The sequence below is a fragment of the Globicephala melas genome, chromosome 2, assembly GCF_963455315.2.
Source record: "Globicephala melas chromosome 2, mGloMel1.2, whole genome shotgun sequence".
Classification (NCBI taxonomy): Eukaryota; Metazoa; Chordata; class Mammalia; order Artiodactyla; family Delphinidae; genus Globicephala; species Globicephala melas.
Genome location: NC_083315.2, coordinates 131,692,067 through 131,807,942, shown reverse-complemented (window position 1 = coordinate 131,807,942; position 115,876 = coordinate 131,692,067). Strand labels below are relative to the sequence as shown.

Sequence of the window (115,876 nt, the reverse complement as noted above, 5' to 3'; positions counted from 1 at the left end):
TATTTGGAATTTGGACACAGAAGCAGAATTCTTTAATCTGAGGAACTGAGCTGCACAGGGATGTAGAGGCAAGTGTCATAGCAACAGCAGGGGAAAGCTAAAGTTGTGGGAAAGCAGAGAAACAAGTGAGCAGAAGAAATACATCTAGTGAAAGTGGAAAAGTGAGGAAAAAATTAAAAACAAACAAAAATTGTCAGGTCAACGTTATCTCAGCTGCTTTTGTGGCCCTGATAACAAAAGTCCTAGAGAAAGGAAGATGAAGAGTGGCACTCCAATTCTTCAAGAATAGCGTGGAGGATATCAGTGGCAAATAAAGTGTTCACCGAAGGTTGGAAACTGGCCCCCACAAAGAGTGTTCCTCTCTGAAAACAGCTGGATTGGAATTGATATAGATGGGTTTTCTAAACAGGGAGGAGTATTAATGTTCTTCAGTGAGATAGAGACTCTTGATGACATCATTTCTCCCTCAAATGTTATAGCAGCTGATTAAAAATAGTAGCTGGGCATATCTAGAATATATAAAGAACTCACAAACTCAGCATTAAAAACAAAACATATAATCCAATTAGAAATTAGGAAAACACACATTTCACTAAGAGGGTATACAAAAGGCAAACACATGAAAAGATGTTCAAGAGCATTAATTACTAGAGAAGTGCAAATTGAAGCTACAGTGAGATTTCACTGTACACCTATCAGAACAGCTAAAATGAAATATAATGATAACACCAAATACAAGTAAGGATGCAGAGAAACTGGATCACTCATGTTGCTGGTGGGAACGTAAAATGGTACAGCCACTCTAGAACACAGTTTGGCAGTTCCTTTCAAAACTAAAAGGGACTTACTGTATAACCAGCAATTGCCCTCTTAAGCACTTATCCCCGAGAAATGAAAACTTATTTTCACACAGGAACTTGTGCAGGTTTTTTTTTTTTTTTTTTTTGGGTTCGCGGGCCTCTCACTGTTGTGGCCTCTCCCGTTGCGGAGCGCAGGCTCAGCGGCCATGGCTCACGGGCCCAGCCACTCCGCGGCATGTGGGATCTTCCCGGACCGGGGCACGAACCCGTGTCCCCTGCATCGGCAGGCGGACTCTCAACCACTGCGCCACCAGGGAAGCCTGCAGCTTTATTTTTAAAAGCACCAAACTGGCAACTACCCAAATGTCCCTCAATGACTAAATTTTAATCTATAGTACATTCATACCATGCATGGTATACTACTCAGCAATGAAAAGGAACAAACTATTGATGAAAGCAACAATTTGGAATAACCTCAAGAAAATTAAGCTGAGTGAAAGAAGGCCAATCTCAAAAGGATGTTTTGATTCCATTCCACTGCATGATTCCATTTATATAACATTCATGAAATAATAGAGAGATGGAAAATATATTAGTGGTTGCCAGAGTTAAAGATGGGGCAAGGAGGGATGTGGCTATACAGGGATGAGTGAGAGCAAGTCTTGTGGTGATGGTATAATTGAGTATCTTGATTATGGTGGTGGTTTCACAAGGATTTACACATGATAAAATTACATAGAGGTACACACACACACAAGTAACTCTGTACTGGTAAAATCTGAATAAATTGTACAGATTATTTCAGTGTCAATTTCTTGGTTTTGATATTATACTATCGTTCTGTAAGATATTAACACTGGGAGGGGATATCTGAGGATATCCTACAACTGGAAATGAAAAACCCTAATGAGGCATTTGTAGCTAATGGAAGAGAATTTATATTCCTGACCCCCAACAGGGTTATAAGCTCTTTAAGAGCAGACCTGTGTTTCCTTGTATTGTCAGAACCTGGCACAGTGCCTCTCCTAAACAAGATAATCAGTATGTTTCTCTTGTCAACACTGATAAAGGATTTTGAGCTCACAAATGAGAAATCTGAATGTTCTTTGTCAATATACCAAGAAAAATATTCATTATATTTTTGAAGTCATTTTATGATTAATTTGCAGAAGAATAAAGGGATAGTAAGAAGAAAACTTTATTAGGAATGTCCACAAGAATTAAAACATACCAAACCTCTTCAACTCAAACACCGGTGCACAACCAATAAAAAAGATGAAAGAATATCATCATACATCATTTTGACAAAACAAGACGGTCCAAGTTCTTATCACAAAATATTGCATGATGACATGCTTCCTGGCAAATGACTAACTGGATGAAAATACCACATTGCTTTTGTGTCCTTAGGAATATATAGGTCACATTAATTCTTGAGTTTGAGAACAATTCATCTACGATAACTTGATCTGAAAACTCATAACCTGAGATTCCATTTATATGATCAATTCCACCATCATTAATAGAGTCTAGGGTGCTGCTATTTGTCTCCTTGCATTTATCTTCTGATTCATCTAATAACTTTGAAACATCTTCCCCTGTCAGTTTCCTTTTTTTTGCCACTATGGATGGAAAATGAAAAATTCTGAATTCTCAACTTGTTCTATGAAATCTTAAAGCAAACTATAAAGATAATCCCTCCAGTCTTCTTCTTTTCCTTCTTGAAAATGAGGCAATACTTTGGGCATTATAATAAGAAAACTGCAATATAGCATTTTTGTAGACATTGCATCATCCTTTTAGGTGATTCCATCATTTTTCCATTTTCTTATAATTTAATTCCTTTTTTAAATATAGCTGGGAAAAATTGAAGTGTATGATAAAAGAATTTCTTAGGGCTTCCCTGGTGGCACAGTGGTTAAGAATCTGCCTGCCAACGCAGGGGACACGGGTTCAAGCCCTGGTTCAGGAAGATCCCACATGCCGCGGAGCAACTAAGCCCATGTGCCACAACTACTGATCCTGCACTCTAGAGCCTGCGTGCCACAACTACTGAAGCCCACATACCTAGAGCCCGTGCTCCGCAACAAGAGAAGCCACCGCAATGAGAAGCCTGAGCATCTCAGCAAAGAGTAGCCCCTGCTCACCACAACTAGAGAAAGTCCGCGCGCAGCAGCGAAGACCCAACACAGCCAAAAATAAATAAATTTATTTTTTTAAAAAAAGAATTTCCTAAGTGATGAAATAGCAAAATCTGAACTAAGAAAAATGAGATCAGTAAAATCCCCTAATGTATCTTAGATTTATAAAAGCGTCAGTGGCCCATATGGTAATCACCAGGATAGCATGAATTTTATTCTATTTTTTAAAATTAAATTTTCCCTTTGTTATTTGGAAGACCTCTAAGAAAGAAAAAGTCAAAAGATTACTCCTTACAAATAGTTAGAACTGCTCCAAAAGGAAATTTAAAAACAAATATCAGGTCCAATGGAGCCTGATGGTATTCCACGGGTTAATGATGAATTACATCATTAACATATGAACAAGTTCCCTACATATGAACGCGTTCCGTTCCTAGAGCATGTTCGTAAGTCCAATTTGTTCATAAGTCCAACAAAGTTAGCCTAGGTACCCAACTAACACAATCGGCTAATTTGCTTTGGATAACAAGGCTACAGAGACGCTGTTGGTTGCCTACCTAACAGCCTTTCCCTCTTTTTACTTAGTGTAATGGCACCCTCATTTTGTTTTGTAACAGCAACAATTGATGTAAGCCATTCTTTGCCAGCAGTTGGTCTTTGGGTGGCTGTGTTTTAACCAAAGAAATAAGGAGAAATCTCCTGGGGTGGGTGGCGGTGGGGAGCTTCTTAGAAAGTCTTCCTCGCTGACAAAGAGGAGGAGGCGGTTTCATTTTCCCTGCTGTGTTTGAACACTTGATGCTCAGAGCGACAGCAGCCATCTGTGTCTGGAAGGGCAGGCACTGACAACATGCTGAGAATGACTAAGGAGGAAGTCGGGGAGAGCCTGGGTCCTTGATAACACTCTTGAGTCTCCCATCCATGCCTACAATGCCACCTCCAGGACTCTGGTTAAATGAAACAATGTGTCTGAATTGTTTAAGCAGGTGGTTCTCAACCTTGGCTGCACTTGAGAATCCCTCTCAAGGCCCAAGTCATACCCCAGACCAATGAAATCAGATTTCACCATGTAGGAGTCAGGTTTCCCAGGTGATTCCAATGTGCAGCCAATTTTGAGAACCACCAGTCCAGGCCACTTTTAGTTGGGTATTCCATTTTTGGCAGGAAAAAAAATATCCTTCATGATACAGTTTCTGATTGCAAACATTTATTTCAGCCAGATAAAACTCAGATTCCCCAAATGGTGAAAAGATCAGAACCAGTTTGTTTTCTCATCAGTTTTGGTTCATCCATCTGTGAAACATTCATAACATTGCAGTTAATTTCCACAAAGACTTGGATGACTGGCTGGGACAAATGTACAGTAGCAGTCGTGATGCTAAAAATACAAATACACCCAGAACAACAAAGAAACATGGCATTGCACAACTCTGCTAAGCTGTTCCATTCCCTTTGTCTTTATTGTAATTCCCAGTTTGCTTTTTCTTATGCTGATATCTTCTGGCAACATGGTGGCCACCAGTCTTACAGGCAGCAATGTCTCTGAGTTTTTCAGGTGTAAAGTAATCAACTGAAACCAGGTCCCCCTAAAAACGAGCTCCCCTGAAGAGTTTATGGTTAACCTCTCTGTACAAAATTTTATTCCCTGTCTTGTCGCCTCTGACCTCAGTCCTGTGCATACTGAAGACTAATCAACCAGAGTCAGAGGACTAAAATTGCTGTTGTCAATAACATCGTTAATGTGCTAAAGTTGCTGTTGTCAATTACTTACCACTAACATACAGGTTGTTTTCTCTAGGGCAGGATGAGCTAACAGATCACCCGGCCATTGGACCCTCAGACCAGAGACTCATAAACTGTAGGCATCCAGACTCTTGAAACTACGATTAAGAAATGTCACAGGGACTTCCCTGGGGGTCCAGTGGTTAAGACTCTATGCTTCCAATGCAGGGGGTGCTGGTTCGATCCCTGGTTGGGGAACTGGGATCCCACATGCCACTTGGTGCAGCCAAAAAAATTAAAATGTCACAAGACAGAGAAAGACAAATATCATATGATAGCACTTATATGTGGAATCTTAAAAAATGATACAAATGAACTTATTTACAAAAATGAAATAGACTCAACAGACATAGAAAAATAACCTCTGGTTACCAAAGGGGATAGAAGGAGGGTGGGATAAATTAGGAGTTTGGGATTAGCATATACACACTACTGTAATATAAAATAGGTAAACAACAAGGACCTACTGTATAGCACAGGGTACTATACTCACTATCTTGTAATAACCTATAATGGAAAAGAATCTGAAAAAGAATATATATATGTATAACTGAATCACTTTGCTGTACACTTGAAACTGACACAACATTGTAAATTAACTATACTTCAATTTTTAAAAAATGAAAGAAAGGAAATGTCACAAGACGATACTTAATCCCAGTTTCTTTGTTCTTCCCATTTAAAACCCCCTAACTCAAAGACCAGGTGGCAATGGATCTGAGGCTTGTCTCCCACTCCCTTGCTTGGCGCCCTGCAGTAAGCCCTTACTTTGCTGCAAACACCTGCGTCTGCCCACAGGCACACAAGCCCTTGCTCAGTTAGGCAACCAAAGGGCATCAGGAGACTCTCACATGAGGAGCTCTTCCATCAAGATCATAAACATCTATCATCCCCTCTCACATCTGTGTTCTTACTGAGATAACAGCTATAAAACACAACCAAGCCAACAAAACAAAACAAAAACAGGGCATAGCAACACTTTCTATTACTCTAGTGTTTTAAGACCTGTGTCTGAAAACTGTCAAACTGCTTGCTGAATTACTGACCATGCAAAATTGTTTTCCCTTTGCCTCCAGAGATCCCACAAAACAATGGAAAAGAAATGAATATAGAAAGTAAATAAATCCACAAAATTGATGATGAAGTGAAAGGGATGAGGGACATCCATGAATGAGAGAATTCAGTAAATTTAGGAGGACAAAAAGCGAGGGATGCCCAATGAAGCAAGGCAGGGAAATTATAACCTAGGCCAGCTCTTTTCTTAACTGGCCTACTAATCACCAAGAGAGCTCATTAAAATGCAGATTATGGTTCAATAAGTCTAGGGTGGGGCATGAGGTTCTGCATCTCTAAAAAGCTCCCAGGTGATGCCCCTGAGGCTCTTCTGGTCCGAGGACCGCCTGTTGAGTAAGTAACAAGGGAGAATATATAAGGAGGGGCTATGGCCCAGGAGGGCACAGCCTGCCCTGTGGAACATGAGAGAGGCTTCCGATCAGGGCAGGGGTGAGGCGTGGGGCTGGAGCCAAGGAGATTAAGTCTGTATTTCAAGGGGTGAGGCGTGGGGCTGGAGCCAAGGAGATTAATGTTGAACCCATTACCATAGGGTCCAGACAGGTAAAGGGAAGAGAGCTAGTACAGTTGCACCCTAGGCCATTGCTGTAGAATTTGAGCCCAGAGTTACCCAATCTTACCATTTTCAGTAGAAGACAGAAATCTAAAATTTGTGTGAAGTCTCCTGAATTTGTTTCATTTTTGGCAACTAATTAAAATGGAAGGCTATTCTAAAGAAAGTGAGCAAATTTCCTAGGGAGAACCAGAGCAGTGAGTTCTGGTATTCCGAAGGCAGAGGTGGGGGGCTGAGGGGGAGGCGGAGGGTAAGGGAGTGGTGTTCCTGATGCTTACAAAGACTGAGAAGGAAGGAATAAGCCAGAGACAAAACACAGATGCCAAGACAATGACTGATCAGCTAGTAGCCAGGAGTTGGAAAATCACAAAGATACGATTCAGGGATTTGGTGGAGGTAAAAGGTAGAATCCCACTTCAGTTTGACGCAGGGAACTTCTCCACTAAGTGACCGGCGGTCATGATCCCACCCTGCGGAGAAGGACTCCTAGCATGCTACTTGGTCACATCGTCATGGAAATGTAAGTTATTAGCTTTCCACCTTGTAAGGTGAACTCATAGACAAATTATGGACGTTTGAATGGTGCTTCTAGAACAGAATGATAATGTTATATATTGACAATGTAAAAGTAAAGGTACAGCCTTTAAGTGAAGGGAAGAGGGTAAGGAATTAGAATGCTAATATCCTCTGCTTACTAAGCAGGTCATTTCACTTTCCTTGGTGACTGGAGCCAAAGTTGAGACTTAAGTATGTTGATTGAAGATACAGAGGTGACTAGAGTAAGAACTAAGGACAATGATATCACTAAGAGAGAGAGGGATTAAATGGGCTAAATTCTTGTTTTTCATGTTGGGAACTTAAAACTAAATGTCCAAAGTTGATTAGTAAGAAATAGCAGTAGAAGCATATTGTTTTGAGATGTGTGGGTTTGGGAAAAACCCAGAGCAAAAAGTGTTGCTTAAAATATGCCTCTGGGGGCTTCCCTGGTGGCACAGTGGTTGAGAGTCTGCCTGCCGTTGCAGGGAACGCGGGTTTGTGCCCCGGTCTGGGAAGATCCCACATGCCGCGGAGCGGCTGGGCCCGTGAGCCATGGCCGCTTAGCCTGCGCGTCCGGAGCCTGTAAAAGGCATTTCAGAATCTTTGAAAAGTAGCTTTCAATAAATTCCAAATGTGGGCTCCAAATTACAAAATTGTGTTTGGGATAACATCTAGATATTTGAAGGCTAAAGAGAAATAACAGGTCCTGTGCTTTGCAGGAAAACATTAAGACCTGCTTGATAGCTGAGAGGGACAGGACGGGCAGGCTTGGTGGGAGGCACTGAGCTGACCAGTGCAGAGCCCCGAGGTGCCGCTGTGCTGTGGTCTGTGATTCTGCCAGAGACAGAGCTGGCAGGGGCTGAGGAAGGCAAGCTTGACACTGCTGGATCAGGAGATAACATTCTGCACTGACTGTACAACTTACATTCCTTTAGCTGCCCCCTACACATTGGGCAAGATCGTAACCTAATTGGACATCTGTTAGGAAAAATCCAACTGTTCCTTTTCCGTTTATTTTGATGGGAAATGAATCCTGTTTAAAACATACATTTATCAATAGCATTTATTGATTGCTTAGCGTATGAGAGGCACTGATCTCACATCTTCTTGAGCTGGGGTCTCTTATTCCCATTTTACAGATAAAGAGGCTGAGTTTAGAAGCTAAATAACTTACACAAGGTCACATTGTTTGTACTTAGATTTTTATGTAAGTACAGAATAAGCAAAAATACCTTACAAGCAAACAGTCATTTACTTATCAATATAAATTGAAGACCCTTCTGCTGTACAGTGAAGTGAATCAGCTATACGTATACATATATCCCCTCTTTTTTGTATTTCCTTCACATTTAGGTCACCACAGAACGTTGAGTAGAGTTCCCTGTGCTATACAGCAGGTTCTCATTAGTTATGTTTTATACATAGTAGTGTACATATGGCTGTCAGTCCCGATCTCCCAATTCATCACACCCCCTTTTCCCCCCTAGGTGTCCATACATTTGTTCTCCCTTTTTAAAAAATTTATTAATTTATTTATTTTCGGCTGCTTTGGGTCTTCGTTGCTGCACACGGGCTTTCTCTAGTTGCGGCGAGCTGGGGCTACTCTTCATTGCAATGCACGTGCTTCTCATTGCGGTGGCTTCTCTTGTTGCGGAGCATGGCCTCTAGGCGTGTGGGTTTCAGTAGTTGTGACACGCAGGCTCAGTAGTTGTGGCGCATGGGCTTAGTTGTTCCGTGGCATGTGGGATCTTCCTGGACCAGGGCTTGAACCTGTGTCCCCTGCGTTGGCAGGTGGATTCTTAATCACTGCACCACCAGGGAAGCCCCATACGTTTGTCTCTTAAAGTGATTGTCCTTGAGCGATAGTCAGTGATGAAGTACTCTATCGTTAATAGATTTTATCAAATTAACTGGGTAGTAAGCCAGTTTTTTTAAAAAGTAGCTATGAAAGTTTTGTTGTAACATGGAAAAATTAATATAGTGGTAAAAGAAAAAAGTAGATTGCCAATGGAATATAAAAATACAAAATAAAACCACCATTTGTACATAGGAAAACTATTAAAAAGAAATATAGCAAATTGATAACATGGTGGTGAGATTAGGGAATATTTTAATCCTATCAAAAATAATTGTCATCATTTTTCAAATTAAAAAACCTATACATCATTATTAAAAATATGATATGTTTGCTTAGCAATCACAAAAACCTATTTGATGAATATCAAAGTAAAAGTCTTGCCTGCAGGGATTCAAACAACATAAAATTTTTTTAAAAAATCAGACTTGGAAGGATAAACAGAATTTAAAGTGAAGAATATTTACACTTAAAACATGGAAAATTCATATACTGTTTGCTAAATGGTTTAGCAATAACTTGACTGTTACTTTGCTTTAAACGTATTTGCCAGCCTGCTCCCAGTGGAAAGAAAGAGAAAATGTCAGGGTAGACCCTTGTTCAGGAAAATCAGATTATTTCCTGGGTCTCTTCTGATCATCAGCAATAGTTGTTGAGGATTCACTGAGGGTACTTCTTTTGCTTCTGGTCAGAAAACCCTAGGAATAAATCTGTTCTGCTCTGTTTGCATGGCACAAAAATACCCACCCAGCTGCTTTCAAAGAGACTGTGGTGGCCTCAGCTGATGGCTCTTTGCTCAGTGTTGTAAAATCCCAAGAGGAAGACGGTGTATAAACATAACCTTTGCTCAGTTTCCCCGTAGCCAACATAATTCTAATATTTATGGAAGGTTGCAAGGAGCCGCTTGATGCAGGAGCCAGGTGACCATAATGACAGAGAAAATTCACCTGAATTGGCTCAAGATGTGTGTTGCCGGGAAACTATGTCCAGGGGCAAATAATCTTATTGATTCCCAGGAAATGATGACACTAAGTAAGTGAATAGACAGGTGCAGCCACACAAACACCCTTTAGGCTTTTTTTTTCTTTGAAAGACGAAAGCCTTGGTCTCATTTTGTTTTAAAGCTGAAGGAAGATTTTGAGGACAAAGAGGCATAAGGAATGATCATTTACTATAATCATTATCATAATTATTACTTATGGTACTTTTGCAAGGTCCTTTGCATACATTATTTCTAATTCTCAAAACAACTTTTCCCTTTTTGAAAATGAGGGGATTGCAGCCCAGAGAGATTATTTCCCCAAGGTCACACAGTAAAGGGCAGAATTAGGATGTGGAATCCAGGTCTGTCAGACATCAGCCTGGACTATTTTTACCATATCTGCCAAATGGTCATTTCCTTGTGGTCAGAGGAAAATATTAAAATAAAAGAAACTAGGGCTTCCCTGGTGGCGCAGTGGTTAAAAATCTGCCTGCCAATGCAAGGGACACGGGTTTCAGCCCTGGCCCAGGAAGATCCCACATGCCGCGGAGCAACTAAGCCCATGCGCCACAACTACTGAGCCTGAGCTCTAGAGCCCGCGAGCCACAGCTACTGAGCCCATGTGACACAACTACTGAAGCCCGCGCACCTGGAGCCCGTGCTCCGCAACAAGAGAAGCCAAGACAATGAGAAGCCCGCGCAACGCAACGAAGAGTAGTCCCCACGCACCGCAGCTAGAGAAAGCCCACACTCAGCAAGGAAGACCCAACACAGCCAAAAATAAAAAATAACATAAATAAATAAATAAATTTTAAAAATAAAAAAATAAAAGAAACTACTTTGTGGGCCCAAAAGGATGTTGAATATGGCCTTAAATTTTGTTTATGGAAATGAGTTGGATGTATGTTTGCCAGTGAAAATTTTTTCTGATGTTTTCCTGATAATACAAGAGGAAAATATTTTGGGTCCCAATTAGATTTCAAGTGTGTAGAGGGTAGGATCACATTTCTCTTGTGTCCATGATGCCTATTGCAAAATGGGAGCAGATGGAAATAGCAAAGCCTCCAAGGTTGACGTCAGCTATGTGTCACTTGCTAGCTGCATGACCTTGGGGGGGTCCCTTACATCATCTGAGTTCCATCTACATATAAGGATAACAGTACCCATGTTGCAGAGGTGTGTAAGGGATCTGAATTCTACTTCACAATCCTGGAGGCAGAAATCATGTTGTTTGGGGCTTCCCTGGTGGCACAGTGGTTAAGAATCTGCCTGCCAATGCAGGGGACACAGGTCCGAGCCCTGGTCCGGGAAGATCCCACATGCTGCGGAGCAACTAAGCCCGTGTGCCACAACTACTGAGCCTGCGTGCCACAAGTACTGAAGCCCGTGTGCCTAGAGCCCATGCTTTGCAACAAGAGAAGCCACTGCAATGAGAAGCCTGCACATGGCAATGAAGAGTAGGCCCCGCTCGCCGCAACTAGAGAAAGCCCCCGCGCATCAACGAAGACCCAACACTGCCAAAAATAAATAAATAAAATGAATAAATTTATAAAAAAGAAAAAAGAAATCACGTTGTTTTCTAAATCAAATTTAACCTGACTTCAGCCCCTATGTCAAGGTGGGGCACTCTTTTCTTGGAGGACTACACCAGAATGGGGTGTTGAGGTGGGTGTTTGAGGGGGTATGGAAAATAAAGAAAGGTCTTTATTACTCAGTCCACCTGCTTGCTGCTGAGATGCTTGCCATCTAAGCTGTCTGAATCCCCATAAGAGAGGCAGCTCCATGCCTCCTCGGAAGCTCAGATCCCACTCTGCCTCACTGCTGCCTCCAGGGCCACGGCTCGTGGTGGCCAGTCTTTGGGTGGCCGGAAATAGCACTGTTCAGGAGTGGGCCTAGAGCTTCTACCACCCGGAGAGATTCCCCCCAAACTCCTCTTCCTTCATCCAGGGAAGAGTTTCCCAACATATGTGGGTCTGTTACTACCACATCATAACATGATTTCAGAGGTACACTGAGACAGAACATTTCTTTTTTCTTTTTTGGACGCACCACACGGCATGTGGGATCTTAGCTCTCCAACCAGGGATGGAACCCGTGCCCCCTGCAATGGAAGGGCGGAGTCAACCACTGGACCACAAGGGAAGTCCTGAGACACAAGCAATTTTTATTTTAAGGGTTATATATTTACTTAATGTGTATTAACAACTTGAGTTCATATATTAAGCCCATGATATATGTAGCTTCCTTTAAAAATAACTTTAAGTAAAAATGTGAGTCAATATTGAGTACATAATAATAGTACCACCAGTAATAGCAGATATTGCAAAAATCTTACAGGGCTCTGGGGATGCCTGGGATGTGGGAAGCATTTGTCTAGGCACAGAGCTGTTCGATAGAAATATGTGAGCCACAAATGCAAGTCACCTATACAATTTAAATTTTTCTAGTTAGCCACATTAAAAAAGAAATAGGGGACATTAATTTTAATAATATATTTCATTCAACCTAGTATATCCAAAATATTATCATTTCAACATGTAATCAATATAAAAATTATTGATGAGATAGTTTACATTTTTTAATACTAAATTTTGAAACCCAGTATGTATTTTACACTTATAGCATTTGTTTCTTATTCAGACTAACGATATTTCAGGTGCTCAAGAGTGATATTGGCTAGTAGCTACTGCACTGCACAGCACAGGTTGAGGGGAAGTGAGGTTACATGCTGCCACTTAAGTTTCCAAATCCCACAGTGGTTGTCACCAAACATTTTTGCTCAGGTACCTCCAAAAGAATTTTAGAAATCTATGTGTCCGTCTACCTTTTCCCTGCCTCACACATACACTGTTAGACTGATTACTAAAAGTTTTATAAGATTGTAGTTGTAAAGGATATATTTGCAGTGTATTTTATTTTTTATTTTTACTTTATTGAAGTATAGTTGATTTACAATGTGTTAATTTCTGCTGTACAGCAAAGTGTTTCAGTTATATATATATTCTTTTTCATATTCTTTTCCATTACGGTTTATCACAGGATATTGAATATAGTTCCCTGTACTATACAGTAGGACCTTGTTTATCCATCCTATATATACTAGTTTGCATCTGCTAATCCCAAACTCCCAATGCTTCCCTAGCCCTCCCCCCTCCCCCTTGGGAACCACAGTCTGTTCTATATGTCTGTGAGTCTGTTTCTTTTTCATAGATATGTTCACTTGTGTCATATTTTAGATTCCACATATAAGTGATATTATGTGGTATTTGTCTTTCTCTTTCTGACTTACTTTGTTTAGTATGATAATCTCTAGTTTCATCCATGTTGCTGCAAATGGCATTATTTCATTCTTTTTTATGGCTGAGTAGTATTCCATTGTATATGTGTACCACTTCTTCTTTATCCATTCATCTGTCGATGGACATTTAGGTTGTTTCCAAGTCTTTTCTTTTTTTTTCCAAGTCTTGGCTATTGTGAATAGTGCTGCTATGAACACAGCAGTGCACGTGTCTTTTTGAATTATAGTTTTGTCTGGATATATGCTCAGGAGTGGGATTGCTGGATCATATAGTAATTCTATTTTTAGTTTTCTGAGGAACCTCCATACTGTTTTCCACAGTGGCTGCACCAACTTACATTCCCACCAACAGTGTAGGAGGGTTCCCTTTTCTCCACACCCTCTCTAGAGTTTATTGTTTGTAGACTTTTTAATGATGGCCATTCTGACTGGTATGAGATGGAACCTCATTGTTGTTTTGATTTGCATTTCTCTAATAATTAGGGATGATGAGCATCTTTTCATGTGCCTATTGGCCATCTGTATGTCTTCTTTGGAGATGTGGTGTATTTTAAACACGAACTTTAAAACAAAACCAGAACAGCATTCTGAGAGTAGCCAATGGAATGTAAATACATAGTAGTTTGTTACCACCATCCAGTTAAACAAATTATTGAATAAGTTCTTCTTTTTCTTCATTTTTCTCCTTAAATTTACATTTCCATTTCTCTTCCCTCTACTGAACTTTATTCAACATTCTTTTTTGAAAGTCTCTTGTTGATTGCCCTTGTCAAGCCTCTGTGGAAAAAGAATTTGTGTATAATTTTTTAAATAAATTTATTTATTTTTGGCTGAGTTGGGTCTTTGTTGCTGCATGCAGGCTTTCTCTAGTTGAGGCGAGCGGGAACTACTCTTCATTGCAGTGCATGGGCTTCTCATTGTTGTGGCTTCTCTTGTTGCAGAGCACAGGCTCTAGGCATGTGGGCTTCAGTAGTTGCAGCACGCGGGCTCAGTAGCTGTGGCACACGGGCTTAGTTGCTCCGTGGCATGCGGGATCTTCTCGGACCAGGGCTCAAACCCGTGTCCCCTGCATTGACAGGCAGATTCTTAACCACTGCACCACCAGGGAAGTCCCTTATTGATGTATAGTTGATATACAATATTGTATTAGTTTCAGTTGTACAACATAGTGATTCAAAAATTTTATAGATTATATTCCACTTAAAGTTACTATAAAATATTGGGTTGGCCAAAAATTCCTTTGGTTTTTAAGTAAAAATAAAAGACACATTTTTCATTTTCACGAAGAGCTTTATTGAACAACGTATTCACTGTTCCATTATCTTCTGCAATTTTTCTGGCAACTTCATAATTCCATCTTCCCAAAACTTTTTATCCTTTTTTTTTTTTTTTCGGTACGTGGGCCTCTCACTGTTGTGGCCTCTCCTGTTGCGGAGCACAGGCTCCAGACGCGCAGACTCAGCGGCCATGGCTCACGGGCCTAGCTGCTCCGCGGCACGTGGGATCTTCCCGGACCGGGGCACAAACCCGTGTCCCCTGCATCGGCAGGTGGACTTTCAACCACTGCGCCACCAGGGAAGCCCAAACTTTTTATCTTTTTGAGCAAAGAACTGTCCCGGGTACCTTTTACAGTCTTCCAAGTAATTTACATTTTTTCCATTAAGAGAATTTTGTAAAGACCGAAATAAATGGATATCCAAAGGTGCAATGTCTGGTGAATAGGGCAGATGAATCAGAAGTACCCAGCCAAGCTGTAACAGTTTTTGCCTGGTCATCAAAGAAACATGCAGCCTTGCATTATCCTGATGGAAGATTATGCGTTTTCTGTTGACTATTCCGGACACTTTTTGTTGAGTGCTGCTTTCAGTTGGTCTAACTGGGAGCAGTACTTGTTGGAACTAATCATTTGGTTTTGTGGAAGGAGCTCATAATAGAGGACTCCCTTCCAATCCCACCATATACACAACATCACCTTCTTTTGGTGTGGTTGGTGGTGGTTCATTTCACTTGCTGCACGATCTCTTCTCTTCCACATTATTGTGCGGTATCCACTTTTCATTACCCGTCACAATTTGTTTTAAAAACGGAAAGTTTTCGTTACTTTTTAAGTAGAGAATCGCATGAGGAAATATGGTCAAGAAGGTTTTTTTCACTTAACTTACGTGGAACCCAACCATCAAAGCGATTAACATAACCAAGCTGGAAAAATGATATTCAATGCTTGATTTGGATATTTTGAGTATGTCGGCTATCTCCCACGTGGTATAACGTTGATTGTTCTCAATTAATGTCTCGATTTGATTGCTACCAGCTTCAACTGGTCTACCTGACTGTGGAGCATCGTCCAGTGAGAAATCTCTAGCATGAAACTTCGCAAACCACTTTTGACATGTTCGATCAGTCACAGCACCTTCTCCATAGACTGTACAAATCTTTTTTAGCGTTTCAGTTGTGTTTTTACCTTTCTTGAAATAATAAAGCACAATATGCCGAAAATGTTGCTTTTTTTCTTCCATCTTTAATAGTAAAATGGCTACACAAAGATTCACCAACTTTGATAATTTTTTTTTAATGCACGCTGATGTGACAGCTGTCACAATACAATCTAACAAAATTGTTTCAAATGAAGTTACAGACAACTAAGCGCTACTAGGGCCATCTTATGGAAAAAGCTGAATGAACTTTTTGGCCAGCCCAATATTATAAAGTATTGTCTATAGAGTCCCTGTGCTGTACAATATATCCTTGTAGCCTACTTGTTTTATACATAGTAGTTTGTACCTCTTAGTCCCCTACCCCTATTTTGCCCCTACCCCATTCCCTCTCGCACTGGTAACCACTAGTGTGTTCTCTATATATTGGAGTCTGTTTCTATTTTGTTATATTCGTTTGTTTGATTTTTTAGATTCCACATAAAAGTGATAACATAGAGTATTTGTCTTTCTCTGTCTGACTTATTTCAGTAAGCATAATATCCTCCAAGTCCATCCATGTTGTTGCAAATGGCAAAATTTCATTCTTTTTTTATGACTGAGTAGTATTCCTATATATATATGTATATATATATACATCTATCACATATATATATAGGAACATATATTCCTATATATATATGTGATATATATATATATATCACATCTTTATCCATTCATCTATTGATGTACATTTAAGTTGCTTCCATATATTGGCTATTGATACTCATCATCATCATCCTGCTATGAACATTGGGGTGCATGAATCTTTTTGAACTAGTGTTTTTATTTTCTTTGGATATATACCCAGGAATGGAATTGCTGGATTATATGGTAGTTCTATTTTTAGTTTTTTGAGGAACCTCCGTATTGTTTTCCATAGTGTCTGCACCAATTTACATTCCCACCAACAGTGTACAATGGTTCCCTTTTCTCTACATCCTCGCCAACATTTGTTATTTGTGTTCTTTTTGATGAGAGCCATTCTGACAGCTTTGAAATAATATCTCATTGTGTTTCTTTTTTTCAAGTAAACTTTTTATTTGAGTGTAACATACATAAAGAAATGTACACAAATCATGGGTGTCAAAAAGTAAGTACACCTATGTAGTTTGCTCACAGATAAAGAAATAAAACATGACTAGCACCCAGAAATACCTCTCAGGGTCCTGTCCCAGTCACTGGGGTCTCCCAAGGGGATCTCACTGTGGTTTTGATTTGCTTTACCCTGATGATTAGTGATGTTGAGTATCTTTTCATGTGCTTGTCGGCCATATGTATGTTTTCTTTGGAAAAATGTCTATTCAGGTCTTCTGCCCATTTTTTTTTTGTTTTTGTTTTTTGTTTGTTTGTTTGTTTTGCGGTACGCGGACCTCTCCCTGTTGTGGCCTCCCGCTATTGTGGCCTCTCGCGTTGCGGAGCACAGGCTCCGGACGCGCAAGCTCAGCGGCCATGGCCCACGGGCCCAGCCGCTCCGAGGCATGTGGGATCCTCCCAGACCGGGGCACGAACCCGTGTCCCCTGCATCGGCAGGCGGACTCTCAATCACTGCGCCACCAGGGAAGCCCCTTCTGCCCATTTTTTAATTGGGCTGTTTGGTTTTCTGATATTGAGTTGTATGAGTTGTTTATATGTTTTGGATATTAACCCCTTATTGGTCATATCATTTGCAAATATTGCTCCCATTTGGTAGGTTGTCTTTTTGTTTTGTCGATGGTTTCCTTTACTGTTCAAAAGCTTTTGGGTTTGATTAGCTCCCATTTGTTTATTTTTGCTTTTGTTTCCTTTGCCTTAGGAGACAGGCCCCCAAAATATTACTATGACTTATGTCAAAGATTGTTTAACCTATGTTTTCTCCTAGGAGTTTTTTGGTTTCTGGTCTTCCACTTAGGGCTTTAATCAATTTTGAGTTTATTTTTGTATGTGGTGTTAGAGAATGTTCTAATTTTATTCTTTCACACATAGCTGTCCAGTCTTCCCAGCACTACTTATTGAAGAGACTGTCTTTTCTCCGTTGTATATTCTTGCCTCTTTTGTTGTAGATTTATTGGCCATAAGTACGTGGGTTTATTTCTTTTCCATTGATTTATGTATCTGTTTTGTGTCAGTACTGTACCGTTTTGATTACTGTATCTTTGTAATATCGTCTGAAGTCAGGGAGTATGATACCTCTAGCTCTGTTCTTCTTTCTCAAGATAGCTTTGGTGAGTGAATGCTTTTTAATATTAAAGGTAAGCTGGTAAGAAACTAGAATTTGATTTTCTTTCTGTTAAGAGGACAGAGTTTTCTTAGAATATTGATCTGCTTTTGATAACAGATTATAAAGTTTTTTTTACCTTTTAAGTAATGTGTTGTAACTTTCTGTATTTGCCTTTGAAACCTTTTATTGTCACTTTGATTATATGAATAAATATTGTTTCACAGTGACCTATGATCCTATTTGACCAAGTGTTTAAACAAATTTTGATATCTTTGACAAACTTTCTGCAATTAAATTCTAAATGAAGTCCTTTTGACCTCTAGCTAACTTTGGGATGTTTCAGAGGGCCCTGAAACATCTCAAAAGAGCAATATTAAATTAATTAGTTTTATTTAGTATGTTAAATTACATGGGAAGCATTGTCAAAGGGTGTTGGTAAACCTTCTTAGGTTATATTATGTGGATAAACGTTATTAATATAAATGTTCTAGAAATTATATGAAATTTCTGAAATTCAGATATGTCCTGATATAATATTACCCATCACAATTCTAGTTATTATCTTAAAATATTGTATATTGCAGAAATAACCAAATTTCTTTGTCAACTGCATTGTGATTAGATCTTTAACCATGCCATTTTTGTTATTTATAAACAGTTATTGTTTTACTCTGATGCTTTTGCAAAAAAACTTCATCTTCAAGAAGATTCATAGAATGGACTTTTTGACATATATAATTTTCTGATAACTTTCAGATCATACCACTGAATTGGGCAAGAAATTACAGAACACTAATGAAAAACTTGATGGCTCCATAAAACTGCTAAAAGAAGACCAAGATCAACAAAAATTAATCACATGAAACTGAATAAACTGATGAATATGATTATAATTTTTATGACTCTTTGTCTGAAATACTAAATTTTTGTTCTCCAAATATAAAGAAACCTTTCCTTTTATACTATGACTAACAGCAATTTAGTAAATTATGCATTTGTAAGCAGAGTTCAAACATTTGTCCCTACCTGATTCCTCCAGAATTTGGAAACTCTTAGTGAATATTCTTATTCTCATGGCAATATAGTTATTTACATAAGTTCATTAAGAATCTATCTTCTTTATTATAATAGGACACATTTGGGAACATTGGTTATATTACCAAGGCTTTGACTGGAATGTCGTATTTGAGAAAGACATGCATAGACTCAGATATGACTGGATGGCTTTAAGGAACTAAGGTTGACTTTATGAAGCCATAAAGCCCCTTGGAAAAAGAGCCTGGTACCTTGCTTACAGGGTTCCCAGCAGCCTTACCAGGTGAGTAAGGGAGGCCACTTCCCAGCAGATGCAGGAACCTCAGGACCTTTGGGGGACCTTAAGAAGAGAGGAATTGACCCAAATCTATAAGTATTACAGACAAGTCTGATGGCATGTTCTTGGCATGGTCTCCTGGTCTCGAGAGTCATGTAAAAGTTCAATCTGGGGATTCCTTATGAAACGTGCACGCAAAGCAGATTCAAAAGAACCTCTATGGTCAATTGCTTTTCTTGCTGGACTTATATAAATAAGCAGGCCAAGTTTAATGAGACTAAACTTATTTTGCAAACAAATTTGTCTTCATTTGGCTATCTTTGATAGAACTGAGGGTGAATTTAGAGAGAAAAAATTGTGTTTCAGCAGAAACTATATTAGACACTTGTGGATATTAGATTCTAGTTGTTAATCATCTTTGAGGTTTTCTTTTTTTTTTTAACATCTTTATTGGGGTATAATTGCTTTACAATGTCTGTTAGTTTCTGCTTTATAACAAAGTGAATCAGTTATACATATACATATGTTCCCATATCTCTTCCCTCTTGCGTCTCCCTCCCTCCCACCCTCCCTATCCCACCCCTCCAGGCGGTCACAAAGCACCGAGCTGATCTCCCTGTGCCATGCGGCTGCTTCCCACTAGCTATCTACCTTACGTTTGTTAGTGTATATATGTCCATGCCTCTCTCTCGCCCTGTCACAGCTCATCCTTCCCCCTCCCCATATCCTCAATTCCAGTCTCCAGTAGGTCTGTGTCTTTATTCCTGTCTTACTCCTAGGTTCTTCATGACATTTTTTTTTCTTAAATTCCATATATATGTGTTAGCATACGGTATTTGTCTTTCTCTTTCTGACTTACTTCACTCTGTATGACAGACTCTATGTCTATCCACCTCATAACAAATAACTCAATTTCGTTTCTTTTTATGGCTGAGTAATAGTCCATTGTATATATGTGCCACATCTTCTTTATCCATTCATCCGACGATGGGCACTTAGGTTGTTTCTGTCTCCAGGCTACTGTAAATAGAGCTGCAATGAACATTTTGGTACATGACTCTTTTTGAATTTTGGTTTTCTCAGGGTATATGCCCAGTAGTGGCATTGCTGGGTCATATGGTAATTCTATTTTTAATTTTTTAAGGAACCTCCATACTGTTCTTCATAGTGGCTGTATCAGTTTACATTCCCACCAACACTGCAAGAGGGTTCCCTTTCCTCCACACCCTCTCTGGCATTTATTGTTTATAGATTTTCTGATGATGCCCATTCTAACCTGTGTGAGGTGATACATCATTGTAGTTTTGATTTGCATTTATCTAATAATAAGTGATGCTGAGCAGCTTTTCATGTGCTTCTTGGCCATCTGTATGTCTTCTTTGGAGAAATGTCTATTTAGGTCTTCCGCCCATTTTTGGATTGGGTTGTTTGTTTTTTTGTTATTGAGCTGCTTGTAAATTTTGGAGATTAATCCTTTGTCAGTTGCTTCATTTGCAAATATTTTCTCCCATTCTGAGGGTTGTCTTTTGGTCTTGGTTATGGTTTCCTTTGCTGTGCAAAAGCTTTGAAGTTTCATTAGGTCCCATCTGTTTATTTTTGTTTCTATTTCCATTTCTCTAGAAGGTGGGTCAAAAAGGATCTTGCTGTGATTTATGTCATAGAGTGTTCTGCCTATGCTTTCCTCTAGGAGTGATCTAATCTCATACTTTTACATGTAGCTGTCCAGTTTTCCCAGCACCACTTATTGCAGAGGCTGTCCTTTCTCCACTGTACATTCCTGCCTCCTTTGTCAAAGATAAGGTGTCCATATGTGTGTGGGTTTATCTCTGGGCTTGCTATCCTGTTCAATTGATCTATCTTTCTGTTTTTGTGTCAGTACCCTACTGTCTTCATTACTGTAGCTTTGTAGTATAGTCTGAAGTCAGGGAGCCTGATTCCTCCAGCTCCGTTTTTTGTTCTCAAGACTACTTTGGCTATTCGGGGTCTTTTGTGTTTCCATACAAATTGTGAAATTTTTTGTTCTAGTTCTGTGAAAAATACCAGTGGTAGTTTGATAGGGATTACATTGATTCTGTAGATTGCTTTGGGTAGTAGAGTCATTTTCACAATGTTGATTCTTCCAATCCAAGAACATGGTATATCTCTCCATCTATTTGTATTATCTTTAATTTCTTTCATCAGTGTCTTATAATTTTCTGCATACAGGTCTTTTGTCTCCTTAGGTAGGTTTATTCCCAGATATTTTATTCTTTTTGTTGCAATGGTAAGTGAGAGTGTTTTCTTGATTTCACTTTCAGATTTTTCATCATTAGTGTATAGGAATGCAAGAGATTTCTGTGCATTAATTTTGTATCCTGCTACTTTACCAAATTCATTGATTAGCTCTAGTAGTTTTCTGGTAGCATCTTTAGGATTCTCTATGTATAGTATCAGTCATATAGTATCATCTGCACACAGTGACAGCTTTACTTCTTCTTTTCCAATTTGGATTCCTTTTATTTCCCTTTCTTCTCTGATTGCTGTGGCTAAAACTTCCAAAACTATGTTGAATAAGAGTGGTGAGAGTGGGCAACCTTCTCTTGTTCCTGATTTTAGTGGAAATGCTTTCAGTTTTTCACCATTGAGGACGATGTTGGCTGTGGGTTTGTCATATATGGCCTTTATTATGTTGAGGAAAGTTCACTCTATGCCTACTTTTTGCAGGGTTTTTATCATAAATGGGTGTTGAATTTTGTCAAAAGCTTTCTCTGCATCTATTGAGATGATCATATGGTTTTTCTCCTTCAATTTGTTAATATGGTTTATCACATTGATTGTTTTGCGTATATTGAAGAATCCTTGTATTCCTGGAATAAACCCCACTTGATCATGGTGTATGAACCTTTTAATGTGCTGCTGGATTCTGTTTGCTAGTATTTTGTTGAGGATTTTTGCATCTATGTTCATCAGTGATATTGGCCTGTAGTTTTCTTTCTTTGTGACATCCATGTCTGGTTTTCGTATCAAGGTGATGGTGGCCTCTTAGAATGAGTTTGGGAGTATTCCTACCTCTGTTATATTTTGGAAGAGTTTGAGAAGGATAGGTGTTAGCTCTTCTCTAAATGTTTGATAGAATTTGCCTGTGAAGCCATCTGGTCCTGGGTTTTTGTTTGCTGGAAGATTTTTAATCACAGTTTCAATTTCAGTGCTTGTGATTGGTCTGCTCATATTTTCTATTTGTTCCTGATTCAGTCTTGGCAGGTTGTGCATTTCTAAGAATTTGTCCATTTCTTCCAGGTTGTCCATTTTATTGGCATACAGTTGCTTGCAGTAATCTCTCATGATCCTTTGTATTTCTGCAATGTCAGTTGTTACTTCTCCTTTTTCATTTCTAATTCTATTGATTTGAGTCTTCTCCCTTTTTTTCTTGATGAGTCTGGCTAATGGTTTATCAATCTTGTTTATCTTCTCAAAGAACCAGCTTTTAGTTTTATTGATCTTTGCTATCGTTTCCTTCATTCCTTTTTCATTTATTTCTGATCTGATTTTTATGATTTCTTTCCTTCTGCTAACTTTTGGGGTTTTTTGTTCTTCTTTCTCTAATTGCTTTAGGTGCAAGGTTAGGTTGTTTATTCGAGATGTTTCCTGTTTCTTAAGGTAGGATTGTATTGCTATAAACTTCCCTCTTAGAACTGCTTTTGCTGCATCCCATAGATTTTTGGTCGTCTTGTCTCCATTGTCATTTGTTTCTAGGTATTTTTTTATTTCCTCTTTGATTTTTTCAGTGATCACTTCATTATTAAGTAGTGTATTGTTTAGCCTTCATGTGTTTGTATTTTTTACAGATCTTTTCGTGTAATTGACAGCTAGTCTCATAGCGTTGTGGTCGGAAAAGATACTTGAAACAATTTCAATTTTCTTAAATTTACCAAGGCTTGACTTGTGACCCAAGATATGATCTATCCTGGAGAATGTTCCATGAGCACTTGAGAAAAATGTGTATTGTGTTGTTTTTGGATGGAATGTCCTATAAATATCAATTAAGTCCATCTTGTTTAATGTATCATTTAAAGCTTGTGTTTCCTTATTTATTTTCATTTTGGATGATCTGTACATTGGTGAAAGTGGGGTGTTAAAGTCCCCTACTATGAATGTGTTACTGTCGATTTCCCCTTTTATGACTGTTAGTATTTGCCTTATGTATTGAGGTACTCCTATGTTGGGTGCATAAATATTTACAATTATTATATCTTCTTCTTGGATCGATCCCTTGATCATTATGTAGTGTTCTTCTTTGTCTCTTCTAATAGTCTTTATTTTAAAGTCTATTTTGTCTGATATGAGAATTGCTACTCCAGCTTTCTTTTGGTTTCCATTTGCATGGAATATCTTTTTCCATCCCCTTACTTTCAGTCTGTATGTGTCTCTAGGTCTGAAGTGGTTCTCTTTTAGACAGCAAATATATGGGTCTTGTTTTTGTGTCCAGTCAGCCAATCTGTGTCTTTTGGTGGGAGCATTTAGTCCATTTACATTTAAGGTAATTATCAATATGTATGTTCCTATTCCCATTTTCTTAATTGTTTTGGGTTTGTTATTGTAGGTCTTTTCCTTCTCTTGTGTTTCTTGCCTAGAGAAGTTCCTTTAGCAGTTGTTGTAAAGCTGGTTTGGTGGTGCTGAACTCTCTCAGCTTTTGCTTGTCTGTAAAGGTTTTAATTTCTCCATGAAATCTGAATGAGATCCTTGCTGGGTAGAGTAATCTTGGTTGCAGGTTTTTCTCCTTCATCACTTTAAATATGTCCTGCCAGTCCCTTCGGGCTTGCAGAGTTTCTGCTGAAAGATCAGCTGTTAACCTTATGGGGATTCCCTTGTGTGTTATTTGTTGTTTTTCCCTTGCTGCTTTTAATATGTTTTCTTTGTATTTAATTTTCGACAGTTTGATTAATATGTGTCTTGGCGTATTTCTCCTTGGATTTATCCTGTATGGGACTCTCTGTGCTTCCTGGACTCGATTAACTATTTCCTTTCCCATATTAGGGAAGTTTTCAACTATAATCTCTTCAAATATTTTCTCAGTCCCTTTCTTTTTCTCTTCTTCTTCTGGAACCCCTATAATTCGAATGTTGGTGCGTTTAATGTTGTCCCAGAGGTCTCTGAGACTGTCCTCAGTTCTTTTCATTCTTTTTTCTTTATTCTGCTCTGCAGTAGTTATTTCCACTATTTTATCTTCCAGGTCACTTATCCGTTCTTCTGCCTCAGTTATTCTGCTATTGATCCCATCTACAGTATTTTTAATTTCATTTATTGTGTTGTTCATCATTGTTTGTTTCATCTTTATTTCTTCTAGGTCCTTGTTAAATGTTTCTTGCATTTTGTCCATTCTATTTCCAAGATTTTGGATCATCTTTACTATCATTACTCTGAATTCTTTTTCAGGTAGACTGCCTATTTCCTCTTCATTTGTTTGGTCTGGTGGGTTTTTGCCTTGCTCCTTCATCTGCTGTGTGTTTCTCTGTCTTCTCATTTTGCTTAACCTACTGTATTTGGGGTCTCCTTTTCGCAGGCTGAAGGTTTGTCATTCCTGTTGTTTTTGGTGTCTGTCCCCAGTGGCTAAGGTTGGTTCAGTGGGTTGTGTAGGCTTCCTGGTGGAGGGGACTGGTGCCTGTGTTCTGGTGGATGAGGCTGGATCTTGTCTTTCTGTTGGGCAGGTCCACATCTGGTGGTGTGTTTTGGGGTGTCAGTGGACTTATTATGATTTTAGGCAGCCTCTCTGCTAATGGGTGGGGCTGTGTTCCTGTCTTGCTAGTTGTGTGGCATAGGATGTCCATCACTGTAGCTTGCTGGTCATTGAGTGAAGCTGGGTGCTGGTGTTGAGACGGAGATCTCTGGGAGATTTTCGCCGTTTGATATTACGTGGAGCTGGGAGGTCCCTTGTGGACCAGTGTCCTGAAGTTGGCTCTCCCACCTCAGAGGCACAGCACTGACTCCTGACTGCAGCACCAAGAGCCTTTCATCCACATGGCTCAGAATAAAAGGGAGAAAATGTAGAAAGAAAGAATTAGTAGAAGTAGAAAGAAAGAAAGGAGTGAGGGAGGGGGGAAGGAAGGAAGGAAGGAGGGAAGGAAGGAAAAAAGAAAGAAGATAAAATAAAATAAAGTAAGATAAAATATAATAAAGTTATTAAAATAAAAAAATAATGATTAAGAAATTTAAAAACGGACGGATAGAACCCTAGGACAAATGGTGGAAACAAAGCTATACAGACATAATCTCACACAGAAGCATACACATACACACTGACAAAAAGAGGAAAAGGGGAAAAAATCATAAATCTTGCTCTCAAAGTCCACCTCCTCAATTTGGGATGATTCATTGTCTAAAGGAGGGAAGGAAGGAAAGAAAGAAGATAAAGTAAAATAAAATAAAGTTATTAAAATAAAATAATTATTAAGAAAAAAATTAAAAAAAAAAAAGGAAGGATAGAACCCTAGGACAAATGGTGGAAGCAAAGCTATACAGACAAAATCTCACAGAGAAGCATACACATATACACTCACAAAAAGAGGAAAGGGGGAAAAAATAAGAAATCTTGGTCTCAAAGTCCACTTCCTCAATTTGGGATGATTCGTTGTCTATTCATGTATTCCACAGATGCAGGTACATCAAGTTGATTGTGGAGCTTTAATCTGCTGCTTCTGAGGCTGCTGGGGAAGATTTCCCTTTCTCTTCTTTGTTCTCACAGCTCCCAGGGGCTCAGCTTTGGATTTGGCCCCGCCTCTGCGTGTACGTCACAGGAGGGCGTCTGTTCTTTGCTCAGACAGGACGGGGTTAAAGGAGCCGCTGATTCGGGGGCTCTGGCTCACTCAGGCTGGGGGGAGGGAGGGGCACAGAGTGCGGGGCGAGCCTGCGGCCGCAGAGGCCAGCGTCATGTTGCACCAGCCTGAGGCGTGCCATGCGTTCTCCCGGGGGAGTTGTCCCTGGATCCCGGGACCCTGGCAGTGGCAGGCAGCACAGGCTCCCCGGAAGGGGTGTGTGGATAGTGACCTGTGCTCACACACAGGCTTTTTGATGGCGGCAGCAGCAGCCTTAGCGTCTCATGCCCGTCTCTGGGGTCCGTGCTTTTAGCTGCGGCTCGCGCCCATCTCTGGAGCACCTTTAAGCGGCGCTCTTAATCCCGTCTCCTCGCGCACCAGGAAACAAAGAGGCAAGAAAAAGTCTCTTGCCTCTTCGGCAGCTCCACACTTTTCCCGGACTCCCTCCCGGCTAGCCGTGGTGTGCTAATCCCCTGCAGGCTGTGTTCACGCTGCCAACCCCAGTCCTCTCCCTGCGCTCCGACCGAAGCCCGAGCCTCAACTCCCAGCCCCGCCCGCCCCGGCGGGTGAGCAGACAAGCCTCTCGGGCTGGTGAGTCCCGGTCGGCCCTGTTCCTCTGTGCGGGAATCTCGCCGCTTTGCCCTCCGCACCCCTGTTGCTGTGCTCTCCTCCGCGGCTCCGAAGCTTTCCCCCTGCGCCACCCACATTCTCCGCCCGCGCAGGGGCTTCCTAGTGTGTGGAAAGCTTTCCTCCTTCACAGCTCTCTCCCACTAGTGCAGGTCCCATCCCTAATCCTTTTGTCTCTGTTTATTTTTTTTTTCTTTTGCCCTACCCAGGTACGTGGGGCGTTTCTTGCCTTTTGGGAGGTCTGAGGTCTTCTGCCAGTGTTCAGTAGGTGTTCTGTAGGAGTTGTTCCACGTGTAGATGTATTTCTGATGTATCTGTGGGGAAGAAGGTGATCTCCCCGTCTTACTCTTCCGCCATCTTCCCAGAATCCGAGAAATATTTAAACAAAAAAGTTTTTAAAAAATATATGTAGTAGAGGAAAAATATTAGTTTGAGTTAATACAATATTCTTATTTTTTTGGTTGGAGTATAGTTGATTTACAAACGGAATTCCTTTTAGGGAGGAAAATTACCTACAATAAGCAAAATATCTTTTGGGAGTAGAAAGTACATGTTCATCAGCACTGAGCTAGGCTGAGGTCTGGAGTGGTAAACTGACTAATTCACAGGATAAATGGACAGGAACGAGATGGTTCAGGTGGTAGGCAAACAGAGCTAAACTTGAGAAGAGGGGAAGTGGTAGGAGAGGGATCCAGCATCTGGAGGGAGATGTGAGCCCAAGTGGGATTGAAGAGGAATATGGCCAAAGGCTGTCTGCTATTATCTACAATGATGTCTGCATATTTTGCACTATGTCAGAAAATTCTTACTCAATAGCAGTTGTGGGTATATGACTGTTAATACACTAAAGTTATCACTAAAAATTTGACTTGTTACTTATAACTGTTGTGTTTAGGTTTAACTTCATATAACCCAACCCCCTAAATAGCAATGGTTGTAAATACACAAAAGATTAGTTTCCTCTCTTGTAAAAGTTCTGAGGTAGGCAGTTCAGGACTCCTGTGGTTGCTCCACAATTATCAGGGACCAGATTCCTTTTATCTTTCTGATCTGCCACCATTAGTGCACTCATTTTGAAAGATGCTTCATGGTCCAAGATGTCTGTGGCAGTGCTAGTCATCACCTCTGAGTTCCAGCAAAACAAAGAGGAAATGGCAAAAGAGCTTGCCCAGCTGTCTGTCCCTTTTTTTTTTTATAGACAGCCAATATATTATTTTAAAAGATATATTTCTATTCACTTACTAATCAGTCTCCTTGAATTTGACTTTTTTAAAAATTTTTTTAACATCTTTATTGGAGTATAATTGCTTTACAGTGGTGTGTTAGTTTCTGCATTATAACAAAGTGAATCAGCTATACATATACATATATCCCCATATCTCCTCCCTCTTGCGTCTCCTTCCCACCCTCCCTACCCCACCCCTCTAGGTGGTCACAAAGCACCAAGCTGATCTCCCTGTGCTATGTGGCTGCTTCCCACTAGCTATCTATTTCACATTTGGTAGTGTATATATGGCCATGACACTCTCTCACTTTGTCCCAGCTTACCTTTCCCCCTCCCCAGGTCATCAAGTCCATTCTCTACATCTGCATCTTTATTCCTGTCCTGCCCCTAGGTTCTTCAGAACCATTTTTTCTTTTATTTATTTTTTTTAGATTCCATATATATGTGTTACCATATGGTATTTGTTTTTCTCTTTCTGACTTACTTCACTCTCTATGACAGACTCTAGGTCCATCCACCTCACTACAAATAACTCAGTTTCATTTCTTTTTATGGCTGAGTAATATTCCATTGTATATATGTGTCACATCTTCTTTATCCATTCATCTGTCGATGGACAGCAACTTAGGTTGCTTCCATGTCCTGGCTATTGTAAATAGAGCTGCAATGAACATTGTGGTACATGACTCTTTTTGAATTATGGTTTTCTCAGGGTATATGCCCAGTAGTGGGATTGCTGGGTCATATGGTAGTTCTATTTTTAGTTTTTTATGGAACCTCCATACTGTTCTCCATAGTGTCTGTATCAGTTTACATTCCCACCAACACTGCAAGAGGGTTCCCTTTTCTCCACACTCTCTCCAGCATTTATTGTTTGTAGATTTTTTGTTGATGGCCATTCTGACTGGTGTGAGGTGATACCTCATTGTAGTTTTGATTTGTATTTCTCTAATGATTCGTGATGTTGAGCATTCTTTCATGTGTTTGTTGGCAATCTGTATATCTTCTTTGGAGAAATGTCTATTTAGGTCTTCTGCCCATTTTTTGATTGGGTTGTTTGTTTTTTTGATATTGAGCTGCATGAGCTGCTTGTAAATTTTGAAGATTAATCCTTTGTCAGTTGCTTCATTTGCAAATATTTTCTCCCATTCTGAGGGTTGTCTTTTCGTCTTGTTTATGGTTTCCTTTGCTGTGCAAAAGCTTTTAAGTTTCATTAGGTCCTATTTGTTTACTTCTGTTTTTATTTCTATTTCTCTAGGAGGTGGGTCAAAAAGGATCTTGCTGTGATTTATGTCATAGAGTGTTCTGCCGATGTTTTCCTCTAAGAATTTTACAGTGTCTGGCCTTACATTTAGGTCTTTAATCCATTTTGAGTTTATTTTTGTGTATGGTGTTAAGAAGTGTTCTAATTTCATTCTTTTACATGTAGCTGTCCAGTTTTCCCAAAACCACTTATTGAAGAGGCTGTCTTTTCTCCATTGTATATTCTTGCCTCCTTTATCAAAAATAAGGTGACCATATGTGCGTGGGTTTATCTCTGGCCTTTCTATCCTGTTCCATTGATCTATATTTCTGTTTTTGTGCCAGTACCCTACTATCTTGCTTGCTGTAGCTTTGTAGTATAGTCTGAAGTCCGGGAGCCTGATTCTTCCAGCTCTGTTTTTCTTTCTCAAGATTCCTTTGGCTATTCGGGGTCATTTTTGTTTCCATACAAATTGTGAAATTTTTTGTTCTAGTTCTGTGAAAAATGTCATTGGTAGTTTGATAGGGATTGCATTGAATATGTAGATTGCTTTGCATAGTATACTCATTTTCACGATGTTGATTCTTCCAATCCAAGAACATGGTATATCTCTCCATCTGTTTGTGTCATCTTTAATTTCTTTCATCAGTGTCTTATAATTTTCTGCATACAGGTCTCTTGTCCCCTTAGGTAGGTTTATTCCTAGGTATTTTATTCTTTTTGTTACAATGGTAAATGTGTGTGTTTCCTTAATTTCTCTTTTAGATTTTTCATCATTAGTGTATAGGAATGCAAGAGATTTCTGTGCATTAATTTTTTATCCTGCTTCTTTACCAAATTCATTGATTAACTCTAGGAGTTTTCTGGTAGCATCTATAGGATTCTCTATGTATAATATCATGTCATCTGCAAACAGTGACAGCTTTACTTCTTCTTTTCCGATTTGGATTCCTTTTATTTCTTTTTATTCTCTGATTGTTGTGGCTAAAACTTCCAAAACTATGTTGAATAATAGTGGTGAGAATGGACATCCTTGTCTTGTTCCTGATCTTAGTGTAAATGGTTTCAGTTTTTCACCCTTGAGAACGATGTTGGCTTGTCATATATGGCCTTTATTATGTTGAGGTAAGTTCCCTCTATGCCTACTTTTTGCAGGGTTTTTATCATAAATGGGTGTTAAATTTTGTCAAAAGCTTTTCTGCATCTATTGAGATGATCATATGGTTTTTATCCTTCAGTTTGTTAATATAGTGTATCACATTTATTGTTTTGTGTATATTGAAGAATCCTTGCATTCCTGGGATAAACCCAACTTGATCATGGTGTATGATCCTTTTAATGTGCTGTTGGATTCCGTTTGCTAGTATTTTGTTGAGGATTTTTGCATCTATGTTCATCAGTGATATTGGCCTATAGTTTTCTTTCTTTGTGACATCTTTGTCTGGTTTTGGTATCAGGGTGATGGTGGCCTCATAGAATGAGGTTGGGAGTGTTCCTCTCTCTGCTATATTTTGGAAGAGTTTGAGAAGGATAGGTGTTAGCTCTTCTCTAAATGTTTGATATAATTCTCCTGTGAAGCCATTTGGTCCTGGTCTTTAGTTAGTTGGAAGATTTTTAATCACAGTCTCAATTTCAGTGCTTGTGATTGGTCTATTTACATTTTCTCTTTCTTCCTGGTTCAGTCTCGAAAGCTTGTGCTTTTCTAAGAATTTGTCCATTTCTTCCAGGTTGTCCATTTTATTGGTATAGATTTGCTTGTAGTAATCTCTCATGATCTTTTGTATTTCTGCAGTGTCAGTTGTTACTTCTCCTTTCTCCTTTCTCATTCTATTGATTTGAGTCTTCTCCCTTTTTTTCTTGAGGAGCCTGGCTAATGGTTTATCAATTTTGTTTATCTTCTCAAAGAACTAGCTTTTAGTTTTATTGATCTTTGCTATTGTTCCCTTCATTTCTTTTTCATTTATTTCTGATATGATCTTTATGATTTCTTTCCTTCTGCTAACTTTGGGGTTTTTTTGTTCTTCCCTCTCTAACTGCTTTCGGTGTAAGGTTAGGTTGTTTATTTGAGATGTTTCTTGTTTCTTGAGGTAGGATTGTATTGCTATAAACTTCCCTCTTAGGACTGCTTTGGCTGCATCCCATAGCTTTTGTGACCTCGTGTTTTCATTGTCATTTTTTTCTAGGTATTTTTAAATTTCCTCTTTTATTTCTTCAGTGATCTCTTGGTTATTTAGTAGTGTATTGTTTAGCCTCCATCTGTTTGTAATTTTTTTACAGATTTTTTCCTCTAATTGATGTCAAGTCTCATAACATTATGTCAGAAAAGATACTTGATAAGATTTCAATTTTCTTAAATTTACCAAGGCTTGATTTGAGACCCAAGGTATGATCTATCCTGGAGAATGTTCCATGAGCACTTGAGAAGAAAGTGTATTCTGTTGTTTTTGGATGGAATGTCTTATAAATATCAATTAAGTCCATCTTGTTTAATGTATCATTTAAAGCTTGTGTTTCCTTATTTATTTTCATTTTGGATGATCTGTACATTGGTGAAAGTGGGGTGTTAAAGTCCTCTACTATGATTGTCTTAATGTCTATTTCCCCTTTTATGGCTGTTAGCATTTGCCTTATGTATTGAGGTTCTCCTATGTTGGGTGCATAAATATTTACAATTATTATATCTTCTTGGATTGATCCCTTGATCATTACGTAGTCTCCTTTTTTGTCTTTTGTAATAGTCTTTATTTTAAAGTCTATTTTGTCTGATATGAGAATTGCTACTCCATCATTCTTTTGATTTCCATTTGCATGGAATATCTTTGCCCATCCCCTCACTTTCAGTCTGTATGTGTCCCTAGGTCTGAAGTGGGTCTCTTGTAGACAGCATATATATGGGTTTTGTTTTTGTATCCATTCAGCCAGTCTATGTCTTTTGGTTTGAGCATTTAATCCATTTACATTTAAGATAGTTATTGATATGTATGTTCCTATTACCATTTTCTTAATTGTTTTGGGTTTGTTATTAGGTCTTTTCCTTCTCTTTTGTTTCCTGCCTAGAGAAGTTCTTTTAGCATTTGTTGTAAAGCTGGTTTGGTGGCACTGAATTCTCTTAGCTTTTGCTTTTCTGTAAAGGTTTTAATTTCTCCATTGACTCTGAATGAGATCCTTGCTGGGTAGAGTAATCTTGGTTGTAGGTTTTTCCCTTTCATCACTATAAATATGTCCTACCACTCCCTTCTGGCTTGCAGAGTTTCTGCTGAAAGATCAGCTGTTAACCTTATGGGGATTCCCTTGTATATTATTTGTTGTTTTTCCCTTGCCGCTTTTAATATGTTTTCCTTGTATTTAATTTTTGACAGTTTGATTAATATGTGTCTTGGCGTATTTCTCCTTGGATTTATCCTGTATGGGACTCTCTGTGCTTCCTGGACTCGATTAACTATTTCCTTTCCCATATTAGGGAAGTTTTCAACTATAATCTCTTCAAATATTTTCTCAGTCCCTTTCTTTTTCTCTTCTTCTTCTGGGACCTCTATAATTAGAATGTTGGTGTGTTTAATGTTGTCCCAGAGGTCTCTGAGACTGTCCTTAATTCTTTTCATTCTTTTTTCTTTATTCTGCTCTGTGGTAGTTATTTCCAATATTTTATCTTCCAGGTCACTTATCCATTCTCCTGCCTCAGTTATTCTACATTGATTCCATCTAGAGAATTTTTAATTTCATTTATTGTGTTGCTCATCATTATTTCCTTGCTCTGTAGTTCTTCTAGGTCTTTGTTAAACGTTTCTTGTATTTTCTCCATTCTATTCCCAAGATTTTGGATCATCTTTACTATCATTACTCTGAATTCTTTTTCAGGTAGACTGCCTATTTCCTCTTCATTTGTTTGGTCTGGTGGGTTTTTGCCTTGCTCCTTCATCTGCTGTGTGTTTCTCTGTCTTCTCATTTTGCTTAACCTACTGTATTTGGGGTCTCCTTTTCGCAGGCTGAAGGTTTGTCGTTCCCGTTGTTTTCGGTGTCTGCCCCCAGTGGCTAAGGTTGGTTCAGTGGGTTGTGTAGGCTTCCTGGTGGAGGGGACTGGTGCCTGTGTTCTGGTGGATGAGGCTGGATCTTGTCTTTCTGGTTGGCAGGACCGCATCCGTTGGTGTGTTTTGGGGTGTCTGTGACCTTATTATGATTTTAGGCAGTCTCTCTGCTAATGGGTGGGGTTGTGTTCCTGTCTTGCTAGTTGTTTGGCATAGGGTGTCCAGTACTCTAGCTTGCTGGTCGTTGAGTGGAGCTGGGTCTTAGTGTTGAGATGGAGATCTCTGGGAGAACATTTGATATTATGTGGAGTTGGGAGGTCTCTGGTGGACCAACGTCCTGAAGTTGGCTCTCCCATCTCAGAGGCACAGGCCTGACACCCAGCCAGAGCACCAAGACCCTGTCAGACACATGGCTGCTAGTGTTGAAGGGTCTCCTGCAGAGGCAGGTGTTGGCTGTAGCTCACCGTGGGGACAAGGACACTCTGTCTGTCCCTTTTAGTCAGTTTCCCCACCCATCCAACAACTTCTGTTTGCATTTCTTTAGCCAGAACTACTAGAACTTGTTTCTGTGTGGGAGAAAGATTCAGATAAAAATTTCATAAAAGATAAGAAATCATGAATAATGAGCATCCTTTTCCTGGATTTGTTTTATACTGATCTTCTGTTCAGATTAAAGTTCCATTAAAAAGGAAGGATTGGGCTTCCCTGGTGGCGCAGTGGTTGAGAGTCCACCTGCTGATACAGGGGACGTGTGTTCGTGCCCTGGACCAGGAAGATCCCTCATGCCGTGGAGTGGCTGGGCCCGTGAGCCATGGCCACTGAGCCTGTGCGTCCGGAGCCTGCACTCTGCAGTGGGAGAGGCCACACGTGAGAGGCCCACGTACCGCAAAAAAAAAAAAAAAAAAAAAAAAAAAGGAAGAATTAAGTGGATTAAGTGGTAAGAGGCAACTACTCAGCAACTTCCCTGCTTGATGAACATCTAATCATTTTTAAGATGCAGATGAAATGTCCCCTTCTCTATGAAGCCCTTTCCTAAATCACCCAGTACCTTAAATTACTTCTTCTGCATTCCCCAAATATTTCACACTTACCTCTTCAACTGAATGTACTATACTGTATTATAATTAGATTTATACATCTGTTTCCTTTAGTAGATGAAAACTTCCTGATCCAACTACTCTTTGTACTTCTCCAACACCTAACATTATGCTTGACACATACTGGACAACAAATGACACATGAGAATGAAAGTAGAAAGGTAGCGGTAGATAAAAACTGAGAAGCTCTGAGAAAAGAAATAGCATAACATATTTAAAGTGTGACCAACTATCCTGGTTTGATCAGGAATCAGGGATTTTCTGCCATTCCAGGCTTTCAGTGCCTTTTTTTTTTAACATCTTTATTAGAATATAGTTGCTTTACAATGTTGTGTTAGTTTCTGCTGTATAAGAAAGTGAATCAGCTATATGTATACATATTTCCCCATATCCTCCCTCTTGCGTCTCCCTCCCACCCTCCCTATCCCACCCCTCTAGGTGGTCACAAAGCACCGAGCTGATCTCCTGGGAAGATCCCAGGCAAACTGGGATGGTTGTCACCTAACACTAGAACCTGGTTGTCAACTCTAGAGATTCAAACCCTGAATCAAGCAAGAAAAAAACAAAGTCAAAGAGGGTGGCAAGATCATTTCTCCAATCGTGGTAAACGGAGTCCTTTTCAGCTACAGAAAGGAAGGCTTTGAGGCTGTAAGTCATCAGGAGGCTTTGAGACTGTAAGTCATCAGGAAGGGGTCTGATTACAGGAAAGATTCAGGGTTGTTTTTATTCAAATGTGGGATTTTCCCTATTCAACCCAGAGTTATACAACAGTGATGGATGTCAATTAAAGATTGCTGAGTCAGGTAAATCATGCAGGATACTAACATGATATGATTGACATTTTCATTTCTTTAGGTCTGGCTCTGATTGTATACCTCAGTTGTATTAATTAGAATTAATTAATAGGCTCTGCTGCCAATAATAGAGGTCCAAAATACCAGTGACTTCAGAATTCCCTCACGGTCCAGTGGTTAGGACTCGGTGCTTTCACTGCCATGGCCGGGGTTCAATCCCTGGTCTGGGAACTAGGATCCCACATGCCATGCAGTGCGGCCAAAACCAAAAAACAACAAAAAAGCAAACAAAACCAAAACCCCCCCAAAACCCCAAAATACCAGTGGCTTAAACAACAGAGGAGTTTATTTCTCTCTTGAGTATATGACTGGATTAATAAGGTGGCTTTGCTCTGTAATGTTACCAAAGCTCCAGGCTCCATCCATCTGGTTGTTCCACCATCTCTAGGAGACTGCTCTTTCTACATGGTCCATTATGTTCCCATTCCAGGGCATTAGAAATGAGATGCAACCTACGAGTTGTATACATCCCTTCCATTCACATCCCACTGACCAGCACTCTGTGGCCTCATCTAAGTGTGAGAGTGGATGGAAGTGTCATTATTCAGAGTGGCCATGTGCCCAGGTTAATAATAGGATCTGTTACTTTAGAAGAAGGGGAGCAGGGATACAGGAATATCTAGAATTCTCTGCCACACTAGTCAACATAGTACCAGCAAATGATTATGCCTCACTGTTATAATAAACACAAACATTATGATTTTGCTTTTCAAAAAGCATCAAGTGTAAACATTAATCATCCCTACAGAGAACCTGCCTCCAGCAGACTATGAGGTCTGAACCCAGGAATCACCTCCTCACAGGTAAGAAGAAGAAATACACAGCCTGGCAAAGCAAAGACTTTAAACACTCAAACTCACAGGGTGATAGCAACTGTCACAGAAGCCCAAAGCCTGGAGGGAGGAGGAGGATGAAGAATGAAGAAAAATATACTAAAGCAAAGTTAGAGTGTAGTAGCTGAGAGCTAGAACACCTGGATTAATCCTGGCTCTGCCACTCACTAATTCTGATTGTGTGATCTTGGACAAGTGACCTAGCTTATCTGTGCCTTCTGTACCTAGAAAACTACTATAATAATAGTTTCCCACCTATGGAATTATTATCATAATAATCATATGTTATCGGATGGTAGTAAGGATTAAATCAGTTAACAAATTTCTTAGAACAGTGACTGGCACATAGAGGGCATTCAAAAACTGTTAGCTATCATCATTGTCTTATGGTTTCGTCGAGGGCTAGATATCACAAAGTCCAACCTCACTTTTTTTTTTTTTCTTTTGCGGTACGCGGGCCTCTCACTGTTGTGGCCTCTCCCTTTGCGGAGCACAGGCTCCGGACGCGCAGGCTCAGCGGCCATGGCTCACGGGCCCAGCCGCTCCGCGGCATGTGGGATCTTCCCGGACCCGGGGCACGAATCCGCATCCCCTGCATCGGCAGGCGGACTCTCAACCACTGCGCCACCAGGGAAGCCCCCAACCTAATTTTTTAATCAATCTGTAAACTGTTTATTTTCCTGGAGCAAGGCATAATAAATTGGCAGATAAGTAACAGTAAAACCAACAAAAGCAAGGTCCTCATTTATGTACATTCTGAAGTGAGACAGATAGAATGATAAGAGCTTCCCATTTAGTTATTCAACAAATTTTTTAAATCTTTTTTTAAATTTAATTTTTATATAGCATGTTCTTACTAGTTATCTGTTTTATACATATCAGTGTATACATGTCAATCCCAGCCTCCCAATTCATCCCACCACCACCGCCCCCCAACAAATTTCTATTAAATAGTTTCCATATGCCAGGTACCATGCAGGGTATTTGGAATTATTCCTCTCATTTATATGCCTTAAGTAGAATGCACTCTATAACGTAAAATGCAAAGAAAATATAAAGGATCATTCTTCTTACCCAATAAGAGGTCTGGGTGTGGCAGACCTGGTCTAGAATAACTTGGCAATACTATCAATGAACAAGGTCCCAGCTCTCTTCCTCTTCTGCCATCAGAGTGATGACTGACGTACTGCAAGAAAGGTACAGCAGAGAACAGTCTGACCAAATGCTTTGCCTTGCTGAAACAGGGACCACTAGCCTTCCAGGCTCCAGTAGGTGGATCTTTAAAGCCCTCTGTCAAACACTTAGTTTCCCATTTTACTTGCAGCATTCCACTACAGGCTAGGAACTGTGTTTGGCTTCTAATGACAGGGACTCAAATGCCAGTGGCTCAGTAAATTGTTTCCCTTTTCTCAAATAATGGCAAGCTGGGGTGAGGTGATCCAGGGCTGGAACAGAGGTTCTTCTGTGTCACTGGGGACTCAGGATCTTCGTATCTTTCTGCTCAGTTATCCTGAGCATGTACTTGGGGCACAAGATGGCTAATCCACTTCTGCATGACCTCTGCGTTCCTAGCAAGAGAAAGAACGTGAAGGGCAGGAGGCACCTATAGGCTGAGCACCTATCTTCACCCTTTCAAAGGCCTTTCCCAGAAGTGCCACCTAGCAACGGATATCTCACTGGACAGAATATGTGATCATTGCAGCTCCAGGAAACTTGGAAAATTTGTGTTTTTTAGCCAAGTCCAGGCACACTGCCTCTCTGAACTAAGTTGGAGATATTTCGGTAAAAAAAGAAGGGGAGAAAGAGTATTGGGTAGGCATCTAGCAGTGACTTCCAGAAACCAATGGTCCACCCAGTACTGGGCTTCATCTCACTATATGAAGATGCATGACTGGCTTCTAAGATTTGATCCTGCAAAGGACCAACCATGGTCTTGGAAACATCAGATCAATACAGATTCGCCTATATCTTCCCAGACATCTCTTCTGGTAATAAAGATGTTTTCAATTTATATAGGATTCTTTCTCTGGTTATTTAACAAGTTAATGGGATTTAAAAATGTATTAAAATTGCTTCAGATCCATCACTGTCGTGAATGATGTTAGGAAGTATTTGCCAGAAGCCAAACATTTGAACAGCTTTAAGCACGGCATCAGAAAAACTACAATTACACTCAGGAAAGATCTGCTTGACGTGCGACATCAAAATGCAGTTCCCCGGGCAACTGAGACGGAGATGCATTCAATAACGCAGAGCTTCCAAGAATTGCTAAGATCATCCAGAATTTGCAACACCATTTATTTATTTTTCATTGACAGTTAAATTACCACTTGAAAGCATCTGCTGACTAGCAAACAAATCCTTGATTCTGGATAAACTAGGCATCCTCCAGAAATAACTCCCACACTTATTGATAGAGGGGATCAGGGAGAAGACATGAGCCGTGGAAATATGTGGCTGGATGTACAGCCTTGCCATCAGACCCGGCTGTGTTGGAGATGGCACTCTTTGCAGATAAATGTTGGTCAGTGTTCAGGTCATCTTTGTCTCAGATGACAGAGTGCCAGCCCAGTGTTCTCATCATACATGAGTCTGACAACCTTTTATTGAACTGTGCCATTTCACAATGCCTGGTTGGGAACTCAACAAATAAGGTGTTTACTAGGAAACAATATTCAGCAAAATGCATTGTCTAAAGTATAATTCTGTACTTCCATGATCGGGGGTTGCACCAACTGTGCTTAAAAAAAAAAAACCAAACTCACAGTATTTACAACACAGTATTTACAATACAGTATTTACAATACACTTAACACAATCTATTACTGAAAAGCTTGAAACAAATCATATTCTTATGGATTTACATTATAATTTCAGAAATATTTTATTTCAACTTCTGATTAGTTTTCAGTTAATAAGAGATAACACTAAGTTTTTTCTGGTCTGTACTTAGGTTCCCTTAAGTAAATTAGCAGTTAAATACTCATTTTCCAAGGGATCTTTCTATAATCAGAATATTCTTTTTGTATTTTAAACACTCTTGCCATTAACAATGGCTAACATTTATCACTCAATTGTTCTGTCTCTAGTACTGTTGCTAAATTCTCTACATAGATTATCTCAAACTCCCACAACAAGCCTATGAAGAATATTCTATTATTAGTATACTCATTTTACAGATGAGGAATCTGAGGCTTAAAGAAGTTAAGAAATGTGCCCGTGGTCAACAAGCTGATAACCGATGGAGGCGAGGGCACGAACTCAGGGAGGGTGACACCTCAAATTGTTTCTTAACCACTACATGACATGGCCCTTATTTTTTCTAATTTGTGAGCTTACCCGGTTTTACTTTTTTTTCTTAATAAATTTATTTACTTATTTATTTATTTTTGGCTGCATTGGGCCTTCGTTGCTGTACCTGGACTTTCTCTAGTTGTGGCGAGCCGGGGTTACTCTTCATTGCAGTGTGCGGGCTTCTCATTGTGGTGGCTTCTCTTGTTGTGGAGCATGGGCTCTGGTGTGCTGGCTCAGTAGTTGTGGCTCATGGGCTCTAAAACGTAGCCTCAGTAGTTGTGGCCCACGGGCTTAGCTGCTCCGTGGCATGTGGGATCTTCCCGGACCAGCGATCGAACCTGTGTCCCCTGCATTGGCAGGAGGATTCTTAACCACGTGCCACTAGGGAAGTCCCCAGTTTTACTTTTTAAGTGGCAATAAAGTCTCTAGAATTCTTCCAAAAGCAATGAAAAAAAAAATCACATATGCCTTAGAGGTAACAACATCAAAGAACTTGTTGAATGAATGAATGGAAGCTCCTTGAAGGCAGGGAGTTTTTGTTTCTTTTGTTCACTGTTGTACTCCTTTATGCCTTATACACACCCTGGCATGTAGCAGATGGTCACTGAATATTTGTTGAATGACACCTAATCCTGATGGCATCATGAGGGCAATCTTTCTCCATGTCAGTAGAGCCCCTCTCTGAAATTTAACTCTGCCAGAGTAGATTACAAGCTTAATTTTTGTTAATCTTTAAAACCACAAATATTTTGCACATTGCAGGTGATAGACCAAAAAGGACAAATACCTGATTCTGGAACTGACTGAAATCCTGAGTGACTTGGCTCAAAGTGAAAACATTTGGACAATTATATGAAATTTAAAATATCTCCTCCTTGGCTTGGATTCTCAATCTCAATGTTCTCATCTGGTTTGGGATCCAGTATAGAATAGGGGAAACTGTCTCCAGGGAGTCTTCTATCTGTGCCTACTGATATGGACAAGGTTAGATGGCATATGGATGGAAAGAGGCTTGTTGTATTGTAATACACCTGTGGGTGGGCAGGTGGTCCTGAACCAGGGCAGTAAGTGGAGGAGGGGATCCCAGGACTGAAGCTCCACTCCCAGCCCCATCATCAAGCAGACTAAAGAATGCTTCACATTCAGCTCTCCCTATGAATTCAACCTAAGGCACCTCAGAGTGTGACAGCTTGTGTTGCCTGACCTTTTTTATAGCTCATCAGGAAACAGAAGCTTGGATTTTGTCCTCTCTGACCATATTTCCTGTGCTGCAATTAACATGTGGTACACCCAGAGAAGAATCATTGCTAAAACAGCCTTCAGTGTGTTTTTTTTTTTTGGCGGTACGCGGGCCTCTCACTGTTGTGGCCTCTCCCATTGCGGAGCACAGGCTCCGGACGCGCGCCTGCGCGCGGCCATGGTTCACGTGCCCAGCCGCTCCGTGGCATGTGGGATCTTCTCGGACCGGGGCACGAACCCGTGTCCCCTGCATCGGCAGGCGGACTCTCAACCACTGCGCACCAGGTAAGCCCACCTTCAGTGTTTTAAATCAGTGGCATTTACCTGATTGCTCACTGTGGGCATCAGGATCCAATCTTCGGTTGGGGTTCCACATGGCTTATTCTGTACTTGGGACTTTTTTTATTTTTCGGTCCTGCTGCGGCTTGGGGGATCTTAGTTCCCCAACCAGGGATTGAACCGGGCCAAGCGCAAAGTCCTAACCACTGGACCACCAGGGAATTCCGACGTACTTGGGACTTTAAAGTGATTTATAACCGAACCTACCCAGCAGGCTGAGAACCAAATACAGTTTATTGGATCAGTAACTATGAATACCATGCAGTGGCATCCCAGTGTGAATTTCTAATTCTTCACTACAAACTGGTTGAAACCCTTTGCCAAATGGCATCCTACCAGAAATACTATTTTTAATAGAAACACTTAAATTCATTTTATTTGAATTTAATAGAAGAAAAGGGATCTGAAGCAAATCTGAAGGAATCTATTTTGAAAAATCTGTATTAGTAAGGATTCTCCAGAGAAACAAAGCCAATAGGATATAAATATATATATAAGAGGAGATTTATTATAGGAATTGGCTCACATGGTCATGGTGGATGAGAAGTCCCATGATCTACCATCTACAAGCTGGAAGGCCAGGAAAGCCAGTGCTGTAATTCAGCCTGAGTCCAAAGGCCTGGGAACAGGGGTGGAGTGAGGGGGCGCTGATGGTGTAAGCCATGATCTGAGTTGGAAAGCCGGGGAACCAGAAGCACTCACTGATGATTGAGGCCCAGGGCAGGAGAAGACGGATCTCTCAGCTCAAGCTGAGAGAGTGAATTTGCTTTTCCCCTGCCTTTTTGTTCTATTTGGGCTCTCAAGGAGTTGAATGATGCCCACTTGCATTGGGGAGGGCAATCTTCTTTACTCAGTTCACTAATTCAAAGGCTAATCTCTTCTGGAAACACCCTCCCAGACATGCCTAGGAATGTTTGACCAGATATTTGGGCATCCCTTAGCCCAGTCAAGTTGACACAAAATTTCTTCACTCCCCCAGTAATATTTCTTTAACAATCTCTCTGAAGTTAAAAAAAAAAAAGAAATTATAAACTCCATGAAGATTTTTTTACTACTATGTTTCAGTTTAAAGAATATTATTGACTTCTTTTTCTGAAGGGTGAAGACTGTGCCTATCTCCTTTTCTCCAATTCTTAGTTTTGGTTGGTTGTATTCTTATTCTCATGTTGTCCAGGTTCACACTGTTCCTGTTCTTCTGTTTGTAATGATGATTATCAAAGTTATCTAGTATTGGCTTTATACTTAGCACTGTTTTCATATTTAAATATTTTAAATTGGTTTTATACTTAAATGTTTACCATAATTTCTTCACTCTTGAGTTCTTTATTTTGATTATCTCAATTAGCGAGATCTCAAGTCAAGTGGTTTTCTCAATAAGGAACTTATAGGAGTTGTGCTTTCTGAGTTCATACATCTTTGAGATGGTGCACCCTTATAACTTGAATGCTTTCTTCATTGAGTATAGCTTACTTTCCTTAAAGCTATAAAGCTGCCTCCTCCAAATTTTTGTTTGTTTGTTTTTTGGCAATGGACGTTGCTGTGGAAAATTTGGAGAGTAGCCTATGTCCTTACTCCCAACCCCTTTCTTTTAGGCGATTTGTTGTTTTGGTTTGGCTTGGTTTTTGCCTGGATGCTTAAAACACTCTATTCTTGAAGCTGTCTTTCAAATTCAAAATTTTATCTAGCTTGGAGTTAAGCCCTCTGTCTCAATGTTTTCTAGAAAGCTATTGGGTTGGCCAAAAAGTTCATTCGGGTTTTTCTGAAACATGCAAAAACCCGAATGAATTTCTTTTTGCCAATCAAATATATATATTTTTTGCCAACTGTATTTTTAAGAGAACTGACTTTTTTTTATTGAGATATAATTCACACACCATAAAGTTCATCCTTTTCAAGTGTACAGTTCAGTGATTTTTAGTATATTCACAAAATTATGCAACCGTCACCACTATCTAATTCCAAAGAATGTTTATGACCCCAAAAGAAACCCCATACCTGTTAGTGGTCACTCCCTATTCCCCATTCTGCCCAGGCCATGGCAACCACTAATTTACTTTCTATCTTTATGCATTTGCTTATTCTGAACATTTCATGTAATAGTATCACACAGTATGTGACGATTTGCACCTGACTTTTTTCACTTGGGATAATGTCTTCAAGATTCATTCATGTGGGACTTCCCTGGTGGCACAGTGGTTAAGAATCCGCTTGCCAGTGCAGGGGACACGGGTTCAATCCCTGGTCCAGGAAGATCCCACATGCCGCGGAGCAACTAAGCCTGTGCACCACAACTACTGAACCTGTTCTCTAGAGCCCGCGAGCCACAACTACTGAGCCCGTGCACCTAGAGTCTGTGCTCCACAACAGGAGAAGCCACTGCAATGAGAAGCCCGCACACTGCAATGAAGAGTTGCTGCCAGCATGCAGCAACAAAGACGCAACGCAGCCAAATAAGCAAATAAATACATTAAAAAGAGATTTATCCATGTTATAGGCTATGTTAGTATTCAGTACTTCATTTTTATGGCTGAATAGTATGCCAATGCATGTATATATCACACTTTGTTTATCCATTCATCAGTTGATGAACATTTGGGTTGTTTCCACTTTTTGGATATTATGAATACTGGTGCTATAAGCATTCATGTATAAGTTTTTGTATAGATATATGTTTTTATTACTCTTGGGTTTATACCTGCTGTAGAATTGCTGGGTTATATGGGAACTCTATGTTTAACGATTTAAGGAACTGCCAGACTGTTTTTTAAAGTAGCTGGACTATTTTATATTTCTACCAGAAGTGTATAAGGATACTAATTTCTTTAGTTCTCAGAAACACTTGTTATTACCTATCTTTTTGAATATAGCCATCCTAGTGGGTATGAGGTAGTATTCAGTCATACCCTAATTTACATTTCCTTGATGGTTAATGATGTTGCGCATCTCTTCTCATGCTTATTGGCCATGTGTATGTCTTCTCTGGAGAGACGTCTATCCAAATCCTTTGCCCATTTTAAAATTAGATTATTGGTCCTTTTATTATTAAGTAGTACGAGTTCTTATATATTCTAGATACTAGTCCCATATCAGATATATGATTTGCAAATATTTTCTCCCAACTGTGGGTTGTTTTTTTCCTCTCTTGATAGTGTCCTTTGAAACATAACAATTTTTAATTTGGTGAAGTCTAATTTATCTTTTTTTTTTTTCTTTTGTTGCTTCCACTTTTGGTGTCATTTCTAGTAAATCTAATTGCCTAATCCAAGGTTATGAAGATTAATGCCTATGTTTTCTTCTAAAAGGTTTGTAATTTTTGTTCTTAGATTTAGTCTTTGATCTATTTTGAGCAGATTTTTTGTATATAGCATGAGATAGAGATCCAACTTAGTTCTTTCCCTTTTTTAATTTAATTAATTAATTTACTTATTTTAGGCTGCGTTGGGTCTTTGTTGCTGCGTGCGGGCTTTCTCTAGTTGTGGTGAGTGGGGGCTACTCTTCGTTGTGTTGTGCAGAATCTAGGCCCACGGGCGTCAGTAGTTGTGGCATGTGGGCTTCAGTAATTGTGGCTTGTGGGCTCTAGAGCACAGGCTCAGTAGTTGTGGTGCACAAGCTTAGTTGCTCTGCAGCATGTGGGATCTTCCTGGACCAGGGGTCGAACCCATGTCCCCTGCATTGGCAGGTGGATTCTTAACCACTGTGCCACCATGGAAGTCCCAACTTATTTCTTTTGCTACATGCAAAAGGATATACAATTGTCCCAGTACCATTGAATTGTCTTGGCACCCTTCTTGAAAATCAGTTGAGATTAGGAACCAAGATGGTGGAGTAGAAGGATGTGCTCTCACTCCCTCTTGTGAGAACACCAGAATCACAACTAGCTGGACAATCATCGACCGGAAGACACTGGAACTCACCAAAAAAGATACCCCACAGCCAAAGACAAAGGAAAAGCCACAATGAGATGGCAGGAGGGGCGCAAACACAGTAAAATCAAATCCCGTAACTGCTGGGTGGGTGACTTACAGACTGGAGAACACTTATACCACAGAAGTCCACTCACTGGAGTGAAGGTTCTGAGCCCCACGTCAGGTTCCCAACCTGGGCGTCTGGCAATGGGAGGAGGAATTCCTAGAGAATCAGACTTTGAAGGCTAGTGGGATTTGACTGCAGGACTTCGACAGGACTGGGGGAAACAGAGACTTCACGCTTGGAGGGCACACACAAAGTGGTGTGTGCATCGGGACCCAGGGGAAGGAGCAGTGACCCGAGGGGAGATTGAACCAGACCAACCTGCTAGTGTTGGAGGGTCTCCTGCAGAGGCAGACTGTGGCTGTGGCTCACAGTGGGGACTAGGACACTGGCAGCAGAAGTTCTGGGAAGTACTCCTTGGCGTGAGCCCTCCCAGAGTCTGCCATTAGCCCCATCAAAGAGCCCAGGTAGGCTCCAGTGTTGGGTTGCCTCAGGCCAAACAGCCAACAGGGAGGGAACCCAGCCCCACCCATCAGCAGTTAAACAGATTAAAGTTTTACTGAGCTCTGCCCACCAGAGCAACAGTCAGCTCTACCCACCACCAGTCCCTCCCATCAGGAAACTTGCACAAGCCTCTTAGATAGCCTCATCCACCAGAGGGCAGACGGCAAAGCAAGAAGAACTACAATCCTGCAGTTTGTGGAACAAAAACCACATTCACAGAAAGATAGACAACATGAAAAGGTAGAGGGCTATGTACCAGATGAAGGAACAAGATAAAACCCCAGAAAAACAACTAAATGAAGTGGAGATAGGCAACCTTCCAGAAAAAGAATTCAGAATAATGATTGTGAAGATGATCCAGGACCTCGGATAAAGAATGGAGGCAAAGATCAAGAAGATGCAAGAAATGTTTAACAAAGACCTACAAGAATTAAAGGACAAACAAACGGAGATGACCAATACAATAACTGAAATGAAAACTACACTAGAAGGAATCAATAGCAGAATAACTGAGGCAGAGTGTGGATAAGTGCCCTGGAAGACAGAATGGTGGAATTCACTGATGTGGAACAGAATAAAGAAAAAAGAATGAAAAGAAATAAAGACAGCCTAAGAGACCTCTGGGACAACATTAAATGGAACAACATTCACATTATAGGGGTCCCAGAAGGAGAAGAGAGAGAGAAAGGACCCAAGCAAATATTTGAAGAGATTACAGTCAAAAACTTCCCTAACATGGGAAAGGAAATAGCCACCCAAGTCCAGGAAGCACATCCCATACAGGATAAACCCAAGGAGAAACACGCCGAGACACATAGTAATCAAATTGGCAAAAACTAAAGACAAAGAAAAATTATTGAAAGCAGCAAGGGAAAAACGACAAATAACATACAAGGGAACTCCCATAAGGTTAACAACTGATTTCTCAGCAGAAACTCTACAAGCCAGAAGGGAGTGGCATGATGTACTTAAAGTGATGAAAGGGAAGAACCTACAACCAAGATTACTCTACCCGGCAAGGATCTCATTCAGATTTGATGAAGAAATCAAAAGCTTTACAGACAAGCCAAAGCTAAGAGAATTCAGCACCACCAAAGCAGCTCTACAACAAATGCTAAAGGAACTTCTCAAAGTGGGAAACACAAGAGAAGAAAAGGACCTACAAAAACAAACCCAAAACAATTAAGAAAATGGTCATAGGAACATACATATCGATAATTACCTTAAACGTGAATGGATTAAATGCTCCAACCAAAAGACACAGGCTTGCTGAATGGATACAAAAACAAGACCTATCTATATGCTGTCTACAAGAGACCCACTTCAGACCTAGGGACACATACAGACTGAAAGTGAGGGGATGGAAGAAGATATTCCATGCAAATGGAAATCAAAAGAAAGCTGGAGTAGCAATACTTGTTTCAGATAAAATAGACTTTAAAATAAAGAATGTTACAAGAGACAAGGAAGGACACTACATAATGATCAAGGGATCAATCCAAGAAGAAGATATAACAATTATAAATATATATGCACCCAACATAGGAGCACCTCAATACATAAGGCAACAGCTAAGAGCTATAAAAGAGGAAATCAACAGTAACACAGTAATAGTGGGGGACTTTAACACCTCACTTACACCAATGGACAGATCATCCAAAATGAAAATAAATAAGGAAACACAAGCTTTAAATGACACAATAGACCAGATAGATTTAATTGATATTTATAGGACATTCCATCCAGAAACAGCAGATTACACTTTCTTCTCAAGTGCGCATGGAACATTCTCCAGCATAGATCACATCTTGGGTCACAAATCAAGCCACAGTAAATTTAAGAAAATTGAAATCATATCAAACATCTTTTCTGACCACAACACTATGAAATTAGAAATGAATTACAGGGAAAAAAACGTAAAAAAACACAAACACATGGAGGCTAAAAAATACATTACTAAGTAACCAAGAGATCACTGAAGAAATCAAAGAGGAAATCAAAAAATACCTAGAGACAAATGACAATGAAAACACGATGATCCAAAACCTATGGGATGCGGCAAAAGCAGTTCTAAGAGGGAAGCTTATAGCTATACAAGCCTACCTCAAGAAACAAGAAAAATCTCAAATAAACAATCTGACCTTACACCTAAAGGAACTAGAGAAAGAAGAAAAAATAAAACCGAAAGTTAGCAGAAGGAAAGAATTCACAAAGATCAGAGCAGAAATAAATGAAACAGAAACAAAGAAAACAATAGCAAAGATCAATAAAACTAAAAGCTGGTTCTTTGAAAAGATAAACAAAATTGATAAACCATTAGCCCGACTCATCAAGAAAAAGAGGAAGGGCTTCCCTTGTGGCGCAGTGGTTGAGAGTCCGCCTGCCAATGCAGGGGACACAGGTTTGTGCCCTGGTCTGGGAAGATCCCACATGCCGCGGAGCGGCTGGGCCCGTGAGCCATGGCCGCTCAGCCTGCACGTCCGGAGGCTGTGCTCCACAACGGGAGAGGCCACAACAGTGAGAGGCCCACATACCACATAAAAAAAAAAAAAAGAAAAGAAAAAGAGGGAGAGGACTCAAATCAATAAAATTAGAAATGAAAAAGGAGAAGTTACAATAGACACCGCAGAAATACAAAGCATCCTAAGAGACTACTACAAGCAACTCTATGCCAATAAAATGGACAACCTGGAAGAAATGAACAAATACTTAGAAAGGTATAGGTTTCCAGAACTGAACCAGGAAGAAATAGAAAATATGAACAGACCAATCACAAGTAATGAAATTGAAACTGTGATTAAAAATCTTCCAACAAACAAAAGTCCAGGACCAGATGGCTTCACAGGTGAATTCTATCAAATATTTAGAGAAGAGCTAATACCCATCCTTCTCAAACTCTTCCTAAAAATTGCAGAGGAAGGAACACTCCCAAACTCATTCTATTAGGCCACCATCACCCTGATACCAAAACCAGACAAAGATACTACAAAAAAAGAAAATTACAGACCAATATCCCTGATGAATATAGATGCAAAAATCCTCAACAAAATACTAGCAAACAGAATTCAACAACACATTAAAAGGATCACACAACATGATCAAGTGGGATTTATCCCAGGGATGCAAGGATTCTTCAATATATGTAAATCAGTCAATGTGATAAATCATATTAACAAATTGAAGAATAAAAACCATATGATCATCTCAACAGATGCAGAAAAAGCTTTTGACAAAATTCAACACCCATTTATGATAAAACCTCTCCAGAAAATGGGCAGAAAGGGAAACTACCTCAACATAATAAAGGCCATATATGAGAAACCCACAGCAAACATCATTCTCAATGGTGAAAAACTGAAAGCATTTTCTCTAAGATCAGGAGCAAGACAAGGATGTCCACTCTCACCTCTATCATTCAACATAGTTTTGGAAGTCCTAGCCATGGCAATCAGAGAAGAAAAAGAAATAAAAGGAATACAAATTGGAAAAGAAGAAGTAAAAGTGTCACTTTTGCAGATGACATGATACTATACATAAAGAATCCTAAAGATGCCACCAGAAAACTACTAGAGGTAATCAATGAATTTGGTGAAGTTGCAGGATACAAAATTAATGCACAGAAATCTCTTGCATTCCTATACACTAACGATGAAAAATCTGAGAGAGAAATTAAGGAAACACTCCCATTTACCATTGCAACAAAAAGAATAAAATACATAGGAATAAACTTACCTAGGGAGACAAAAGACCTGTATGCAGAAAAGTATAAGACATTGATGAAAGAAATTAAAGATGATAGCTACAGATGGAGAGGTATACCATGTTCTTGGGTTGGAACAATCAATATTGTGAAAATGACTATACTACCCAAAGCAATCTACAGATTCAATGCAATCCCTATCAAATTACCAATGGCATTTTTTACAGAACTAGAACAAAAAATCTTAAATTTGTATGGAGACACAAAAGACCCCGAATAGCCAAAGCAATCTTGAGAACGAAAAACAGAGCTGGAGGAATCAGGCTCCCTGACTTCAGACTATACGACAAAGGTACAGTAATCAAGAGAATACGGTACTGGCACAAAAACAGGAACATAGATCAATGGAACAAGATAGAAAGCCCAGAGATAAATCCAGGCCCCTATGGTCAACTAATCTATGACAAAGGAGGCTAGCATATACAATGGAGAAAAGACAGCCTCTTCAATTAGTCGTGCTGGGAAAACTGGACAGCTACATGTAAAAGAATGAAATTAGAACACTTCCTAACACCATACACAAAAATAAACTCAAAATGGATTCGAGACCTAAATGTAAGACCAGACACTATAAAACTCTTAGAGGAAAACATAGGAAGAGCACTCTTTGACATAAATCATAGCAAGATCTTTTTTGTTCCACCTCCTAGAGTAATGGAAATAAAAACAAAAATAAACAAATGGGACCTAATGAAACTTAAAAGCTTTTGCACAGCAAAGGATAACATAAACAAGATGAAAAGACAACCCTCAGAATGGGAGAAAATATTTGCAAATGAATCAACGGACAAAGGATTAATCTCCAAAATATATAAACAGCTTATGCAGCTCAATATTAAAACAACAAATAACCCAATCCAAAAATGGGCAGAAGACCTAAATAGACATTTCTCCAAAGAAGACATACAGATGGCCAAGAAGCACATGAAAAGCTGCTCAACATCACTAATTATTAGATAAATGCAAATCAAAACTACAATGATGTATCACCTCAGACAGGTTAGAATGGGCATCATCAGAAAATCTACAAACAACAAATGCTGGAGAGGGTGGTAGAAAAGGAAACCCTCTTGCGCTGTTGGTGGGAATGTAAATTGATACAGCCACTATGGAGAACAGTATGCAGGTTCCTTAAAAAACTAAAAATAGAATTACCATATGATCCAGCAATCCCACTACTGGGCATATACCCAGAGAAAACCATAATTCAAAAAGACACATGCACCCCAATGTTCATTGCAGCACTATTTACAACAGCCAGGTCATGGAAGCAACCTAAATGCCCATCAGCAGACGAATGCGTAAAGAAGATGTGTTACCTATATACAATGGAATCTTACTCAGCCATAAAAAGGAACTAAATTGGGTCATTTGTAAAGATGTGGATGGATCTAGAGCCTGTCATACAGAGTGAAGTAAGTCAGAATGAGAAAAACAAATATTATATATTAAGGCATATATGTGGAACCTAGAAAAATGGTACAGATGAACCGGTTTGCAGGGCAGAAATTGAGACACAGATGTAGAGAACAAATGTATGGACACCAAGGGGGAAAGCTGCGGGGGCATGGGGGTGGTGGTGGGATGAATTGGGCGATTGGGATTGACATGTATACACTGATGTGTATAAAATGGATGACTAATAAGGACCTGCTGTATAAGAAGATAAAATAAAATTCAAAAAAAAGAAGATATCAGTTGAACATAAATATAAACATTTATTTCTGGTAGAGAAATATGCTTATATCTTTGACTACATTCTCTCATTTGTTGGGTTCTCTACCTCAGAAACACTGATTTTTCTTATGCTAGATCATCCTTGTCTTCTCTAACAACTTTCATCTTTGTCTTTTATTCTGCATTCATTCCCATGCCTTTCTTCATGTCAATAATTACATTTTCAACAGTGTCTATTTTGTACATGGTTCTAATTAATCCCATAATAATGATGGTCCTCTATTTTCTTAGATCTGTAACTCCTTTTTCAATTCTATCATTTTATTATCTTGGTTTTTGTGTAATTTTTTTTTTTTTTTTTTGCGGTACGTGGGCCTCTCACTGCTGTGGCCTCTCCCGTTGCAGAGCACAGCCTCCAGACGCGCAGGCTCAGCGGCCATGGCTCACGGGCCCAGCCGCTCCACGGCATGTGGGATCTTCCCGGACCGGGGCACGAATCCGTGTCCCCTGCATCGGCAGGCGGACTCTCAACCACTGCGCCACTAGGGAAGCCCTTGGTTTTTGTCTTATTGAACTCAATGTTTTTATTAAGTTTTTCTGTAGCAGAAAACATTTATGAGCCTCCATCTTCCACCCTGCGCCAGCTGTCAGTGCGACCATAGCCACGTTCCATCATCGTTCTGCCCTTGCAGCACCCCAGCCTGCAATGTTGGGCCCCAGTGGGGACCCGGGCATGCCGGTGGAGGCAAGCGTGGAAGGTGGGGACAATGACTTCAGGGAAGCAGAATACGCTGCCATTAACTCCATGTTGGACCAGATCAACTCCTGTCTGGACCACCTGGAGGAGAAGAATGACAACCTCCACGCCCGCCTCCAGGAGCTGCTTGAATCCAACTGGGGAGGCCCCCAGTGATGCCAGCCCCTAAGCTCGGGAGCCCCCAGCCATGACCCAGCCCTACCTCCCTGGGCCAGGCTCTGGCCTGAGCACTCATCCTCTGGCTTAGACACCTTCTCCAGGGCTGGCCTGTGGGTCTCCTGGGGGTCTGCCTGCCTAGGCCACCCTCTGGTACTTCCCTTGGCGTGCCTGGGTCAGCCCCCACCTCTAGCACCTCCTCTTGGGGCCAGGTGTGGGCCAGTGACCCACCCACCTTGCCCACCTGCCCAACTCCTGCATGCTCCCTAGTCTGCCCAGGCCTTGAGTGTCCACATTAAACGGGTGTCCAACACCAAGCAAACAAACAAAACATTTGTGAAGAATTTTCTTCTATTCTGTGAGTTTGTTTTCAGTTGCATTTTTTGATGTTGTGCTTTTTATATGATACATTATTATCTTTCTTTGTTTAGTTTTGTTCCATCTGGCCATTGTACAGTATGTTTGCACGGTTGCCATGCTGCTTCTCTGCCTCCTGTCCCTGCCTCATATTATTGAGGGTGACTTCTTTGTGTTTCCTATTACAGTGGAAGCCTGTTTGTTTCCCTCACTCTGCTACAGTCTGCGACTGGAGGAGGTTGTGTTGTATCTTGTTTTCCCTGAGGGATCGTGACGATTAGGACAGAATTCAGCTGTGGTGGCTGGACTCTCCATTAACGTCCCCTTTTCAGCATCTGCCCTTTCTTCCGAGATGGTATTAAAGATCCTCTACCAGGGACAGGTGACTACCTGGCGTATGTCTGTTCTTCCCTTGTGAGGTACCTTTGGGCTATGGATAGTTTTCTCAACTCAGTGAGGTGCCCTCGAGCCTTCCCTTCCATCTCAGAGTCAGCTCAGTGTTCACATTCTCCCATTTTCTCTCTTGTTCCATTCCTCCTCATTCAGAAGAGAAGAAACGTAAGGGCTTCCATTCACTTTGCTTCTCCCTACATTTGGGGGATTTAGTGAGACATCTCAGGATTGCATTGACTCCACAGGCTAGCTTCTGGAAGTTAGGAGTGGAACAAGGACACTTTTCCTGCGTCCACCTTGTTATTATCTATGTCCAATCTTTAAATTATTTTTATTTTTATAAATTTATTTATTCATTTATTTAATTTTTGGCTGCATTAGGTCTTTGCTGCTGCACGCTGGTTTTTTGTAGTTGCTGAGAATGGGGGCTACCCTTTGTTGCAGTGCGTGGGCTTCTCATTGCGGTGGCTTCTCCTGTTGCAGAGCACAGGCTCTAGGCACGCAGGCTTCAGTAGCTGTGGCTTGCGGGCTCTGGAGCACAGGCTCAGTAGTTGTGGCACATGGGCTTAGTTGCTCCGTGGCATGTGGGATCTTCCCAGACCAGGGCTCAAACCCATGTCCCCTGCATTGGCAGGCAGATTCTTAACCACTACGCCACCAGGGAAGCCCTATGTCCAATCTTGATCCAGAATCTGCTCCAAAGTTTGGATTTCAAATAAAGAACCTTCATCAAGCACACTTGGAGAAATTTGCTTTTTTCCAATTACTATTGCCAAATGCTTAATGTTAGTTTACCTGTTACCCTTGGCAAGTGACTACATATGTCTGTAGCCCTGCAGTATTTTCAGTCTTTGGTGCTGTGTATCTCACTCATCTGCTTCTCTGTTTTGCTACTGCCCTAGAAATGGGAGAACTTAAAAAAAAAATTCCTTGGCTTTTTGATAGAAAGCAACTCGCAGGTTGAGTCCAAGGTGAAAATGAGTCCCCTTACTGGGTTAAAAACATGAATGCTGTTGTAATTCCTGGTTGTGAATGCTCATAGTTTCACTGCTGAACCATTTTATGCTAATTAATTCTGTGGGATATATCCCTCCTCTTTTAATTTATTCCCTCTTCTTCTCCCATTTCTACTTATAACCATCCCTGCCAACTACCTACATTTCACTGTTAAACTGTTTGCCTAGTGTTCATGATTTTAAAGCTTCCTTGTATTGCCTTTGGGCATTTGGCTGAAATACACTGCCTCCAATTTACAAGTAAATGTAGAACAAATCCAGAGACCTTGTACTGGTAACTGGCAATAAAAATGCTAATGACTTAGTGGCAGTGTTTATAAGAAAATGTTAATTTTTAGGGTAAAATTTCATTAGAAATTGCTTTGGGAAATATATTAGTTAATGTTTACAAGTGTTTTTAAAGGAAGGCAGATGATTGCCTCTAAAAAAAAAAATCTTATGGAAAGCATCTCCATTGAATCCCTCTGTTTTAAAAATACTTCACTTGGTATCTTTATTTTCATTTGTTAAATACAAGGCCATCCTTTAATGTTGTCTCCAGCTTGAAATAGTTTGAGACCCAGTGGATAATTCTGACCAGGAAGTATCCTTGGACAGTGGGCAGAGCAGTTACAGGGAAAAAATATTATAGGACCTTGACGAGGGGGACGGGTTGGAACACTGACAATAAATAGTAGGAGAGTGACAAAGAGGCTTTCCAAGGGATGTTCATATTTCTTGATCTATGTAATTTGATATTTACTGTATACAGAAATCCAATAACTATTTTGAAAAACCCCACTTACACCAATAATTCTTCTACTTTAGATTAAAGGTACCTAGGAGGCTAGGTATTTCCCATATTTCTTTCCTTAATGTTTAGAACAGGAATATGCCTGGAGCAGACATCCAATAAATACAAATTACTAATAATAATGACTGAGCTACTTTATTAGCATAGAATAATTCCAGGGGCTTCCCTCCTGGTTTGTCTGATCCTAAGCCTTTAAATATGTGTTTATATGTCAGAAAATCAGCATTAGAAACTCTCTGGGGCAAATCATAAAATATTAATTTGATACATGTTTTAAAACTCACCTTTGGTGTTATGAAATAATCCCTCTAGTGAGAAAAAAAAAGTCCATTTAAAAAATCTTAAACAGTCAAAGCAGATGTCACTGGTTAAGAGTCCAGTTGATCAATAACGTTTCACAATCTCTATCAGCATCAGGAGAAAGGCACTTAGCATGTCACTCTTAAAACGATCAGCACCAAATTTCCACAGTTGCGTTTCCACAAAACGCAAATGGGTTTTTAATGAGACCCCTAATTTTTCTTCGCTCGCAAACCCATTTCTGCAGGGTCAAAGTTCTGGCCACCACAGATACCGTCCTCCTAGATATAGGGACTCACTTAAGGACCACTTGGTGTAACATTCCTCCTGACAGCGGCTGGAGGCAGGTGCGTTGGACATGTTTTTAACTAACGAACGCAATCGTTTCAATTCATATTATTCTGTTGCCCTAAAAGTATGAGTTGGTTTCCATACCTACATTTTAACCCAGTCTCTTCCCCGGCGAGGCCACCTGTTTGCTCATCTTTCACAGGGCGAGGCGACCAGAACACTTCTGATGCAGCGTACTCTTTGCCCTAAGAGGAGAGGGCTGACGGGGCACCCAGACCTTGCCTCCCCTCGCCGAGGTTCCAGCTCCGAACACCTGCTCCCTTTAGGATTCAGTTCATCCGGCAATAGCCAGAGGGGTCCAACCCAAACCTCCCGCCTGGCGCGGGAGGGACTCGGACAAGGTCCGCGGGAGGGACTCGGACAAGGTCCGCGCCACGGACTCGGACAAGGTCCGCGCCACGGACTCGGACAAGGTCCGCGCCACGGACTCGGACAAGGTCCGCGCCACAGGGGCCGGCTTCCAAAGGACCCGGCGGGGGGCGGGGCGAAGGGGCGGAGTGAGCTCCATGACGCCAGGAGCCTCGGCCAATGGAAACGCCCCGCGGCGCCGGCCGAGCCGCCAGCCCATAAAAAGGAGGCGCTCCAGCACTCCTCAGTCTCTTCTGTTCCGGGCTCGGAGCCTACCCCTGGCCCGAGGCCTACGTTATTCAGGTGATTGCGGTCACAGTCCATTGCCCGCCGGCGAAGTTCAGTTGCAGCCCCTAACGCGTACGAGGGTCCCTCCGGGGCGGCAGCGGCAGGTCTATGGAGAAGGGCCCGGGGCGGGTGCAGGCGAAGCCGCGGGACGCCCGGTGCAGCAATGGGTTCACCGAGGGGGAGCCGCCGCGGCCCAGGCCCAGTACGCCCACCGAGAAGCAGCCGCGGCCGGAGAGCAAGAGCGTCCAGCCGGCGGACGGCTGGAAGGGCGAGCGGCCCCGCAGCGAGGAGGATAACGAGCTGAACCTCCCCAACCTGGCGGCCGCCTACTCGTCCATCCTGCGCTCGCTGGGCGAGGACCCCCAGCGGCAGGGGCTGCTCAAGACGCCCTGGAGGGCGGCCACGGCCATGCAGTTCTTCACCAAGGGCTACCAGGAGACCATCTCAGGTCAGTGCGCCCGCCGGCCGGCGTGCCGGTCACTGGGGAGGTGGCTGCAGGAAGCGCGCGCCGGTTCCAGTTAGTTCCCGGAGTTGCTCACTCTTGGCGGAGGAAGCCGAGTGCTGTCACTTTTCCGAACCCCGCCCTCGGCCCTGGCCCAGCCGTCCGGCCAAGGAGAGGGCCCTGCGTGGGACGCATTTCGGCCGCGGTGGGAGTCAGCGGCCTCTCCACCCGGGGACTAGTTGAAGCGGCCCTCGCGGGGTCCTCCCCGCTCGCTGCACGCGGCCCTCTCCTCCAGCCTCGGGTTGGCGGGACCGCAGTCACAGAGCCTTCCCACGTCCCTTACCCCCGCCCCCGGGTGGGAGCCTGGAGCCCTTGTCGCCTGAACGCCCAGGGCCGGATGCCCGAGGAACGTGCACCTGGGCTCGTGGAAGTGACGGCTTCCTAGGTCATCTCTGCTCTGGAGGTCTCATTTTTGGTAGGTCTGGGGTGAAGCCTTGGCTTTGTGTGTCTGAAGCCGGGGGTGATTCTTTGCTGCAAACTCGGGGACCCTCACTCTTGCTGGCTTGCCAGGGTACCCGGGTGTTCCGAAGGTCGTAATTCTCTTTTGTTCACATCCAGTTCACTCCAGCTCAGGACTTGGCCAGAATTTGGCATAGTTCTGGGCATGGGCTTTCCTGGAGTTTGAAGTGTGAGGTTTTTGGGGGGTTAGTTTGCTGCTTAAAGCGTTCTCCGCCTTTTCTCCCCCACTCCCCAAACCCCAAAGCAGGAAAGCGACTTCCTGGAAGTCTGGGAGGTTCGCTGGGCTGTGGGACCCGGAGTCTCTCTATCACGCACTTCCCACCCACGCATCCCAAAGGAGCCGGGTTGGCCCAGTGCTTTCGGCGCCTGAGGAGGCTTTTGCCCAGGAGGCCGGGAAGTAGGGGGCGCGGGGTGGCGGTGGAAAATGATTGAGAACTTCGCTGCCTAATTGCTGGGTGAGCGATGTTGGTCACTAATTAAAAAAAAAAAAAGTTAAAAAAGATCTGACTTGCACAGCTCGGACCAAGGGCGTTGTTTTCCAGTCCACATCTTCTGTACCTCTTGGTGACATTTATTCCTTTGGTCTAAGAAGCCTTCTGCCTTCACCATTTCTCAAAGAATAACAGTGCTGCTTTGCAAGGTAACCTCCCTGCTCAGATTATTTCCCCAATCAAGTTTCTGGAGACTTCCTGAATAGATTCTGGGGAAAACAGTTATTTTTGCCCAGTCTCCCCCACCCCAAAGGAAGGGTGAGAAATCAGTGTGAGAGGGGTGAGGCACATAAAGGAAATGACACTACATTTTAAAGCCAAGAAATGGATATCTAGTTCTTTGTCCAAGTTTACTTTTTAAACCTTTGTTGGTAAAAGTTTGGAGCCTCAAATACAGAATTTCAAAATGCGAAGACTGAAGAATACACATTCTTCATTTGGTGAATATTCTACCATTTGGTGATATTCCACGAATGTAATGAAGAAACATCTTCTTAGGGCCTTGCTCAGTCTGCCTCTTGTGGACACTGAAAGTGTCCGCCGCACTTGGTCAGGCTTTGGGAATCGCCCTAATAGAATTCACAGGAGAGAGGGATTTCTGACCTCGAGAGTAGGGGAGGTCCTCCTGACTTTTGAGACCGAAAGTGTCTCAAAAGGTTTACTTAAGAAATGATTAGCAGAAGTTTGTCTCATGAGCCATAGGACTAATGACTGCAAAGAACACTTCATTCTACCTTAGAAGACAGTTCTAGTCAAGTGTTAATTTATTATTTAAAAAGTCCATGGACCTAGGAACAGAAATCAGATGAGGGGGACTCTAATCATCTCCCTACCCAAGAGGACCTGGGGGAGAGGGTGGAATGGGGAGGGACTGCTCAATGGGTTCCAGGTTTCCTCTTGGGATGATGCAGATGTTCTAGGACTAGAGAGTGGTGATGGCTGCACACATTGTGAATGTGCTAAACGCCACTGAATTGCACGTTTTAAAATGGTTAAGATGATGAGTGTTATATGTATTTTACGACAGTGAAAATGTCACAGACCATTTAAGAATTAATAGCCATTAATTGAATACTTTTTATGCTCTAAGTGCTTTTTGTGGATGGTCTTTGGTTAAGCCTCATTTTTGAGGTAAACACTGTTCTTTTACCCCATGATAAGGAACCTGAGGCAGAGAGGTTGACAGCTTCAGGTGGTAGAGCTGGTGTTGGAATCTAGGCAGCCTGAATGCAGAACTCTTACCTGCTTCCTTATGTTGCTACTTGGTGAGATACGTCAGTGTATCTTCTCTACTAAGCATTTCACACTGAGTTTGGACCTAATACTTGGGTCACCAGCATTAAAATAAGGTGGAGTAGAATGGAGAAAATCAGTCTATCATATGTAGTAAGGGTAAATGTTTTGAGAAGCTTACAAGTAGGTTTTATAGGTATGATTTTTTCTGGTATGTACTGGCTCCGGTTGTAGAATGTAGTATTTCTTGTATTTGTTGTGGTCAAAAGTTTGAAAGCCTCTGTCTAGAGGATCACACTTAAGGACTTAATATTGATTTCTTAGAGGTACATAAATAGAAGACAGACAGGAGAGGGTGACAAGGATGATGCTGAACTTAAAGGAATGAACCTGAAATGGTGGTGGTCCAGGCCTTGGACCAACCTGGGTGGGAGAAGGAAGGATACTTTAAATCTATAGAAAATACAGAAGTAAGTAATAGAGAAAACACTCCTACCCAATCCCTAATTTTTATTTCTTTAGAGAGTATAAGTCAATGACCACTATAGATTATTTTGGATAGAAGCAAACTTCTCTGAAACTGTCACTTTTCTATGCTTGTAGATAAGATAGTTAACATCTTTTATATCTCTGTATATTAATTACTTGTTACTAGTGTTGACTTAAGTTTTTTAAAACATAAAATAAATAAAATAAGTTGGTACTTTACATTCCCCAAATTATTTTTTTTAGCTCCTCTTGAGTGAATTGATGCTAATTTCTGATGTTTGGGGAATTTGTCAGTTCTCCCTGCACTGCAGTGTATTTTCATGACCCTTGCGTGGTACAACTTTCTTTACTTTCCAGTATGTACCTCATTATGGGTGCATCTGTGGTCACCTGTAATGGGGCTCTGTCAAGGTTGTGCAAGTCTCCTGGTTATTGTTCACCACTGGGCTGTAGCTTGTAGTGGAGGGAGGGCTGGAAGAAGACACGATCACCTCTCCCAGGAATGGCTGTCCTTTGAATAGCATCACAGGGTAATCCTTGGACCAGCTCATCTTTATCTGTTGCTATCCCATTTCAATTTAACCATATCCTAGTTCTCTTACATATTCAGAGAACCTTTGATGAGATCTTCTTTTCTATATATTTCCTGTATTTCCACTATTTTTTAAATTCAGAATCCTAATTAAATTGGAGGGTCTGCTGTTGCCTGAGGTCTTTGATCTTCATGTTCTTGTGTCTGACCCTTCTCTTTCCCTGTCCTCTCCTGGGTATAAATAGGAACAACCTCTTAGATAGTATTATCCATCAAAGGTTAAGTGAATGTAACTTGTCTCATCAGTTGTCCTTTTTATAAGTTTATGGGAGTACACAAGAGTCTTGAGTCTTCTGTCACATTTCTAGTTGAAGTAGGTTTTAGCTTGTCTTATCCAGGATGCCAAGGCAGTTTTCATAAATCAAGTTGACAGTGTCCCAAATTTGGGAAGCCTGTGAGCCTGTATATAATGCAGGAAGAGGAGATGGTATCACAGGTGATGGACTTCTTATAAATTTATTTATTTTATTTTTTAAATTTATTTTTCGCTGTGTTGGGTCTTCGTTGCCGTGTGCGGGCTTTAGTTGCGGCGAGCTACTCTTCATTGCAGTGCGCAGGCTTCATTGCGGTGGCTTCTCTTGTTGCGGAGCACGGGCTCTACGCACGCGGGCTTCGGTAGTTGTGTCACACGGGCTCAGTAGTTGTGGCACACGGGCTTAGTTGCTCTGCGGCATGTGGGATCTTCCTAAACCAGGGATCGAACCCATGTCCCCTGCATTGGCAGGCGGATTCTTAACCACTGCGCCACATGGGAAGTGCCAGTGATGGACTTCATGACTGTTTCCCCACCCTGCCTCAACCATGTTCACTACAAGATGACAACTATTCTCTAAAGCTAAAGCGAGGCAATTAGATAGTTTATTTACACAAAAATGAGTCTTAGCCACTTCATACTGAAACGTGCCAGCACTCACAAAAGGTTTTTCTTTTTGAATCATGGACGTCTGTGATTTACCAAATCAGACTGCCATGATGAACTAAGAATTGTAACAACTTCTAAGATGTGATAATACTTATTTATCATAGCCTCCCATATTGTGGGCAAAAGGTAAGTTTATGTCCCATGTTTTAAAGTAGGTTGTAGAAAAGTTAATCTCATTATTGAGAGGTGCTATTTTAGAGGTGTATAGTTCATTTAAATCTTGATTCACTAATAAGCTTCATTTTCATTTTGTTAATGAATACTTCTTACATAGGACTTAGTTCTGTGTATTGCCAGAAAAGGTACTATGAATAAAGAAGAAAAAATAACAAGACCATTGAAGTTTATGACTGGAACTTGGGAGTAGTCAAAGTTGATTAAAGCTGTTAAGAGTCATTGAGAATGGAGGAGAAAATCTAGTCTTACTAGTTTCTTTTAAAAATGTATTATCAGGGGCTTCCCTGGTGGCGCAGTGGTTGAGAGTCCGCCTGCCGATGCAGGGGACACGGGTTCGTGCCCTGGTCTGGGAGGATCCCGCATGCCGCGGAGCGGCTGGGCCCGTGAGCTATGGCCGCTGAGCCTGCGCGTCCGGAGCCTGTGCTCCGCAACGGGAGAGGCCACAACAGTGAGAGGCCCGCGTACCGCAACAACAAAAAAAAGAAAGTACCACAGACTGGACTGTTTAAACAACAGAAATCTATTGTCTCACAGTTCTGGAGACTAGAAGTCTGAAATCAAGGTATTGGTGGAACCATACTCCCTCTGAAAATCACAGGGAATGGGGAGGGGAGTGCGGTCCTTCCTTGCCTCTTCCCAGCTTCAGGTGGTAGCTGTCAATCCTTGGTGTTCCTTAGCTTGCAGCTGCATTACTCCCATCTCTGCTTCTGTCCGTGTCCAAATTTCCCTCTTTTAAGGACATCAGTCACATAGGAGTGAATCCACTTTACACCTGTATGCCTTATCTTAATTTAGCTAATTACGTTACTCTATTTCCAAGGTCAGTTTCCAAGGTACTGAGCTTTAGGACTTCAACTTAACCTTCAACACAGTTTAACCTATACCAATGTTAAATGCTATTATTCATAAGACTGACTGGGAACTTTATAATTTGATTTAATTTATTCACTGAGTGCCAACCACTGCGCTGAATGCTGGGAAACAGGCTCAGCAAAACCAGATATGGTTCCTTCCCTCATGGAACAGACAGTCTATTAGACTAAAACAGATATTCATCAGAATCACATGAATGAGTGTGATTATAGATGGAGAAATCTAGTGATAAAAAGAACACAGCTCAGTGAGAGCATTTACCAAAGGAACTTGATCTATGCTAGGAGATGGGAAGTGTGGATGCTTGAGCTGACATCTGAATAACAACGAACACTCCTGATTACTGTGTGCTGAGCACAGTTGTGAGTTCTTTACATGTATTGCCTCACTGATCCTCACAATAACCCTACGGGGTAGGTAATATTAGCCGTGTTTTTAGGGATAAGGAAACTGGGGCACAGAGAGAACTTGCACAAGATCATATCTGAAAAGTAGCAGCACTGGGAGAATGATAGAGAATGAGAATCATCATAATCTCTCATAGTCTATTTAATTTTAATCATAATATTTTACTGATTTATTTGAATCAACTCCCCTCCCCTTCCCTTTTTGTATCTTCTCTGCTGTTTTCTTTTCTTTTCTTTTCTTTATTTTTGGCTGCATTGGGTCATCGTTGCTGCATGCAGGCTTTCTCGCGTTGCAGGGAGCGGGGGCTACTCTTCATTGCAGTGCATGGGCTTCTCATTGCGGCGGCTTCCCTTGTTGTGGAGCACAGGCTCTGGGCACATGGGCTTCTGTAGTTGTGGCACGTGGGCTCAGTAGTTGTGGCTCGTGGGCTCTAGAGAGCAGGCTCAGTAGTTGTGGCGCATATGGGCTTAGTTGCTCCGCGGCATGTGGGATCTTCCCGGACCAGGGCTTGAACCCGTGTCCCCTGCATTGGCAGGCGGATTCTTAACCGCTGCGCCAGCAGGGAAGCCCTCTGCTGTTTTCTTTGTCCAGCTCTAGAAACTCTTCTATGCCTGGGCATTCCCCCACTGACTCATTTGCAGTATACCTCTATTTGAGTCCAGTATTTGGTTGAGTCAGGCTGCAGTAATAAAATTTGCCAGGAGAGGGCAACTATCTAATCTTTGATGAATCCTAGGTTATGAATCCTAGATTATATGAACAATTCATAAGTCCAGCTTATGTAATGAATATGTTCCCTATGGTTATACATTCTCTACTGAATTTAGGGCAATTAGATGGAGGGATAATTTAGATTGGGGTTAATCAAAGATTGTCTGAATCAAGGTAAATTTGTTATACTCAAGATTGAGAGGACATTTACTCACTAGAATTTGGTTCTATTATAGCCTCAGTCACAGTTTTTTAGAAGAAGGACTGTCTGTACTCACCTTTGAATGCCTAGCAAATTGCCCAGCACATGTAGATGACTTGATGAATGTTTGAATTAATTTCTTAAAGACAAGGATACCTTCTTGGGACTTCCCTGGTGGTCCAGTGGTTAAGACTCTGTGCTCCCAATGCAGGGTGCCCGGGTTTGATCCCTGGTCAGGGCACTAGATCCCGCATGCCGCAGCTAAGAGCCTGCATGCTGCAGCTAAAGATCCCGCAGGCCGCAACTAAGATTCCATATGCAGCAACTAAGACCTGGCGCAGACAAATAAATAAATATTGAAAAGAAAAAAAGACAAGGACCCTTTCTTAACACTTGTCTTTCTTCTACCACAGTGCTCTGTGCATAGGTTCTCAATAAATGCTGGCTTTTTTATACACTAAAGAAAAACGTAGGGGATTAGCTTTATGGAAAAGCCATGGAAGTTATTTCTACTGGATCTCCTGAACACTTCTCTTCTAGGCCAGAGGTCATCCTTTAGACATCTTTGTGTCCTTCATAGAGTCCTGTGCCTGTAGAAACTCACCTGTTTGGCGAGATGGCTTCTTCTATATCCAGTCAACATATTATTCCAAGGTATCAATTGAAGCAACTGGGGTGTTTCCCTGGCACATCAAAATTCTCATGGGGAAGAATCTCTAGAAAATCTGTCAGGACTGCAGTTTTTAAATTATTGTAGAAGTGTTCAAATGTACACAAAATTAGAATAGTATAATGAGTTTCTATGTGCCCATCACCCAACCTTTAACATAAACATAGGTTTGCTTTGTTCCTCTTGTCACACACCTTACCCCACTGAATTATTTTAAAGCAAATCCTAGATATGTCACTTCATTGATAAATACTTTACTATATCTTGAAAATAGAGACTTAAAAATATTATCATACTTGAAATCAACAGTAATTCCTTAATAGAAAATATCTAACCAATATTTACATTTCTTTGATTTTTCTCACAGGTATCTCTTTACAAATTGGTTTGTTTGAATAAGGATTCAGACAAGATTCACGTATTATATTTGATAAATGTCTTCAAGTTTTTAAAAAATTTGTTAGTTTGGTATTCATTTTTATCCCCTAACAATTTGTTGAAGAAACAGGGTCATTTGTCCTATAGAATTTCCCACATTCTGGGTTCTGTTCGTTATTTTTCTCACGATTTAATTTAACATGTTCCTTTAGCTCCTGTGTTGCTTATATACTAGCAGTTAGATTTAGACGCTTGCCTTCCTGCTTCTCCCCACTCCCACCCCCACCAAATAACTCTTAAATGTAGTCAAGAATACTTCATAGGTGGTGACATGTGCTTCCATCAGTAAGCAGTTAAATATCTAGTTGTCTTTTTGTGATGTTATAATCGATTAGCTTTAAGTGTTATCAGCCGAAGTTGTCCATTACAGAGCTTTTCACCAGCATTTCACTTGACTTTAGAAGCCATTGGTGATTGCCTAGATCCAGTATTTTTTAGAAGTTGAAAAATAATGATGTTTGGTTCTTTAATTCCTTCTGAATTTATTAACTGGAGTTCGTCTATAAAGAAGATATATGGGAACTCTTTAGGCCATCTTTGCAACTATTCAGTAAGTTTAAAAGTATTTTAAATAAAGCTTAAAGATATATAAGGTTGTTAATTTCTCTGATATATTTCTTTAATTCTGCACTGGAGATTGACCTAATTATGCCTCAATCTAGAAGCCATAAAAGAAAATAATTGTTACTTTATATAAAAACTAAGAACTTTTACAGGTCAAATACCAACAGAAATGACAAACTGGGAAGAAATATTTACAATTCATATTGTAGACAACAGGATAATCATACTAATATAAAAGAGATGCTAGAAATTAATTTGAGAGAAAGGCCAAAAACACAATTGAAAAATTGGCAAGACATGTAAGCAGACAATTCACAGGAAAGGAAATACAAATGACTTTTAAATACATGGAAAGATGCTTGACCTCACCTTCAATAAGAGAAATGCACACAGACCACCCAAAGATATACTTTTTCCTTGTTTGATTGGCCAAAGTCTAGAAACTTGATACTGCATTACATTATGGAAGTTATAGGGAAACAAATATTACTGTTGAGAGTGTAAGCTATCTTTATGGAGGATAATTTGGCAACATCTATTAAATTCAAATACACATATCCTATTTGAAAATCCTGCCTCTGGGAATTGCATACACGAAATGACATATGCTCAAGGTTAGTCACTGCAGCCATGAAAAGAACCATCCTATATGTCTAGTCCCTTAGAATGGCTAAATGATGCAGAGGAGTTATGTTGGGGGGGACAATAAAATGTTTATATTGACATTAAGAATTGGAGGATACACAAGTGGTTATATGTTAATCAGGGATATGAACTGGGCAGATGGCAGACCAGAGTAGAAGCAAGACTTTTCACTATATTTTCAGTTTGTTATTTTTGAAGTATGTACATGTATTTTCAGATAGATAAATTAAAAACATTGTGACAAAGTTGTTTCAAATCTAGGAGCAAAGGAAATACAACTTTTTAAGGGCTAGCTAATAAGAAAAATCTAGTTACTGAAAACCTTTACCCTGGAATTAGAGAAAAATAGTTAGATGTATATATTTGCAAGCCTGATCTTCATTGTGATCCATGTAGTGTAAAGAAAGAGACTGAGTTTGAATGTGACCTTGTCCCTTAACTATCTGTATAATTCCTGGCATGTCTCCAAACGTAATTTTCATCTTTCTCTTTTTATAAAGAATGGTAATACTTGCTTTGCCTGGGCTCTTACAAGAATTAAGAAGGTATGCGAAAAGCACCTGATGCTTAATATATTCCTTCTTTTGTGATGAGGAAGAACTATGGGGTTGGATTAATTGGAAAGTGTTCTAAGAATGTGGGATACTCTGGAGCCCTGAGCCACCATGTAAAAAGTCCAGTTACTCTGAGGCTGCCATGCTGTGAGGAAGCTCTGCCACATGGCGAGGCCACAACTGGGTGTTCCGGCTGATGGCTTTAGCTGGGATCCCACCCAACAGCTAGCACCAAACGCTAGAACTGTGAGTAAAGACTCCTCCAGGTGATTCCAGTCCCCAGCCAACTAGTCATCCCCACTGAGCCCCAGACATTGTGGACCAGAGGCCAGTCATCTCTCCTGTGCCTTGTCTGAATTCCTGACCCACGGAATCCCAGGACATAATAAAATAGTTGTACACCACTAAATTCTGGGATGTTTTGTTATGCACCAAAAGCAACTGGACCAGATTTTGAGATGAGGGTGGTTAGAATTTGCATTTGTGCAGAGGAAAAGGGAGTGACGTAAACAGGCCAAGAGATGGCATGGTGGTTTAAGGCTAGAAATTCAAATTTGTGAATTATCGGTATAAATCTGAGAGTTAAGCTTGGAGAGTGCCTGAGCTCCTCAAAGGAGTGAGAAGAGGAGATGTCAGCATTCCGACACTAAGGAGAATGAGAGAAGAACCAGCAGAGACTGCCCGAAAGGGAGATGTGAGAGGCAGGAGATCCAGGAGTGTAAGTGTTGGCAGAAAATGGTTTTAAAAGGAATGTGGAACAGAAGGAAAAGGTCCCGAGACATAGTAGACTTGAGTCAGATTGCCTGGCTTCAAATCCTGTTACTGACCAGCTGTGCCTTAATTGCTTCATCTGTAAAATGGGGCAGTTAATAGTAATCATCCATCTTATAGGGTTATTGTGAGGATTAAGTGAGTTAGTACATATAAAGTGCTGAGAGAGATGCCCAGCATGTATGAAGTGCTATAGACATTTTGTCTGTGTTAGCAGTGAGTACTGAGATTTTATTTGAAGGCGTTGTTCATAGTTTCAATAGCTTAATGTGCTCAGAAGCCAGACTGTAGGACTTTAGGGAGTAATATAACAAATTACAGAAAATAAGAAATTTTTTGAGGGTATTTTTTCCTGACTGGTAGGATCATGTGAGCTTCCCCTTGGTGTGTATCAAGGCAGCAATGTGCTGGTTGTTGGTGAATGAAAGTGTTAGGTGTTGAAGAGAAGAGTATGGGCACCCAAACCCTGGGAAGTGGGCCAGGTTGTATGCGTGTGATCTCATAGTATCCTCCTGTCAACTTGGAGGCTGTACTCATTATAAAGAGTTGGAAACTGAGAGGCCTCTGGTCAAGTCACTTGCCAGAGGGCACAGAGCAAAACCCAGGTGTGTGTGATGACCGTGCTCATGTTCCAGTGGACACCATGCCCCCTCAGGTTTTAAGTGCCTATGTTACATTTTCATATGAAGATCCATTTAAGATGTGAGCAGTGTAATTCATCGGCATTCTGTTTTTCTTCTTGAATTCTAGCAAACAGAAAGCCAAGTAGTTTTAGTTTGAGGCATTTCTTAACATCCTGACTTTAAGATAGTTCATGAAATTTTAAATCAGGGGAATTTGTAAATAATTGCAAAAAAACTTAGCTAAATTACATTCAGTTCAAAGGTGGATTAATAACTAACAAACTTTTCCCCACTTAATCTTTTCTTGTTGTTGTTGCGATACACGGGCCTCTCACTGCTGTGGCCTCTCCCGCTGCGGAGCACCGGCTCCGGATGCGCAGGCTCAGCGGCCATGGCTCACGGGCCCAGCCGCTCTGCGGCAGGTGGGATCTTCCCGGACCGGGGCACGAACCCGTGTCCCCTGCATCAGCAGGCAGACTCTCAACCACTGCGCCACCAGGGAAGCCCTCCCCACTTAATCTTTTGAGGGAGATATTTGAAAACCAAAATTTTATACATTTTGTCTAAAGCACATTTAATTATATTTTGATCATTTATACTTTACAAATGTGAGTCTGTTTTAATGGTTTTACTATTTGGAAACTTCAGTTCTGTTTTAAATCTTTGTTTTTAGGGTTTGTACTTTTTCTTAAATGCAGTTATAAATTCTTAATCTTTCCTTTTATTTAAAGTAATTTTTTCTGTAACTACAATGGTATGTAAGTTTGAGATACAATTTATTTTATCTTCTCTTTGAATAATTAGGCAAAATAATACAACATAATTATGTTGTATCTCTACCAACTTACCCAGTTGTGTTTCCTACAGCATGTTTGCAACTGTGTTGAAGTGCATACAGTTGAATGTTGTATATTCTTTTTTTTATTTGTTTGCTTTAAAGCATGCACGACATAAAGTTTACCATTTTTAAGTATATAGTTCAGTGGCATTAAGTACATTCGCATTGCTGTGCGACCATCACCACAGTCTATTTCCAGAACATTTTCGTTATCCCAAACTGAAACCATATTCATCAACCAATAACTCCCTGGTCCCCTTTTCTTTCAGCCCTTGGTAACCTCTGTTTTACTTTCTGCATTTGAGTATTCTAGGGACCTCATATGAGTGGAATCATATCATTTTGTCCTTTGTGTCTGGCTTATTTCACTTAGCATAATGTCTTCAAGGTTCGTCCGTGTTAAGAGCATTGTTTTAAAGTTAGAAAAGAACCGTTTGGTCCTTGTTTGAGCCAGTAACTCATCTGTAGAATGTTGTATGTTCTTAAATTTGTAAGTATTTTATTTTCTTATTTTAAGAAATCTTTAGAATTGAAGATATATTAGCTGTGTGCATATTTATTTATCAAACATCAGGCCTGTGAATGACCCTGAGCTAACTGTTAAAAGGGAAGCAAAACTGGTTGGCATTGGCTTGGCCCTCAGGGAGCCTCTGGTCTGTGCTAGCCGGGACCAGCACTAAGTTCCTGCAGAGAGGAGCAAGTGGGGTCCTGTGTGGTCAGAAGGAAGGTGGGTTCTTATGGTAGAGAGACTTGAAACCACAGATGACTATGGAGGAGGTAGATTTTGAGCTGAACCTAGAAGGAAATTCATTTTGAATTTTTTTTTAAACAAATAGTCCATGATAGTTAAGAGAAGATTACTCTCTTAGGTGTTCTGGAATAAAAGGAATACACTAATATTCATAGTTTTCTGTACCATAGAGTTAAAATTAAATGAAGCTTTCAAAGCAGGTTTATTTTAAACTTTTTAAAGATCAGCATGGGAAGGCATTAGGGCTGGCTTCTTTCTCTGATGTTTCTAAAGTCCATTTTGACCAGTCAGCCCTTCTAATGAACAACTTTACCTGAACACATGTTACTTGTCCAGGCTTTATAATCTGGTTGTTCATTTCCTCTTGCAATTCTTCCTTCTCATTAATCCCCTTGGTTACTCGTGCCCCAGGTCCTGACTCTTATACTTCCTGAATATCTCTAGACTCTCTTACCTTCTCTTGCTCTGACTCTTAGTCATCTCTCACTTCTTTACTGGCTGTCTTGCCTCCTAGCTTGTCCTGCTCCCATCCATCAGTGCCAGAGTGATTTTACAGACATCGAGTAGATCTCTTCCTTCCAGAAACACTTGACTGATTTCCTCCTGTCTTTCCTCACCACGGCTGTAATGTTTCGTTGTGTTCCAGCCTCTTGCCTGCATTTTTAAATTCTCTTCCATCACCACCTCCTCACGAGGGCAAGTGAGCATTTTAGTTTAGTGCATAGCTTAGTGCGTAGGCTGTTTTGAAAATCCACTCTGTCTCCTTCTCACACTGGAGCTGGAGACTGAGGCAGAAGTCCTACATGAGGCTTGTTCTGCAATATTTAGCCCTTATGCCTGCTCTCTTCCTCTAACTGTTCCTCTTTTTTTTGTTTTTTTTTGTTTTGGCTGCTAACCATGAGAATCCTCCCCCCTGCCACCTCCACCAGTCAACACCTTTTGCCTCTCTGGAGTTCTGTGAACAAACATCCAGGTTTAGGTGAGGAAATTGGCAGTTGCTGAGTTCTGGGTTGACATGTTTTGAGATCTGGTTGGTCCAGATGCTGTTTCAGTGAAGTTCATGGCTACTGATGTGAGGCATGATCATACATGTATTAGTTTTTATTCTAACTAGGAATCAGAGCCCAGTTCAACAGAGGCCATTGACAAATGTCCCAAACAAGGAATTTGTCACTAAAATAGCTTAAAACACAATTACATCGATGGTATAGTTTATGCACTCGCAGTAAGCTGTTCATGAGCAGTGATGAAGGTACTGGGTGCTGGAGTTCAACTGAGAGGCTGCAGACTCGGCGAGGGCTCTGCAGAACTCCAGACCGCTTTCAGGTAGAGCTGCTGTAGATCACACCTCTCTAGCTGACCACCCCTTCAAGATATAAGTGCTTCTGTTAATGCACAGGCAACTGTGGAGGAGTGCCACTCTGGCTGCCCATCAAAAACAATTTGCCTTTCAGCCATAAGGGTAAGGTGCAGTTAGCTGACAGCCTGCAGCGCCTTCAGGATTTGCCTCAGTGGAGGCCAAGCTTAGCCCATGCTGTTTTTTCCTCTCATTTTAGTATCTAACTCTTTCTTTCTATACCCCTCCAGCACAATAAACTGAGCCTTTTCAAGGGTGGCCCTTTACAAGTGAAGTAGTTTATAAGAGGGCAACAAGTCTTTTAGCTACATATTTAGCATGTTAGAAATGTTCACTGATATAATATTGATGCTAAGGGTCCGTTGGGTGTTTCTCAAACCATTTTAGTGTTAGCAAAGACTCATCCTGATATAATGGGAAGAACAACTACTCTGGACTAGTCACAGCATCTGCACTAACGAGTTTATGACCCTGCACAAGTCACTTTCAAGACCATTGTGGATCTGGTCTGCGGGGAAAGGCAGTTAGACTAGAGTTGGATTGTCTCGCCAAGGTCTCTGTAGTATGGGCACGCTTGTTGGCATTCTCTCTTTGCTCACTCTGTTGACTTCCAGCAGCTGACAGGTGAGGTCCTAGCAAGGACCTTAGGCTTCTTTTGTTGCTAGAGGTGCTGTTTTTCTTTGAAACATTCAAGCCACACAGATGGTTTCTACGGTAACAGGTCTCTCTTATTTTTCTTGTGACGCAGATTTTTTAAAAGGTTCTTCATCGATATGCTCTTTAGGGTTGGTGATCTTCTAACCTATAGCCCCTTTGCTTGGACAAAACATTTATTTAAAGACTTTCCCCTCAGGAGTATTGTAGACACTTCTCCAAGAAGAGTAAGTAGTTGCTAGTCATACTAGCACTTGAGGTTTCAGTCTATTAATAAAGCTTTTTATCAATTAGAAGAGGAGTTGTTGGATTCGTTGGTTAAACAGTAATGCCAATAAAACTGATATTCTGTTAGAATCATGACATGTTATTTTACTTTTTATTATGTAAAATTTCCAAACACAAAAGTAGACAAAATTGTATGAGGGACAGCTGTATACTTACTACCTAGATTCAAAATTAACATTTTGTCATATTGGTATGGTCTGTTCTTGTACTGAGAGCAAATCAGAGATGTGTATTTAGAGGTGAAATGTCACCCTTGAAGGTGTTTTTCTTCTTAACCGTTTAAACTATCCTATACTAACTAGTAATTCCTTCTTATCATTTAGTACCTGATCTACATTCAGATTTCCCCAGTTGTCCCAAATGTCTTTCACTCATGATTTGTTCAAACTAGGACCCACTCAGTATCCATATGTTTGCATTTGATTGTTAGGTTTAAATCTAGAAAAGTTCCTACTACCCTCCTCCCCCCGATTTATCAGAGATTGTCAGCTATCCTGTAAGATACTCCACCTTTGAGATTTGTGTGATTCTTTTCTTCTTGTTTTCATTTAATTTGTTTCTCTATCCCTCATATTCCTGGAAACTGGAAGTTAGGTCTAAAGACTTGATTAAATTCAGGGAAAACCTTTTTATTAGGAATGCTGTTTTCTTCATGCAATATCACAATCAGGAGAGACACAATATTTGGATCTTGAAGATTGTAAGACTAGTTGGTTTGAAAAGCTATCTTTTACTGGTTTCCTAGGATAAACTTCCATAGAGAAGTTCCTTTTTTTAAAAAAAAGTCTTTTTATTAGTTTGAAGATTTAATGTGATTCTCCTTTTCCCCTGAAACTGTTCCAGTTTGATTTCGGAAAGTAAAGGTCAAAGTAGCATTAAATTACTGAATTTTCCTGCATATAAACCAAATAAATAGTTGGCTAAACAGTATTTTGTGACTGAGGTGCACCAGCTCTGGGCTCTAGCAGATGGTTGTGATCAGGCCACTCTTCCTAGCTGCTCTCCTGGGCTGGCGGTTAGCTTGACCCTCTCTTCTCCTTCAGCCTCCGTATACATAACTATTGATATTTTATTTTTCTTTTAAAGAATCGGATTTGCTCTCTTCATTTCCTTTGCTGTTCTAGGCCTTGTCACCTCATGGCTGCAGCAACTCCTGGTTTGGCTTTCCAGCCACTGGGCTCACCAGGTTCAGACTTCCGGTGGCTGGTGATCAGGCTCTCACCTGGCAGTCAGAGGACAGGCGTCAAAATCCAGCCCTCAGACCAGCAGTTGGCTCTTCTTCAGCAGGCACTTAGTGTTTCCAGATAGAGCATCAGTTTCCTCATCTGTCAAATGAGGATAATAACTTCTGACCAATGCAGAGTGTGGCAGGACTTGAAAGACGTTATGAATAAATGTAAATTTTAACTTGAAAAATGCTCTAAAACAGAAGGGAATTTGGTTTCTGCCCAGTGCATGACCCATTCAGGCAGTGTACCTCTCCTTTTATTGTTTCTCACCTCTGTATTTCATCTCATATAGTACCTCCCTTCTTCACGTCCTCTAGAAAACCCTCTCTTCCTTTCCTCGTATCCATCCTTAAGGCCTGGCTCAAATCTTTATCCAGTTTAGCCGTATTTCTTCTCCTGGCCCATAATTTTCCCTTTTTGTAAACTGTTGCTTTTGTAGTTTAGCTATAGTCATTATCCAAATATTTTTACACATAGACTTCTTATTTCCTCAGATCTTAAGGTTCTTGAGGTCACAGTCTGATATATTTGCGTCCAGCTTGGAAATTAGTACAGGATTTCTATGAAAACATGATCATGTTACCTTTGAAACTGGTTTCTGGTGCATTGGCTGTGGGGGCCAATTGGTGTCTTAAATGGCTGATATTTTTCCTGGGAGATGGGTACAACTTTCTTGTGTGAGGTCTTCCTTCCTCTATGTTTTGCTGGGCCATGTGGCCCTCTCTGCCACCCGCTCTGAAGGTGGCTCCAGCTTCTTCCCTTTGTCTCTCCTGGTTACTCACCCCACCACCTCCAACCTCAGTCTCTCTTCCAGGCCTCCTGGGCAGAGCTCACAGTGTTCCGTGCAAGTTGTCACCCTGTGACTTGGGGACTGTAGTGAGGGTTTATGGTGAAGAATTATATTGCCCACTGTTTGGCCTTGCTGAACAGCAAGTTAGAGCCAGTAGTGGGTCCATTTTCAACCTTCATCCTCTTTCACCCCTTAAAATCCTACGCTCCCAGCTTGACTGGTTATCGGAATCATTTGGCTTTTTAAAAGACGTAATCCTGGGATCACCCCGACACCCAGTGAATCAGACTTTATCAGGGTGGCTTGGGAAGCTGTGTTTTCCAAGGCTCCCTATGATTGGCTGTATTTGGGAGCCACTGTTCTAAAAGATGATCCCTTGTCCCTTAATCATTTGTCATGAATGATAGAGACTTGCACACCCTGCTGGTACTTATTTGTCGCATAGCATTACAAATGGTTCCATGACATCTGTCAGTGTGAAATCTCACGGCATAAGTGAAAGTAGGATGATAAGGGATGAGCCTACTAAAGGCTTTGAAGCAAATGGATAGTTTATCAGATTGGTGTGTTCTTTCTCTAGAACTGCTGCACACCAGACCGTGTTACCATCTGTTTTGTAAATTCCATTTTCAGTTAAACAGCTGGATTGTGAAAGGTATACAGAATTATCCAATTAAAAAACTAAATTTGGGCTTCCCTGGTGGCGCAGTGGTTGAGAGTCCACCTGCCGATGCAGGGGACACGGGTTCGTGCCCCTGTCCGGGAAGATCCCACATGCCGTGGAGCGGCTGGGCCCGTGAGCCATGGCCGCTGAGCCTGCGCGTCCGGAGCCTGTGCTCCGCAACGGGAGAGGCCACAACAGTGAGAGGCCCGCGTACCGCAAAAAAAAAAAAAACAACAAAAAACCCCTAAATTTGACAGGTGTGTATTTTTTTTAATGATTCCTTGAATACACTGTGTTTCTTTCTTTAAACAGCCTTTTTAAGGATCTTATTTTCCACAAATAAGAAACTTTTACCACAGATTTTCAGAGTAGTTAAGCTGTGACCAGAATGAGAGTTCTTTGGCTGAGGTAACTTTGAGAGTTAATAGTGTATATGATTGGGAGCCTTCAGTTTTATCCGTGAATAAATCTGAATAGTTTAAAACAGGTGCTTTTGTCTTCCTCAGTACAGAAAGCCACTAGCTGTTGCTGTGCACGTCTCAGAAGCTGACCAGTGGAGCGGGAGGGTAATCCTGTTGTAATTTGGCATTGATCTCCAACACTCGCAGACTTGTGCAAACCAGGAACCTGGGAGTCATGTTGAATTCCTTTTTCAGAACCTTACTTGTGAGGACCCTGCCACCCAGGGCACAGTCGGCACAGAGCTTGAAAGAGAACTCGGGTCTCTGGACTCTTTTAACTCATTCCTTCTACTTTACCATACTATACTTCTTGAACTACTGTGCCTGTGGTTCCCTAAGAGCCAGTTAAGTAATTGTGGGTAGAGGGATTTTATGTGCTTCCATTTTCTCATTTCAGTGTTTTAATGTCTTATAGATAAACTGTAACAAACATTACTGTTGTGATCAAGGAAAAGGTCTTAATTAACTTCACATATGAAACTTGTCTCTCAGGGAGAGATGTTGTGTTCATAAAAACGGCTGCTGAGAGGATGGGAAGAGCATACTGCTACTGTATTTGCTGAAACATGCATATCAATACTCTGTTGAGGGCAGCTAGCACATTTATTTCCATAGCCTTGGTTATGTATTTTTTCCCCAGCTTTATTAAGATATAATTGATATGTAACATTGTATAAATTTAAGATGTGCAATGTATTGATTTGATACACTTATATGTTGCAATATGATTACCACCCTTTTAAGATCTACTCTCTTAGCAACTTTCAAATATTTAATACAGTATTGTTAATTATAATTAAAAAGCTATGTGTTAAATCCCTAGAGTTTATTCATCTTCTAACTTGAAGTTTGTACTCTTTGACTAACCTCTTCCCTTTTCCTCCACCCTCCCAGCTTCTTGTAACCATTATACTCTGTTTCTACAGGTTCGGCTTTTTTAGATTCCACATGTGAGATCGTACACTGTTTGTCTTTCTCCGTCTGACTTATTTCACTTAGCATGATGCCCTCAAGGTCCATTCATGTTGTCTTAGCTATATTTTAGTTGCTTAGATGCAACATGGGAATTTATCTCTGCCAAGGATGGCAGGAAGGAAAATTTCCCAAATAAACAAACTTTGACTTTCTTTGCAATGCACTGGATCTTTCCTGCTGACAAACTTGCAGTTTATGAAGTACGTTCATGGAGCATATCAGAGCTGTGCAGCAGCTCTGCCTACTTCAGCAGATGGTGCGAATGGTTGTCTAAAGTCATCTTAGTTTCTGTCATTATGTCAGTCTGTGGAATATTCGGGTTCATGCTTATTTTGGCCAGTTTACAAATGTTAGCTCTGTCTTGTTAAGTGCAAAAAGCTGTGCCTGTTGGAATACTAACAAGAGGTGTATTACCATGATGGAAATGAAAGCAGAGATAGTGATTTTCTTTTCTCTTTTAATTTGTTTTAATGTTGCTCGTACTCATAGGACAAACTTTTCAAACAGGAGGTAGAAAGCAAAAAGTTTCAGTGCCACACTCAGGGCAGAAGCCTTTGTTTTAATTGCAGAGTGTGATTTAGGGAGGTTTCTGAAGGCGTTTGCAGCATTGCGTGAAGCAGGCTGTGTCTTTCCTGTGGAATCCTTCTCTAGCCCCAGTCTTGTGCAAGGGTAACCTCAGTTGCTTGCTTTTCTTTCAGGAAAAAAACAAAACACCAGCATGTGTATGAACTCCTCAGTTTAAAAAATCTTTTTTTTATTAATGAAATATCTCAAATATACAAGAAAAGGTATAAAGAACTAATTTAGCCAACATTCATCCGATTTTAGCAAACCTCAATATTTTGCTATAATTGCTTTAAAAAATACAGATAAAGCTCTTAGTTATCTCTTTCTGATCCTGCTAGCCTCCCTGTGCAGTTAACCACTATCCTGAATTTGATCTCTTACTCTCATGCCTATGTTTTTACTTTCATTTTATGAGTGTGTCCACAAACAACAGGTAGTATTGTTTCTACTTCATTTAAATGGACATACTCTTGTCAATGAAAAAAATTAATCAATAGTCAATCTAAGTAAGAAATGGAAAATTTTATTTGAGCCAACCTGAGGATTATAACCTGAGAGACAGTCTCTCAGAGAACTTTGAGAACTGTTCTGAAGTGGTAAGCGGGGAGGTCAGTACATATGTGATTTTGACAAGGGATAATCAAGCACACATCTTGGTCGAAGGTTACTGCTACTCACAGGGAAGAGATACCTTAGTTAATGGTTTTAGTGCTTTTCTAAGTAAGATGTATAATTGTTCTTCTGATGCACATTTAAATTCCTAATATTTGTTATTACCAATAATGTTGCAATGAGAATTCTTATGTTCCCTTGGCCACATGAGTTTCTTTGGAGTCTTCTAGTTTAAGGAAGTAAATCACAGGGTAAAGACTGAGATATTAATTAGATAAAATGGAAGATCTCTGTTTAGCTCTGGCTCTGTGCATGGTGTGTAGGGTATTGTGTGGAAACTCCAAAGCCTTCAGCTACAACACTTACCTCCAAGGTTGGGAGAAATCAACACAGATAAGTGGTACCAGGAAGTACAATGAAGTAAGTACTCTATGCTGGTTGAGGCAGCTCTAATGTTAGAGGGTTTGGGCCAGTGATTCAGATCTTTCTCCACTAAATCAGGTGGGCTTATCTTTGTTAGCCCCTTGAGTTGGTTTAATTCCAGCCAAGAGCGAAGAGGCCTGATGCCTTGTTAGGTCTCACTCTCTGCGTCTTGTTCTCTCTTAATTCGAAAACCAGTAAGCAGACCCCATTCTCTCTTTCCTGTCCCTTAGGATGGACGCATGTTCAGCATTCCAGGTCTTCTTCCATTGTCTAAATGCTGTCCTCCAGGAAGATGGATCATCTGTGCGATTCTGACTTCCTCAGAGATCTCTAATTTTTGGTGCTGATCACAAAACATCCAGGATAGTGCTAATTACTGTTAACACTCATGCAAAAGAAAGTTCCTTAGATATAATTTTCCTTTTGTGTGGAATTTCCCCTAGGAGTTTCCTTTTACCCCAGCAGAAACAGGTCTGTGTTCCTTCATATATATGATGTATCAGTAGGAGCATTTTCAAGATGTAAAGATTCTATGTAGCAGCACAGAACATGGAATACCTCAAAACAGCGGCTCTCAAAGTGTGGTTCCCAGACCGGGAGCATTAGCATCTTCTGGAAACTTGTTAAAAATGCAAATTCTCAGGCTCACCCAAACCTCCTAAATCGGATGCTCTGGGGGTGGGGTCCAGGGATTTGTGTTTTAACAAGCTCACTGGGGGAGTCAGAACTTCTGCTTCAGAGGGTGCTTAAATACTTTGGGTCATTCGTGGGCCTGCCTTAATGCACTTTCAGGAAGGGACAAAATGCTTGAGGGGTGGCTGCCCAGCAGTGTTGTTTGTTGTCATTGCTTAGTCATTAATGACATGAGAAAGGTATACTTTTATACTTTCTGTGTGTGGTGTTGTTATAGATAGGCCTTCAACTTTTGGAGGTGGCTTTGGTTTCTTTTGTTGGTTATGACCAACAGTGGGAAATAGAATACCATAAATCCTTGTTTCCAGGGTTACCTCCTTGCTGCTGATAACAGACAGGAAATTAAAACAATCCATGATAGTGTTTTGTTCTTATTAGCCACAGATGGTAGCTTTCAGATAATGTTGGAGCAAAACATAAATAAATATAGCAGGGAGACTTCATTACTGAAGAAAAATGATTAGGCTGGGTCAAGTTTATAGTCTGGATCCATTTTAATGAAATAGGATAGAGGCAAAGCATCAACGCTCCATTATCGCACAAAGCATCACAATGTATGGGGTCGCTAGTTGTTTTCTTTTTAGTTTAGTTTTGAGTATGTAAAACATTTACATGATTTCAAAGTCAAAATTATGTAACAAATTTTATTCAAAGATGTCTCATTTTATCATATCCCTTTTTGCCTGTTCTTTTAGTCCTTTATGGGTAATCATTTTTATTTGCTTTTTGATTTATTCTTCTAGTGTTTCCTTTTGAAGATAAGCATATATATGTGTATATATGTTCATATCTCCTTTCGACTTTTACACAAAAGATTTCATAATATACCACAGCTTTTAAACTTTTCTAGTTTTTTTTTTTTTTTTTTTTTTTTTTTGGCCACACTGCGTGGCACACAGGATCTTACTTCTCCAACCAGGGATAGAACCAGTGGCCCTGGCAGTGGAAGTGTGGAGTCTTAACCACTGGACTGCCAGGGAAGTCCCTTATGCCACAGTTTTTTTTTTAAGTTAGCTCTATTAAGGTGTAAGTTATATTCAATAAAATTTACCAACTTTATGTGCACAATTTTAATTTTGACAAACTCATAGCCACCAGTACAACGAAGGTTTAGATGGTTTCCATCAACCAAAAAAAAATGTCTTCATATCTTTTTGCAGCCAATCCTCTGTGGTCTCTGGTAAACTTTCTGTCTGCTTTCTATCACTATATTTGCTTTTCCTAGAATCTCACATAGTTTTTTGTGTGTGCAGGTCTTTGACTTCTTTTACTTAGTATAATTCTTCGGAGGTTCAACCATCTTAGTACATGAATCATTATTTTATCCCATCTTATTGCTGAGTAGTGCTCCATTGCTTATATATTCCAGTTGATGGGCATTGTTCTGTTGTGTGTTTTTTTTAATTAATTTATTTTTAAAAATTTATTTATTTATTGGCTGCATTGGGTCTTTGTTGCTGTGCACAGGCTTTCTCTAGTTGCGGCGAGCGGGGGCTACTCTTTGTTGCGCTGTGTGGGCTCCTCATTGTGGTGGCTTCTCTTGTTGTGGAGCATGGGCTCTAGGTGCACGGGCTTCAGTAGTTGTGGCTCATGGGCTCTAGAGCGCAGGCTCAGTAGTTGTGGCGCACGGGCTTAGTTGTTCCGCGGCACGTGGGATCCTCCTGGACCAGGGCTTGAACCCGTGTCCCGCACATTGACAGGCGGATTCTTTTTTGTGTGTGTGGTACGCGGGCCTCTCACTGTTGTGGCCTCTCCCGTTGCGGAGCACAGGCTCCGGACGCGCAGGCTCAGCAGCCATGGCTCACGGGCCCAGCCGCTCCACGGCATGTGGGATCTTCCCGGACCAGGGCACGAACCCGTGTCCCCTATATCGGCAGGCGGACTCTCAACCACTGCGCCACCAGGGAAGCCCATGGCAGGCGGATTCTTAACCACTGCGCCACCAGGGAAGTCCCTCTGTTGTGTTTTTTAGAAGTTTTTATTCTGAAATAATTTTAGACTTACAGAATAATGATAAAAATAGTAAGAGAGATTCTCTATATACCCTTTCCCAAGCTTCCTCTAATGCTAACATCTCCCATGGCCATGGTGCAATCATCAACACTATGAACGAAACTACAGGCTTTATTTGGATTTTAGTTTTTCTGTTGCTTTTACTTGTCATGTGTCTTTAGTCTCCTCTAGCGTGGACAGTTCTTTAGTCTTTCCATGTCTATTTTTAAATCATTTATTTATTTTTTTGGCCACGCCGCACGGCCTGTGGGATCTGAGCTCCCCGACCAGGGATTGAACCCAGGCCCACAGCAGTGAGAATGTGGAGTCCTAGTCACTGGACCACCAGGAAATTCCCTCCATGTCTTTTTAAAAAGAGTTCTTCTTTAGATATTTTGTAGAATGTCCCTCAGTTTGTGTGGTGATTAGACCGCAGTTACAGATTTTGGGGAAGAATTCCACAGAGGTGATGTGCCCTTCTCATGGTCTTATGTCAGGAGCTACATGATATCAGTATGTCTTATTACTGGTAAAGTTAACCTTAATTATTTGATTAAAGTAGTGTCTGCCAGGTTTCTCCATAGTAAATTTATTACTTTTCCTTTTCTGCAGTCTGTTCCTTAGAAGCAAATTATTGCTTTTTAAATTCTGGTGTACATCAATGTGTATGGGAACATAGCTTAGCAACTCTCTTAATCTTAATTATAGTAATAGTAATAATATTATCTATCGCATACCCCACCTGCATATTTCTAAACACAAGTGGATTATCTCATTTAATCCTCAGGATACCTCTCTGAAGTAGATACTTTTTTCATGCCCATTTTATAGCTGAGCAGATTGAGGCACAGAGTGCCTTGCCCAAGGTTCTGCAGTTAGCAATGGAGCCAGATGCTAACATAAGCCTAACTTGAGGGCCAGCATTTAACACGTGCCATATGGTTGTTGTCAGAGCTTAGAATGGGGATGCTCTCATTTTTTGCCAGAGAAAACAAACGAACACTTCCTATATTTGACAATTCTCTTTTGTTCTTTAAGAAAAAATTTTTTGTTTTTACTTTCAGGAAGATTCCTTGTGTGACTAAAGATTTTATTTAGTCAGCTATGCATGGCAGTAACATTACATTAAAATCATGGAGAACTCCAAGATACTTTGGGGAGCACTGAGGATCTATTTTTGGACTTCTTTCAAAAATAGGACTGAAGGTTAGGACAGAGTATTCAGAAGAGAAAACTGCTTTTGGAGGAGTATTTACTTAAAGAATGGCCCTGAGCCTTTTCCTCCCTGGATTTTTTTAGCCTCTTTTAACCAGGGTGTCATGTTTATCTCTGTGTCCAAACCCCACATGTTCACTTTTGTTTACCACACTAATAACTGCTGTATCACACAAATATGTCTCTGAATAGCCTAAATCGGGGGATGACAACTGTGGTTAACTGATAACTCAATATCAGTGAGCCTCTCTTCTGGTAGCAACGGAGCCACTGAAGGTCAGGCTGTGTGGGTGGACATTTGCACATCTTCCCTGTGACTCACTCAGCAGCCTGCCTTTCCAAGGGGAAATAGCAGTATGTGGCTACAAAGCTCTGTTCATCTCTTCCCTTCTGTCTCATGCTGTGTAGATTGGGTATCCCCAAATCCTTGAAATCACATACCTAGATGACTTGAATGTATCTAGTCTGCCAAGCTGTTCAGATATGAGTGCAGTTTTTAAAAATAAAGTTTTTGTTTCTAAATGTCTGTTGTAAGCCTGGCCCTATATGACAGAGTCCACAGGTTAAACAAGACACTGTTCATCACCCAAAGCCAACCTGGACAGGCACACACATAAAAACTATAGAATTGATTTCCTTAGGAAGGGAGGAGGAAGGCAACTGTTTAGAATGAGTCTGATGCTTGCATACAATAACTAGAAAATTTTATAAGAATAGAAAATTATTTGGGGTGGTCATAACAGAGGTCAAGTTTATGGGTATCTGGATCTAGCTTCAGCAATCAGAGAGGTAAGAATTGGTTTTTTCTCAGATATAGTTTTCTACACATTTGTTATAGAGAAAGTGTTAGGTACAGGAAAATGTAAGGAAGGAAGTGAAAGTAGACCATTCCTATCACTAGAAATACCCACTCTTTTGTTTTGCATAATCTATCTCCTTTCTTCCCTCTCTCTTTTTCCCTTCCTCTCCTATGCTACAAATACATTGGTAATCCTGCATTTTTTACGTAATACCACATCATAAGGATTTTCCCCACCATTTAAAGAAAAAGACTTTGCTAATGTGGTGGGAGAAAAATAACTAGTTTTAATTTGCATGCCATTAATATTTTAGTTAGGATTAACATTCTTATGTTGACTGTCAATTTACATGTACCTACAGGGTGTTAGCTTTTCTATTCTTTATCTTACTGTAAAATTGGAAATGTTACTAAAGCAAGCCTCTGATTTCAGATGTCCTAAATGATGCTATATTTGATGAAGATCATGATGAGATGGTGATTGTGAAGGACATAGACATGTTTTCCATGTGTGAACATCATCTAGTTCCATTTGTTGGAAGGGTAAGTTTTTCTATGTTGTCTCCTAACAGTGTTTAAAAGCACAATGACAGTTTTAAAGTTAGGATAATTATATTTTAAATTGTCACCTGCTAATTCCTAATATCCCAGATATTTAGAATTACACATAAACAGTTACTCTTTATCAACCCTACTAATCTAATAGCTGGAAATTAACAAAATAAAAACAAAGTAGCAGAAGGCCCTCTGGGCAAGCATTTCACAGTAAATACCATGTTAATAGGTTAAAATAATGAGATTAAAGACCATCTTTTTTTTTTTAGGTAGCTGCTGCAGGCTCTGAAAACCTTTGCCCTTTACTTTGACTTGATCCAAGATATACTTTTGTATAATATGACATGAGCAGTAATGATTGCAGAATGTCTTGTGGCAGAGGTTATAGTATTAGTGGGTTTAATTTGTTTCCAACCCTTTCTATTTTAGGAAAAATGAATCTGTGAGCTAGATAATGTTATCTAGTTTGCTGTAGTTAAACATACTTTTGAGAACATGTGGGTTACCAAGAGTTGTCCTTTTCTCTTCCCTCCCCCCATATAATTTTATTTTATTTTGACTTTTTATTAATAATTTTCAAATGGAAGACTTATAGGAAATAGTGGTATGAATATCTAAACACCCATCACCTAAATTTAATGTGTTAACATTTGCTTCATATTTTTTTGTTAAAGTATTTTTTCATTTTTTATAGAAGTGAAATGTAGAAAAATGCACAAATCATTAGGGTACTTCCTACTACCTCACAGATCAAGAACTAGAACATTATCAGTGTCCTAGAAGCTCACCTTGTGCCCCTTGTTAATCCCTAACCCATCTTGTCCCCACAGGTAACTAGTATATGGATTTGTAACATTATAGATTGATTAGTTTTGCTGGTTTTTCAATTACTATATATAAATAGGTGGGGTCTACAGAATGTACTCTTTTGTGTTTAGCTTCTTTTGTTCCATATTGAAAGAGTCATTGATGTTATGTTATTGCCCGTCATTATATTTTCATTGCTATATATAATTCCATTGTACAAACATACCACAATTTATTCTGTTCTTGGAGGACATTTGTATTGTTTCCTCTCTCTCTCTCTGTTTGGGTTTTTTGGTTGTTGTTGGTGGTGGTTTTTTTGTTTTTGGCTATTGCAAACAGTACTGCTATCAGCATTCTTTTGGTGCACAGATGCATATATTTCTTTTTTAAATTTTTATTTATTTTTTAATTTTCTGAAAGAATTTATTTATTTATTATTTATTTATTTACCGAGCCACACAGCATGTGGGATCTCAGTTCCCTGACCAGGGATTGAACCTGGGCCACGGCAGTGAAAGCCCAGAATCCTAATCACTAGGCCACCAGGGAACTCACTAATTTATTTTTGAATTTTAGTTGATTTACAATATTGTATTAGCCTCAGGTGTACAGTAAAGTGATTCAGCTGTATGTGTGTGTGTGTATTTTTTTTCAGGTTATTTTCCATTCTAGATTATTATAAGATATAGAATATAGTTCCCTGTGCTATACATTAAATCCTTATTACCTATGTATTTTATGTATAGTAGTTTGTATCCTAATTTATCCCTTTCCCCTTTGGTAACCATAAGTTTGTTTTCTATGTCTATTAGTCTGTTTCTGTTTTGTCTATACATTCATGTGTATTATTTTTAAGGTTCCACATATAAGTGATATCATATGATATTTGTCTCTCTCTGTCTGACTTAATTCACTTAGTATTGTATTCTCTAGGTCACCCCACGTTGCTGCAAATGGCAATACTTTATTCTTTTTTATGGTTTAGTCGTAGTCCATTGTATACATACACCATATCTTCTTAAACCAATTGTCTGTTGATAGACACTTGGGTTGTTTCTGTGTCTTGGCTATTGTAAATAGTGCTGCTCTGAACATTGTGGTGCATGTATTTTTTTGAGTTAGAGTTTTAATCTTTTCTGGATATATGCCCAGGAGTGGGACTGCTGGATCATATGGTAACTCTAATTTTTGAAGGAACCTCCATAGTGGTTGCACCAATTTACATTCCCACCAACAATGTAAGAGGGTTCCCTTTTCCCCACACCCTCTCCAGCGTTTATTATTTGTAGACTTTTTGATGATGGTCATTCTGATCAATGTGAAGTGATACCTATTGTGGTTTTGATTTGCATTTCTCTAATAATTAATATGTTGAACATTGTTCATGTGCCCGTTAGCCATCTGTGTGTCTTCTTTGGAGAAACATCTGTTTAGACCTTCTGCCCATTTTTTGATTGGGTTTCTTTTTTCAGTATTGAGTTGTATGACTTGCTTGTATATTTTGGATATTAACCCCTTGTCGGTCACATCGTTTGCAAACATTTTCTCCCATTAGGTAGGTTGTCTTTTTGTTTTGTCGATGGTATTCTTTGCTGTGCAAAAGCTTGTAAGTTTGATTAGGTCCCATTTGTTTATTTTTGCTTTTATTTCTTTTGCATTGGGAGACTGATCTAAGAAAATACTGCTATGACTTATGTCAGGGAATGTTTTGCCTATGTTCTCTTCTAGGAGTTTTATGGTGTTGTGTCTTATATTTAGGTGTTTAAACTATTTTGAGTTTATTTTTGTGTACAGTGTGAGGGAGTGTTCTAATTTCATTGATATACATGTAGCTGTCCAGCTTTCCCAACACCACTTTTTGAAGAGATTGTCTTTTCTCCATTGTATATTCTTGCCTCCTTTGTCATAGATTAATTGACCATAAGTACATGGGTTTATTTCTGGGCTTTCTATCCTGTTGCATTGACCTTTGTGTCTGTTTTTGTGCCAATACTATGCTGTTTTGATTACTGTAGCTTTGTAGTATTGTCTGAAGTCTGGGAGAGTTATGCCTCCAGCTTTGCTCTTTTCCCTCAGGATTGCTTTGGCAATTCTAGGTCTTCTGTGGCTCCATATAAATTTTAGTATTACTTGTTCCAGTTCTGTGGAAAATGTCATGGGTGTTTTGATAGGGATTGCATTAAATCTGTAGATTGCTTGTGGAGTAGTATGGCCATTTTAACAATATAAATTCTTCTAATCCAAGAGGATGAGATATCTTTCCATTTCTTTGAATCATCTTCAATTTACTTAGTTTATTAATGTTTTATAGTTTTTAGCGTATAGGTCTTTCACCTCCTTGGTTAAATTTATTCCTAGGTTGTTTTTTTTTTTAATTGGATGTGATTTTAAACAGAATTTTTAAACTTTCTCTTTCTGATATTTCATTGTTAGTGTAAATAAATGCAACAGATTTCTGTATATTAGTCTTGTATCCTGCTACCTTGCTGATTTCTTTTATTCTGATAGTTTTTGTGTGGAGTCATTAGGGTTCTCTATATAGAGAACTGTGTCATCTGAAAATAGTGACAGTTTACCTCTTTACTTCCAATTTGGGTACCTTCTCTTTTTCTTATCTGATTGCTGTGGCTCGGACTTCCGATACTATGTTGAATAGGAGTGGTGAGAGTGGGCATCATTGTCTTGTTCCTGAATTTAATAGGAAGGCTTTAAGCTTTACACTGTTGAGTATTATATTGGCTGTGGGTTTGTCGTAAATGGCTTTTATTATGTTGAGATATGTTCCCTCTATATCCACTTTGGTGAGAGTTTTTGTCATGAGTGGATGTTGAATTTTATCAAATAATTTTTGTGCATCTATTGAGATAATCATGTGGTTTTTGTCTTTCCTTTTCTTAACCTGGTGTATCACATTGATTTGTATGTTGAACCATCCTTGCAACTCTGGAATGAATCCAACTTGATCATGGTGTATGATCCTTTTTGTGTATTATTGGATTCAGTTTGCCAACATTTTGTTGAGGATTTTTGCATCTATATACATCAAAGATATTAGCCTGTAATTTTCTTTTATTTGTAGTGTCTTTGGTTTTGGTATTAGGGTGATGGTGGCTTCCTAGAATGAATTTGAGAGTGTTTCCTCCTCTTCAGTCTTTTGGAATAGTTTGGGAAGGATAGGTGTAAGTTCTTTGTATGTTTGGTAGAATTTCCCCAGTGAAGCCATCAAGTCCTGGACTTTTGTTTGCAGGGAGGTTTTGTTTTTGTCTTGTTTTGTTTTGGTTTTTTTTGCAGTATGCGGGCCTCTCACTGTTGAGATCTCTCCTGTTGCGGAGCACAGGCTCCAGACGCGCAGGCTCAGCGGCCATGGCTCACGGGCCCAGCTGCTCCCCGGCATGTGGGATCTTCCTGGACTGGGGCACGAACCCGCGTCCCCTGCATCGGCAGGTGGACTCGCAACCACTGCGCCACCAGGGAAGCCCAGGAGGTTTTGTTTTTAAATTTTTTTATTACAGATTCTGTTTCACTTCTAGTAATTGGTCTGTTCAAATTATCTTTCTTCTTGACTCAGTTTTGGCAGGCCATTGGTTTCTAGAAACTTGTTCTTTTCTTCCAGTTGTCCAATTTGTTGGTATACAACTCTTTATAGTATTGTCTTACGTTTTTTTTATTTTTTATTTTTGGTATTTCTGCAGTATTGGTTGTTATTTCTCCTCTTTCACTTCTTGTATATTTGGGTCCTATCTCTTTTCTTCTTGGTGAGCCTGGCTAGAAGTTTGTCTATTTTATCTTTTCAAAAAACCAGCTCTTGGTTTTATTGATCTTTTCTATTTTTTAAAAATCTCTATTTTATTTATTTTTTTCCTGATCTTTATGATTTCCTTCCTTCTGCTTACTTTGGGTTTTGTTTGTTCTTCTTTTTCTAATTCTTTAGGTGATAGGTTAGGTTGTTTGAGATTTTTCTTATTTGAGGAAATCCTGTATTGCTATGAACTTCTCTCTTAGAACTGCTTTTGCTGCATTCCATAGATTTTTGTAAGGTTGTGTTTTTATTGTTGTTTGTCACAAGGTATTTTCTGATTTCTTCTTTGATTTCATCATTGACCTATTGGGTTTTTAGTAGCATATTATTTAGTCTCCATGTGTTTTTTTGTTGTTGTTGTTTTTTCCTGTTTTTCTTTGTGGTTGATTTCTCATGTCATATCATTGTGGTCAAAAAAGATGCTTGAAATAATTTCTGTCCTCTTAAATTTGTTGAGGTTTGTTTTATGACCTAGTATATGGTCTATTCTAGGGAATGTTCCATGTGTGCTTGAAAAGAATTTTTTTTCTAATAGATATCAGTTAAGGCCAACTGGTCTAGTGTCATTTTAGGACCTCTGTTGCCTTATTGATTTTCTGTCTGGAGGATCTATACATTGATGTCAGTGAGGTGTTAAAAGTCTCCTACTATTATTGTTTTCCTGTCACTTTCTCCCTTTGTTAGTATTTTTATATATTTAGGTATTCCAAAATGGGTGCATATATGTTAATGAGTATAATATCCTCCTCTTGTATTGATTCCTTTATTATATAATGTCCTTGTCTTTCTTTATGGACTCTGTTTTAAAGTCTATTTTGTCCAATATGAATATTGCTACCTCTGTTTTCTTGTCATTTCTATTTGGATGAAATATCTCTTTTCATCCCTTCACTTTCAATCTGTGTGTGTATCTTGCCCTGAAGTAAATCTCTTGTAGGCAGTGCATTTTAGTTTCTTTTTATTCAGTCTGCCACTCTATGTCTTTTGATGGGAGCATTTAGTCCATTGACATTTAAAGTAATTATTGATCGGTATGTACTTATTGCCATTTGAAACCTTGTTTTCCAGTTGATTTTGTAGTTCTTCTTTGTTCCTCTCTTTATGTTTTTCCTTTTGTGGTTTTATGGTTCTTCTTTATATTATGCTTGAGTTCCTTTCTTTTTGGTTGTTGTGAATCTGTCATGTGTTTTTGATGTGTGGTTATCCTGGTTTTCAAGTATGTTGACCCATAACTATATCTACTTGCTTTAAACTGATAGTCATATCATCTAAGTTTGAACATGTTCTAAAAGATCTACATTTTTATACTCTCCTTTCCCATATTTTATGGCTTTGATATCCCATTTTACATCTTAATGTTTATTCTTTTGCTGTTAATTGTAGTTATAATTGCATTTACAAATTGTTTTGATTTTTTTTTTTTTGCAGTGTAAATAGTGTAAACCTTATTTACAATGTCATCTTAGTTTCAGGTGTACACCACAGTGATTCAGCTATTGTTTTTTAATCTATGTACTGGCTTATTTAAGTGATCTGCAGTCCTTTTATATATTTGCTTTTCTTTTTTTTTTATATTTTATTTTTGGCTGCATCAGGTGTTAGTTGTAGCATGTGGGATCTTTCATTGCGGCATGCAGGCTCTTCATTGCGGCTCTTGGGCTTCTCTGTAGTTGTGGCACACAGTCTCCAGAGCGCATAGGCTCTGTAGCTACAGCACACAGGCTCATTAGTTGTGGAGCATGGGCTCAGTTGCCCTGTGGTATGTGGGATCTTAGTTCCCTGACCAGGGATCGAACCCACATCCCTTGCATTGGAAGGTGGATTCTTAACCACTGGACCACCAGGGAAGTTCCATATATTTGCTTTTCCTATTGTGATTTTTCCCTATCCTATAGATTCTTTTATTTTAAATTGAGAACATTTTTAAAAATTAATTTAATTTTGGCTGCATTGGGTCTTCATTGCTGCACACAGGCTTTCTCTAGTTGCGGAGAGCGGGGGCTACTCCTCGTTGCAGTGCGCAGGGTTCTTATTGCGGTGGCTTCTCTTTGTTGCAGAGCACGGGCTCTAGGCGCGCAGGCTTCAGTAGTTGTGGCTCATGGGCTCTAGAGCACAGACTCAGTAGTTGTGACGCACGGGCTTAGCTGCTCCGCGGCATGTGGGATTTTTCCCAGACCAGGGCTCGAATCCGTGTCCCCTGCACTGGCAGGTGGATTCTTAACCACTGTGCCACCAGGGAAGTCCCCCTATAGATTCTTGCTTCTCTGCTATTTAGAGAAAACCTTTCAATATTTCTTTAAGGGTAGGTTTAGTATTGCTGAATTCTTTTAGTGTTTGCTTGTCCGAGAAATTCTTTATCTCTCCTATTCTAAATTATATTCTTGCTGGGTAGAGTTGCAGGGTTTTCCCTTTCAGGACCTTGAATAGATCATGCCACTCCCTTCTGGCGTGCAAAGTTTCTGCAGAGAAATCTGCTGCTAGCCTTATGGGGGTTCCCTTGTAACTGACTTTTTCTCTTGTTGCCTTTAGAATCCTTACATTAACTTTTGCCACTTGAATTATGATATATCTTGGTCTGGGTCTGTTTGTGTTCATCTTGTTTGGAACCCTCTATCCTTCCTGTACCTGAATGTATTTCATTCTTTAGGTATGGAAAGTTTTAAGCCATAATTTCTGATACATTTTTGATCTTCTCTCTTTTCTCCATCTGAAACCCGTTACGAGTTGGTTGGCACCCTTTATATTATCCCATAGTTCTCATATGGTGCTTTCTTTTTTGTTTGTTTGTTTGTCTTTCCATCTGCTGTTCTGATTGGATGAGTGCCATTATTCTATCTCTCAGATCACTTATTTGTTCTGTTTTATTGCTTCTAGATTGTTTTTTATCTTGGGAATTGAGTTACCTAATTTTGATTGGTTCCTCTATAGTTTCTAGTTCCATTATAGTGATCTGCATTTCTATCTATAATCCTTTAGCATTTTTATTACCTATATTTTAAACTTGGGGTCTAGTTGGCTGGTAAAGCCTGTTTCATTATTAGTTCTTTCAGGGGATTTCTCTTGTCCTTTTAATTGGGAATAGTTCCTCTGCTTTTTCATTTTACTTAACTGTTTCTCCTAAATTCATAAAGTTAATCTGCTGTGGTCTTGAAGGGGTGTTTTAATGTGGGAGTGTCCCTGCGTAGACTGTGTGAGTCCAGTATTTTTGATGCAAGGGCTGTTTTTGGTATGCATGCCAACCGCGCCTTTCCTCAAAGTATACTGGCCATCATCCTCCTGATAGCGGATGTGATTGGTGGTGTGTCCAGAGCCTGAGCTGGATGTCGGGTGGGGCCTTGTCTTTGCTCCGTGGCTGTCACACACGGGGTGGGGTGTGCTCCCCAGTTGTTGGAGCAGAAGCCCAGAGGGTCAGGTTCAGTAAGGCTCCACGTTCCTTGAATGCATGCCCTGTCTCAAAGCATGTGGCTGCTTAAGCAGGTGAAGCCCACATGGTCACAGTGAACCCAGGCACCGCCCACACAGGTGTCCACACCTCTGCTCAGCAGCAGCCCAAGGCCATGACCCTTTCTCCGTTGTGTTCGTCCCAGGCCTATCTCTAGGCTGTGATGTGGAGTGGGCTGGTGCAGGGGGCCAGGGTGTGATGACCGCAGGAATCCAGGTGCCTGGGACCTGGGCTGCCTCTGTGGTGGACCTCTTCCAGGACCTAGCTGCCCCAGATCTGGCACCGAGCTGTAGTGTGGGGGTGGGCGGACCTGGAGTGCTCCTGGCAGGTAGTGAGCCACTGTTTACTCCTCCCCAGAGGCTGTCCACCCAAGACGTTTCTGTGGTGCCACCCAGTGTGTGTGCTGACCAAGTCTGCCATGGCTGGACTGCCCCTACGATGTGAATGCTGACAGTGGACTTTGAGTTTTGGCCCAGACCACACCCCAGGCCCTCTGGACTATCTCTTTGCAGCTAGGCTGGGTCCTCTCTCAGGACTTGTCCATCCGGGATTCAGTGCCTAAGCCCTGTGTATACTAGCAGCACCCCTCCCAGCCCTGGCAAGCGTTTTGGACTGGAAGTGTGGCCAGGTGGAAGCCAGCAGTGCCCTCTCTCCTGATTGCTGGCCAGCCGGCTCGCTCACTCCTTACAAGCAGAGTCCAGGCCCCTCTAGCCCTTCTGTCTATTCCAGCAAACCTCCCAGCAGGCAAGGGGGCCCCTCAGGGCTTGGGCCTGCCCCTGTGGACCTTCCCTCCTTCACAGATCCCTCCCAGGGGCACTGGTCCTGTCCTGATGCCTTTTTTTTTTTCTCATCCTACCTGGTTACACAGAGAACTTTCTTATATAACCAAAGTTATAAGAAATCTGCCAGTTTCCAGTTGGTTTTCTGCATGAATTGTTCCAGGTGTAGATGGATTTTTGATGTGCCTGTTGGGGGAGATGAGCTGTACGTCCTTCTGCTCCGCCACCTTGATCCTCCTCTTGCATGCATTTCCATTGGAATATACCTAGGAGTGGATGTACAGGGATACAGGGTATACCTGTGTTCAACTTATTAAATACAGACTTTTAGTTTTCCAAATTGGTTGTACCAGTTTACATTTCATATACTCTCATGAGACCTAGTCACTTCACATCCTCATCAACACTTGGCACTTTCAGTCTTTTTAAGTTTAGTATTCTGATGTGTATGTAGTGGTATCTCTTTTTAAAACCTTTTATTACAGAAAATTTCAAACATATCTAAGAATAGGTATATTAGTATATAACGTTCCATGTTCCCATCAACCAGTTTCAACAGTTATCAGTAAAGGACCAATCTTTTTCTATATACGTCCCCACTGGACTATTTTGAAGCAAATCCTAGATAACATTGTTTTTTTCTATAATTTCTTCCAGCATATTTCTCTAAAAGATAAGGATTTTTTTTAAGAAACATAACTGATTTGATTATCAACCTAAAAAGTTGGCAGTAAATCCTTCAATATATTGAAGTATGTTATAGACAACACGACTCTTCATTACTAATCATTAATACCTATCTCTAAAATATTCTTACTTATCCTCAGTAGCACTGCCATAGACAAAAGTAACAGTAATTCCTAAATAGCATCTAATAACTGATATTTACATGTTTCCAGGTGTCTCAGCTGGCTTGTTGGTTTAAACCAGAATCCAAATAAGGGTTACACATTTGCACTCACATTGCATTTGGTTGTTATGCATCTTAAGTCTCTTAATCTACAATAGTCTCCTCTGCTAGCCCCACCTCCATCCCCACCCCAGTGACGTTCTTTACCTGAGAAACTAGGCCAGTTGCTCTGTAGCGTGTCTCCGTTTCTGGATTTGCTCCATTCAATCTCTGCTTTTTTCTATAAACTGGATTAGATCTAAAACTTCCTAAGTTTAAGATTAAACATATTTGACAAGAGTAGTTCATCGGGGTGCTGAGGATTCTGTATTCCATCACATGAGGAGGCGTATATGGTCTGGTAGTCACACAACTAATGATGCTGGGCCGTGACAGCAGGGCTATGTATTTTCAGAAATGAGGGAACCTTTGAGCTCATGGCTACCTTTTATTTTAAGTGAGAATACCAGGCCCAGGAAGCTGTGAATTGTCCAAGAGGACATAGGGAGTTAGTGACTTGGCTGGGGTCAGACCCAGGAACTTGAGCCTGTACTCAGCCTCTCTCCACTATATCCTCCTACCTTCTGCTCTGATTACTTCTGTGTCTGTGTTCTTACTAACTCGGTTTTTAAACATACTGTTCAGTGATGATTGCCTAAAGTGGCCATTTACAGGAATTCCCTGGTGGTCCAGTGGTTAGGACTCCACGCTTTCACTGCAAAGGGCCCAGGTTCGATCCCTGGTCAAGGAGCAAAGATCACACAAGCCACACGGCGTGGCCAAAAAAAGTAAAAAGTGACCATTTAAATGACAGGATCTTTGGGAAGACTAAAAATATTATAAACAAATAAATTATAGCTCTGTATATAAGTGTATAAATGTCAAGTGGTACTTCTGTACCTTGGTTCTATGGGAAAGTTTCAACTCTAATTTTTCTTTGACATACCCAATGTTCAGATGCTATTTAACTTTCTCCTTCTGCTGAGCAGGAAGGCAATGAATTGGTATTCTCAGACTCCCAAAGCATAGTGCCTAATAGATGAAAAAAACCCACTAATTACTCCTGGATTATTCAAGTGTACAGTAAATATTAGGTGAACAAATGCAACAAATGCTGACAAACCATGATGCAAATGAGTTGAAAATTTTATATTACTTAAATTGATTGCCTATAAGTGACCATTTATTAATCTTTCTGGAGAACTAATATTCTCTCATACTTAACACTTGGCTGAAAGACATGTAACTTTTTCATATTAGATATTAATCAGTGCTTTTTAAGCCATAGAAATGGCTTTGCCTTATAGTAAGTCCTACAAGAACTTAGGCCTTAGGATCCAGATTTCTTCTGAGTCACAACTTGTAGCCGTGTCCTTTTCTTCCTGTCAGGAGGATGGTGTTCTCTAGCAGCTTAGAAATGGGGCTGCCCAGGATGACAAAGAGCACAGAGACCCTCTTTCTGTGCAACAGGGCAAGGTTTTTAAGGCCACCATGATGTGTAGAATGGCAATATTTATACTTACAGTTTCAGCCATTTAAAGGAGGTTTTCTTAGCTACATTTTAATGTTGCTGTGGGATAATTAGCATTTTCCTGAGAAAGTTTCCCCTCAACAGAGGAAAGATTTTAAGAATTGTATCAAGAGCTTAACTTCACCAGGAAATACCACACCTATACTTCAAATTTGTCATTTTATTAATAGTCATTCTTATTTTCCTTTTACTTAATTTATGTGATTTTTTAACTGCTTATGTAAGTGCTTCATTTTCTATGTCTTAAAGCTTCTAGATGTTTTAAAAATATGTTTTCATTGTGTTGAACCGCACTGTAAGTATACTGTATTATGTTTCCTTTCGTCACAAAGAAGTACTGTGTTTTCACTTAGCTCATGATTTCTGTCTCTTCTCTGAAGGTCCATATCGGTTATCTTCCTAACAAGCAAGTTCTTGGCCTCAGCAAACTTGCTAGGTAAGTATGACTGTGTAGTGAATAAGATGACAGGTTTATAGGACCTGCCCCTACATGGTGAGAATCTTATCAGGCTTTGTCTCTTGATCAATGTGGATCTAACTTGGAAGGTACATTCCAACTTACTTTATAGTTGCAGAGACAATATATAGACACTAAGTATGGTCTAAGACAGACTAAGAGGACCTGAAAACACAAATGCCCTTTCCTTCTCGCTCCCCTATTGCCTGCCTGCCTTCTCCACCTCCCACCTGCACATCCTTGAAGCCTTACCTCACACTTCTCTCAGTAGAGCCTTCGCTGACTGGAGAGGACCTGAGGGTGCATTCAGTTCCGCCCCCATTCTTTAAGGGTGGTTTAGCTAACTGCGGGGGAGAGGAAACCGGCACAGAGGTCTAACTGCACTGCTCTTTGAAGTGGGGGCCTTAACCCTGCCTTCCACTTGGGTACCTCCACACATCTCTGCATCCTGTAGGGCCAGTTGGTTTACGTCTGGCTCCGTTGCTTCTACAGACCCAAGACCATGCCTTCCTTGGCTTTTTCAGATTCCCCCCCCCACCCCCAGCTCTATTCTGAGACAATACTAACTCTCTATTTCTCTTTCTGCTACAGTCTTTTTTCATTCTTTATCCTGTGGGTTCTGGCCTTTGCTACCATTTTTTAGTTTTAGGAAAGAGTGGTGATATATACAAGCATGGTCTCCTGGGTTTAACTAGAAGTCAAATTGAGGGTCGGTGTTCATATATCTCTGATAGGGACAATAAAATATTGGGGAATAGACCTAAATACCCTTTTGTGTAGTTTCCTTGTATAGAGTTAGCGAGTTGTGGGTGATGGGGAAATATTGGGAGGTGTATGTGTTAAAGGAGAGTTAAAATGAAGGAGCAGGTAATGAAATGACATCAAGAGTCCCCCTCCTTCTAAAAATAAACCAGGCTAAGTTTGGATAACTTGATTGAGGTGAAAGTGACCATATCAAAATTGGAATAAACATACCTCTGTGACCAACTGACATCTGTGGCTCTGATATGTTCCTGCTTCTTCTCCACTTAGACAATCCTGAAATGGTGGTCCAGATCTTTTTCAATTCTGTGTTGGACTCTGTAAACACCGCCCCTGCAATCTGATGCCTGCTCTCCACAGCTGTTCGTTTTACGTTGTTTTCACTTCTACTTTCTTACGCATTTCTTCTAGGGATTAAGGAGAAAGTAGGTAGAAGAGAGAAATTTAACTTTCCTAGTTTCTGACTAGTTTCCCTAGTTTCATTCCTACTTGGCAATCTCCCTACCAGACAGGACTACTTGGTAGCATGAAAGGATGTTCTTACATCATAAATATAATTGCTTCACTGCAATCAGGCTCTTAATACAAACGCAAACATGTTGGTGCCTTTCAGTGATCTGTACCCAATGGCAGTGCCAAGGAGTGGCTGAAAAATAGTATTGGTGGTGATGGGGGTCATCAACCTTATTATAATTTCTATTAGCAACCTCCTCTCCAATAACTTACTCCCAAGCTATAAAGTTATATCAGCTGAATACAAGTGTCTTTATTATAATTGGTTATTCTTACTGTTTTATAATACATAGTCTAAGATCAGCAGGCTTGCTGTGCAAACACAGCTGTAGGCTCACTCCCCTGGTTCCCCCTCTTCCAGCAAGATGGCTAATCCTCCACCTTATATAGAAATCCTGGCACTGCTCCTGCCTGTATCAGACTGCCCACGTGTGAAAGGTGTCGCATAGACAGTCTTCCTGTTATAAAAACTTGGCAGACCACACTCGGCCATGGTCTTAATGTAAGCAGTCTTCTCTAGAAGACCACACTATGTAGGCCGTGGGTAACACTTTATAGAAATGGATTCGAGAGTAATCTAGTGAGATGTTGGAAAAAGTGGTGACTTGGGGGTAGAAGGGAATAGCCTTTGGTTATTTCCTTTCCTAGTGAAAGGAAAAGCTCTCCAATAATTAAGCTTTTATGAACAAAGGAGTTAATTATTAGCATGGGGATTTGTCCTTACACTAATAGGATTAAAATGTAAGGAAAAAAAATGGAGCAGTAAACCAAAGAACTGAACTCAGATATTTTGTAAAAATTTTGAATAAAGGGTCTATTAAATGAAACAGGAGACTAAGATATTATCCAACTGCTTATTCCTTATAAGAAGTTGGAATATTTAGGGAATGAAGAGGAATAAATAAGGCTAAATGTCTTAGCAAAACTTCACTGCTCATTTTAATCTTGTATGTGAAGTTTGTTATATGCTTGCCTTTAAACGAATGACCTTTCAGTGCCAGGGAAGTCAAATATCAAACAGTAAAGCTTTAAGTAACAAGAAAATGCCAAAAGTGAGTTGATCTGGTTTAACTCTAGTAGAATTCTAGAGTAAATTTAGTTTGAATAGAAATTCCTTCTGTTGCTGAAAATCCATTGAACATGTATTCATTTTCTTGAATTAGAAAATTGAGTGAACACAATTAAATCTTGAATATAGACTTGTAGTGCCTCAGGTAGCCATGGTTCAACTGTTGGGCACCTGTGAAAGGGCAATGTGCCAGTTATCATGGCTGCTAGAGGGAAGTAGGACAGAGCCACTGTCCTCAAGGAGAGTGGACAGTACTTGGCAGCAGGTGCCAGACGTGCCTGGTTAGGAGGTCTGAGTTCAGAGAAGCCAAGATGGCTGTGGCCAGGCAGGACTGAGGAGACCCAGAGGTAGAGGGCTGAATAGAATTCTGAACAGAAGAGAAATTCCTGTACGTGTAGTTAATGCCTAAACAAAGGCAAATCAGAGGGTAGGAGCAAGGCATCTCCCAGTGGATGGGGAGCAGGTTGATTGATACAAGAGATTTAGGCAGAGGTGACTGGGAGATAGTGAACAAGGGTAGATTAGATCACAAAGGGAACATTAGATTACAAAGGGAACATTTTCTTGTTTCTCTGTGCTATAAAAGTAACATACCAGTTAAACTTAAATACAAGTGAGTGAGTGGAGGGAAAACTTTTCTTTCCTATTTCCATTCCCCACTAGAGATCTTTCACTATCCTTCTGGAAGATTTCAGTGCAAACACAAACATGTAGCCTTAAAACTACTAGCTAAACAAGGCGAAAGGGGATCATATCCTATATTCTATACTACTTTTTTTAAAAACTTAAAGTACCTTGAAATTCCTTGGACGTCTTTTAGTCTAAAAAAAGTTCCTTTTAATGGCTACATAGTATTTCTTTAATATAATTCATTTAACCAGTCTTTGATATAAGTATAGCCTACAGTTTGAGACTACTGTCAAAAATGGGAAAAAGAAGAACTTTGGTGAACACGTCCTTATCTATTTCCTTACTCTTGAGTCTGTAAGATTGGAGTCGGATTTGCTGGGTTAAGGTTAGCTAACTTTTTGATATTACCAAATTGCTCTCCAGAAAAGATCATACTGAACTATACTCTAATAATAGATTAAAGGTGTGTGTTTCTCTACCCTTTTGCCAACACTGGCAAACATTGAAGAGTGTGAAACCCAAACAGGTAAGTAAAAAATGGTACCTGTTGTTTTAATTTGCATTTAATCGTGTGAGGCTGATTTTTTTCAGGGACTTCCTGCTCTTAGTCTTTGCTAATTTTTCCATTGGGTTGTCTTTTTATTACTGATCTGTATGAGCTCTCTGAATATTAAAGCTACAAATAATTTGTCCAGGCTTGTCATTTGTCTGTTTTCTAGTAGTATTTTTCATGAAGTTTAAAACCTATGTAACCATAAACTCATGTATTTTTGGGTTATTTTTATGGCTTTATTTTTATATTTAGATCTTTGCTTCATCTGGAAATGTATTTTGGGGCAAGGAGTAAGGGGGAATCCATCCATTGCTGTTGTATGCTCACTGACCCCCTGTAACACCTCCACTTCCCTCACATCATCACCACGCTGCCTTCTTGCTATCCTCGCTGCCACTCTCTGGGCCTTCATGTTCCTCCTGGGTCATGTGTTAAACTCCTAACTCCTGTCCTCTCATCTCTTAGGATCCCTAAATCTGCTCTCATATGCTGCTAGGATGTTCTTTCGCAAGTGTGGATTTGACAAAAGCTATGGAGCTGCGAAGGGGCAGCATTAATAAAGTTCAGGCTTCTTACCTTAGCTGACAAGTCCCACTGTGATCTGGCTGTATTCTTGCTCTTCTTTCACTTTTTGCTCTAGCCACATTTGAGAATTTGCAGCCCAGTGTCAAGTCTAGCTTGTCAAGTTATATGAAGGCATCAGAAACACTTCGAAGGTTTGCAAGGGTTAAATTATACCATCCATGGGTTCTTCCTGCAAAAGTATCACCAGATTACTTTCCCAGTTGCCAGAGGAGGAAGAGGAGAGAAAGCATAATAATGCAAGAGAAAACAGAGGATCGAGCACAGATGTTATAAGACCAGTAAGTAGGCTATTTAAATAAGCTGTCCACTGGGTTAAATCTAGTATCCAACCATGTCCCACTTTTAAAATAATAAAATGTTAATAAAAATCAAGGCAAAATTTATCCAAGGGGATAAAGTGAGTCCTCTTATTTTGAGAAGGTTGTATAATAAAAGTGGTCATGAATCTTCATCAAATGGGTTCAAAACAAAACATGAACTGGCTAAAATGCATAGAGAAACTGACAAACCTGAAAGGAGTAGGAACACTAATTACCTCTCAGTCTATGAAGTGGACAAAAAAAGATATACACAGCAGAGTAATAGAATTTTGGCCAAAAGGTAAGCTTAAACTTAAAAAAATTGAAAAGGCTGTTGTGTAACAAGAAAACTAGAAATTCAAGATTAAAAACCCAACTATTTAGAAGTCAAAAATTGTTTAAATTCCTTAGACATGATAAAAAATCATGATGCTAACACTACATAAATTGTATACAGTATTTACTGCAAAGCCATTCTTTGGAACTAACACCAACCCTCCCCAAACTCTTCCAAAAGATTTAAGAGGAACCCTTCCAAACTCAGTTCAAGACATTATCCTGATACCAAACCAGACAAGGCCACTACAAGAAGAAAATTACAAGCCAATACCCCTGATTAATATAGATGCAAAAATCCACAATATATTAGCAAACTGAAATCAGTAATTCATTAAGAGGATCACACACTATGATCAAGTGGGATTTATTCCAGGGGTGCAAGGATGGTTCAACATTTGCAAACCAATCAATGTGATACACCATACTAACAAAATGAATGATAAAATCATCTCATTAGATGTAGAAAAGCATTTGACAAAATTCAATATCCATTCATGATAAAAACTCAGATTAGAAAGACAACCTACCTCATTGCCTGTGTAATAAAGGCTATATATGACAAGCCCACAGCTAACATCTTACTCAATGGTGACAAGCTTAAAGTATGAAAATCTATCATAAGTTGCTTATAAGTCTGAGAGAATAATTCTATTTAGAAATGAGGGGTTATGTAACTAAGAATATGCTTTAAAAACTTTAAAAAACAGGTTAAAGAAAAAGATGGACAGGAATGAAGCAAGCATTAGAAAACCTGGATCAGCTAGTAACCATTAGAAAAAGTAAAATTAATGTTGGGAGAGCAGTGGAGGGGAAGGGGCTGGACCCAGTCAATTTACTAGGCATTCTTTCAAACTTCTAAGTAACCACTAGTTTTCATGTTGTGTAAGTAATTCAAGAGCATGGAAGAACCTGAAAAGCTATACAGTTAATTAGATGAAGCTGTCTGTCCCTGATAACAAAGCCTGATAAAGCTGTTAATTATAGACTACCCTCAATTATGAGTAGTCATAAAAATCCTAAATATCAAAAAACCTACTTCAGTAGGCTACAAGTACTGTTTTCATCATCCAAGGAGCTTTACTTCAAGAATACAAAAATAGGTTACATTAAAATTTGAGTACTGATTCCAAGAGTATGGTAAACTAGATTGTAATGATATCTTGGTGTAGCATACTAAGATATAATGTGTATTAACATTTCACACATTGGGGGAAATATGAAGCAGTTATTTGTAAGAATCCACAGGAATTACCCAGCACTGGGGCCAAAGTCAGGGTTTTGTCCTCCCTATTTTCCCCTAAATATTCTGGGGAGAGCAGGAAGAACCACCCCTAGGCACATAGTCACTTAGGTGTGGGGTCAGAATTCAGATTACCTGTGTGGTCCTCAAAAAACCCAAGGCAATTATGTAAGATGTCACTAAGGAGGTAGCCTTCTAGCACCTAGCAGAAACAAGTGCATGTTTGGATACTTTTATCCAGGCTTCAAAGAATTCCCACAAATGTTCCTAAGAGCATGTGTTCACTGAAAGTAAAAGAAAGTCACCATGAGCCAGATTCAGCTTAAAACAATTGGTCAAATAGGGCAGATTCCAGAGTTATCAGATACAGAATATACAAGTGTGTTAGAAAAATAAGAGTACTGAGGGGGCTTCCCTGGTGGCACAGTGGTTGAGAATCTGCCTGCTAGTGCAGGGGACATGGGTTCGAGCCCTGGTCTGGGAGGATCCCACATGCCACGGAGCAACTAGGCCTGTGAGCCACAACTACTGAGCCTGCGCGTCTGGAGCCTGTGCTCCACAGCAAGAGAGGCCGCGATAGTGAGAGGCCTGCGCACCGTGATGAAGAGTGGCCCCCACTTCCCACAACTAGAGATAGCCTGGCACAGAAACGAAGACCCAACACAGCAAAAATCAATAAGTTAATAAACTCCTAAAAAAAATACTGAAAGTTTGACAAAGGGGCAAGAAACTTTCAGAATTAACTAGGCAGATTGGAAAAGGAACCAAATATAACTTGTAGGAAAAAGAGATGAGGTAATGGAATCCCAAGTCTAGTACACTCACATCAAACAGATTTGGCACAGCTGAAAATGAGTTAACCCAAAGAAAGGTCTGAAGAAACTACATGGAATACAACACAGACAGGTGGGAAGTATGAATGAGAGTGTAAGACATGGAAGAATAAGAAGGTATACTATGCCGTTCATTGAAATTCCTGGGGGTAAGAGGCAATGGGGTAGGTGTACTATTAGAGAAGTTAACAGCTGAGACGTTTCTAGAGCATATGCATCCTATCAGTCTTCAGATTCAGGAAGCCTAATGGATCCCAAATAGGAAAAATGAAATTAAACCCCCATCTAGACACAGCATAGGCAAGAGTGCACATACTCAAATACCATAATAAAGGCAGCCACACAGAAAAGTGTTACCTACAAGGTAACAGCAACTAGACTGACCGTTGATTTGCCTGTGGCAGTATTGAAAGGCAGATAAATGTTGGTGTCAAACTAGAATTCTTTTCCCAATAATTACCTCTCAGCAAATTGACAGATGAGGGCAAAATAAAGTTTGTTTTTTTTTTAATTCAGTGAAGCTATATGTTGGGCTGCACCTTACAGGCCTGCAAGCCTTGTAGTTGCCCAGCCTCAAAACTGAACAAAGAACCTAGAAACATCAACAGTTTAGTGGACAGAGGGATCTTCCTAGTCCGAAGAAAGGTCCTGGAGCGACACCTCACCGTGCTCAGCAACAACCTTCTCTACTCGGGGTAGAAGGCTACCACTTATAGGGGAAATTGATGTCAGGTTGGCTCATGAGTTACCAGGGAAACTAGCGGCTAGGGCAGGGGGCAAGCACAAAGGCGGTAACTGATGAAGCCCTATAACTAGGAGGATTGGATAGTCATGTGAGTGAAGCAGGGACTGATCAAGCAAGAGGACAGACATCTTGAGTGGCCTGACCGTACCCTCTACCCTTACATACCCTGCACGACCCTTACAATCTTGGTCCACCCCTCTTGCGCAGTGTCCCTGGGGTCAGGTATGTCGAGGGGCACTGCAACCAGATACCACAAATGCAGTACAGACAGCAGCAGCTAAAGAGTAGCAAGAGAAAGCAGGGCGCTTAGCAGGTCCATTTACCATGGAAGCCCAGAGGAGGAGGACAACAGCATCTCACCGTAGACTCAGCAATCAGACTCATTTTGCGGCGAGCCCACTGTTGCCACCCAGCCCTGGAACAGATTCCCTCCCCTCAGGCAAGGGACAAAATATATAAGATGTTTAGCAGGCACAATACAGGGGAGGTCATGACCATTAAGCAAAACATAAGCAGTAATAGCATCCTGAGATAACGCGGGTTTTGTCCTGGCCTGCAGGACCACATCGCCTGTCCACCCTCAGTCCCCACAGCCATGCCTAGTATTGGAGAGGTGGTGTAACAACCGACCACAGGGTTAATATAACGCCGCCTTTCTCCAGTAGGGGCCCAGATTGATTACCTCAGCAGTCTTCGGTGGGGCTGGGTAGGAGACAGGTGAAATCGCTAAGTCCCTTTCTAATCCTATTTCCCAATGGGGTGGCAAACCCAAACCACCTGGGACTTACTGTCAGTTCCAGGGCCATTTTATAATGTGTTCCCCTTGGGGTTAGATCCTATGATAAGGGCAAAAACAAGTTATTGTCCTTCTGTGGTCAACAGCTGAACTCAGATGGTGTTGACGAGTTACCTCTGGGTGAACATGACGTAGACACTGGTTATAGTTATAGTTTGTAGGGCTTGAGTTAGCCTCCTGGCCCATGCATTGAGAGCTGGTTTCCCATCTCAGTTAAGTAGTCCATTCAGCCTTTCAATTAGCCGGCAGCAGTGAGGTTGTAGGGCAGGTGAAAATGCCAGTGTGTCATTTCTGTCAGCCCATTCCTGAACTTCGTAGCTGGCAAAGTGGATTCCTTGGTCACTGTCGATGTCCACGAGGGTCCTGTATGTCACAAGCAGCTGTTCTAGACCCCAAATCATGGTTTTGTGCATTGCTCGACTCGGGAAGGCCTTTTGTAGCGTCTTCCACCTACTGTAATGCACGGTAGACTGCGTATGGCTGTTGTTCCATGACACTGTATGGTTGCTCCGCCCCCTTCCACAGCTGGGACCAGGAGCCCATGGGTACTCGTATTAGTTTGCCGTTGCCACAGACCCCAACCAAATCCTCCCAGGTAACTGGCCACGTCCAATTCACAAGCCTGCCCCTGAGTTAGTATCCCAAAAACCTGTGTCTGTAATTGTTTAGGGATGGTGAGTTGGGGTGTGCTTACATATTCTAGATATTCCAGGTCCTTGAGTTTTGTCTGTGTTCACCAGCCAGCCCAGTGCAGTCAGATGAGCTATGAGTGCGGGGCTGGTACTTTTTTTTTTTTTTTTTTTTTTTTTTTTGCGGTACGCGGGCGTCTCACTGTTGTGGCCTCTCCCGTTGCGGAGCACAGGCTCCGGACGCGCAGGCTCAGCGGCCATGGCTCACAGGCCCAGCCGCTCCGCGGCATGTGGGATCTTCCCAGACCGGGGCACGAACCCGTGTTCTCTGCATCGGCAGGCGGACTCTCAACCACTGCGCCACCACAGAAGCCCGGGGCTGCTACTTTTAAATTGGAAAGAGACTGTGAGAATAACAGGCTATCATCAGTATAATGGAAGAAGAAGGCATCTCTCATGGCAGTCAGCTGCCACAGGGCCCCACATGGCTAGTGGACAGCCACCTCGCGATTCCCGCCCCCCCCCCCCCCAACTTTCCGTTCCTCACCAGTATTTCCCGACATCTCTGCATTCACGGGAGTTTCCTCGGCCTCCTGGCTGGCTCAGCAATTATTGGGCTGCGCCTCGAAGGCCTGCAAGCCTTATGATTGATAGCCCAGCCTCAAGACTGAAGAGCGAGCCCCGAAACAGTGACAGAGACATCAGCGGTTTAGTGGAGAAAAGGATCTTACTAGTCCAAAGCCAGGTCCTGGAGCAACACCTCACCGTGCGCGGCAACAACCTTCACTACCCGGGGGAGAAGGAGGCTACCATTTATAGGGGGAATTGACATCAGGTTGGTTCATCAGTTACCAGGGAAACCAGCGGCTGGGGCAGGGGGCAAGCATGGAGGCAGTTACTGATTAAGCCCTATAATGAAGAGGATTGGATAGTCATGTGAGTGAAGCAGGGACTCATCAAGCAGGAGATGTAGAGAGAGCAAGACAGCAGCCATCTTGAATGGCCTTCATACACTATGTGATTATCTTTAATGCTGAGAAGACAGAAATCCGACACCTATTCTTTACTTGAAAAAGAAAAACTAGGACTAAGAAATGATAAACTCTGAGCATAGGGGCCCTGTTCGCCACATAATCATATACACAGTAGGCACTCAATAACGAATGACCCTCGTCCGGCACAGTCGCCAGCAACAGGCAGGCACCCGGGCTGGCAGTGAAATGTTAGAGGCATTCCTGTTAGGGTAGGCAGCCCCCCTGTGACTGACTTCATTGGCTGTCGCAGGTATAAAGAAGCAAGTCATCAGTTCTGTTTGAGTGGCACAGTGGGGGAAAGAGCCATAACATACCTCATAGGTAAGCTGATCCTTAAATTGAGTCCAAATTCATGACTAAAAGGCCAAATTTTAAAGAAAAGACCCTTCACGTGAATTGCAATCCTCAAATGTGTAATTCTGTAGCCATTTTACAGCCAGAGTAAAAGATGTTGAAAGGGGAAATTCATCACTTGACAGATTGTGTTATGAGCTAAGATCAGGGACTTTTATTTGGAGGGGGTGGTTAATCCTACTGAGTGCTTATGTAGACCTATATTATAAAGAGATGTCTGAAGAGGTCTGTTTAGCTCTCATCTGATTATCCTAATAGGTTTAGTTGGTACATAGTTGATATTTGTCTGCTATTAATTAACAAATAGTCTTTATTTTTAACTTGAGCTTTAAGCTCTTATTAAACAATATGATTAATTAGAACATGTGAGATGTGACCTAAAATTGATGACATGGGAGCTTGAAAATTACTCACCTCTAATTGTTTTTCCTAAGTGAATGTTACACTTAATTCTCTCTGTCTTTGGGGACTTACGGAAGTACCACTGTGTCATGGTTGGTGGTCTCCTTTAGACCCTCCCTCTTCTCATTTCCTTGTAGTTTTTGTATCTTTCTATCCTCCTCCTATAAGCATTTATCTCCTGCCCAGACCCTACAATTACTTCAATAAAGCAATTATTCTTTAGACTTATGGGGAAGCCTTGCCAATTTCACTTCAAACAATTTATAATTAACTAAAACAATTCTTTCTTTTCTAGGATTGTAGAAATCTATAGTAGAAGATTACAAGGTAAACTTTGAAACTACTTTATTTACAGAAAAACATTTTTTATTAAGGAAAAAGTCTTTTTTGTTCTTATTACAAGTGTAATACATATGGCTTATAAAAATCAAGGGAATTCCCTGGCGGTCCAGTGGTTAGGACTCGGTGCATTCACTGCGGTGGCCAGGGTTTAATACCTGTTCAGGGAAATAAGATTCCCCCAAGCCGTGTGGTGTGACCAAAAAAAAAAAAGAAAACTTTATAGGAATATAAAACAGAAAGTCTGCTGTGTTTCAAGCCTCCAGAACAAATCATTGTATTTGCACATTCCTTCACATTTTATTGCATATACCAACATTTAAAAAATCAATCTACTTTTATTATAGTATTTTCTTTTTCCCCTACTTTTTCACTTACCAGGTCTTAAACATTTTTTCACATACATGTAACCATCTCATTCATTTTGCTGGCTGTTCAGCATTCCATTGTACAGCTACGCTGTGGCTTGATTTAACCAGTTCCTGCTCTGATATTTGGGGATTTTGTCGGTTTTCAAATTGAGGCAGTGCTGAACACTTAATGTTTTCAAAGATGTTGTTTATTCAGCCCAGGAACTACGTTATTTAGGCTAAATCGTTGATTTTCAACATTGCTCTAAGTACAATTCAATAATTGGACTGTAGCTCCTTTGCTAACCCTGCTTCAAGCTATTTATTCATTTACTTTACTCTGCCTCCACGGGGTGCTTGTTATCAATATCTGGTCAGTCTTTCTGCACACCTAAAGAGACAGTCGTCATTCTGATCTGTTCCCTCCAGTGGTGCTGGTGGGCACTGGGGGTTCCTTAGTTCCCCTTGGCACGTGTACTGCAGGTGAGGGGACTGAACAGGGGCATCCTGTGGCCCAGACAGCAGAGCAAGCAAACTGGTAAAAAGTGGTGCATCTTGGCTCTTAAACCTCACCAAAGTCTTGCTTTTTAAGATTTCAAATATTCTAGAGACAACAAAAGCTTCCAGGTCTCTGTTCATGTCAGACTCTTAAACTGAGCTCCTTGTCACATCCACAGTTCAAGAGCGCCTTACGAAACAAATTGCTGTAGCAATCACAGAGGCCTTGCGACCTGCTGGAGTGGGGGTAGTGGTTGAAGCGACGTAAGTCCATGTTTGCCTTTAATAATGTCCCAGTGGTGTTTTGGGCTGGAGGTGTAGAGAGTCATAGACTTAGGTGTAGTGAATTTGCACAACAGTGCAAATCAGTCTTCTCTTGATTTCTTCTTTAGCTCTTTGTTGCTAAGAGCAGAGTTTTCCCAATATTTTGCGACACATTTGAAAAATAAAGAGTTGTACTTAAGAATAGGTACAAAGGGCAACTGAAGACACTTCTTTAAGTTAGAATGAATTAGGAGAATTGCGAACATCTGTGGGCAGTTTTCACCCATTCTTTTGTCATGGCGTGAACTGTGCACTGTGGGTGCCGTCCAGCTTCACCCACTGTGGTCACTGTTCTCTGGATTCTGCCTGGTGAGACCACCGTGCCTCAGTATTTCTCGGAACACCTAAGCTAGCTTAGTGCTGTCTCGGTCCTGAAGGTGGATCAAGTGAGAATCCTGAATTTCTTTTTATCTAGAAGTTGTGTATCTCTGTAGACACTTTGTATTAGTTTCACCCCGGAAGAAAATCCTATTTTTCCCCCTCCGACTGGATGCCTTAAGGACTCAACCACTGATAAGAATAAGAGCTGTAAGTCTTAGGAACTTAAAAAAAAAAAAAGTTTTAGACCAAATTTGTCTAAGAAGCGACATTTTGATATACTTGGTAACTGTGAACTCAGTTGAATCAGATTTAATCTTTCGGGCTGCTTTTATTTTAAAAACCAAACCAGCAACTGTCTACTCCTTGAAGCCACATTTGTTGCCTTGTTTTGTAGACACATGTGTATGGTAATGCGAGGGGTACAGAAAATGAACAGCAGAACCGTGACCAGCACGATGCTGGGGGTGTTCCGCGAGGACCCGAAGACCCGGGAAGAGTTTCTGACTCTCATTAAGAGCTGAACCTCAGCATGTGCCACATGGTTTACAGATTGTGCAGCTAGTAGCATCATTTGGTCTTAATTGTTTGTACATTCCATTGCCAGTTGTTGCTTATCCCTTGTCACTAATTGTATTTAATAATTATTTAAAGCAAGTCAAATAAAGGTAATTAATAAAGGGGTAATTAATCTACTTTCTTCTTGCCACCTTTTAGTGGCAACATTCAAGCAAACTGCCAATAGTGTAAGTTACTTGCATAAAACCACTGCCTTTCAGGTAACCTGAGGGTGCTGGGAAGGGAGAAGAATTCATGTGTTTTGTTCAGAGTATGGTAATTTGATTCAGAAGCACAGGTGTGTTGGGAATGGGAGAAAACTATGACCAATATATTTATTTTATCCTCCCCAAACAAAAATGGCATAGTGCTTAAAATAATTTATGTACACTGTGCAGCATTGCTCTGCAAATTCAAAGTCCAACAGCTCCATTTTAATCATGTTTATTTAACTGCCAGTGATACTTTATTTTTTATATATTTATTTTTTAACTATCCAGTTGTAACATATGTCACCAAGGGAAGGTGGTGGAATATCTATGTTTTTTAATTTCACTGTGAGTTAAAAAAGCAATTTCTACCTTCTATTCTTTTTAAAATTCAAGTACAGGGAATTAGTTCCTGGAGTTGTTTACGAGTGTATTCTCATGTCAATATACAGGGATTTAGACATTTAACTCTCTGTGCCTTGATGAGAATATCACACCATTTAGAGTGTAGATACCTTTGCCTTTTTTTTAAAAGCCATTATTTTATAAGACTTAGTACTGACCTTGCAAATAACTAGCTCTCACAGTTCTACCTTTACACGTTTCTTGGGAGCTTACTTTGTGAGTTCCTTGTAGATGCCTCAAAACTTTTTTTTTTTTAACTTATCAAATATTTTTCTAAGTATTTACAGAAACTTTTGAAAGTGTCCATCATTTTCAGGTCTGCAGAACCATAGCTTCCGTGAATATGAGAGAATGCAGAATTGCACTGTGGACTGCTTTGAACTATGTCCCATGTCTAATGAAAGCTGTATTGTTGGTGTCTGTAAAAATGCACCGTCATTCTCTGGAGTGATTGGAAGCTACTGGAAGCCAGTGTTCTGGTTTCCCTTGTGGTCCACGTGGATCTTGTCTTCTGTGTAACTGTTCAAGTGGGATAGGTCTTTTAGTGCAGGAAGCTGCTGCCTTATTAATGACTATCTTAAAATTTCCTCCACTGGGGCAGTGTGGGCCAAATTAAAACAAACAAACGAAAAAAAACCCAACTCTCTGCAAAAACAAACACAGTTATTCCATGGAGAAGTCTCTTATTTGGTTGACACTGTGCTCTTCAAATTTATCCTGTTACCAACAAGGATTAACTACAATGCTTGCTGTAACTCTGGTAGCCCTGTCTCTGCCACTCTGCTGCCATTTGGCTTATGCTAGGGCCAGATGGCAGGTTTTTTGTTTGTTTGTTTGTTTTAATTTTAAATCTTCCCTACTTCTAGTTCCTATATATATATTTTTTTCACTTGGAGTTTCTAAAGTAGAGTGGTGGTTGATTCTGAGTTCCTTTTAAAATCTAACCTGATATAAACATTATCCTGCTTAACATTTAGAGATAGAATTAAACATTCAGCTCACATTTGGTATTTTAAAGTTTTTACACCTGTGACTTGGAGGACCAAAGAAATTGTTAGCTGTTAATTCATCTTTCTGAGATCAATTGTATTCCTTTTTAATGACTGTTTATTCTAACATTCCTTAGAAGTGTTCTCATAAAGGTCTACAGTATCCACAGTATTGGTCTAGAGTATTGATAAATGCAAAGTAATTACCTTGTCTGTTTTACTCTGGTCTGTAGTACTTCAAAATTACTTTTTCATATCCGTGGGCTTGAACTCATTTGGGGGATTTTTAAGAATTCGATGCATTTAAATACACTGTTCAGTTTAATTGTTCAAATTGTATGTATATTGTTCCTGAAGTTGGTTTTATTCAAGTTATTAAAGTGTTATGGCTGTTCTTGTGAAAGTAGTTTCTTTTTGAACCACTGCTATAGATAAATCAATAAATTCAATTATTTTTACTGCATTCTGTTTTAGCAAAGATACCCTTCGTAAGGGCTTCTCTCAGCCATCAAGCTATTAGAATATAAATCCCAGACATAAATTTACCCCAGGCTCTCTGTTTCCCTTTGGTATTCAGTTTGGGTATTACTGTCCTCGCCCTATTGCAGTTATGGGAAGGACAGATCTGGGTTAAGAGTAAGGAATCTGAATGGCCCACATGTCCTTGTTCTAAGCCTAACTTTGTATAACTGCAGCTACTGAGAACTCCACTGCTTTCTGTGTGGGAGCAGCTGAGGAGGGAAGAGCTGGCTGGGGCAGGGAGCTGGGCAATGCAGGGAGTGGAAGAGTTTCCCTCCCTTTTATAGGGAAGAGCCTGCCTGGGCAAAACTTCCAAGTAGTAGCAAAGGTTTTGCTGCCTCTTTTCTGTCCATGCCTGGTGATCACATCATTCCCTCTATTGGGTGGACTTCCCATTCCCTGCTCCACCTAGGCAGAGGCCCCAGCCGTCACTGATTGTCAGCCTGTCCGGGTGCTGGGGCCAATGGAGTGGCCTGCTGCTCTTTGAAGGACCCTGTAGCCTGTAGGTAGTGAACCTAATCACCTAAACTAGGAATGCAAGAAACATTCCTTTTTTTTTTTTTTTTTTGCGCCCCACCATGCAGCTTGTGGGATCTTAGTTCCTCAACCAGGGATCGAACCCATGCTTTCAGCAGTGCAAGTGCAGAGTCCTAGCCACTGGACCACCAGGGAATTCCTGAAACATTCCTGAAACCACAACTCACACGTGTCAATAAAACAATGAGCTGCTCAATAAGCCCAAGTTGCTGCTCCTGAGTTTTTTCACTAAAGATTGAATTGGCTGAAAAAAGAACAGAGCTGGAGAAATCACACTCCCTGACTTTGGACTGTACTACAAAGCTACAGTAATCAAAACAGTATGTTACTGGCACAAAAACAGAAATAGATCAGTGGAACAGAATAGAGAGCCCAGAAATAAACCCATGCACTTATGTTCAATTAATTTATGACAAAGGAGGCAAGAATATACAGTAGAGAAAAGACAATCTGTTCAATAAGTGGTGCTGGGAAAACTGGACAGCTACATGTAAAAGAATGAAATTAGACCATTCTGTAACACCATACACAAAAATAAACTCAAAATGGATTAAAGACCTAAATGTAAGACTGGATACTATAAAACTCCTAGAGGAAAACATAGGCAGAACACTCTTTGACATAAATCGCAGCATATTTTTTTTGGATCTGTCTCCTAGAGTAATAGAAGTAAAAGCAAAAATGAACAAATGGGACCTGATTAACTTAAAAGCTTTTGCACGGCAAAGGAAACTATAAACAACATGAAAAGACAACCTATGGAATGGGAGAAAATATTTGCAAACCATGCAACTGAAAAGGGATTAATTTCTAAAATATACAAGCAGCTCATACAGCTCAATATCAAAAAAATAAAAATAAAAAACTGGGCAGAAGACCTAAATAGACATTTTTCCAAAAGACATACAGATGGCCAACAGACATATGAAAAGATGCTCAATATTGATAATTATTAGAAAAATGCAAATCAAAACCGCAATGAGGTATCACCTCACACCAGTCAGAATGGCCATCATCAAAAACTCTGCAAATGATAAATTCTGGAGAGGGTGTGGGGAAAAGGGAACCCTCTTACACTGTTGGTGGCAATGTAAATTGGTGTAACCACTATGGAGAACAATATGGAAGTTCCTCAAAAAATAAAAATAGAGTTACCATGTAATCCAGCAATCACACTTCTGGGCATATATATCCAGAAAATACGAAAACTCTAATTCAGAAAGATACATGCACTCCTATGTTCATAGCAGCACTATTTACAATAGCCAAGACATGGAAACAACCTAAATGTCCATGGACAGATGAATGGATAAAGAAGATGTGGTATATATATATATGAATATTACTAAGCCATAAAAAAGAATGAGATGATGCCATTTGCAACAACATGAATGGACGTAGAGATTATTATACGAAGTGAAGTAAGTCAGACAGAGAAAGACAAATATATATCACTTATATGTGGAATCTAAAAAAAATGATACAGATGAACTTATTTACAAAACAGAAATAGACTCACAGACATAGAAAACCAACTTATGGTTACCAAATGGGAAAGGAGGAGGGAGAGATAAATTAGGAGTTTAGGATTAACCTATACACACTACTATATATAAAATAACAAGGATTTACTGTATAGCACAGGGAACTATATTCAATATCTTGTAATAAACTATAATGGAAAAGAATCTGAAATATATATATATGGATCACTTTGCTGTACACCTGAAACTAACAAAATATTGTAAATCAACTACAATAAAAAAAATTTTTTTTAAGATTAAATTGGGTGAGTTCCTTGTTTTATCACTTAATGGAAAAGCAGTTGCAGACACCAAAGGTTTTAGAGAAGGCGGTCCATCAACACAGAACACCAAGATTCACCATGATGGGCCTGGTCCTGCTGATGGTGAAGAGGAAGGTCTCAGTAGATGAGCTCAAGGGCACAGTGTAAATGCCTGACAGCCCCAACCCTTCCAGGGGCACTTGCTTTGTGTTTTAGTCTTTATTATGGAAAAAACGTACAACAGTAGACAGTACATGAGTACATGAGCCTCGCGTACCCATCATCCAGCTTCAGTAAGTCTCAACTCATGGTCATCATGATTCCTCCATCTGGATTTCAAAATAAATCACAGACATCCTTTCACGCATAAATATTTCAGATTAACTAAAAAAAGAGGAGAGACTTCCCTGGTGTTTCAGTGGGTAAGACCCCGTGCTCCCAATGCAGGGGGCCCGGGTTTGATTCCTGGTTGGGAACTAGATCCCGCATGCATGCCACAACTAAGAGTTTGCATGCTGCAACTAAGAAGCCTGCACACCGCAACTAAAAGGTCCCATGTGCCGCAATGAAGATCCCGTGTGGCATAACTAAGACCCGGCATCAAAGTACAAATGAGGTCTATACACGGCAATTGCTTGATCTGGGTTTTTTAAACTGTGTTAAAAACACATAAAATTTACCATCTTAACCATTTTTAAGTGTATGGTACAGTAGTAACTATATGCACATTGTACAATAGATCTCTAGAATTTTTCATGTTGCAAAATTGAAACCCTCTACCCATTGAACAACTCCCTCACTTTTCCCCTCCTCCAGACCCTGGTAACTGTTATTCTACTTTCTAAGAGTTTGCTTCAGATTCCTCATATAAGTAGAATTAGCAGTAGTTGTCTTTTTTGTGACAGGTTTATTTCGGTTAGCATAATGTCCTCAAGAGTCATCCATTTTGTAGTATAAGGATTTCCTTTTTTTTTTTTTTTTAAGAATTTCCTTCTTTTTAAAAATTGAATAATATTCCACTATATACATATATACTATATTTTCTTTATCCATTCATTTGCTGATGGACATTTAGATTGTTTCCACCTCTTGGCTATTGTGAATAATACTGCAATGAACATAACTATGCAAATATCTCAATATCCTGTTTTCAATTATTTTGGATATATACCCCAGAAGTGGAATTGCTAGATCATATAGTAATTCTTTAAAATTTTTTGAGGTAATGCCATACTGTTTTCCATAGCTGCTGTACCATTTTATATTCCCACCAACAATGCACGAGAGTTCCAATTTCTCCACCTTCTTGCTAAAACTTGATATTTTCCAGTTTTGTGATGGCCATCGGAATGGGTGTGAAGTAGTATTTCATTGTGGTTTTGATTTGCATTTCCCTGATGATTAGTGATGTTCAGCATCTTTTCATGTGCATATGACTATTTGTGTATCTTCTTTGGAGAAATGTCTATTCAAGTACTTTTTATAAATCGGGTTATATGATGTTTTTGTTGTTGAGTTGTAGGAGTTCTTTATATATTAATCCCTTATCAGATAAATAGTTTGCAAATATTTTCTCCAATTTTGTAGGTTTCCTTTTTACTATGTTGATTGTTTCCTTTGCTGCACAGAAGTTTTTAGGTTTGGTGTAGTCCCATTTGTCTTTTTGCCTATACTTTTGGTGTCATATCCAAGAAATCATTGCCCATTCTAATGTCATGAAGTTTCCGCCTCTGTTTTCTCCTGGGAATTTTACAGTTTCAGTTCTTAGGTTTAGGTTTTTAATCCATTTTTAGTTAACTTTTGCATATGATGTAAGGTAAGGGTCCCACTTCATTCTTTTGTATGTAGCTGTCCAGTTTTCCCAGCACATTTGTTGAACAGACTGTCTTTCCTCCATTGTGTAGCACTTGTACCTTTGTCAAAGGTCATTTGATCATACACTTGAGGATTTGTTCTGGACTGTTTGATTCTGTTCCATTGGTTTATATGTCTGTGCTTATGCCAGTACTACATTATTTTGATTACTGTAGTTTTTTTTTTTTTTTTGGCGGTACGCGGGCCTCTCACTGCTGTGGCCTCTCCCGCCGCGGAGCACAGGCTCCGGACGCACAGGTCCAGCGGCCATGGCTCACGGGCCAAGCCGCTCCGCGGCACGTGGGATCCTCCCAGACCGGGGCACGAACCCGTGTCCTCTGCATCGGCAGGCGGACTCTCAACCACTGCGCCACCAGGGAAGCCCTGATTACTGTAGCTTTATAATATGTTTGGAAACCAATTGAGACCTCCAGCTTTGTTTTTCTTTCTCAAGATTGTTTTGGCTATTTGGGGTCTCAGAGATTTCATATGAATTTTAGGATTTTTTTTCTATTTCTGCAAAAAAAAAAAAAGCCATTGGGGTTTTGATACGGATTGCAGTAAATATGTAGCTTGCTGGACCTTTTAGCAATATTAAGTCTTTTGATTCATGAACATGGGATATCTTTCAATTTATTAATGTCTTCTTTAATTTCTTTTATCAATGTTTTATAGTTTTTCAGTGTACAAGTCTTTCACCTCCTTAGTTAAGTTTATTCCTAAGTATTCTATTCTTTTTTATTAGCAGACTTTATTTTCTAAAGCAGTTTTAGATTCACAGTAGAATTGAGTGGAAGGTACAGAGATTTCCCATATACCTCCTACCCGCCCCCACATGCCCAGCCTCCCGGTATCAACATTCCACACCACAGTGATACATTTGTTACAACTGATGAACCTGCACTGACACATCATAATCACTCAAAGTCCATAGTTTACATTAGGTTTCACTCTTGGTGTTGTACATTCTGTGGATTCAGACAAATGTATAATGATATGTATCCACCATTATAGTGTCACACAAAGTAGTTTCACTGCCCTAAAAATCATTCATGTTCCGCAATTATCACCTATTTTATTCTTGCTGATGCTATTGTAAATGAAAGTATTTTCTTAATTTCCTCTTTATTTTTTTATGAGTTAACTGCTATTAATTTGCTATTTATTCATAGCAAATTCAAGGACATTCATTTGCAGTTGCCATTCATATAGATGTCAAAAATGCCACTTTTTGTTGTGTATACTGTGAGAGGTTAATTTCCTCTGTAGATTGTTCATTGGTTGATGTTTTTTCAAAGCCTTTAAAAAATATTTAATTAATTAATTTATTTGTTTATTTGGCTATGTTGGGTCTTAGTTGTGGCACATGGGATCTTTGTTGCAGCATGCAGGATCTTTTCGTTGCGGTGCACAGGCTTCTCCCTAGTTGTGGTGTGGGCTCCAGGGTGCTCAGGCTCAGTAGTTGCGGCACGCGGGCTCTCTAGTCGTGGCGCACAGGCTCTAGAGCACACGGGCTCAGTAGTTGCAGCACGAGGGCTTAGTTGCCCCGTGGCATGTGGGATCTTAGTTCCCCTACCAGGGATCAAACCCGCGTCCTCTGCATTGGAAGGTGGATTCTTAACCACTGGACCACCAGGGAAGTTCCTCAAAGCCTTTTTTAAAGCTGTAGATTCACCTCTTGCTCCCTCAGTCCCATATTCTCCTTTACAATTTATTTGGTCATTTGCTTTTGAGAAGCCCTATGTTTACCCCAAGGAATGTCAAATGCTGGAATGTCCATGGCTGTCCAACTAAGTGAAACTTCAGCTGACCAGAAGACAAAGGGTTGTTCTCTTCTACAATACTCTTCCATGACCTTGTATTCCTACTCCCGAGGCAGCCCCCCTCAGCCTGGTCCTGCTCAGCCTTTACCTTAGACACAGCTCTCCTTTGTTTTGTAACTCAGAGTCACCCTCCGAGGTATGGAACAGAGTTCTCTCCTTTTTTGGGAGGGTCTGTCCTTTCTGGATCATACACTTCAGTTTTAAAACATCTACCACGTGACTTCCTTGGCTTCATTGTGGTGTGTTCCTTGGCTGTCAAGATTTGGGTTAAGGAGGAAGTGTTATTGTAGGACTGGAATTGGTGAATCCCACAAGACTGGACATCACTTTGTGGGCCTATTCCTGGGGAATTCCAAGGTTTGGGTGACGGTCAGAGTGTTTGGGTGCCTGACTTCAGTTATATGTCCATGGCCCTCTGAGTAAGAATACCAGGCTCTGGCTGACTGGGGTGGGGAGGGAAGTGACACACCCAGTCTTGTATTTAAGTAGCTTCTTTTATGCTCTGCATAACAGTGTAGTTATGACTTGCTTACAAATCCTGTTGGGATGACTCCTAGCACATGCAGTACACAGCCTTAATGCGTCCATCTGCTTTTCCTCTTATTTCTACATTCTCCTGTTTGGTTTAAGCAATGTGTCCACAACTCTGACCTTTTGAGAAATCCTTGAACTTCAGGAACTGACCGTGCTGCCCAGAGAGCCATGGTTTGGCTGTCGATCAGTGTTGAGAAGGCTGTGTTGAGGGAGAGCTGTGATGAGATGCCAGGGTGTGTATGAAAACTTCCTCTGAGGCTGTCACACTTAGGCTTTGTTGATTTCCTCCTGATTTTAGAATGAGTTTCTTCTTCTTTCTCCTTTTCCTGGATCTTTTCATGTTTGAAAATGTGCCAAATCAATAGACAAATGAGATACTTTTCTTTCTAATTTGTCTTTTCGAGGGGTTTCCAATGTCACCCATGTGATGACACTAATCTTTAAAGTCATATTTGATCTTGACTGGTAAATTTCTTTATGGGGATTTTTCTTTTTTGCAGGGCCATTTCACTTCTAAAACCCAGAGATAAACTGAATAGGAAACAGAAAAGCTAGTAGATAAAAATCAGTTTAAAATGATCAGGGACCACAGAATTATTTCATAGTGGCCATTTGGAAAGTACCTTTAACTAAGGACAGCTAATCTCAGAGAAAAATTTCTCATTTCTGGGTCCTTCTGAAAGCTGATTCATCTGTGAGCATGGAACATGTGAGCTTGAAGTTCTCATCCAAATCTTATCTGACCTTCTCTTGCTTAACAGTTGTCAAAATCACCTCCTAATGAAGGAGTAGGAAAGAGAGACTTCTTATGTCAATGCTTGATTATTTTAACAGAATTTCCATATAAATTTAGTAGTTAGAAAATAATTAGAACATTAAAAGTATCTGGTGCACTTAAAGTATCGATAGGTCAACAATGAATTCTCG

The 115,876-nt window shown here is 40.5% G+C and overlaps 1 protein-coding gene across 5 annotated transcripts; it reads left to right on the top strand.

Moving 5' to 3' along the window:
• Positions 1 to 55,227: 55,227 nt before the first annotated feature.
• Positions 55,228 to 109,207, top strand: GCH1 (GTP cyclohydrolase 1). Of its 5 annotated transcripts, XM_030855030.3 has the most exons (6): positions 55,228 to 55,680; positions 81,298 to 81,407; positions 93,047 to 93,102; positions 104,202 to 104,233; positions 105,273 to 105,357; positions 106,133 to 106,510. In XM_030855030.3, the coding sequence occupies exons 1-6, from the start codon at positions 55,341 to 55,343 to the stop codon at positions 106,257 to 106,259; spliced, it is 750 nt and encodes a 249-aa protein (XP_030710890.1). In that variant the 5' UTR covers positions 55,228 to 55,340; the 3' UTR covers positions 106,260 to 106,510. The 5 variants fall into 5 exon arrangements, with proteins under 5 accessions (XP_030710890.1, XP_060149605.1, XP_069901161.1 ...); XM_060293622.1 differs by lacking the exons at positions 105,273 to 105,357; positions 106,133 to 106,510 and adding an exon at positions 109,000 to 109,207; XM_070045060.1 differs by lacking the exon at positions 105,273 to 105,357.
• Positions 109,208 to 115,876: the final 6,669 nt, after the last annotated feature.

Bases quoted from the DNA above. Each gene is read 5' to 3' on its own strand.
- GCH1 (XM_030855030.3), top strand. From the start codon at position 55,341: ATGGAGAAGGGCCCGGGGCGGGTGCAGGCGAAGCCGCGGGACGCCCGG. The intron at 81,408-93,046 runs GTAAGTTTTTCT...TCTTCTCTGAAG, and splicing joins TAGTTCCATTTGTTGGAAGG to GTCCATATCGGTTATCTTCC. The intron at 104,234-105,272 runs GTAAACTTTGAA...TCACATCCACAG, and splicing joins CTATAGTAGAAGATTACAAG to TTCAAGAGCGCCTTACGAAA.